The sequence below is a fragment of the Populus trichocarpa genome, chromosome 10 (assembly GCF_000002775.5).
Source record: "Populus trichocarpa isolate Nisqually-1 chromosome 10, P.trichocarpa_v4.1, whole genome shotgun sequence".
NCBI classification, from domain to species: Eukaryota; Viridiplantae; Streptophyta; class Magnoliopsida; order Malpighiales; family Salicaceae; genus Populus; species Populus trichocarpa.
The window spans coordinates 18634655-18756237 of NC_037294.2; the positions used below are offsets into that span (position 1 = coordinate 18634655).

General features: G+C 34.7%; 19 protein-coding genes and 1 long non-coding RNA gene across 31 annotated transcripts; 13 read left to right on the forward strand and 7 right to left on the reverse strand.

The window, feature by feature from the left end:
* The first annotated feature begins 516 nt into the window (after positions 1-516).
* LOC127905869 (L10-interacting MYB domain-containing protein-like) lies at positions 517-1586 on the forward strand. The gene is made up of 2 exons (XM_052456492.1): positions 517-837; positions 939-1586. The coding sequence occupies exons 1-2, from the start codon at positions 517-519 to the stop codon at positions 1584-1586; spliced, it is 969 nt and encodes a 322-aa protein (XP_052312452.1).
* A 624-nt stretch (positions 1587-2210) lies between these two features.
* Positions 2211-5131, forward strand: LOC112328764 (protein ALP1-like). Of its 2 annotated transcripts, XM_052456682.1 has the most exons (4): positions 2211-2282; positions 3342-4006; positions 4118-4349; positions 4440-5131. In XM_052456682.1, the coding sequence occupies exons 2-4, from the start codon at positions 3344-3346 to the stop codon at positions 4892-4894; spliced, it is 1350 nt and encodes a 449-aa protein (XP_052312642.1). In that variant the 5' UTR covers positions 2211-2282; positions 3342-3343; the 3' UTR covers positions 4895-5131. The 2 variants fall into 2 exon arrangements, with proteins under 2 accessions (XP_052312642.1, XP_024465019.1); XM_024609251.2 differs by having other exon boundaries at positions 2228-4006.
* Positions 5132-10537: 5406 nt separating this feature from the next.
* LOC7474447 (uncharacterized) lies at positions 10538-13433 on the reverse strand. Of its 2 annotated transcripts, XM_024609639.2 has the most exons (5): positions 13288-13433; positions 13095-13190; positions 12804-12854; positions 12546-12713; positions 10538-11203 (listed from the first exon to the last, which is right to left on the reverse strand). In XM_024609639.2, exons 1-5 carry the CDS (start codon positions 13312-13314, stop codon positions 10760-10762), a joined length of 786 nt encoding a protein of 261 aa, XP_024465407.1. In that variant the 5' UTR covers positions 13315-13433; the 3' UTR covers positions 10538-10759. The 2 variants fall into 2 exon arrangements, with proteins under 2 accessions (XP_024465407.1, XP_024465408.1); XM_024609640.2 differs by lacking the exon at positions 12804-12854.
* Positions 13434-15179: 1746 nt separating this feature from the next.
* Positions 15180-16943, forward strand: LOC7474448 (uncharacterized). Its single transcript, XM_024610787.2, has 3 exons — positions 15180-15360; positions 15691-15939; positions 16061-16943. Exons 1-3 carry the CDS (start codon positions 15321-15323, stop codon positions 16732-16734), a joined length of 963 nt encoding a protein of 320 aa, XP_024466555.1. The 5' UTR covers positions 15180-15320; the 3' UTR covers positions 16735-16943.
* A 1832-nt stretch (positions 16944-18775) lies between these two features.
* LOC7490334 (auxin transporter-like protein 2) lies at positions 18776-23985 on the reverse strand. Of its 2 annotated transcripts, none has more exons than XM_002316190.4 (9): positions 23188-23985; positions 22911-23103; positions 22621-22806; positions 22380-22492; positions 22086-22269; positions 21870-21967; positions 20992-21199; positions 20365-20622; positions 18776-19465 (listed from the first exon to the last, which is right to left on the reverse strand). In XM_002316190.4, the coding sequence occupies exons 2-9, from the start codon at positions 23076-23078 to the stop codon at positions 19259-19261; spliced, it is 1422 nt and encodes a 473-aa protein (XP_002316226.1). In that variant the 5' UTR covers positions 23079-23103; positions 23188-23985; the 3' UTR covers positions 18776-19258. The 2 variants fall into 2 exon arrangements, with proteins under 2 accessions (XP_002316226.1, XP_024466553.1); XM_024610785.2 differs by lacking the exon at positions 18776-19465 and adding an exon at positions 19484-20232 and having other exon boundaries at positions 23188-23861.
* Positions 23986-32592: 8607 nt separating this feature from the next.
* On the reverse strand, positions 32593-36321 carry LOC7474449 (syntaxin-31). Its single transcript, XM_002316191.4, has 6 exons — positions 35922-36321; positions 35590-35840; positions 35363-35508; positions 35096-35134; positions 33201-33398; positions 32593-33045 (listed from the first exon to the last, which is right to left on the reverse strand). The coding sequence occupies exons 1-6, from the start codon at positions 36169-36171 to the stop codon at positions 32886-32888; spliced, it is 1044 nt and encodes a 347-aa protein (XP_002316227.2). The 5' UTR covers positions 36172-36321; the 3' UTR covers positions 32593-32885.
* A 1343-nt stretch (positions 36322-37664) lies between these two features.
* LOC7474450 (60S acidic ribosomal protein P0) lies at positions 37665-39790 on the forward strand. Its single transcript, XM_002315129.4, has 5 exons — positions 37665-38124; positions 38217-38285; positions 38792-38890; positions 39000-39392; positions 39498-39790. The coding sequence occupies exons 1-5, from the start codon at positions 37867-37869 to the stop codon at positions 39639-39641; spliced, it is 963 nt and encodes a 320-aa protein (XP_002315165.2). The 5' UTR covers positions 37665-37866; the 3' UTR covers positions 39642-39790.
* A 9517-nt stretch (positions 39791-49307) lies between these two features.
* Positions 49308-51139, forward strand: LOC7490335 (nematode resistance protein-like HSPRO2). Its single transcript, XM_006378609.3, has one exon. It carries the CDS (start codon positions 49521-49523, stop codon positions 50958-50960), a length of 1440 nt encoding a protein of 479 aa, XP_006378671.1. The 5' UTR covers positions 49308-49520; the 3' UTR covers positions 50961-51139.
* A 2043-nt stretch (positions 51140-53182) lies between these two features.
* On the reverse strand, positions 53183-54114 carry LOC112328769 (uncharacterized). Its single transcript, XR_002983919.2, has 3 exons — positions 53977-54114; positions 53693-53864; positions 53183-53579 (listed from the first exon to the last, which is right to left on the reverse strand). It is a non-coding gene; the product is annotated as an uncharacterized LOC112328769 (long non-coding RNA).
* On the forward strand, positions 54093-55389 carry LOC7490336 (uncharacterized). The gene is made up of 3 exons (XM_002315131.4): positions 54093-54620; positions 54722-54814; positions 55179-55389. Exons 1-3 carry the CDS (start codon positions 54093-54095, stop codon positions 55248-55250), a joined length of 693 nt encoding a protein of 230 aa, XP_002315167.4. The 3' UTR covers positions 55251-55389.
* Positions 55390-56042: 653 nt separating this feature from the next.
* Positions 56043-58811, forward strand: LOC7490337 (B3 domain-containing transcription factor VRN1). 2 transcript variants are annotated; one of them, XM_002315132.3, is made up of 5 exons: positions 56043-56290; positions 57215-57797; positions 57877-58046; positions 58123-58396; positions 58489-58811. In XM_002315132.3, the coding sequence occupies exons 1-4, from the start codon at positions 56165-56167 to the stop codon at positions 58387-58389; spliced, it is 1146 nt and encodes a 381-aa protein (XP_002315168.2). In that variant the 5' UTR covers positions 56043-56164; the 3' UTR covers positions 58390-58396; positions 58489-58811. The 2 variants fall into 2 exon arrangements, with proteins under 2 accessions (XP_002315168.2, XP_024465036.1); XM_024609268.2 differs by having other exon boundaries at positions 58123-58811.
* Positions 58812-59494: 683 nt separating this feature from the next.
* On the forward strand, positions 59495-62365 carry LOC7490338 (uncharacterized). Of its 2 annotated transcripts, XM_024610749.2 has the most exons (3): positions 59495-59648; positions 59877-61442; positions 61913-62365. In XM_024610749.2, exons 2-3 carry the CDS (start codon positions 60106-60108, stop codon positions 62145-62147), a joined length of 1572 nt encoding a protein of 523 aa, XP_024466517.1. In that variant the 5' UTR covers positions 59495-59648; positions 59877-60105; the 3' UTR covers positions 62148-62365. The 2 variants fall into 2 exon arrangements, with proteins under 2 accessions (XP_024466517.1, XP_002315169.1); XM_002315133.4 differs by lacking the exon at positions 59495-59648 and having other exon boundaries at positions 59681-61442.
* A 1308-nt stretch (positions 62366-63673) lies between these two features.
* Positions 63674-69161, reverse strand: LOC7490339 (glycosylinositol phosphorylceramide mannosyl transferase 1). 6 transcript variants are annotated; one of them, XM_024610750.2, is made up of 5 exons: positions 68659-69159; positions 67303-67699; positions 66509-66672; positions 66344-66414; positions 63674-63962 (listed from the first exon to the last, which is right to left on the reverse strand). In XM_024610750.2, the coding sequence occupies exons 1-5, from the start codon at positions 68856-68858 to the stop codon at positions 63889-63891; spliced, it is 906 nt and encodes a 301-aa protein (XP_024466518.2). In that variant the 5' UTR covers positions 68859-69159; the 3' UTR covers positions 63674-63888. The 6 variants fall into 6 exon arrangements, 5 of the variants coding, with proteins under 5 accessions (XP_024466518.2, XP_002316228.4, XP_024466519.2 ...); XM_002316192.4 differs by lacking the exon at positions 63674-63962 and adding an exon at positions 64147-64694 and having other exon boundaries at positions 68659-69154; XM_024610751.2 differs by lacking the exon at positions 63674-63962 and adding an exon at positions 64810-65508.
* Positions 69162-72930: 3769 nt separating this feature from the next.
* On the forward strand, positions 72931-77496 carry LOC18102699 (3-dehydrosphinganine reductase TSC10A). Of its 2 annotated transcripts, XM_006378614.3 has the most exons (4): positions 72933-73572; positions 73689-73836; positions 75864-76154; positions 77060-77496. In XM_006378614.3, exons 1-4 carry the CDS (start codon positions 73039-73041, stop codon positions 77065-77067), a joined length of 981 nt encoding a protein of 326 aa, XP_006378676.3. In that variant the 5' UTR covers positions 72933-73038; the 3' UTR covers positions 77068-77496. The 2 variants fall into 2 exon arrangements, with proteins under 2 accessions (XP_052312479.1, XP_006378676.3); XM_052456519.1 differs by lacking the exon at positions 77060-77496 and having other exon boundaries at positions 72931-73572; positions 75864-76494.
* A 7637-nt stretch (positions 77497-85133) lies between these two features.
* LOC7490340 (aquaporin PIP1-2) lies at positions 85134-86704 on the forward strand. The gene is made up of 4 exons (XM_002315135.4): positions 85134-85596; positions 85722-86020; positions 86130-86270; positions 86396-86704. Exons 1-4 carry the CDS (start codon positions 85263-85265, stop codon positions 86483-86485), a joined length of 864 nt encoding a protein of 287 aa, XP_002315171.1. The 5' UTR covers positions 85134-85262; the 3' UTR covers positions 86486-86704.
* Positions 86705-93322: 6618 nt separating this feature from the next.
* On the forward strand, positions 93323-96071 carry LOC7490341 (eukaryotic translation initiation factor 3 subunit F). The gene is made up of 6 exons (XM_002315136.3): positions 93323-93644; positions 93812-93891; positions 94130-94359; positions 95112-95233; positions 95312-95425; positions 95721-96071. Exons 1-6 carry the CDS (start codon positions 93417-93419, stop codon positions 95808-95810), a joined length of 864 nt encoding a protein of 287 aa, XP_002315172.1. The 5' UTR covers positions 93323-93416; the 3' UTR covers positions 95811-96071.
* A 4485-nt stretch (positions 96072-100556) lies between these two features.
* On the forward strand, positions 100557-101602 carry LOC7490342 (WUSCHEL-related homeobox 7). Its single transcript, XM_002315137.4, has 2 exons — positions 100557-101115; positions 101212-101602. The coding sequence occupies exons 1-2, from the start codon at positions 100776-100778 to the stop codon at positions 101415-101417; spliced, it is 546 nt and encodes a 181-aa protein (XP_002315173.2). The 5' UTR covers positions 100557-100775; the 3' UTR covers positions 101418-101602.
* A 1520-nt stretch (positions 101603-103122) lies between these two features.
* On the forward strand, positions 103123-107558 carry LOC7490343 (26S proteasome non-ATPase regulatory subunit 7 homolog A). The gene is made up of 10 exons (XM_002315138.4): positions 103123-103427; positions 104087-104179; positions 104265-104346; positions 104541-104637; positions 104764-104839; positions 105125-105183; positions 105268-105390; positions 106338-106395; positions 106478-106563; positions 107284-107558. The coding sequence occupies exons 1-10, from the start codon at positions 103241-103243 to the stop codon at positions 107353-107355; spliced, it is 933 nt and encodes a 310-aa protein (XP_002315174.1). The 5' UTR covers positions 103123-103240; the 3' UTR covers positions 107356-107558.
* Positions 107559-107922: 364 nt separating this feature from the next.
* LOC18102700 (uncharacterized) lies at positions 107923-109163 on the reverse strand. The gene is made up of 2 exons (XM_006378615.3): positions 108948-109163; positions 107923-108687 (listed from the first exon to the last, which is right to left on the reverse strand). Exon 2 carries the CDS (start codon positions 108670-108672, stop codon positions 108076-108078), a length of 597 nt encoding a protein of 198 aa, XP_006378677.1. The 5' UTR covers positions 108673-108687; positions 108948-109163; the 3' UTR covers positions 107923-108075.
* A 766-nt stretch (positions 109164-109929) lies between these two features.
* Positions 109930-111668, reverse strand: LOC7474452 (uncharacterized acetyltransferase At3g50280). Its single transcript, XM_024609664.2, has one exon. It carries the CDS (start codon positions 111554-111556, stop codon positions 110090-110092), a length of 1467 nt encoding a protein of 488 aa, XP_024465432.1. The 5' UTR covers positions 111557-111668; the 3' UTR covers positions 109930-110089.
* Positions 111669-121583: the final 9915 nt, after the last annotated feature.

Below are 121583 nucleotides of genomic sequence, written 5' to 3' on the forward strand. Positions count from 1 at the left end.
TTTGATCACTCAGAGCAGAAATTGAATTTTGGTTGGGTAGGTTTTATGAATCCTTCTGGTTATGAATGCTTTTGGATCGATGTCCCTGTTGCTTTTGCTGTTGAATACATAAAATTCAGCAACCTTTTCTTATTTGCATCAATTGGGTTTTGAGGGTGGGGTATTTAACATCCCCTGATAATTGATGACACAAGGTTAATGGTTTCATTTGTCCATAGTTAGTTGTTCATGTTCTTTCCCCTGTCAAGAAACAGTTGACCAATCTTTTGTCAGCTATAGTTAATTTTTTGTTTAATTTTTCTTGCATTGTAAACCAAGCTATTATAGATAATTGTTAATTTATTTTTTCATCCCTTGTCAACGTTAAATCTTTTGTTATTTTTTGGTTGACCTTTTGCTGGAAATGTAATTTCCTGTTCTATTAGTATCTAATTTCAGCCCTTATCAGCATTTAATATCTTATTTATATAGTTCATTGTTTGTTTAATTTTTCCTTGTATTGTCATCCATTAAGCAATGGATGGGTCTGACACACATGATAAAGCTTCTTGGACCAAGACAATGTTGCACACGTTTTGTGACATTTGCATTACAGCAATTGAGAGAGGCATGAGACCAAACACCCATTTCGACAAAGCTGGCTGGAAATTTGTCATACAATCATTCAAAGATCAGACAGGACTTTCATTAACAAAAGCTCAGCTTAAAAACAAATGGGATGGGATTAAAAAGGACTGGAGGGTATGGAAAAAATTAATAACTGAAACTGGAGTTGGTTGGTCAACTGAACTTGGGACTATCTCAGCAACTGATGAGTGGTGGCAATTAAAAATTCAGGTTATGTTTTCATTATCAATAGCCTCACAAAATTATTTGTCATATTGTATTATTTGTTAATGAACTATCATTGCTAAGTACGTCCAGCTTTAATTACACAGGAAATGAGAGGAGCAAAAAAGTTTAGGCATGTCGGCATAGAACCCTCATTGTGTGCCAAGTATGATATCATGTTTGCTAACATAGTGGCCACGGGAGAATATGCTTGGACTCCCTCACAAGGACTCTTATCAGATGAAGATGATAGGGATGCTGCTGGAATGAGAAATACAACCAATGAGAAAACTAATATGGAAGAAGGAAGTGGCGACTCTGAAGAGGATGCAATCCCTGATTTCATACATGACGTTAGCAATATGGTTGGTGGAAGCAATGTGGCAAACAGTAGCAGCAACCCCAACAGTGCAAAGAGAAAGGGTGCACATCACACTACACCTCAAAGCGGAAAAAAAAAAAAGGGAACTGGAATGGGAGCACAATTATTTTCGTGTATGAATCAACTTGTTCAGACTGTATCCAAGCCGAGAGAGAGCATAACTCCTTCGAGAGATAAAAAAGGTTGTAGCATTGACGAGGTAATGGCAGAACTGCATTCTATTGATGGAGTTACCTTTGGTAGTGCATTGCATACATTTGCAACTCAATTCTTTTGTGCGAGGAGCAAGAGGGAGATGTGGGCTGCAATGGGTTGTATTGATAGAAAAATTTCATGGCTGAAAATAATGTTTGACCAACAAAGAAAAACTTAGATGGACAAGGTCAGGTCTTTTGAACTTTTTAACATATTCATGTCTTGTTATTTATGTTGAATTCTATAATCCAGTAACATTTTCAGTATTCTGAAATCTTTTCCACCGTTTTTTCAGGCTTCCTGGGCTGTCATTGTTGCTGGAAATTGAACTCTCTGCCCACCTTTTTGTGTTTTTGCGTAACCAAGTACTTACAACACCATTACCATGTCTGTTTTGACATATGTATCACTGAATATTGTTGTTGGGTTAGAATTTCATGAGTTCTAAAATGTTGACTTCATGTATGGATACTTAACTTTGAATGTTAGGTCTAGGTTGTTGAAATCATAATTTTCAGTTTGTGCTACTTGATGTTGAATGGTTGGTTACTACATGGAAACCAAGATTGATGCTTCTTGTTATTACAATTTGAATGTATGGATTCTTAACATTGAATGTTAGGTTACATGCTCTTGAATGGTAGGTTTAGATTGGTAAAATCAAAATTTTCAGCTTGTGTATGCCACATTTGAAAGTTAGGTTGCTTTTGAAAGTTAGGTTGCTGTTTTGTAATATTACTTCCCTGTGTATTTCTATATAAATAGCAGCAATTATAGGAAGGTTTTCACTTTTATATTGTCACTTTCCAAGAAGAATTAGTGGTGTAATTGGTGGTGTTGCTACATTGTTGGTATTGTGAACAATCTGGAATACGTAAGTTGCATTTTATTAATTATTAATTGCAGTTGATTGCTTTCAATGTCATGCAATTCATTATAAACAAAATTGCTAGGCTCAACAATGGAAACCTAATAAAATCTTCATGCTTTTTGGAATCTAAAATAACAAACATATCTGTAAATTGGAAGATTTAGGGTCCATTTGTTTGGCATAATACTTGCTCAAGTTCCAAGAGGATACTGAATTTAAATGCAGTTTACTTGATGAAATTTTCTTGTTAAATCTTTATCAGTCTCTTGTGCTAATTTTCTAAACTTCTGATTTAATTTTTTTTGGTATGTTATTTAAGAAATAGCTGCAAAATACAATTTTAAGAATTTGACAATTGAAGCCATTCAAGTATCTGGTTACTTAGTTCGATCCTGTTAGAAAGATATAGATGCTTTGGAGGCCTTGATAACTTGTTCTAGTTCTACCACAGAAACTATTTTATTTGCTTAAGTATTTATATATCTGTATTGTGAATCTGTATTGTGAAAGACATTCTTACAATCTCTTTCTTTCATACCACATTTTTAATCTTGTCAACCCTAATACGACCATTTTAATCCAGTTGGGTGCGATTGTAGTTTTAATGGTTTGGAGCATATGTATTCTTCTTGCTACTGATTCTCTTCTTGCTACTGATTCATTTTTCTTAATTTTTAGATTCACTTTAGTGCACTACAACAGGAGAATTTCTCCATTCATCCTGAATTCATTACTAAAGTTGCTGATGCATTTATGAGTACTGAGTGTTTTCACTCTGCGTTGAAGTATTATCATATGCTGGAGTTGAATGTTGGAGCTGACAATGTAAGGGGAATTTCTAAAATTCCTCTATATTTGATTTACAAAATTGCAGTTGAATACGTAAGAAATTTTTGGGCATTTTAATTGCCATTGTGGGACTCCAAAATGTACATTGAAAGAAATCTTATTATTGCATCAGAATTTAATGAATTAAGGACAACAGTAACATCCATATAATAGTGTTTTTTAACAACTCTTAACATTTTTAATAATTAACAAAAAATGTGCATGTCATGATAGATATGGATTCGCACTGGTTTTCAGCACTCTTTGAGGGGAGTTATGATGATGTAATCAATAACATAGCCGATTACGTTAATTATAGTAATTCTTCTGTTAACGATGGAGATTCCAGTGGTAATCAAAGTTCTGATGATGACGACGACGACGACGACGACGCGTCAGATGAAGAAGGCGAGCTGTTTTGGGAAAGAGAGTTTGATCATCAGAAATTGGTTATATGCACGGCGGGTGCCCTAGCATTATATTACAATACGTATATATATAAGGAACCTTGTATGGATTCGTACAACACTGGAATGCAATGGTTGAACGAAATATTACATGGACATTGGACCCGCTGTGTAAACATGTTCAGGATGGATGCGACGACATTTCAAAGTCTTTGCTTTCAACTTGAAAACCAATATGGGTTAACAGCATCTAGAAGAATGTGTGTTTATGAAAAAGTTGGAATATTTCTTTATACAATAGCATTGGGTGCTTCCAACAGAGAAGTTCAGGAGCGATTTCAACATTCAGGAGAAACTATTAGTAGGTACTTTAATGAAGTTCTTAAATCAGTTTGTTCGCTCGCTGCAGATTTAATACAACCTGCAGATCCCAGGTTTGTAAACACACCGTGTGAAATTGTGAACAATCCAAGGTATATGCCACATTTCAAGGTAATGTCATTAATCGTATTTATTGATAGCGCATCGTATTAAATGAATTTGCAAAATTTATTTTGTTAGTCTGCTCAAATTGATGATTGTTGCTGGTTTCTCGTATATTAGAATTGTGTAGGAGCTATCGATGGTACACATGTGCGTGCATGTGTTTCTTCAGAAAACCAAATTCCATTTATCGGAAGAAAAGGTGTGCCAACCCAGAATGTTATGGCTGCATGTAGCTTTGACATGCAATTCACATTTGTTTGGGCGGGCTGGGAAGGCAGTGCACACGATACACGAATTTTTCTCGAGGCAATTGACAATCCACGTGTAAAATTTCCTAAGCCACCAGAAGGTAGTAACGTGTGTGTGTGTGTGTGTGTGTGTGATAATTAATGTTTTTTTTTTCATTTTTTAATTTACAAAAAAATATTTGTATTTACAGGGAAATACTACTTGGTTGATTCGGGATATCCTAATGAATATGGATTTTTAGGTCCATATAGAGGTCAGAGATATCATTTGGAAGAATTTAGGAGGCGAGGACAACCACAAAATCATGAAGAAATTTTCAACCGTGTGCACTCTTCATTACGTTGTGTGATAGAACGTACATTCGGAGTTTGGAAAAAAAGATGGCGAATCCTACAGAATATGCCATCATTTAACTACAAGACACAAGTTCGAATTGTTGTCGCATCCATGGCAATTCATAACTACATTAGAAGAACTTCAATGCAAGATGTGGCATTTATGGAGTTCGATCGTCATCCTGATTTTGTGCCCGATGATTTTCTAACTGATGTTGCTCCACGTGCACAAATGCAAGGACACCACAGGCCTTCGCAAATGGATTACGTACGTGATGGGATTGCTGCAAGTTTAATGACACAATTATAAATTATTGTTCTAATATGTTTAGGTCTCTTTGCAAAATTTTAATGGTTGTAAGATTACTTTTTATGTAATTGTTCATTAATATTATGAATGAAGTCCTTTTAGGTAATTATACCATAACATCAAATTGAACCACAATTTTTAACCAAACACAATAAACTACTTTTTATTCAACCTCAATTTCAACCACAGTTTTAACCAAACATATATAAAATCCAGACCAACCACAACTAAAAGCACTTTTTATAAAACTACTTTTTTTAAACCACAACCACAACAGCCACCGCAATACCAAACACACACTTAATAATTCAAATCACCTTTTACTTTTCTTTTTTTAGTTTTAAAATATATTATATAGAAAAAACACTAAAGAAGATTACATTTTGGAATGAGACTTACTTCATATCTATAATCAACATCATTTATTTTCATTCAAGTATTAAATGTTATTAAATTCTAAAAATAAATGAATAACAACAAATGCAATCTAGAACGAGTGTCTTAAGAGCATTCCTTGACTTTTAGCAATAAAGAATTACGATCCTTGGAATGTTGATGGGTGGGTTGAGCATGAAAATAATAATTATCAAATCTATTTATATGAATTTTTTTTTGCATGCATGATTTTGCTCAGCTAGTGGAGAATGTATTTTCATGGATGGGTATAGTCTTTTATTGCATACTAGATTAACTCTTTCTAGATTTTATAGATATGTGTTTGAAATTGTAGTAGCGATAATAGTTTAAAATATTTTTTATTTAAAAATATATCAAAATATTTTTTTTTTATTTTTAAAAAATAATTTTTAACATCAATATATCAAAACAATCTAAAAACATAAATTCAAAATTCAAAATTTTAAAAAACATAGTTTGTTACTCATTCCAAACCTCATCCATAAATACAGAAAAGAAGGTCGGTGGATAGAAGCTTCCTGGATTAGATAGAGTTTTCCTCCGACAATGGATCCCATACGGGAAAAAAAGTCAAATTTATTTAGAAAACAAATGTTTTGAAGTTTGACTGTTCCCGATCTGAAAGTCCTGACGTGGCATATTAAAGATAAGTTATTAGCTATTCAGAATATTATTTTTCGTGAAATATCAAATAGTTTTATAAGAACATAAAAAAGTTATACCATAATATTCATCAACAGTGATTTAAGTTTTAACGTAAGTCGTAAGTGTAATAAATATATTCATCCATACTTTATTTTGAAATTATGCGATCGAATGGCAGCATCGATGATGCTATCGCTGCTGGGATGAGTAAACTGAGTTCGTGGAGGTGGTAAGCTTTTCCGACTTTAATATGGGCAGATCATTTCTCGGGTAACGGTGAAGTCAAATTGATGGTGTTCTGGAAAATTCAAATAATTGGAGAATAAAGTTATATTTTGAATAATTAATTAATTCTTATAAATTTTTTTTAGTCAAGTAGCTAGAGGCGGGTGAATGATATCCGTAAAAAATTTCATTTGATAAATTATGAGATTCTTCTATGATTAAGTTAATGATTTTTTTTATAAAAAATATAATAATATTACAAAGTTATATTTTAAAAATAAATATGCAATAAAGAATGAAAATTTTAAACCTTTTAAGTTGAAAAATTTATGATCTATTTATACTTTATGAGTCATTTTATAAAAAAAACTAAAATATAATGTTATCTTGATAGTGTTGCATAAGACAAATATCTCTGACATGTATATTAATATTAATATTAATAAAAAACACTTCTGACATATGTATTTAATATCAAAGAAATATAATAGGTCATTAAAAGATTTTTACACATTATTTTTTATACAATAATAATATTAATGAAAATATAATAAATTCTTGGTTTTTAAAAGATTTATTTTATTCATTAAGGCCTGGTTGGGAGTATGATTGCGATTGCTTTTCAAAGTGCATTTCGTGCCGAAATGTATCAAAATGATGTTTTTTTATTTTTTTAAAATTATTTTTGAAATCAGCACATCAAAATGATTCAAAACATAAAAAAAAATTAAATTTTAGTAAAAAAAATTAAATTTTTTAAAAACACGATTTCATAAAATAGTTTTTTTTTTTTTCCATAAAGGCTCGTCACGTGGAGTGGAGAACTCCATGTGAAGATACTCTCGTGAGAAAACTTATAATCAAATTAGAACTGGACGGAAATCTTCAACTTTAGTCTTGTTGGCGTATAAGAAAGAAAACTCCGAATCCGGTAGCTATTTCTGGCAAAGCACGTACTCATGCGTGAAAAGCATGGAATCAATCAATCAATTTCTTAATTTCTAGTATTAAGTTCGTGTTGACACGAAACTTAATTTTGTGGTATTAATTGCTAGGCAGAGAACTATCCAACCCAGGTGTCGTTAAGCAACTGAGAAAAATGCTGGATTCTCACAGGAGCCCCCGCCGCCGCCGAAACTAATCCAATTTTTACTCGTGCTCAATATCATGCATGGCACGTTTTTGAAGTAGAGTAATAGAAAAGACGTTTGCAATTTCTTAGTCAAGAAAAATAAAGAAGACGAAGAAGGAAAACCAATCAAGTAAAGCTCCGAGAAAGTGATGGAAGACCATCCGGTATTATGGATTTAAAAAAGGTTCCAGGCTCCAGCTATGTACGTGAGGGTTCATTGTCAAAGAGAGGTTCCATCCATGGTTAATCAATGACACGACATTGTATAAATGCTAGAGCGCCAAAGTCGTGAGTATGACTCCTGGCTTGGTGATATTATCAATGCTAATCATGCCCGTACCGACAGCCATACCCCGTCTTTCTCCTGCAAGGCCGCAAAGCAATTACTGAATCAAAACACGTCCTCATTTAAAGTCGAGTTTGTTTTCATATTTTAAAATATTTTTGAAAAAAAGTTGAATTTTTTATTTTATTTATTTATTTTAAATTAATATCTTTTTAATGTTTTAAGATTATTTTAATGTGTTGATATTAAAAATAATTTTTTAAAAATAAAAAAATTATTTTAATATATTTCTAAACAAAAAATATTTTAAAATCCAAATATTACCGTACTTTTAAACATCCCTAAAACACCTTTGAGATATGAACTGCACTTGCTCCCATGACAACATAAGTTTAAGCGCCCCTATACCATTTGTAATGCCTCAAGTTGCCACCAACTTTTACTTAACATGGTGAAAAAAATTGTCCTCTCATAAACTAAAAACTTTAGCTCCGAGGTATCACTTATTATTTAGTCTAGGTAGTTGTATATATCCGAAATCTCCACAATTCCTTTCTCAGGTGGAATTAGGACATCACTTCTCCAGTGAGTTCAATCATGTTTCTGAATCCATAATATTTACCACTCTGATCAACAAACTTCAGGCCAGGGGATTTCAGATGATCCAAGCTGCAGAACTCCAGTAACATTCGGCTTCTGAAACACATTTAAAAGCGATATCTAGTTCCATAGTATGCGTGTCACGACTTGGGGCATTTTCGTTTTGTGAAAACAATGTGAACCAAACATGTGCGTGATTAATGCCTGCTTTATTGAGTATATCCTTATCCAAGGACCACATGATAATCCACGTCGACGTGCTTAAGCTTTTCTAGACAACAAGGACCTCTAGCTAGTCAAACAGCAAGGAAGGTAGCGGACTCAAATTGAAATGGAAACTAGTTTCTCTACCCCCCACCATCAATGTCAAGCATGTAAAACGTTTCCCCAGCTTTTTATAAGCTGAAATGACAAGACATCCTGTTTACAACTTGAAAGGGTATTATATATCAACTTAAATGGTACACCTTTCTTCCCCAAATAACAAAAGCTCTCCAGCAGGGATGCTGTTGATGGCATTAATAAGAAGCCCCGCCCATGCCCATATCACTAGTGGATTAACAGATATGGGAGTGCCTTCCTTGAGTACATCACCTAGAAGAAGTTTAGTTAAAGATGAAAGAAAAGCTCAAAGTTAATACATCAGTCTCCAGCTTGCTTGAGAAAAATCTCGTGATAGCACCAAAAGAACGTAACTGCTTCTGAAAGACAAGTCTCCTTGCAAGCTTTCCAAAAGAAATCGTGGCTAGGTAACTGCTCCATAAGTAAAGATTAAGACAGGACAACCATATATGTATATGTACACACACACACACACATATATGTGTGTGTGTGTATTTATGTGTGTATGTATTTCACCTGCCAACTTGGAACAAAGTATGGCACCCCAAGCTTAACATCGTTGCTTTTTGCAACCAGTATGCGGCTCAATTCATGTGACCCCAGAATAAGTGCAGTCACAAGGGCTCCAGGTAGCCCATCCTCATGTGGCATTTAAAATATTAATGTTCTTGTCAGAAAAAACTAACGAGTTCTGCATCATGAAAAAGTCTAGACAGGTCAAAGAAAATGCTTATACAAAAAAGAATTAGAAGCCTTGATGATAAACTACAAAAAAGAATAGACATAAAAGGCATTATAAACACTATAGCATCAAACTAAATTTATCCACATGAGCAAGGGCAACAAAAATGGACTATCCTCCCTGGAAAGTGTATGGGTGAAGGCGAAGAAAAAGAATTTGCTTAGGTTATTGCCCTTAATCAAGAAAAGCATGACAAAAAGAGGGTACAGGGAACCACAAAAGGAAAACCATGGACGTCACCTTTTCAGATACTTGCCTGAACAATAACATAAAATGGATTAAAAATTCATGACTGCAATTAAAATTAACTTTATCATCCTAACAGATTAAATGAAAAGGAACAAATTGTTATTCTATCACTCTTAGCTTCAGTAAAACATAACTTGTATTAATCTAAATATGATTCATAAAATAGATAAATAAATCACATGCAAGAGGAATGCCTGTAATGCAGGCACATTGTGGAGAAGTAATGAGAAGACTGTAACCAGTCCAAAAGATCCAGCTGCAAAACACTCTGGGACAGCTGCAGAAATATAAACTAAATCCGTTGTAGTTTAAACTAGAAGTTAAAATGGCATTGATTTGTGCCTTCATTCTTGCTATGAAAATTGAAGTATTATACTGTGCAAAGGGCGCTGATCAGGGGAAAAACTGTACTAAGCTATGAAACTACCTGTTGTTTCTGGCAGCAAGGTCTTCTAGGAACCACAACTGCCACTGGCTTATCATCCTCTGGATTAATTTGGAGGAAAAGATTATACTGATCCCTAAATTTATTCTGTTTAATTGAATTGCATGACGGATCAGTGAAGAAACTGCAAGAAATGGGACAAAGGAAAAGAAAATATATACATGCATCTTGTTTGTTGATTTTTCATAGCTTTTAGCTGCCTGACCTCGCAGGTTTCCTTTAAACAAGACTCAACCCTACCAAAAGGAAAACAAAAAACCCAACAAATTAACTAGCAAGCCATAAAACAATTACTCTTGACTAGAAAGAGTAAAACGAAACAGCAACTCCTCTTACGTATCTATTTCACAGACTCCTTGTCCCCATTCTTAATTGGATATTCAACTTCCATAGTTAAGTTTGTAAAGAGTTTCTAAACTTTCAAAGGAAGAAAGGCAGTTCTTTTTTGTAATGGAATAAGGATAAAAAAAACGAATTTAAAAAAACTAATCATTCAGGTGCACCGAGGATGTTTTTTGCTAATGTTCTCACACAATGCTGAAAATAAAACAATTAGAGGATTTGCTGTAAAATATTTAATCAAATGGAAGCTAAGAACAGGAAGGCTTGTTAACTTGTTCGATTATCAAAGGTCAAAACAGCAGCCAAGAAGTAAGTGATTCCAAGACATTTATCTTCATGGCTATTCTAGAGAAAATCTGCGCTGCAAAAACTTTATTTACAATCGAAAATGATACTGAAGTTTTCCTGCCAAGTATTGGAATAGAGGATGGGAAGAGGGATTAAGTAGCAGGTGTTAGATGTAAAAGATCTGGCTCATCCTCGTCATCACTGCTAAGCCATCCATAACAAGGTTTACGCCTCTGAGGAGGGAGAGAATCCACTGGCGAAGGGGAGAACAAATGTGGAGATTGGACTCCCGTGGAGGATATCTGTGGAGAGCAGGACTGCATTTCAAGCTTGACTAGAGATGAAACATCCTTCAAAGAGCGTGGAACAATGTCAGTTACATGTGAGGAGTTGAAGTGTGAGGAGGAAGCCTGTGCGGAGTGAATTTGTTGGGAAAAGTCTTTCACTCCAAGCTTCTCATCAGGTGCATCACTCACTGAAGGACATAGAATGATATCCATTGATGCCGGGGAGTGAATGTTTGGAGAATGAACTTGCTTGGAATTACCGTTAGGTGAGTGAACTTGTACTTTAGGTTCATCTTTCACAGTGTCATCCTTCAGGAAACATGGAATGAAAGATATAACTGTAGCATTAGAATATATGTTCAAATTTCAATGGCAGATCATGTCCAGTCAGCAGAAGCACAATCATGCAAATCAACATCCAACAACATTACAGGGAGTAGAGGGCCACTAAGGCATAAATTTATCCTACGAAAGTAGTATTACTAAACATGGCATGCTAAACAAAATTGTAAAGAGTAATATGTACGGGTATGCATTTGTGCGATCACATGATCCTTAGACAATCAGACACAAGATTCCTTTTCTTAGAAGGGAAGAAAACAAGAGCAACCAGGTGTCAAGTTATATGATGTAGAGTATTGCTACACATCATCAGCATATCAATGTTTAACAATTGACAAGCCAGATAAAATCTTCAGTTCAAATTTTGGTATATGATCATGCAGTATGGCGCAAAAGGATCCAGAACTAGTTTGGGATCGAGGCTTGGTTTTTGTTGCTGTATAGTAAACCAGTGGATGAGGGTGCAGGGGATTTTAGGAGAAGGGATCGATTCAATTGCTCAAAAGAAAGCTCCAAGGATTTTAAATTAAACCATGTACAACAACCCACCACTTGATAAATATTTAATCTAAAATATGTTTTGAGAAACAATTTTACAGGGCAGAAAAAGAATTAAGAAGAAAAACACGTCCAGCAAATCCTCAAGGCAGAAAGAAGATAAAAAGCGAAAGAATTCAGTAAAGGTGAGATTAATGATCACAAACCTCACATGGGCACACAAAAGCGCAATGATATGAACTAACGCAACACCATAATCTGATCAACTACAATGAACTCTTACACTTAAGCTGTGTTTTTTTAATAAAAAAAAAAATTAAACAGAGAGAGATCATGGAAATTTTGAAGCAGGTACAAGCATCTGATATAAGAAAAAAAAGTAATCTATTGCTGACAACTGACAGCTAAAATTAAAATAGCACCTCATGAGAAATACTTTATTCAAGCAAAGATGGAAATTTCCATCGTTTTTGCAGTACTATCTATGTGTGATATTTAATTTCAATTACCTAGGACACATGAACAGAGTTAGCTAGCTTGGCTCAAAATCTTAAACTTTCTCCTTCTATATTTTGGCAGAAAGAAGATAATGAGGGGTTCAATCCTGTGCTCCAAGACTTATCTCAAGAAAAATCTGACAATTGCATTGTTCCACCTTCAATTGTAGAAAGACAGGTTTAGTTTGAAATCAAGACAGCTACATCATGCCTTTTTATGGAACCAACACAAAGGAGCAATAATAAAACTTCCATTTAATTGAACTGCACGTAAGTGGTGGATTGATACAAAATGAGAAGAAAAGGGAATTTACCTCTGCCGGTCCATTCTCAATCAAATGCTTGAGCTTGTCATTGCCTGTCAACAATCCTGGTTCGCAGTTTTCCCTCTCTGATTTCTCTACCTCATCGAGAAGCGTGTCAATCAAAAGCTTATAGCAGCACTCCTCAATGAAAGCCCAACCTTCATCCCCGCCATATTCCTGAGACAAAAATAACAAACCCTAAAAAATCCCCACATTTTATTTCTGCTTGATCATAGAAAAGCTAAAAAATAACCAAACCTTCAATACCTGAAGCCCGCAATCATCTAAAGAAGTAAAGAACTTAACGCGCTCGCATAGCTACAATATTTTAGGGATCCCAGAATGTAAGACTTCCAAATTTTGAATTCCCACATTTTCTCAGCAATCAAACAGGAATTTAGAGATCACATGACACAAACACATTCCATGATACCCCATAAAATCCAAAGCTCGATTTCTTTCTTTAAACGAAACTTTCTTTAGCAAAAAAGTACACCCCTTTAAAATACTAATAATAGAAACATGCATAAACACATCCATTCATGTACGAGGTGTCACCTTTAGGAGATTTCTGACAGTTCTGCGAACCAAGGGTTCCGGGAATCCCATAGGACGTACAGCGTCAAGAGCAGCATCGATGCGTTTCAGACCCACCTGAAACATGGAGTAGAGAGTTTTCTCGTGTGAGAGAAAAAGGAGGAAACAGAGAAAATGGTGCAGCCCAGGGAGAGAGGTGGTCTAGATAACAAACCCTTCGATCTCTTCTTGCTGGAGGCATCGTGTTTTTTTCCAACTACACATGCGATGAACTGACAGCACACGAGCTTGCGTTTACTAAAAGCAAAGAAAAGAAAAGAAATAGAGTGCGATATTATTGTACTGCAGGTAATGTTTTAAAGTTTTTTTTTATATATATAAATATATTAAAATAATATCGTTTTTATTTTTTATAAATATATTTTTTAGAGATATATTAAATATAATATTTTGATATTTTTAAAATCTATTTTTTATATAAACATCTTAAAACTATTTAAAAATAAAATAAAAAACTAAAAAAAATACAACAAGTTAACCATAACACCATACAAGTTGTTTTCTTTATATATGGAGGGAAACGAATTTAATGCCCTAGATTTGTTCTTCTTGCCTCTTGGTGGTATCATGGGCGTTCCTTTTTTGTGGTCCCCGTTACTTTTACACCAACACCTTCTTTCAATTACTGCTACTGCGTATACGGTTAATGTAACCTTTCGATTTATTAGATTCCCTATTTTAAATTTTTAGTGGGAAGTGTTGTTTCCTGTTTTTTTTTTTTTTTTTTTTTTAGCTTTAGGACAACATTCTCCATGTGTTTTTTAACATGAAAAATCTCAATTGTAAATTTAAAATTTTATGTATGTATTTAATTAAATAAATTAAGAATTATTCATGTAATAAAAAAAATATAACCCTTAATTTTTAAATAAATAAAATTGATCTGTCAAACTTATGATTCAGTATATGAATTCAACTGGACCTTATTTTTTTAAAAAAAATATTATACGAGACAGATGACCTATCATCCGTTCCTTAATCTTGACTTGCCCAGATTACATAGACTTTTAATTGTTAAAAAGTTGGGTTGTGATGTTTCACACAAAAAAACACTTATTTTTCATCATAAGAAAATACCCTAAACACCTTGTAAAATATATTAATAATTTCAAAAAACTAAAAAAAGTACTCTAAAAACTCATAATCAACCCAAAATCAAATTTATTTTTGGGCTCAAATCTACCATACAATATAAGTTCAAGGGAAAACAACACCTAGTATAAACTCTACCGGTCAAAAGAATCTCATTCACGCCCAAATCAAACGATGATTTTTTTTTATTATTGTTGAAATCCAACAATCTCTCTTTATCGTTTCTCAATGCATGAACTGAAAAATAAACTGTTATACTAAAATGAAATTTCAAAATTTTTGATGGACCAGACAAGTATAACATATAAAGTTTTGAGGGCTAGAGTGAACTTTTTATGAGAATTGTGAATTTATCACCTTTTTATTGTGTTTTATTTTTATTTTTATCCTCCATCTTTAAATTATATTCATAGTCAACAAATATGATTCATGTGTTATTTATTTTGGCTTAAAAAAGATGCAACCGCATAAAAACAAAGTTTAAGAACTAAAATAAAATAAAAAGAGAAAATCTTGAACACAATGAACAATACACGCGTGTACAATGAATAACCCACGCGAGTTGGCGTTTTCTATAACTATAACGGGTGATTAAATCTATGAGATATATCCAATAAGTAAAATTTTTCCATTTTCCGCGAGAGAGTGCTAATTCTATGGCTACCAAGATCTTGAATCCCAAAGGCCAAAACAATGGCCGGTCAGGATGCAAATGGAAGAGTAATTAGTTGAATCTCATTTAGCAGGAGTTATTTTACTACTCCATGCCATTACAGTGGTTGAATTTAAACCAAGACCACTAGTATCCCAAAAGGATTGTTGTCAGACAATAATGCCGGAGTTTCTATTTATTCCTTGGCGAGCAAGCAAAGCTTGGAAAAAGAATCTGCCTGCTTTTCTGATGTCCAATCCAAATCCACAACCTTTGCACCCCTCCCTTTACACCTCACTTCAGAGGCCCATTTACCCTCTTCAACCTCACCACCCTTCGTGGATTCACCCGAGACTCTGCTACGTTATAAATTTACACTTGCCTTCAGATTGGAGATCACAAATACAAATACTCGGACATGCCTTTGCTATTAGCAGCTAGACATGGCTTCCTCCTTTCAGTTCGGTCATGTATCAGAATCCGGTGAGTGCTGATCGAGTTTTCTTTCTCACAGTCATGTGATTTATGTACATCTTATATACTCGTAAGTTTAGTAATCTATTGCTTGGTCTCCCAGCTGGGTAAGGTTGCAAGATAAGATGGTTCAAAAAGCAACTCTCTTTAATTTTCATTTTCATCCACTACACATTTCTAATCTCTATACCCACACACAATGTTAGTTCTCCAGGGTTTCTCCTCTTGACAGTGATTAAAATAACTAATTTATTAGCTAATTAAGTATTGCTTTGTGATTGAATTTGATATTTTCTCTAGTGACTGATTAGTTTCTTTGCAAATCCTCCATGGTGGCAGAAACCCAGTTCAATTCAGTGCAGCCATTGTCATTCACATTCTCATCGATTAATAATGGCAACACTATGGCACGTCTCGCCAAGGCAAGAAAAGCTGCACGTCCCTCTTCCTCTGCTTTGAATTCAGTCGACCCCATTACCTTTAAAAGCACCAGTGAAAGTCCCTTTGCATTCGGTCAAGTTTCAAGCTTTTCAGCAGCTAATCCATTTACGTTCATTAGACATGAGGTTGACAAAGTATCCGACCATGGTGAGGTTATTTTCTGGCTTGTAATCTCCCTATCCACAGAAATAATTGTTCTTTACAACATAAAAATATGGTTTACTTTCAGTGACTAATTATTTGATTTATGTCTTTGTGTGATGTGAAGATGCAGAAAAACCGATTGAAGCTGCAAGTAAGCTGCAGCATGAAAAAACTGAACCAGGGATTGGAGAGAAAGAAAACAATAGTACCAAAGAAATGGGTGTTTTGGCTCCATCCGATATCAAACAGGATAAGGTAGCAAGACAAGCAAACCAAGATTCAATGTCCAATAGGACAAATACTGCATTGGTGGTGATTTCAAGGATTTTGAAAGGTATACCTCAAAGCCCTCACTTTTATCAGCTCATAAATCTCTCTGGACATACTAGAAAGGTTTTGATATCTTCATGGGATCGGATTTTCGAAGAAACTGTGGAGCAAATGCACTCTCTACAGGTAAATGATTTCTGGGTCAGGGCTAGAGAATTGTGGAAAACCATGGGGGAGTTGCAAAGCATGGGGTATAACGTGATTCCTCTGAGGAGAAGATTAGTGGAGTTAACTGATGTAATGATAGAGCTGAAGCTGACTAAGGTGGGAATGAAAGGGTTAATGATTAAAGCTGAGAACCATAGAATGGAGAAAAGTAGGCTTGAGTTTGTGATTTTGCGTTTGCAAGAAATGATCATGCAAGAGCATTATGGTATGCTTGGAGCACTAGCTCAGATGGTTGAAATGGAGAAAGAGGTACCCAAATTTGACGGTGTCTTTGCTAAATTGGCAATGGAGCCTCTCTAGTTTGACATTTTGGATTGGTGCTGCAACTCATAGATCTTTGTACTTGTCTAGATTGAATGCTAGTCACTGACTTGAGAGCTTCAATGCATGCTCATCTCCAGGAACTTTTTTTTGATCTCTAGAAACTTGAAAGCATATCAAGCTAGTTAGTATTTTGTATTCAAATGACCTTCAATTTAAAACATGTATTGCTGGCTTGCTGCTTAAAATTCTTCCTTCCTTGTGATAACAATAACTGTTTCTGCTACTAACAATGCCCAAACAATTGGGAACTTTGGGCTACCTACCGAACACTATGGGTTTCCACCTGAATGTGGAACGGCAGCATCCATGATTCCAGGTACATTGATGTTGGCCTTTTGGGCTCATACTCCTATAGTATTGGTACAGCATGGTATTCAACACATTCCATCGCCGAATAGCCTCATGAATGTGACTTCTGTGACAAACCCCCAATTACTTGACCCTCCATCTCATGCCAAAACCATTATGGATGACAGCAAAATCGAAGCATATGGGCGAGACCTCGTAAGCCCAGATGACTGCAGAGCTCTTGATGCACAGTCATAGCCCACTAAGTAGAACTCTTCATGCTGGAAAATCAGGTCCTCGGTCCTCCCCTTTGTAAAAATAAATAAATAAAAATAAATGTAAATAGAGAGCCATACTGAAGTCAAGATTACCAAAGCCAGTACAGAGACCATTATAAATAAAGTGAAAATAATAGCACTAACATGAGACAGAACTTTATCACCCAAAGTAAACCGAGCTCACTTTCAATCCACACTTAAACATGCGGGGAAAAAGGACTTACTTTTGCCAGCAAGAAGAAAACCCGAGAGTGAAATGGCTCTTTCTTCTTCAAGCACGTTTCCTTGAGACACCTTTGATAAAGTCGTTGATTCCCGCCATCTTGATCGTGCAAGCAGGAGAAATAAAAAGTGACGAAGATCCACATCATATCCTCTCTTTGGAGACAAAAATACTGGCAGCTAATCCTAAGAGCAAACAAACCATTTGATCCGTCGTTGTCACATAATAAAAGCAGCCAATTTCCTCTCTTTTCAAAAAGAGCAAAATCTTGGTGTATGTGTGTGCACGCATTGAAGACCGACTTTAAGTTAGTCTATGGTCATCTCATAGACCAATACACAGTAGACGCTAGCCCCATTATTGGAAGACAAATGTGGTAGAACTGTACAGCCATTATAAGCATAGTTATAAAATCCGTCCTCCCTATGATCTGCAGAATTAGAACCTGATTTGACTTGAGTTTACTTTCGAACCAGGTAAAAAAAAAAACTAGCGACTTCAAGCCGTGTGCTGCATGCTGCAAGCCTGAAATTCATGTACCATTCCAGTTTCTACCTCTTCATTACATGGCTATTGGCAATTAAAAAAATCAATTTATCTCGCTTCATCCCTCAAATCTGATCTCAAAACTTAACATACAAGACAAGCTCCTCACCTCAAACATAGCATCTCAAATTGAGCTTAAAAATCCAAAACAACGCCTTTTTTTAGATAGACCCGAGTGGACCCATCGATCCATGGGTTGACCCAACCATTTTATGACCAAGGCCGCTTATATCTCGGGAACCACCCCCAATTTAGACAGAACAGAAGTGGTCGTTCTTTATATCTTTTGTTTTCCTTCTAGTTTCTGTTCCTAACTAGACTTGGATTCTCATTGTTTTGATGGCAGCAGTAAATTGCGATTGGTCCATTTTACTCATTTTCTCCTTCCCAGCTTGAAGCAACTATCCTTGCTGTTGTTTTCTTTAAGATATAGCTATAGGGTCCCCACTTGATCGATCATTTCAATGGATAACGCAGACATGAACTTAAGACAAATGAAAAAAGATCAGACAAGAACTTTGACAAGTGGCTAAATTCAAGGAATAGAAACAAAGATGAAAGCTACACTCGGAACTTTTTTTTAATTAAAAATCAATATTGGAGAAAGCTCTCAACTCATTCTATCCATTTGACTAGTAAACTCCCATATCAGGTTTCAATTGAGAAGCAAGAGGACACAAAGTAACAAATCCATGTGGATTAATAAATATAATAGTGAAGAGAACCAAAAGAGGCAGTCAAAGGAGATCTAAGGCAGGCTATAAATTCGAATGATTTGTTTTGGATTCATGTGGGTTCACATGCACAAGGGTTTTAGGTGATGTGCAAGCCAGTGAACACTAGCACTCACAAATCCCCCCCTAAATCTTCTCGAGCAAAGATGGCTTATCAAACATCACCAGAGGCACACTCCACTATTGCCAGTACTGCAGATTATTCAAGAGACAACTAAAAGATGCCCCCAATAACTACATTTGCTAACTCTGAGATGTGCTCTTGTGAATAGAGAATAACAGCATTGATATATGATCATAGAAGGGCTTATGCAAAACACAATGCAGGGGAGATGCTACTGCCAGCCCCCTGTGTAGTGTGTATAATACATGAGAGAGACAATTTAAAATGCTATAAGAAGGTTTATAGTTTAACTCGGGGAATCCCAAACTTAATGATGTTTTGCAGCAGCCGAGGGTGGACACTGGTAGCACTTGGCGAAAAGACCAAATGTGTCAACTTGCTTGATGAAATTGGACATACTAGCCCACCCTCCCAATCCAAAGCCAACCACAAGTACCCATACCACTATAAATGCATTCAATACGTACATGGCTGTCCAGCTTGGGAGGAAGACAGGAGGTTTCTCAACTGCATTCTGCATTTGCAAAAACGAAACAAACAATTTTACGAGACTTGTTAAGGATGCTACAGCTTAAAAGATGTGCACATGTACAGATTAACGAGCACTGCTTAAATTCTTTTGTCCTGGTTCAAATTTGTCGGCAGAATCTAATTTTGAGTTCAAGGGCACAGTCCATTCTTAACTTTCTACTGCGTCACTAGGAATAAGACCAGTGACCCCAGGAAGCACGTTCAGAGAGATAGCCAGCTATCGCCAAGAATACAAAAGGGAATAAGCGTATATGTGGCAAATAACTGAAAGACAAGGAGATGCGACCAACCTCATCATTGCAATAAATTTTCAAATTTCAGCCGTTGAATCAATTAGTGGGGCTAGAATAACGAGGTCAATTCCACAGTCCAAGCTAAGCTATCAAGCTGGAACTATCCATGAAATTATTGCACTTTCTACAATCAGTAAGGTTGCCTTTTAATTAATTTATACAAGACAACAGGGTATCGTACCCTTTCGACAACATCTTTTAATGCTTTTGGTGTGCTTTAATTTCTGTAATGAGGATAGTACCCTATCGACAACTTTGCCTCTCTGATCTCTATGATGTCAAAATTAGGATTGGTCTACTAATTAACTGGAAAATACAACCAAATTATGTAAGCTAGCATGAAATTAGGACAAAATAGACTTCCCTGGTGACTAATCATATGGCTGCAATCCCAGCAGCAGTAACTTTCAGGGTAAGTGTACGTCCACCTATTCCTTTGTGTTGGAAATTATTGTAACTAATAAGAAAGGGAGATCAATATAGTAACGGACTAGCAACTCCATGGAAGCACTAGACAATGCCAGCCAGATATATAGTACAAGCATTCGGTAGAGATGAAGATAAGAGGTAGAGACAATGGACCATTTACCTGTCGAGCTGAGGCAGATCGGTAAGTGAGCATATGAGCTAAAGCAGGGATGATGTAGACGGTGAAGGTGACCAAAAGAGCCCCCACAGCTGAGTTAATTGGTCCAAAGAAAGGAAATATAATTGCGAAGAACCATATAGGTATGACCACAGGTAACCGGCATAATGCCCTCAACAATATGCTCTTTGTATCATGCATACCGATCACTTTCTCCCACACAAAATACAACGGTGTACAAGCGAATCCGAATGTTATAAACTGCAATTCATACACACACCCCAAATTAATCAATCAAATCAATTAAAACTTCTCAACATATTTGTCAACCAATATTTATTATCTTTGCCTAATTAGCACCGTTGTACAAGTCAATTTAACAGTTCATAAATCATGATTGTTACAAGTAGGCTAGAGATGGTGAGCTCATTGGATTTGTAAGAGATCACGAGTTCAAATCCTCTCTCTGAAGTATTTGAATTCAAAAAATGTCTCTTTGCAATAAGAGGCTGGAGTAACAAGATTTTTTTATCCCGCTACTAATCATTAATGCTAATCTCTTGGTTGCCTAATCACTGATTATAGATCGCAAGGCTTTATTGATGATGATAAAAACAAGGGTGCAAGAACCTGATGGATAAGCATGAGGATAACAGCAGCATCACGCCATCCGGTGCGGGGTAGCAGGGAGAAAGCATTTGAATGAGTGAGGAGTTGATCTCCAAAGGCCCAGTAGGTCGCAGCAGCAGATGGAAGTGTTAAAGTGAACACATAAAGGGTAGCGAGTAGATAAATGTACTTGAACCTTTGAGGCTTCCACATGGCGTGCATAATTTCCCTATAACCAAGAAGCCATGGCCATTAGAATGATCCACTTGAAAATGGATAGTTACAACCAAGAGTGAAGGATTGATTTGTTATGATAAATCCATAAATTCCCCCCTTTTCATCTCTTGCTAAGATGAGTCGGTAAAGTATTGTTTCATAGGAACTAGGGTGTAAATTAATTTCAATACGATAAAGAGAAGAGGCCTAACATGTCCAGGACTTCATAAAGGTAGGACTTTGCCCTAAATCCCTCCATCTCGGGCGTCACTGGAATTTGAATCCAAATGATTAACTAACATGCTTGTCAAGGTTCCTATAGTTAATTTGATGACACGGCAATAGATTATGGAGAGCTTAACAACAACTTTCCTGGCATGACGAACCTAACATCTGTTAGTTACATTTTACCAATCAAAACCAGGCCCTGTTTGAGGTGTAACACATGGCTGTCAATCACGGCATCTTTTACCAGAAGAATTTTGTTCTTTTGGCGTTTTATGGATGGAATCTCATAAACTCTCAGCTTTCATGGACTCTATCATTTAAGGTATTGTTATTAAGTTATTTGCTGCAAAAATTGTCCTCGTTGTTAAACCCATAATTTCCATGAGAAATAAACTAAAAACCTTTATTGGTTTCTTACAGGGTGATAGCAATTAAAAATAAGAAAGACTTCTTACACAGTGACAGCATGCCCACCAAAAGTGTAGAGGATATTGGTGGCTCCTGTAAAATATAGAACAGCCTTTGCTGGGCCCGAGTGAGTTACCCCATCAACCTGTAAAATAATGGTAATAATATTTTAAGGAAAAGCAAAAATCAAATCCTGCTGGTGTGGAATGTGAATAAAGTAGATGCCTATGAAATATCTGGATGTTGATCTAAATTTTAATTACCTGGCCGTGAACAAGAGATGCAATAGTCATATACCAAGCTGTGTAGGTAGTCATTCCAAGCCCAAGAAATGACCAAATTCTGTAGTTGTGAAACGAAGGAATGAACACTGTGGTGGCACAGCAAGCTCCAAAAATATAAGTCCATGTCCGCTTGTCAAATTTGTCATCTATGTAGTAGATATTGCTGTGATTACCCAAATAATCCACTCAAATCAGTGCATTAACAAAACCCATATTCAGTAACTCTGGGAAAGTAGGGGGAAATACAAGAACAGGAAAGAAACAAGAACTAACCTTGCACAGGCTATAAGCTGTATGACAGAACCAAACAGGAGAAAAGTGCAGTTAAAGGCCAACCCAACAGCTTTCCAAGTTGGACCCAGTAATCCATCTAGCACTTCAAACCACTGCAGACTCAAAATTTAGACAAAACAGAACTGATATTTTAAAAAAATAATTTCGGAAGACATAATATAAAACTCGGATTTTATTTCCTTCTTTTTGTTCTTATATTGTGGGTTTTTGGAAGGCTAACCTGTATAACATGGTTCTTGAAGTTGACATTCTCTTTCTCCTTTCTGCTTCGGTATTCAACATAGAGAACACTGATAAGGTAAGCAGTCCAACTTCCAAGAAAACCATAAAATATCTGCAAAATTATGCCTGAAAGCATCCCCATTTGAGAGAAAGAGTATGGCAGTGTTAACAGAACCTGAGCAACCTGCAAAAGAAAAATCCATTTTTCTTGGTCAAAACTAACGAAAAGATTAAATTTTTTTTTGGTCAAATTATGAACTGGCTTTTGAGCTGATTTTGTAATTGTACCTGATTTGAAGCACAGCTAAACCAGGCATCATACACTGACCCTCCATGCCAAAGAATGCTTTTAAGCCTAAAACCGGATTCATCCTTGCTTACTTCCTCTTTCTCTTCATGCTCAGTGTCATTGAAGGTAGAGACCATAGCTTCCTCTCCTTGTTTCTGATTGGACATTTTCCTTCAATGCTCCTCTACAGATCTGAAACAAATAGTAAAGCCATAATTAAGACAAAGTCCAAGCCAAACCAAGAAACCAAAAGCACACTGAGAACAAACCAATAACCTTAAAGAGTTGTGATAGTAGTAGGTTTTGAAGTCCTCGGAGGTGTCTCTCGGATTTATAATTTGGAGACAGAGAAATTAAGGGGCCTTTTACGGACAAATGTGCGACAGTTCTGCAAAGCTGGCACTTCTTTAACTCCTTTTGCCAAAGACACAGGTGCTTCTCTCGTTTTACGCCTTTAAGAGTGAGAAAACACCGAGTAGAGTACTGTAATCTAAAAACGGCTGTCACAGCTTTCCCTCGAGAGTGGTTACTATTCTACTATACATTGCAGATTCTTATAGAAACAACGATGGAAATTTGTCAACACATTAATTGCCCTCCTGTACCAACTAAATATGCGATATCCTTCTCTAAAAAGCTGGTTTTTCTAAAGAATTGGCTGTGCACTGCATCAAAATCCGATGATAACCCAGCATGCAAAAGAATGTATCTCTATCAATCTATCACTCTTATCTTTAAAAGGAAACTTTGTACGCTGCAGTTGTAAGAGATCTGACAAAAAGAAACGCCTAACAGTAGTTGCTTTTTGCTGAGAAACTACCCCTGCCCTGCCCTGTAGTGTTCTAAGAAACAGAGCAAAACAAATATTTTGCCTCTGCCTCTGCCTCTCTGTGTTTTTGGTTTACAAGTCTTGTTTAATGTCGTGTGCTGGTCTCAATGGTTACTATGATACCCTCCCCTTTTTAAATGAGTTGGGCACATTTTCTTTGTTTTTTTTTTTGGGTGAGCACTTACAAAAAGTGAGACTAAATTTGCAGTAAAACGACACCTTTTCTCTGATAAAGATCGAAAAGCTTCGTAAAATAGGCTACAATGTATCATGCTGTGGATTCAGATAAAAATAAATAAATATATATTTGTTAAATTTAACAAGCTGCCGTGGATTGATATTCTTTTGTGCCAATTGTTTAATTCTCCATGAAGCTTCTTTAAGCCTCCAAGAGCATTAATGGCCTTTTCTTTTAAAATTAGTCATTAGAGACCGTACTACATCCTTCAAATTTCATAGCTTCACAGGGTTAATTAATTGCTTTTTCTATGTTATTTTGAATTCAAGTCTCAACCTTCTCTTACAAAAAAAGAAGCAGCAGCAAGGGATACTGTCAATGGCTTGGGAGCCCCAGAACAGCAACATTGCATTGGTTATATTTTGTTTACCGAAAATATGAATAAACTACAGGCTAGGATGCATTTGTTTAGAGTTAACGCAGTGGGGTTTCATTCTTATTTATTTGTATTTTAATCTTAGCCCAGACATCAATTCTGATTGTCAAGTTAAGCTTTAATTAAATTTAATTTACTGCTCGAATGTCACAGTCATCGAAGTGTTGTTTTCTTGATTTCTCTGTTCAAATTGATTGATTTGTTCGTGATAGCCAGGGCCTCCACATCCTGGAATAGGATTTGGAGACTTAATCTCCCTTTCGTTTCTTTGATAATGATGGTGTGTGTGTTAATTGATACTTTGCTGGAAAGCTATGTTTGTACCATCGGGATTATGATGGCTAAAACTCAATCCAAAACACATACTCGGTTCATCGTAAAATGGGAAAGGTGATAGATATTCTCAGCAAGGTGATCTCACAATCTACATACAATTTTTTATATAAATATACTGGGAAAGGAGAGGCAATGATGCCGATAAAATCTCTTAATTCTTTCATGCTATTAATACTAGACGTTAATTGCACAACTAATATTCTCTTCCGTTTGAACAAGAAAAGATAAAGTCAAGGGGAGGGCGGGCAGGCGTCATCTAGATTTAAATCACGCAACAGTGTGGATCCATACTATATGGCTAATTATCTAGTTATTCATCACACGTTGTTGTCCAAAAGGGAAAAAAAAAATTCATAGCCTGTTTGCTTTCGTTCATGAACAGAGACAGATTAATTAGAACAACAATTCAATCACCAACCCCTATCCATGCACTGGCTGGTAGATACATGGAATTTAGTAGATGGTTTAATGGAGAAAACTAGGGAAGTCCTTTGCACGGTAGGATAGCAGCAATTTGCTTTAAACATGTCTCTTTCTCCGTTAAGAAATGGAATACCTGACTGCTCCTTGCATCTTATTAGCTAGTCGGCACTATATCTGTAATCTAAATCCTTAAGATAATGTTAATTTCACTATTCTTATCAGTATATTACCAGTATTCATCGATGGATAGAACCCAGTGGATAATTTTGAAAATGGTCAGAATTTGCCAAGTTTATAACCAGTTAATCTTTGCATTTTATTTATATTAATTAATGTAAACTCTTGGAACACATGTTAAAAACCCCATAAAAATAGTTTCAATATGAAAAGCTATATATATATATATGTGTGTGTGTGTGTGTGTGTGTGTGTGTATAATGACTTCTCACAATTTTATCATAGATTTGAATATCATGTACAGAGGGTAGGTTTTTCTTTCAAGTGTCTGGCATGGATTTGATTGGTGAAAGTACTGATTTCTCTTTCTCCAGTCAAAAGTTTACAGCATCCAATCCTTTGTGAGTGAGTTTCATCTTCATCGATTGATTGATAGCGTCTTTAACGCCTATTTTCTTATCCTCAAGTAAAATATAAACATGTTTAGTGGATGGAGGGGCCATCTTCATCTTCATCTTCCCACTCGGTTCCTCCCCCTTGTCAACTTTTCCACAATATGCTCCCGGCCCGGCCTCACTTTATCTCCGACTCTTGACTAATAATTCAAGTTAATTAATTAATCTGCGTGTTTTCTGCTCTTAGCTAGCCAGTGATTTTCCAAAAACAAATTGCCCAAATACTTGCCAATTGTACCTTTCTTTCGCTTGTAATTTATCCTTCAAATTAGTTTCATATAGAAAAACTTAAATCTTAAAACGAATAACTGTCTCTCAATTTTATATATTATTATTGAGAAAAAAATGTATGAATTAAGCTGGAGCCCCAGTAAAAACTGATTAACCCTTAATTACTACAGGAGTCGACACTCCCATGTGAAGTCATCAATAAGGACAAGAGAAGACGACAAATTAAACAAAACATGGACAAATCCAAAGCAGTCGCTGGTATGATGCACGTGTTATCGAGCGCTTTTGCTAAGACAGGAAGTTTCTGTGTTCTGCAGGATCCATTATTCAAGTTTTTATTATGTATTGGATAACAAAATTTAAATATTTATATTATGTTTATGGGATTTCAAGTATTTATTGTTTAAATATTTTTTATTATTCAATATATATATACTTGGAATTTGGAAAGGTGGGATAACTAATGTAATTAATTATGTCATTATTAAACACATTACTTGCAAAGGGTGGGATAACTAATGATTAAAGAGATAAGTTAGCAAGTTATTTGTTTTAGTGATTAAGTTTCTACGGACCCTACACTACCTCCTCCGAAAGTTGTAGAGATAATGGAGGGATTATAATATGGCCAGCGGCACAAGGAAAAGTTTGTTGGTAATTATAATTGTGTTTTTGGTTTATGGTACTGTAATTAGAGCTGCTGCTGGTGCTTTATAATTAAACATGATCTCCTTGAAGTTAATTAATTTGTTTCTCCATTCTCTTCTGCTATACTCAGGATTTTAGGTAAGGATTAATCATTAATCTTGTTCTACACTGAACACTGATAGATACAGATACATATACATACATAAAGGGATATTAATTAGATCACAATTAGTAGATGCAGAAGGAATTCATAATCTGTTCAAGAAAAAAATCACAACATGCTAGGAAATAGTAATCAGAAAATCGAGAATTATTAATTAATAACTAAATACGAAGATTCTTTAACTATATATAGTAAAACAGAAATGTTGATAATGTCACGCCATATATCTTACCCTTTTTTTTCTTCTTGATGGCTTTATATCTTAACGATCTTAAATACACAATTATCACAGGCTGAACTCGGAATAAATAAATAAATAATTTTCTTAACCACTTAGACTAATCTCTTGAAATTCTCCTTTGCCTTACCATGTTTATTTGAGTCAAATTATACGTAGACTTTTATTTCTCTTAGAAATACATGGAGAATTTTCTTTTACCCCTTGACTTAAGGACAAAAAGAAAAGGAGAGACCTCAAAAATACTCCCAGTATATCAAAATGTGTGGTTGAAAGTGTAGTTGCGGTTGTTTTTTAAAATGTTTTTTATTTAGAAATATTTCAAAATAATATTTTTTTAGTTTTTAAAAATCAGCTCATCTAAATTATCTAAAAACACCAAAAAATATTAATTTAAAGTAAATAAAAAAATAAAAAAATTTCAAACGCAAAAACAAACAGGGTATTCTCAATCTTGCTTCCAAAAAAACAAATTTATATCATATTTTCTCTCAAGCTTTATAAAAAATTTAATTGAATCTTTCCATCTATGTTTTTTTTATATATATAAACGTCCATATTTGATACTGGATTTCATCCAAATTGTTTTTTTTCTTTGTTGTGTGTGTAAGAAACAATATGGTCCTGTAAGGAACTAAGACAATGTCTTTTAAGAAATTCTAACAGGTCTCAATGAAAAATCAAAAGTGCTTACAGATAAGACTGATACAAAAATTTATTTGAGGGTAAAATTGAAACCAAATAAATAATTGGAGGGGCATTTTTTTAGATCTGCCGAAAGAAAAATGAACCCTGACATCAGCATGGCGTGATGTACGTGGTGGAATACTTGTTTTCCACTCTTCATACCAGGAAGCATGACCGTACATTAGATATGGAAGGCATATGTTTTCTGATGAGGTTGGAATTTACCGCATGGGCATACGGGACACGCTGATATCTCGGATAAATATTTAATTTTTTAGTTTTAATGATTTGATTTGTTTTTTTCTAATTAAAATGATTGGTGAATTATATTTATGCCGAAAAAGATATATTTTTATATATTTGAGGATTTTTTTATGTTTAAATAAATATTTATTTTAGAGAATAATTTTTAGAATAAATATAAAATTAAACATATCCTTCAAAGGTTAATTTTATAACCCATGTGACTTTGTTTTTTCTGAAAGAAAAGAAGGGTCAAAGTGTAAATAATTTTTTTTTAATTTATTATAATAAAATATCTTGATCTAATTATAGAATTTAGGATCTTAAAATATATAAAAATATTAAAGCAAAAAAAAAAAAAAAAATTCCAAGTTTTTTTTAAAATGCTTTTAAAACATAAAAAAAATTAATTTTTTTTTATGTTGCATGATATGATATGATGAGAAGGAACTTAAGAACCCGCCTAGAAATTAAGAATATTTGATTGAAATGGCAGTGATTATCACAAGAAACCGATCAACAATGGATATTCATTTAGCTTTTTCTCAGAGCATCTTTGGGAACGCGTTTCAACTTGTGTTTTTAAAAAAATTGAATTTTTTTTTTTGCTAATATTTAATATGATTTATACGTTTTAGATCGTTTTGATGTGCTGATGTCAAAAATAATTTTTAAAAAATAAAAAAAGATTATTGATATGTATTTTAACACAAAAAATTATTTAAAAAACACTCGCAACCACACTGCAAATCAAGCTTTTAATCTTCAAGGGCTTTTCTTCGGTTCGGGTACATCAGAATATGTATTATGAGCTAAAAGCTCTCACTCTGGCAATATACCAGCTTATCCTTGGTATTCTCTACACCCTACGAATCAAGCAAAACATACATATATATATATATATATATATATATATATATATATATATAAGGTTTTGAATAGGCCTCCTAGCTAGCTAGGAGCCTAGGACATGCTTGTTGCATCCAATTAAACCGCCGCAAATTGCTTTAAAGGTATTTCAATATTTAATGGGGCATAAATCATTGTTCGACATCTCAGTGTTACTCACACCATTATTAAAAATTAAATGCCCATACTTTATTATGAACCAGAGCTGCGAATTAGGGAGAGGATTGCTAGTGTAGGACATGGAACCTTGAATTATGCCCTTCCCAATTTCAAGTTTCCATCAAACATTTTAATAAATACATCCTTAATTAATCATAACAGCAGTTAGAAAATAAATAAAATAATTGCTTCCCTATTACATCATTCGTTTAAGAATGCAAAATCTCCATACGAAGACCATCATCATTAATTCCTGCTAGCATGTCTGTCTTGCAATCACTAACCCAGCTACAAATACATGATTTGTATGGGTCCTAAGTATAATTAATCTGGCATAACTAAACTTTCGTTTTCGACCAAATTAATTAAGCTAATTAACAATATACTAATTACTACTCTTGTTTTTTGGGTATGTCAGGAGCAATATGTAAGTGGTAAAGAGTAAGAAAAACATGTTTGTGTATACCATAAGCTGAGTGATCATTGTAACCAACCATACCCGGTTCCATGCTTGTCTAGTAGTTTAAGGTGTCTCAAACTTGGATTTTCTATGTAAAAGTAGTTTTGGAGTAGTTTGTAAGTGAGTAAAAAATATATATTTAGTATTGAAAAGAAAATGTCAAAGAATCATCTCAATCCAATAGTTTAAGCTGTTATGTGAGGTCTCATGATATGATTTATATTATTCTCTAACACACCCCCTCAAGTAAAAGCCCTTTGAGCTTGAAACTTGTACAGACCCACATTACCTTGTGTTTAATTTTTATCAAATAAATAGGTATGATGAGATTCGAACTCCTGATCACTTGGTCATCAAAGCACTAATATCATGTCAAAGACTCATCTCAACCTAAAAGCTTAAGCTGTTAGGTGAGATTCCTATGATTTATATTATTCTCTAATACACACCCTCAAGTGAAAGCTCTTTGGGCTTCAAACTTGCACAAGCCCATTATACTTTGTGTTCTGATATCATGTTTAAAAACCATCGTGACCCAAATACATACATATATATACCCAAATACATACCCAAATATATATATATATATATATATATATATATATATATATATATATATATATATTCAAGTAATCATAAAACCAAGAGGTGAATCTTAAATTACTATCGTATTCCTTCATAATTCCCTTTAACAGAAGAAAATGAAATCAGGGTCTGTTATGAGGAAGAATGGGTCGAGGAAAGGATGAAATGTGAAGAGTGGAAAAAGGGTGAAGAGAAAGGATAGATGATATCATCCATCTAGTTGTTTGGCTAAAAGAAAGAAAGATAAGAGTTAATTCATTCAAATTAAAAGCATCGAAAATTAAAAAAAAATGGATAGATATATAGAAACAAACATCAAATTGAAGGATTGGAGATTATAACCAAGACATAATTAGGCAATGCAAGTACTAGAAGATAAAAATATAGAGTTTAAGGCAAAAAAAAAAAAAACAGAGAGAGAGAGATCGAGAGAATTTGATAAACAAGTCACACATAATTGCAAGCCTTGTCTTTTTGCATAGCAAAGAGAGGTAGAATTGTTTATTTTCATGCTTCCAAACTATACCGAGAACTAACAGTGGAATGTGTGTCCTTAATGCGGACACGACACTATTAAGGCAACATTCTAGCGTCATGATCATTGTCTTTAATTTAGGCAAGAACAAATATCTTACTTAAATAGTTGGTGAGGGTATGTTGGGTTCTCCAAGCTTTAGCCAAACACGCCCGTCTTGCTCGGGACACCTGCACTCGTGTGTTTTTTCTGGCTCTCCCACCGAACAGGACCTGATCATCCAGCCAGCCTATCCCGGGTGCATTGTTTGCGCAACGTAAAGACCGATCCATGTCGAGAAACCTTGAGGGAGATGATGGGCCCGGGGGTACACGTGTACGCCGTATGAGTTGCAGTTGCCTTGTCGTTTGCGCTTGGTCTCTCATGTGCCTTCAGGAATATCATGAAGGGTGGATATCATGTAACGTAAGTAACTGACACATCGATGCTTGATGATGAGGCCTAGCATGCTCTTTTCGGCCTACCGCTTCGAATTATCACACACCATTCAGTCTTTTCGACGGCTTCATCTATGATCAATCCAAATCTATCACGCAAAATAAAGAGTTGAAATTATCAGCCTTGTGTCTGCCATTAGTGATTTGTTATGTTTTCAACAGAGTTTGTTTTTGCAGCGTATACAGATAGGTTCTCTCCTTGCATGCTTGAGCATCTAGTATTCTGTCTCACCACATAGAGGATGGGTGGTCATCTTTAGCGCCTACACTGACCAAAGTAACCATTAATTAAATTGCAGAACTATATATATATATATATATATATATATATATATATATATATATATATCTCCCTTACACTTACTATAAATAAATGAAGCAGAGAACTATAGCTTGATTTCTTAATCTTCCAATGCCAATAAATGGCTGAGAGATAACCCGGAAACAGACCGACAAGATAAGAGTTTTTTAAAAGCCAACAGATGTTATATACGTGAGAATTTTGATATAGAGGAAATGCTTTACGAGACAAGACCAAAGCCTAAAAACCACTTTGAACCAATTCAGAAATTACAGGAGCGAAGATTCGTGACAACGTGGGAGGCCTTATCTTGCTATAAACAATAATTCAAGATGAGATTGCAGAGGAAGAAACTCTTTTCCTCCTCTCTTTGCATGTGCAATCAGCCACCACCTTTTAATATCAAGCTCTGGTTCCCTTTTAGTCACCCCTAGTCAGATCATTTGCCAATAGACCAAAAAAAAATAAACACGAAGCTGAAGTTGAAGTTAGCTATTGCAATCTTGCCAACGTGACAATCCTTTAGTTCTCTGGATTTCCACTTTCTATACTTTATTAGGACTTTCAGGCTCAGTTTGTGGGGAGCAACAGCTATATTGAGTCATCCACTACGAATTAAGGAAGGGAAAAAGGAGATTCTGCAGCAAATTTAACTTAGTGGCTGATTACCTCTCCCAGCATATCCTTGACACTATTCTCAGCTTACTCATCAATGAATTAATAGCACAACAATCGTTTGGTTGCTTCTAAATCAATATATAAAAAAGAGTAGACATGTATGGAGAACTTGCACCGAAATCAAATATTACTTGCATTATTAGATAGTTGAAGCAAGGATTGAGTTCCCCACCAACTAGATGGGTGCGCCATCATTCACTTGAAACTGAAAATCAAGTTTTCTTTACGAACTGACTAATTGCACACTCTAAAAAGCATCCTACTTTAAAGAGTTTTAATTCCATTTGATAGCCACATTCTTGAAAGGGTTTTGGCATAAAAAAATCCAATGAATTGGAATAATGAAAAATCCTCAATCTATCAAATGTGCCCCTGTAAAAAAAAATCATCATCAAATTGACTCCACGTTTCTTCAAGGTTTGTGGGAAAAGTTTTCCGTCTCTTTATCTATTAATCTCGAGGCGTCAAACTGTAATTAAACATCTAATGGCAATGAATTTTGTTTGCACTCTAAATCCAACCAGAAGTATATGGGCCGCCGCTATCCGTAAGTGCAGAGAGAAGAAAAGCATCTCTTTAATCAATGTACTGCCATTTCGTGATGCAACAACAATCGCAGAGTCAAATAACGGAAGTTTAACAATTGCCTAATCTATGCATGTGCTTCAGTAAATATGGCTTCGGGGAATATAGCTTGAAGCCAGGTTCGTTTACACTACAAATGCAATCTCAAGAAATTACAAAACAAGGGATATTATCCTCACAACAAGGCAACCTACATATCTTAACTAGTAAAATAGGAAGGATCCCGAGTATGCCATTTAGCTGCGTATCTATCAGTGGGTCAGATGGTCCCAATTATACATTCAAGCCACAAACAAGATGAATACAATGAGAAAAAATATTATAACAGCAAAGATCTTCATCATAAGCCACCTATTTGATGATATTTGGTTCAAATGCCTCAATAAAGAGCCACGAGCATTCTCAACGTTATTCACTGACTCGTCCATGTTATCATCAATCCTGATTAAATCAATCAAGCTGATCTTGTTATGAAAACAAAAAGATATTGTACAGTCTAAGTTTCTTAAAGAGATCAAAGAACAGATGGATGATGAACTCTCTGTATATGTTAAATAAAACATGCAGACAGTAAATATCCGAGAAAAAAGCCAGACCTGATAGCCAACTGCCCTTGCTCTACAACCATGGTAGCCAAATGTGTAAAGATCCCACCAAGTTCTGAAATTGTTGATTCCACATTGTGAAGGGCAACTGCCCGGCTTTCAGTATAGTTCTCCTGTCTTGGATTTACCTGCTGCAACATGGACATTTCCATGTGCTGGGAAGGAGTGTTGTCCACAGCTGGCCTTCGTCTGAGGTCCAAAGCAAGTTGTTGATTAGCATTAGAACCCATTTCTAGTTCAAAGCTTTGGAAACTAAACCACTTTCGAAAAGCCATATCCAATGCATGATGAAATGGGAAATTGGCTGCTGAGGTAAGTACATAAAAATCAAGTCGATTTTACTGAAATCCAGTAACCAACAGAGCAAATTCACTTGGTTTAATACTTGGTATCGCCCAAATAAATGCACCAGGCATCATCAGGCACTGTATCCAAGTGTAATCCTCTTAATGAGAGGACCTTGAAGGATAAGCAGACAAGGTTTTTGTGTGGAGCGGAGGAGGCTAGCCTTGTTTCTAGCCAACTTTTGTTTGTAGAGGAAAATTAAAAGATGGCTATGAAGTGGCAGTTAAGAGAATGGTAACAGACCACAAGATGAAGTTTGAAGAGAAAGAGAGTGCCTCTCAGTCAGAATTGGCATTACTGTCAAGGCTTCACCACAAACATTTAAGGCTTGTTGGGTATTGTGAAGATGGAGATGACAGACTTTTACTTTCTTAGTACCTGAAGAGTGGAGCTCTTTATGATCGTTTACAAGAAAGAACAACATTGAAAAGAGCAGAGGGATAAATTCGGTGGAAAATGAGGATCAAGATTGCATTGATACTGCTAGGGGAATTGAGTATGTTCACAATTATGCAGTCCCTCTGATAATTCACTGAGACATCAAGTCTTCAAACATATTGCTCAACATGAACAGGACAACAAGAGTATCGGATCTTAGATTGTCATTCATGGGTCCTCAAACTAAGCAGGATTAATGATTACAGGTCAACGAAGGAAGCAGGAACAATTGGGTACCTTTATCCTGAGTACTATGGCCTGAATGTATCAACTGAAGTGATGTCAATGGCCTTGGTGTGGAATTGTTAGAGTATAGAGCTTAAAACTTTTGAAAATAAAGAGAGTTATGTTCAAGGATGATGAAAATGGAGGGACACCAACTAGTTTTAATTTTGCAGTGGCTAAAATTATGATTAGCTGAGATTTTGGGTGCCATGATTGGCCCAATGGCGCTTAATGGAGCAAAAACAGTGGAATTGGTGGCATACACAGCAGTGATTGTGTTAATTTGGAAGGGAAAGATAGGCCAACAATCACCGACATTGTTTCTAATTTGGAGCAAGTTTCATCACTGTGTGATGGCAGCCAGCAGCTTCTCTAGCGGTACAATAACTGTTTCAGATTGAAATTTCAATTTTCAAGTCAAAATATTCTTGGAGAAGAGTAAGGAGATGACTCCATCCTTTTTTAGCAGGCAGTATCTATTTAGCCTCTTCTAGTACAGTTTATATACCGACGATACAAAAAAGAAGAAAAACAACAGAAACAGGTTCGATTTGGAGATACTTGAGTGGCTCAAGCGAACACTGCAGATACAGCATGGAGTATGGACATATCCAAAGCCTCTATAAAGCCCGTGGTGAAATTGATGCTATTGCCAGCAATTTACATGCAAGCATGCTTTTAAATTGATACGGGTTGAAAGGCATGACTGCGTGTTACATGTGTTAAGGAAAAGTTTTGGAAATGAAATGATTAGGAGCCGTGAAGTCGATAATTAGTTACCGCATCAAAATTAGTCAACGAACACAAAACATTACTTAAAAGAGAACATGTAAACAGAAATGATCAATCATGGCATGTACAAATGTAAGAAGACATACCTTAATTGGTTCCCAACTTGAACATCATTTGGTGGCAATCTGGTCAGAAAGAGAAATAAAGGTGCATCAAATACCAGCAGCTACTAAATTGTACGATACAGTGGAACTTCTAAAATGCAATTGATTTAATATCGACAAGAATTACAATCCAAATATTAAGCAAAACATTATAAAACCAATATATGGATTTCAGCCGGCCAAAATTCTTACAGCAACTAGAAAAAGACCCCAATAACATGGCAAACAAAACACAAACAAATTACTTACCCAGACGGCTGTGAATTGGCAAATGTATTAGATGGATTTGACCAAGGAGGTGGCTCAGTCATCGGCTTCGCTTGACGCAGAAACGGATTCTCTCTCGAAACATTGGTCGAAAATATCTGTTTTCTATTCTCTTGAGCCTTAATATTCTGCATTATTGAAAAGAAATAGATCAGATAAATTCTAACAAACAAACACTAATAAATAAACAACATTAGCAAAGCACAAACCTCAGTTCTAGTAGTTAAGACATCTTGAAGCCGTTTTGTAGCACCCATAAGTTTACTCTTCAAATCATCACAAACAGTTGTTGAATGAACAAATCTATCTTCTGAGTAATTCCCATCAGCTATTTCCATATTTTGAATCGTTTGCAGATCCGTTAAGGCTGCATTTAACGCGGTTATATCATTCTTTATCAGCACTGTTAGTTCTTGTATCTCCACGGTTGGATCATTAAACATTGAGGACCGTTTTGCCACTGCCAAACAAAATTCAAGGATCAGTATAAAATTGTTACATTATGAATCAAGGAGGTCAATTCAGGGAGGGACTTGGTTACATTGGGCGAGCCTGGAGATCTTTTGTGAGGTTTCGTGGACGCCTGACCCAATTAAGGAAGCTTTTTTGTTGAATTCGGATCTGGTAGTATAAGATAGCAGTGGTTTTGAAGGAGAGGAATTATTTGCTTGATAAGATTTGTTTTGATGAACAGGTGCGATTCCCCCGATTTTTTTCAGGGTTTGGGTTATTGAATGAAACTCCGCCGTCCGATCTCGGTATTTTGTGGTGGTTGTGGTGGAGGAGGTCATTTTGCTTGGTCTCCGAGGTTGTTGGAGCGGCGGTTCCGGGTGGAAATCAGTTGTAGGGGAGGGTTCTTACAATAAGCTACTGGGTTTGGACCTGGAAGTAGGACTTAGTAATACAGGGTACAGGACCTGGGCCTTGGAATGGAATCAAATAGCAAAGTATAGGAAAACAATAGTATTTTATCTTCTTACAGTATGATTGGGAACGCGTTTAATCCGCGTTCTAAAAAGTTTTCAATTTTTTTTATTTAAAATTAATATTATTTTTAATATTTATAGATAATTTTAATACCTTAATATTAAAAATAATTTTTAAAAAATAAAAAAAATTAATACCTTAATATTAAAAATAATTTTTAAAAAATAAAAAAATATCTTCTTAATATATTTTTGAACAAAATTTTTTTTAAATCACAATCACTATTATAATTTTAAACAAGTTTTTATTATTATTCTCTAGTCAGTAAATTTATGTTACACAGTTGCTAGTTTTTTAAATTAAGAATAAAATATGTTAATATTATGGATTTAATTTTAAAAATTATATTTTTTAATTTAAAATATAAATATGGTATATACATTTAACAAAATAAATAATAAATATATAAATAATAAATTATAAAAATTAATTAATATTAAAATGAAAAATTTATCTTTTTTATATCACGCTAAGAGATGCATATGTAAGTATCTTATCATAATTTTTCTTTTTATTTTTTATTTTTTATATTTAATTTTAAAGTTTATTTTAGTCCCTATATATATATATATTGTTTTTATAAACATATATGTATTTAAAATTTAAAAAATAAAAATAAATTTCAACGATCTCTTCAAAGTGTAAACTTATATTAATAACTATTAAAATTAAAATTTTCAATAATCATTGAATATGTATAGAGAACAAAAAACAGCAAATTCAACTGCACTAAATTGAAGATAAATTGTTTCTAGACACTCGCTAGCCGAACAATTTTAAGTTTCAAATTTTGTTTTGAATAGAAAAGATAAATTTAAACTCTATCAATTTTCCAAAATATCTTCACACATCTTTACTTTTGATGTAAAGGAACCATTTTCGTTCTAGGATAAATAATTTATTATTCTTTCAATCAAAGACCTATTATTTTGGTGAATGAACCAATTTTCCATTTCTTTCGCTTCAATGCCCACAATATATATATATATATATATATATATATATATATATATATATATATAAAGAACAAAAAACAGCAAATTCAACTGCACTACGAAGTACCGAGGCCCAACAAGTACCAAGTAAAAACAGCCATTAGATTCCACTGAAAAAAACAAATACTAACCGTCCGATCTAGTTCTCATTATAAGGCCGGTCCGGTAACTAGACTCAGGAGCCCAAGTCAGCAAACAAGCCCAAAGAGTAAGGAAAAGTCACAGCCATCAGATAACAATCTAAGAAACAAACACCAACCGTCCGATCTAGGTCTCCTATAAAACCCATCATAAAAACACATTTCATCTCTCACAAGCCTAGCATCTGTATTAGGGTTATATTGCTTTTTTCCTTCTACTTTCTCCACCAAATACCTCAGAGGTTAAAGAGACAGCCGCGGTGTTGCTGTCCGCCTTGACAGAAGTCTAGCTTCGTGTCTTGGCCCTCATTTTTGCTTTGGTCTTTACCTTCCTCTTAGTTTTAGAAACCAAACTAGTAAAAAAATGGTGAACAAACTATCAAAGGCTGATAAGAAAATCGCTTACGATGCTAAGCTGTGCCAATTGCTGGATGAGTACAGCCAGATCTTGATTGCAGCAGCTGATAATGTGGGGTCTACCCAGCTGCAGAATATCAGGAGGGGTCTTAGAGGTGACTCTGTGGTGCTAATGGGAAAGAATACCATGATGAAGAGGTCTGTTAGGATCCATTCCGAAAAAACTGCAAACAAAGCTTTCCTCAACCTTATCCCTCTCCTCCAGGTGGGTATATAAAGATACATGTTTTCACTCTCTTTTATCTGTGCTTGAGTGTGGTTTTTGTTTTGATTAATTTCACTATTTTTATTGAATAGGGCAATGTTGGATTGATTTTCACTAAAGGTGATCTCAAGGAAGTGAGCGAGGAAGTTGCCAAGTACAAGGTGCACCAAGCTAATTCTAACTCTTCATTGTTTCGTATGATTGTTAATTTACGTTGTTAGTCTCTTATTATGTTTGGTTTTTAGTCTCTTTTTTATCCTACCTTCCGCACCATCACAGAAGCTGTCTGGCTATATTATTTCGTGTTGTTAATGATTTTTAGTTAGGCTTTTGCTTTTTGGCTATGTCAACGAAGTTAGGAAGTCTAACATATACTAAAACTCCCAGTTTTGGCTTGGGTTTGTTGCGATTTAAATAAGTCTTAGCAACTTGATGGTAAAGAACAACTTTACAATTGCTGAATTGTCCTAAATGCTATGCAATAATGGTTTTCGCTCAAATTATAAATCTGCGGCTAAGTGCATACGAGAAACAAAATGTCTTTATGAATTATAGTTTTTTGAGTCGAGAGAACAAACAAATTGTTGTCTGGTAATTGATCTTATTTCCATTTAGGTGGGTTGTGACCTTTTCTAATGCACCCCACCCTTCTAACTTGTTCAAACAGGTTGGAGCACCTGCTCGTGTTGGTCTGGTTGCACCAATTGATGTTGTTGTCCCTCCTGGCAACACAGGGCTTGACCCATCCCAGACCTCTTTCTTCCAGGTCTGTAACCTAAATCTCATTATGATTATGTTTTTGTCATCTTTTTTTTTTCAATTGGAATAGACTTTGGTGCGTATTTGTTCTATATTTTAACAGTTTATTTTTTCAGGTGCTTAATATCCCAACCAAGATTAACAAGGGTACAGTCGAAATTATCACCCCAGTTGAGTTGATCAAGAAGGGTGACAAGGTTGGCTCTTCTGAGGCGGCTCTGTTGGCAAAGCTTGGCATTAGGCCATTTTCTTATGGTCTGGTTGTCTTGTCTGCTTATGACAATGGCTCTGTCTTCAGCCCTGAGGTGCTGGACCTGACAGAGGATGACCTTATTGACAAGTTTGCTGCAGGTGTTTCAATGATCGCCTCGTTGTCTTTGGCCACCTCTTACCCAACCCTTGCTGCCGCACCACACATGTTCATCAATGCCTACAAGAATGTTCTGGCTGTTGCAGTTGCAACAGAGTATTCTTTTCCACAGGCAGAGAAAGTGAAAGAGTTCCTGGAGGTTTTTAATTTGTTGATTCATTGGCTGGACTGTTTACCTTAAGATTTAAATTGTGTTTATGCTTTCTGTTACTGTAAAATGTGATAATGTTTCTGTTTGATGCAGGATCCTAGCAAGTTTGCTGTAGCTGCTGCCCCTGTTACTGCTGCTGCTTCTGGTGGTGCCCCTGCTGCCGCCAAGGAAGAGGAGAAGAAGGAAGAGCCGGCAGAAGAGTCTGATGATGACATGGGTTTCAGTCTGTTTGACTAAGTTTTATGTTGGTTTTTATCTATCCAGGAATTTACCATGTTTTGGTGAACATCTTTTAGCTTCCTATATTGCTGTTTTTGTTATACATTTCTAGGCAAGTCATGAGTTTAATGTTGGTTTTTCCGTGATTAGTATTTTACTATTTTGAATGCTGTTTCTCTTGTGCGTTTTATAATGGTCGTGGCAATACCAAATTTCATCCCATCCCCCTGCACTGCCCTGGAATAAAGTCCGATATTAAAATAAAAGTTCATTAGGAAAACACGTTAGCCCTGCTGGAAGTGTTTTTATATTCTTCACTGGAGTTAGTGTAAGTCTGGCTTTCATTTAATTGTTGTCTTTGAATTTTCCTTGATTTGTAACTCCCATCTTGATTTATGCCGTTTGGGAACGTGGTTGCGGGTGAGGTTCACCCGCAACCACGTTAATAAGCGTTTGGTAATCAAAATGAAAGCACTTTCAGTGGGTAGGACCCACATGGCACCGCTGGTTTAGGAGAAGCAGCATTTTGCTGCTTCTCGTCTGGGAAAAACAGCTACAGTGGAGCATGGCTCCACTGTAGCTGTTCACTAAAGTGCACAGTTTAGTTTTTTTTTTTTTTTTTTTTAAATTTCGAAAAACCAGTGCGAGTGAATTAATTCACTCGCACTGTTCACATGAAAAGTTTCATTATTTTTTTTTTTTGAAAAACCAGTATAGTTAAATGATTTCACTCATACTACTCACGTGAATAATATTTTTGAATTTTTTTTTAAATTAGCTTAAGGTGAATTAAATTTACTTGTACTGTAATCTCAATTTTTATAAATGATAATATTTTATCTAATTTTATTGAACGCTCAAAATTTTTTAGAAAACTGTAGTTATTGTCAAATGAATTTTGTATGTAATGAAATTGTAATTTTTTTAAAAAAAAAATGACTTTTACTCAAAAAAACTAGTATTTAATATTATTTAATAACACTACATAAATTAGAAGGATATCGCATGATGACGTAACATTTATGGAATTTGATCGCAATTCCAATTATGTTCTTGCCGGGTCTGACCCAGTTAAAAAAAATCAGTTTTTATTTTTATTTTAATTGTGTTTTATTCAAAAAATTAGAAGGAGATCGCTTGATGACGTAACAAAAACTTCAGTTTTTGTTGTTGCGCGCTTAAGAAACCATGGAAAATATAGTCCTTATTTGATAGATTTATTTCGTATGTGATGACATTGCACATAGTTTAATGGAATAATAAAAAATATTTGATATCAATATTATTTATTTCATGATGTAATAACAGTAGTTAAATCTACAATATTTAAATTAAAAATCATTCATATATATATATATATATATATATTTTATAACCTCAATTTGAAAAGCATTTTTTTAACCAAACACATTAAACTACTTTTTGTTCAACCTCAATTTCAACCACAGTTTTAACCAAACACCTATTTTTTCAAACCAACCTCAACTAAAAGTACTTTTTATAAAACAACTTTTTTAAAACCACAACCACAACAGCAACCTCAATACCAAACACACTCCATAAGATCAAGGTCACAACCTCTAAACATGGTCTTCCATAAGATCTCCGGGAATTTTCGATTCTGAAATTTGGACTCGCTGGCCTTAAGGTTTATGCAAACTGAAATCATTTGCCTAGAAAAACAGAATAGGCTTATAACAAATTGCGTCTTTGTGAAGAAAAAGATATTTTATTGGTGGATAAATTGGTATCTTATCATTAATTAGCCATGGTATATCGTTGATTATTGTGTCATGTTAGTGGAGGTATTGATGATGAATAGTATTATTGGTTTAGAAAATGATGCAAGTGCATAGAAAAAATTGTTTCCGGATGAAAAGAAATTATATGCATAAAAAGTTTGACTGTGGTTTCTGAAAACTCAAAAATATATGTAAAAAAATGTGCCAAAACAAGATCGGATCGAAGGGGAATAGTCTCGATATTGAGCTTAAATTCCAGCTATATTTGGGCTGGTCCAAAAGACTGGAAAAATTATAATGATTTAAAAAAAAATTAAAAAAATTAAAGTAAAAAGAATTATTTTTTTTTTTTAAAAAAAATAAAACTCAATGTAAAACACCCCGAGTCATTTCACTTTCAAATAACTGTTCTTACACTATTTGCCCTATATCTTATCAATCACGTTTGCTCTTTCTTTTAAGTGAATTTTCTTTCAATAGGCTGTTTCTTAGAATCATGTCCTCAGTCAAGGAACTCGTGTGTGGATTTATTAACTAAGAAGGGTAACACTCCTCTAGTTGGATTTGCACTTAAAGAGCTAAGTTGTCTTTTGGATATTCAACTGTGAAAAGAAAATGAAGGAGAATAAAAGAAGGTGTCATCGGAGACAGATTTTATCTATTGATTCATTCCATTATATGTGCTAGCTGGTCCTGCTCTCATCAAGAAAAGCGATAACGCTTCAGAGATAACGATGATCACTAAGGCCCTAGCTAGACTCCTTAATTGACCTGCAAAGGATTTCTACATCATTGAAAATGTGTGCATGATATGATTTTGCTCCTGTAAGAGATGAGTTTGTTCTTGATGGTGCCCATCAGAACGTGTAGTGAGTGGTTGAGATGTTGGTATGCTCATGGAGCTCATTATTCATCTTATGGTGGAAAAATAAGTGTTAGTATCTGTCAATCAATCCATTCCTTGCCATGTTGAAGCTGGACTCTGGCTAGTCTAATGGTCACAATCTCACGAGCAGGAGCATGGCTAAAATCAAATCTCAAGCCTAACCAAATTGATTTTCATGGATTTCATTGTTCACAGGGATAGATATGGTCCCGAAGACGGGATCTTATTTAGTTTGTCGGGTATCTCCAATTCATGATGTCCATTTTCTAATGGGTTCTCTGACTATGAGGGGATTATTTCCATCTCTTTCAAATCTTCAATGACACAACTTCCACATTTGAAGAGGGTTTGGACTGCTACTTCCCTAACTTAGAGATCAGATCAGTGTCTAGGCCAGTTGGGCTGCTGTGAATAATTGAAGAATTTATTTAACCAATGACTAAAGGACCTGGTGCAGACTCTGTTCCCCCTCTCTTTTAGGATTTAGATTGATGCAACTTGCAGAATTTTCTTTTTCAGAGAATCTATATAACCTGTTTATTTGGCAAGGTATAAGTAACTCGATTATTTGTCTACGCAGCACACTGTGTTAGTCAAAATAAGTGGCTAGTGTCTGACAGTTGGGGCACATCGCCTGTTCGATCTATGCTTGAATTCCATCACAAAATTTGAGGATCGTCAGCTATACAGCCATTTTCATGTAGGGCCGTGCTTTTATATCCTCTGTACAATTAACGTTCAAGTATTGGGAGCGAGAAGAATGAGAACATTTCATTAAAATAAGAAACGAATCAGAGGCGATACACATCTTGTAATCAGGGGGGGGGTAAGCGCGAGTGCAGTCTCGAGTCTCGACATGAATATCCTGTTCCGAGATCTTGTTTCTCATGTAACCTTAATCTTTGAAGTAAATAATGGCCGCAACAGTTGATTGTAATGTCTATCCACAGCAGGATCATGTAAGACCAAGGCAGGCTTTAGTTTCTTTATTTGTTTGTCCAAGAAACTTTTGCTGCGTGATTATTAAAGTGATTAATTTGCGAAAACAGACGATACCACCTTTCCTTTTTTATTTTATATATTTTGTATTTCAATTTGGTTGTGAGATATATGAGATATATGGATTTGGATAAGGATGGTTCAAGAAGTCACAAGACAAGAAACGGTCAACGAAAATACCGAGTATAATTTAAAGTTACGGTCGGACAAGAAAATAATCTACACAAGAAGAACTTGAGAAGCAAGGGAAAGAATATTTGCGATTCTCCGATTGGTTTTTGGAGAGATCATTTCGTAGACGAGTGGTTTATATCTGACAAGCCAATAAAATCTCTTTTATTTAGTATTTATTTCGACAAAATTGAGATCACCCGCTTCTTCATGCTTCTGCTTCATACAGATCAAATTATCAAGCAAGAACAGGGTGCTCACGGAATAACTGTTGAAAAAGTTGAGATAATCATGAGCTGTACCTGGGTTGGAGTTCTGATTGATTACTTGAGCCACACGCACTTTATTTCTCTATTCAAGGGATACATACATTATATATATATATATATATATATATTGGATGGATGCCAGTAACGTTACTTATCTTGATTCAATTGGGATTTGAGTGTACGGCTTCTTTGAAGTAGTGTGAAATTATTCCACTAGTTAGATGCTCGAAAGTCGAAATCTCCATTCAGCGGGCGAAATTGGTCAGTACTCCACTCGCGCCACATCTGCAACATTTTCTAAGCAGCACTTTCGAAATTGTAAGATTCCTCAACCTTTCCTTTTTTCTTATCTGGCGCTGGATAAGAGAAGATAAAAAAATGAACAGCAAGAAGTTAAAAGAAAAGGAACAACTTGATGAATCAACCATAGCCCCGAATCATGCTTTCTTGCTAGGAAACCTGGGTCTTAGCTCACCGTTGACTGCATGCCTTCAATGTCAAAGAAAAAAAACATACCCATTATCAGAAAATAATAAAATAAACAAAGTTCAACGACCTTTTTAGGAAAAAATAATATATATATATTTTATTTTATTTTCCTTTGCTTTCCATAATTGCATATTCCGCGGCCCATAAACATCATTCTACTCTTCTCTAGCTAGACGTGGAAACCAGCGAAATCCTTCACAGTTCCAACTGTAAAGGCCACGTGTCGGGAAGCCAACTGCCCTGTCCGTCGCCGCTAATGTGACCCGATTTGTCCACATATATCCGACAGGTACGGAGTAGATGACGGTGGGGTGCACGTGATTACCATGCCACGTGTTGGGCTTTGGGTTCACATTCACGTGCTTGCCCCGTGGTTAGTTGGCATTCAAAAGCGGTGCTGAGTTGGAAGCCACCATGCCGAGTCTGATTAGCACCGGCAATCGTGTTTGACACGTGTAATAATCAAAGAACGATGGCACTAAATTTCCTTTTTTTTTAAGGCGGTAAACGCGGTGATTGGATCCAATTAAGAATGTTTAAAAGAGAAATCAAAATCCAATTAAACAAGGGTGCCCTTTGTTTAGAGCATCCAATACTTGACATAAAACAAAAGACTCGTCAAACACTAATCAAATTAGTGCTTATGAGACTTGTCAAACACTAATTAAATTACTGCTTATGATTTGAACCAAAAATAATATGAACAATGGTTTTTCTATTTTTTATAAATCAAGAAGGCTTGCTATAAAATATCTTTAAAATGATGATACATGTAAAAAAAAAATAACAAAACTAAATGCTTGTAAAATTGAACACAAATTAAATATTAAAATATTTGTTTGAGATTGGTAACTTATAAAAAATAAATTAAAATAATTTACGAAGACAAATTTTAAATTAAATGAACGTGTGAAAATGAAAAAAAAAAAGGAAGGGGAAAATTACAAAAAGGATGGAAAAAAAAAATAGTTAGATGAGTTGTCGCCTCAACTATTTCAGATGAAGGAAGTGATTCTTACATAGAACTCAAACAATAAAAAATGCCGACATGTATTTTAATATTTTAAGAGTCGTGTTTAATTTATCTTTAAAAGTGGTTGCATCTTCAACGTATCATTTTGACTGGTTTTTACCTTCAAAACTAATAAAAATACATCACATCATTTGTATATGATGAAGTTCATACATGTTTATAAAATCTTTTACTGAAAAATAAAAAAAAGCCAATTTTACCCCAAAGCTTGCTAGCTATGGAATAACCTACACGCGAGATTAGATTAAATCTCAGTTTATCTATCTCGCAGTGAGAGATGTTTTAAGTATATAAAATCTGAACATGATCGTGGGTAAGCCATGTGGGGTATTTTTGTTAATTTTAATTTTTGATGGCGAGAAACTGACGAGAAAATATATAAGGGATAGATTGGGCACAATCCTTGAAATATAAGAACACGTGAAGCTATTTCTTTACTCGAGCAGCGAGGTCCTGAGGTGTCTATATAGTCAAGGGTGGCACTATTCTGGTCCATCTAAAAAATCACCGAATCCAAGACATTGATTTAGTTCGGATTTAAAATAAGTTTTGGGCATAAAAAGCCAAAATCGAAATTGGTTTGTTTTAGTTTGATTTTTGAATTTTTTCCTCCTCGAATCCACCCAAAAACTGATAAATTGTACATGTTTTTTTTTAAAAAAAAACTTAAAATTAATTGGACTTAAACATTCATCCTCTCAATCTAATTAGACCAGTGTAATTAAACTTAGTCTGGTTAGCAGTTCAACCTAATAATTCAATATTACAGACTTAGCCTAAGTTAAATTTCTTGTCATATTAAATTGAGAGTTGAATCAATTAAACTTAGTTGTCCCAATTAAAACTCAAATGACATCTAATTTAATTTAAAAAAAAACAATCTCATTTTTTAATCAACAACTTCAATCTTAAATCAAGTTACAAACATGGTCAAGTTTTAATATATGTTTGATATTATATTATAAATTACTTTTTAAAAGCGTTTTTCACTTATATATTTATTAAAAAAAAATTTAATATTAGTATATTAAAATCATCAAAAAAGTAAAAAAATATTAATTCAATATTTTTAAAACTAATATATTTTAAAAGTACACCAAAACAATGCTACAAAACAGACTACCAAGCATGCACTTATATATTAGAATAAAAGGCCGCTCTTAGTTTAAAAAAGAAAAGAAAATCCCATCGACTGCACACCTCTCCTCTCCCTCTCTTTTCACAAAACAGTTCTGTCGATCACCCATCGCTCCTCAACTCTCACTGTTAATCTTTAGAAGACACGTCAACCAGTCGCCACTCCAGTTCCAGTCATTGGCCAGCCACCAGTTCGTCGACACTGTACAGCAGCACCTTTTCTAGTCAGCAGGGACAACGTTTTTTTTTTTAATTTTCCTTTCTTGGTGGCTGATGAATCACATATCACATGTCATATATCTAAAACCAGAAATGCAAATAGTTTCGATTTAACCCGAATTTAACATTCTCAGTAGTGCTCCTAATTTTACGCGTTTGATTTACTCGAACAGCCAGACAATTATAAAGGGGTTATGGCACCCCCATTATGTGACTTTCATTCCAATCCTAAAAGTCTTCAAATTTGTAAGTCAACGTTCGAATTTACTAATCTACTCCCGCCGACCCCAGAAAATATATACTAGTATTTATATAAATTTTTTTTTTCATATTTCTCTCACTATGCTCCATACCGCAGGAAAAAAAAAACATATTAACATCCTATTTTGAAGTCCTAATTCTACCCCACACGAAATCCCTTGAAATCCTTTTTTCTTTGCCTTTGCCGGATATTAAGATTGGATTTTAATTTAGTCACTTGAAAGGGATTTTCTTGCGCTTTTAAACAACGCAAAAAAAAGCGAAAAAAAAACACCAAACGAGGGCATATTTCTTCTCTCCCATTTGAGCTAGTTAGTCCTGCGTGATTCGTGATTGGCTCCTAATAAAGATTCAGTCCTCCATTGGATACTAACATGATGACACGCACAATTACTTCATTCAACTCCGAATAAAAATATGTTCCCTAACGGAGAAAAAAAATGGCTCCATGTTATCCATGTCTAAAATGATTGGAATGGACCCAAGATGCCTAGGAGTAGTAAGAGCTGGACGACAGATCGGGAGCCGCGTTTACTTTGAAAGTTTTTGGTCCTGCTGTAATCTTTTGACCATTTGCTGTGCAGTCATTTCCTCTAAAAACACGGACTGATTCTTAGGAAACACGGACCATCAATTTTCTCTAGGTTTAATGTAGTAAAGAAAAAGAAAAGAAATTCATTTGTTATCGCGATTTAACCAACTTTATATTTCTCAAAGTATTTCTCAGATTTAAATGAGCATTTCCAAGATTACAGTCAAAAGGTAGAATGTGAAAACATTTGAAGTATTTGTCTGAAAACACGAACGCAGGACGCCTTTGTTTTTCCAAACAGGCCCTTAAATTAAGCATGCAATAAAAAAAATTAATATTGACTCTTTGATATTTACATTGTTTTTAGGATTGTGTTTAACTGTGTTTTAAAAGTGTATTTTAACACGGAGAATCATTAAATTTATTGTTTTTTTTTGTTTTTTAATAATTTTGATATACTAATATTAAAAAAAATAAAAATTCAATATATTCCCAAGCAAAAAACACTTTTAAAAAATATTTTACACCATAGTTTTGAAACTCAGCCCGGCCTGGCGGGTTGACCCGGGACCCGGCCGACCTGGGGCTGGAACCGGGCAAGGTTGAAGAAAAAATGGGGGAAGGAAAAACCCGGTGTGACCCGGTGGGTTGACCCGGCAAGACCTGGTTGCAAACCCGTTGACTTTTGTTTTTTTTACTAAAACGACGTCGTTTTGATTTAAAAAAACTGACCCGGCCGACCTGGTGACTCGATCAAAACCCGGAACTCAGGCCTTGAACCGGGCCGGGTCTTAAAACTATGCTTTACACAACTATATCAAACCCCCACTTATTGCTTTGCTTAAAACCAAACACGTCCTTGAACAAACAAATACCCCGCACTCGAAATATTTACAAAACTTATACCACACTTTTCTTTAACTACACACTGGTCTGAATTCAATAACATGTGAATACGAGAAGAGTGTATTTAAGAGTGCCGTATAATTGTTCCTTCTAAACGAGCATTTTTATTCATATATAACTTCAAAATTTAAAGCAGGGGAAGTCAAATCAAATAATCACCTGGGCAGCACGTGATTGGAGGTACAGATTAGGGGAAAAATAAGAGTATGTTTGGTATTGCGGTAGCTGTTGTGGTTGTAGTTTGAAAAAAGTTGTTTTATAAAAAGTATTTTTAGTTGAGATTGATTTGAAAAAATAGGTGTTTGGTTAAAACTGTGGTTGAAATTGAGTTTGAACAAAAAGTAGTTTAATGTGTTTGGTTAATAATGCTTTTGAAATTGAGGTTATAAAATAATTTTAAAAAATATATATTAATATTGATAGTTTTTAATTTAAATATTGTAGATTTAACTATTATTATTACATCATGAAATAAATAATACTTTATATAAAATATTTTTTATTGTTCCATTAAACTATCTACAATTCCATCATGTATGAAATACATCCGAAAATGAATCATTGAATAATGTTAAATACTAGTTTTTTTAAATAAAACACAATTAAAAAATAAAAAATATTTTTTATTTTTTATTTTACTGGGTCGGACCTGATTCAATGCATTTAAAGTTTTGAACCGGAACCGGTCCGGCCGGAATAGTGTATGCAACACTGTTCATGCTAATTAATTAGCGTGAACAGTGTATGCTCGCATTAGAAGATCAGTATCAAAGGCGGATTTAATTGAACAAAATAGCCAGCAAAGACCAAGGTCAAACATTGGAACCGTTCCACTGCCTACCTCCTTTTGCTAGAATAATCCAAGAAAACGCAGTTTCCTTCTTGAATGCCTTGCCCACCCGATACACCTTCCACGTTAGGTCCTTATGGATAAGCTTTATGTCCTCTCTCTTTCTCTTTGTCTTTCGAATTTTCCCGACTCCTTTTTTTTATAAAAAAAATCCAATTAAACAATTAAAATTCAATCTCCACGACTTTCAAAAACTCAAATTCCCAACCTCCCTTTTACTTTCAAGTTTCAAGACGCCTTTAATCCCTCCAAGCTCCAACAGGCGAACTCCCCTCTCTCTCTATATATATACACAACCCCGTCCACTTTTCTCACCACCCAAACAAAACTCGAAAGGCTAAAAAAACACACAACGAATTCCGTTTAATTTCCATTTCCATTTCTTCCGAAGCAAAAAAAAAAAATGGTTGATTTAGATTGGAAAGCAAAGATGGTATCCTCTGATCTCCCAAACAAATCCCCAAAACTCTCCAACAAACTCCAAATCTCAATCCCAGCCATTCCGTTTCGTGGCGTCTCGAATATCACTCCGACTCCTGCTTCCGACTCCTCTTGTTCAGCTTACGAGCACTGCTTCCGCCTCGCAGAGCTACATCAGATATGGAACCGCAAAGAATTTCCTAATTGGAAAACAGAGTCTATTCTAAAGCCAGCCTTGCAAGCTCTAGAAATCACTTTCCGGTTCATTTCAACGGTTTTATCAGATGCAAGACCATACGCGAATCGGAGAGAATTGACTCGGAGGATCGAGTCACTCACCACCTCTCAGATTGAGTTAATCGCGATCATCATCGAAGACGAGGCAGAAGGTAGCACAACGCGTGGTACGGCTCCGATCGTTGACTTGAGCTCATCGAACAGTGTTCTGGCTAGAGATGGAAGCTATGCGGAGGTCTGGAAGGTTCCAGGTGAAACTACAGTGGTCAGTAAAACCAGCGAGGCAAGTCTGCTGCCTAGGCTCGCAACGTGGCAGACATCAGAAGATGTAGCTCAGAAAATCTTGTACTCTATCGAGTGCGAGATGAGACGGTGCCCGTACACACTAGGTCTCGGCGAGCCAAACCTAACCGGCAAGCCAAACCTTGAATACGACGCTGTTTGCAGGCCGAACGAAATCCACGCCCTCAAAAAGAGTCCTTACGATCACACAAACAACCAGGAAAACCAATCATTGTATACCACGCATCAAATCTTAGAGTCATGGATCCACGTGGCAAAACAAATAATCCAGCGCGTAACTGAAAGAATCGAAAGCAAAGAATTTTCAAGAGCAGCAAACGATTGTTATCTAGTCGAGAGAATCTGGAAACTTCTAGCAGAAATTGAAGACTTGCATCTACTGATGGATCCAGATGATTTCCTGAGGCTAAAAAATCAGTTACAAATGCGATCGCTAGACGAAACGGCTCCGTTTTGTTTCAGATCGAGAGAATTGGTGGAGATAACCAAATCGTGCAAGGAATTGAAGCATAAGGTACCGGAGATTTTAGGCGTTGAAGTGGACCCAAAAGGTGGGCCCAGGATACAAGAAGCGGCCATGAGGTTGTACAGTGAAAAAAGGGAGTTTGAGAAGGTTTACTTGCTTCAGGCTTTACAGGCAATTGAGGGTGCTTTGAAGCGGTTCTTTTATGCGTATAAACAGGTGTTGGTTGTTGTTATGGGGAGTTTGGAGGCCAAAGGGAATGGCGTTTTGGTGAGTTCCGAGAGTTGTGACTCGTTGACTCAGTTGTTCCTTGAACCCACTTATTTTCCGAGTTTGGATGCTGCGAAGACTTTTTTAGGAGAGTCGTGGAGTCATCGACAACATACTGCGATGGAGAGACGGAGTCGGAGGAAGCAGTGAAGGGATTGGGGGTGGAATCGGTGGGTGACTCCAACGAGTCTGATTTAATAGTTTTTTATTTTTATTAGACAGTTAATTAATTGCATTGTTTTTTCTTCTTTCTTTCTTTTTTTCCAATTATTTGTACCATCAATATATTTGATATTATAAAAATTTTGATAATATTATTCTTTGAAAAATTGTAGCTTCGATTGAAGTATATTTCTAGGGTCTAAAATCAGTATCTTCTAGCGATTGTGAACCTTTCTAGTTTTCCAGATGATAATCGATTACAGCCAGTTTCTTGTTAACCTGTCACGGATATTTGATAATTTAGAAAAAAACAATTATTTAATTTGTATCGGAGTTCGAACACGAAAGAAAATGCAAGAATTTAGTTGGAGAAACTAACTACTACCGCTGTCTTTTAACAATTCAAAACCTGACATGAGGTCTTGAAGAGGTCTGGTTTTTGGCAAAAGTAATTATCCATGTTTTGAAAAAAGAAAAACAAGCGAAATGTTCTGTTGATTTTTACAAATTAAGAATTTTTTTCTGTAAGCTATTTGACAAACATGTTACTCGATGTTATACGCTCACCATGAATTTCTAACCCAAGATAACGTAAATGTTTTTTTATCCGTACTCATAAAATAATTTCGTCTAGCATATTAACAAAAAAAACTATACTATTCATCTTCATCCTTCGAATAATTTTTTTAATTTTAATTTTAATTTTTAATATTAGATGTATTTTATCCGTATTCATAAAATACTATTCACTTGAATTTTTCTTTTCATAATCTATATTTTTATTTTTTAATTATAATTTTATTTTTTAACATTAGATTTATCGAATACTTAAATTCATAAAATTTCACAAGTTAACATGGCTTAATTCAAGAGATTTTGTTATATATTTTTTAATTTCAATTACATTCTTTCATATTAGTTTATTGGAGATTAAACATTATAATTTGTTTTAATTTGCTTTAACTTGGGTTATTCAATCTCATATCTCGAGTCGTAGTTTTGGTAGGTTAATCCAAATTGACTTGAATTATTTTTTAATTTCTTAATTTAACATTGAGTTTATTAAAAAATAGGCTTTATAGTTTGTTTTGTTTTGATTTATTTGTTATTAGGTTATCATTATTTCATTACCCCGCAAATAGATTGACAGATTAATCCGAATCGATCTAGTATGTTGTTCTTTTAATAATTTTTAAAAAATATAATTTTGAGTATTTATTTGGAGTAAAATTATATATTTACCAATCATCTGAGTTATTTTTAATCGTGTAAAGTAGACTAGGTCATGCCAAATTAATTTTTATAAAATTTAATTTAATTTTATTATAAATAAATTAAAAACACCCACAAAATTTTTGTATTAAAAACTTTTTTAACCCGCAACGTATCACACAAATAATATAGTTGTAATCTAAATCAGCACGTCGAACATCTTGATCAAAAAAGTCATCCGTGACGTATCATTTTCATCAAACAACTTGGTTCAAATCTAACTTGAGAAAAAAAATTCTGTGACGTATCATTTTCATCTGGATCGTTTCACTCCTTTACATTTTCAAGTTGATGAGGCAGCGGCTAACACAAGAATTGAACACCTCGCTCGTGTCAATAGTCGTCCAACGAATTAATACACATTTGAAAAAAAAAAAAACCTAGGAGATTTTGCTATTTTCATGTTAAGAATCGTGATTAATTAGTCAAATTAATTAAGGAGCCTGTCTGGTCAATCTTTCCATGTCATTCACCGAGTGCTAAATATTTTATTATACCGAGTCCAGGTTGAAAAAAATACTAATAGCAATTAAAAGAGAATATTTTTTCTAGACCTTGAATTTGGAATGAAAAAAAAAAAGCAAGGCAGACAACCCATGCTCTCATTGAAGACACGTACACATGTCACATGGAAGTTGGAACTGTAATGCTCATTCTTTCCCACTAAAGTACTGGTGTGCTTTGTCTGAGCCAAATTGGCCCGCGACTTGCAGACATGGATGGCCAAAATAAAAATGCACGTGTAAGTTGTCACTCCAGATTCCAGAATCGAGATGGGCAGTTTATGCTTCCAGTACATCGGAGGATAATGAATGTATCTCTCGGCTGCAATGCTCTCAGCAGCTCTATTACTGAATTGCGAAAAGTGTTCCCCTTCGAGCTTAATAGAAATAGAAATAGAAATAGAAAAGAGAGACGAATGAATATAGCTTGCCAACATATTTTGGGCCTAATAAGGTTAGGCCTGTAAATTTTATATAGACGACAACGGGTCATTACGTAACCGATCGCTTCGGCCTATAAAACAGCCCAAAAAGTTTAATGTATATCACTCGGACATGAATGGTCCTTCAAAAGGCAACAACTGTTCAAGCTTGTCATTTGCCTTCCATTTAAAGCAAAATGAGGTTACAAGTTAAAACAGTGCACAACGAATTGCACATGCAGCATCCCTTTAAGCCATCCATGTCAATTCTCGATCTTAGAACATAGGAAGGAGGAGAACCCAACAAGCTTCTTCTTCTTGGATATAGTAGAAATGTGGTACTATCTCTATTCCATCCCTTAATGAACACACATTGTCAAGTTGCATCATCGAAAGAGAGAGGGATGGACCTGGGAAATTGGAATAATAACTAATCCATTCAATGAAAATTAGATGAAAACGAAGAGTCATGATATTCTTTATCGAAAAAAGAAAACAATAAAGAGAGTTAATTGTACTAAACTGTTGTGGAAGACGAAGCAGACGCCAATTATATGATGATATATATAGAGGAAGGAGGAGAACCCAACAATCTTCTTCTTCTTGGATATAGTGAAAATGTGGTACTATCTCTATTCCGTCCCTTAATGAACACACAATGTCAAGTTGCATCATCGAAATAGAGAGAGATGGACCTGGGACATTGGAATAATAAATAATCCATTCAATGAAAATTAGATGAAAACGAAGAGTCATGATATACTTGATCGAAAAAAGAAAACAATAGGTGAGTTAATTGTACTAAACTGTGGTGGAAGACGAAGCAGGCGCCGATTATCTGATGATATATAGGGATAATAGAAGTCTTCCTTCGTTGCTACAGATAAACTAAATTTTTTTCCCAATCTTGTTTCCTATTAGAAATGGATGAGTTGCACAAAATTGCTAAAGCCTATTACGAAACTGCCAATAGTGAGAATAAAGATCTTGGGCACCGACTTTTCAAGAGAATGGATGTGGACGGTGATGGCCAGATAAGCCTTCACGAGTTCTTGGCATTCCTTAAGAATGAGGGCCGCGGAGAGATGGCAAGTCCCAGCTTCTTCAAAGAGCTAAACAAAAACGGAACTGGCAGACTAGATTTAATGGAAGCAATGACACTTTGCTACATAATTGAGAGTGGCAGAAAATTCTGCAATGGTTGCGGTGAGTTTATGAAGGGAATTTTCTTGTCTTGCATGGAATGCTTTGATCATGAGGATAGGTCCTTCAATCTCTGCTGTGCATGTTTCGAACAGGGACGATACGTGCACAGTCACAAGAAATTCTTGGATAACTATGTTCTGCTTGAAACCAAGAGGTTGGATGCTTTGAAAGAGAAGAACGCTGCAAAGACGAAGCTTCGGCGGGAAGCTGAGAAGAAGAGAGTAGCAGAAGAAATAAAGAAGAATGTAAACCCAGTTGCTGTTGCATTTTTTAATTTCAAATCATGCGTGGAGTTTAAATGTTTTTCAAAAATTTTCAATTTATTAATAATCTATTTTTGTTGCAGGCTCCAACCCCAGAGGTTATTACGGAACGGCTCCCCGAACCTGTAAGAGTCATAAGACACGAGGTTGTACCCTACAATCCACATCAAGGAAATGTAAGTTTCTGTATTACTACTTGCCTAATTTACTGATCATTGTGGGCGTGAAATACACTATAATTTAATCAAACGAATTTTCTTTAATTTGCTTTATACTCAATTGAAGTGACACAGACGCGCACTCAATTCTGCACTTCAATATTTAAATTATAATCAAACTCATTTTTTTTAATTTAGAAATAAAAAATTATGGTCTGACAATTTTCTTTTCGTATTTAATTATAAATTATTAATGTTGTTTTTCAATTTAATTTCCTTTATTTCTGGCATCGTGTTTATAATTTCTATGCGTATATAGTAACCACAAGGCTTGAAAATTTATGTTTCGTAAAATATTATTCACCAATTTTTGTTTTTCTAGATGTTGCATCGTGCAGCATTGGTCGCTGGGGCGGTCGTTGGGGCGGTGATTTCTAGATGTTCCATTATGTGAGAAAATGAATGATTTTTGTAATGGATTTTCTTATGAAGGTTGTTTTGTTCATCATCTGTTTTTGGACTTTTCATTGTGATGAGCCACATTTATAGTTTTTGTTGAAACGACTTTGTACTGGAGGTGTTTTTCGTATTAATGTCCTTTTTTTTTATTGCAATTGGAATTTTTATTATCAGAATAAGTGCTCATAATTTGATTAAATGACTGTTTAGTAACCACCATTAATTTTATGGATTCTAAAATTAATATTCATGTAATTTTCTAGTAATTTTAAAAAAATTCAAACAGTAACTATTAAAAAATAAATACATATAATAAAAAATCATCAAAATAGGATAGCGAACTATTTTAACAACTAAAAGACGAATCCAGTAAAACACGTGATTTGATTGGTTAAATATTATATTCGAGTATTGTTTCAAACTCAAAGCCATTGTTTTAGCTTGGCCTATAATTTCCCGTTAGAGAATATCGAGCTAATATTTAAAAATAAATGATCATATAAAATAAAATATTCTTAATATGCATTAAAATCATTCAATCTAAAATCTAATATGAATAATTTTTTTCATTTACAGCTTAACTTGTAAAAAAATGGCGATGTAGCTAGTGTGGGTTTATTACCGAATCTAAGTATTTCTGGTACCCAATACCTCGTGCCATTTTCAAATTTCATAAATGGATCTTAATCATTTTTAGTCTATGCTTGTTCGTAATGGAACCAATTGGGTTTATAATTGTAATTTTGAATAATCTAAGGACAACTAGTGCACACATCAACCGAGATAATGTGCCACTTGTACTGTCAAATTTCCAGTCTACGAACACGTATTGCAGCAGTGTCAGTATAAGTCAAGGGATTTCTTGCAACACCGGCATTTCCTCATAGCTAGTTGCCTTTGTCTACTTCTATGTCTTCTCGGAAGGAAGGTGGGCCCAGCCGGAGCCGCGACCTGCGGTCACATTCTCAGATAGAGAGCCCGCTATGCCATTTCTTCAAGATAGTCTTCCCTAGCACACTGAAAGACAAGAAGCTGGTAATTAATTACTACACGTTTTTTCCGCTTTCTGTGCTTGCATGTGGTAATGTATTGTGGATTCAAGTTCATTGTTATAAAAAGATTGAAGATTAAAAATTATCAGCAAGTGACCCTTAATTTTGGTTCATTCTGATTCTGCAGCTAGTCAATTCCATTGTTTGTGCTTTGCATGTCCAAAAAGGACAAAAAAGAACGGGTATTGTTTTTAAAAACGGAAAGAAAACAGGGATTTAGTCGTAATCGTATGCGTTCAGGTACATTATGAAAGTTCAATTTGAATTTTGAAGCTATAGTGAGGAATCTTTGTTGTATTGGGCCATCCTCCAGAAAGTTATATAATTATCTTTCAGCTGAATGCAGCAAAATGCCAGCTCTTTATATATAATCACAAATGGATTTCCCGCAAAAGGAGACCTAGCTGATAATGTCAGGTCATGAGCCTATTGGCCATAGCCTAAGCACAGACTTTTCATTATTATAAAACCTCCAAGCCCAGGCCAATACAAGACTATATTTCATCATGTCTGCATAAAGTTGTTCAGAAGGCGCTGTTATTATTGGAGTGGAAAAGTAAAGTACTTGGCAAGCCTGATAAGGATTTTGATCATAAAGCATTGACTGTAGTTGGAAAAACAGGATTTGACTTCAGGGCTTTGGATTTCAATGATGCATTTCAATGTAATCGATATAATTTACATTTGGCATATATCGTTTTGTATATATTTAACCACTTACAATTCTTATGATACCCTGCCATCTATTGTAGCTGAAATGTGCCGATGTGAGTTCGTTTTATAATAAAAACTATACTATAATGCAAATGTTCGAAACGAGATTTATTATCTTTGAAGCACCTTTTGTTCTACTTATAATATAATTTGCACTGGGACACCAGTCTAATTCAAGAAAAAATTCATGCAGAGAATTCCAAGGAAGTTTGTGGAGAAATTTGGGGAAGGGCTCTCTGATATTGCTAAAGTTGCTGTCCCCAATGGTAATGAATGGCAAGTAGGAATAACAAAAGAGCATAACAACATTTGGTTTGATGAGGGTTGGCAAGAGTTTGTAGAGCATCATTCTATTGGTTCTGGTTACCTTGTAGTCTTTCGATATAGAGGTGACTCCAATTTCAGTGTTCTTATATTTGATATGACTGCTTGTGAAATTCAGTATCGACGTATGAGACCAACTGGAGGTGAGGGGATGAATGATGCTGAAAAATGCTCATTCTATGATGAAGATGAAATGAAAGATGAAGGCTCTGTTGAAAGCTTGGATACCCATTATTGTCGTGCTCTGAAAAGTAGAGTTTTCAATCTAAATGCTAGAGAGGGGGGTTCAAGCAAAGGGCGCGGTCCATCATCAGAGACAACTGTAAAGAATGAGATGACCTATATAGATGATACTAGTGAATCAAGAAGAGGGAAGTCGTTGAAGAAACATAGAATGTCTGCCCCCCATGGAGAAACCAAAGCCAAGAAAAGCAAATCAAAATCTAGACTTGGTGAGCTCTTTGTTTTGTTTATTTGTTGCAACATTCCTTGTGTGATATTATGCTCTATTCTATTTTCCATTAATCGCAGGTGAAAACGAGTTGTTGCCAGAATGCGAAGCTATAGAATTTGTTCCTCGTGGGTTTGCAAAGGCGTCTGAAAAAAGCAAGAGGGCAATTCATGCTGCCAGAATGTTCAAGCCTAAAAGTCCATCTTTCATGGTTATGTTGCGGCGATATAATTTCTATAACCATTTTTTGGTATGCCATGCATAGAATAAGCTCGTGAGATTCTCAAATTTTATATTCAATTCTCATTTTTTCTTGTTTGGTGCAGTACGTGCCACTTGAATTTGCTCAAAGACATTTGAGCGATGCTCCTCGGTGTATTAAACTTCAAGTTTCTGACGGAAGAGAGTGGCCTATACAAATCAATAGAAACCAATGTCGCTATTTGAGTATCTCAAAAGGATGGAATGAATTTTCCCAGGAAAATAATCTGAAGGAAGGAGATGTATGTGTCTTTGAGCTAATCAACAAGGAGAAATTCGTGCTGAAAGTCGCAATTTTTCATGAACTTGAAGACAATGTGCCTTCGGATTAAATTGAGGGTAAGAGCAACTGTAAGTAATCCTTTGATATTGGCACCTAATTCCTGTTTGGTATATTGTTTACTGATACAGTTTATTTCAAATGAGCACAGATCAAGGTTTGATTAGTTAGTTTGTCAGAGGGCAGCTTACTGAATGGCATTTTGTTTAGTATTTTAACTAGTCGGAACTATAGCTATAAGCAACTAGTGGTTTCTATACTTTCATATCTATGCAGTTGAAGGCACACAACAGCAGGAAATGGAAGCAAAACCTGACGCGCACAGAATCAACAAATTCTGTTCGTTGAATTTCTTTTTGTGTTTTGTAATGTATAAATGTAGATCATAACGTTGTATAAAGTTCGCTTGCTAAACGAACTCACTCTGCTGATGTATAATATTCTGCAGTTTGTTCCTTTGCAAAGAGGAAATTATCTCCCTGCTTATTATGGATCCATTAGACACAAACAAACAAGCAAAAACTAGACTAGGACAATCTGATTCCAGCACAAAACACATTGACGGGCATCAATCTATAATCATTTCGCAAAGGAAATTCTGCTGCCAGTTCATATTTCCGGGAAAGCTGACCTTGAGGTAATCGACAGACCTAGATCTGGGAGTCCATGGTTAATGGGCCACTTTGCCTTTTAAAACTCAGGACAGGCCTGATACTATTATGCTTACAAGAATAGTTTCAAAGCCCATAACTACTTAATCACTGGGCCATTAATAATTGCAACCCATCCAAAATTCGCCACGTGTATATAAATGCCCGTGAAGCTGTTTTTTGGTGCTTGGGCCTGACAAGGAGAAGATCCAGAGGCAAAAGCTGTTAAAATCCCCTCTGCCTAGGGCACTTGACTCGGTATAGGAAGAGACCATGTGTAACAGTCTTGAAAGTCTTACGTGTGCTGTAGGCCTTTAGCCATGTCGCTAACGAATAAGATTACAGCGCAACTCACGAGAAATAAAAAGTGTCAACGTGTCATGTATCGCCAGGACACGTGTCTCGTTCCTGCAAGTTACTAGAACCCCGCAAAATCTTCACCTGTAACAGCCAATAGAAAGATTCTGAAAAGTTTTGAATTTTTGGGAGAGGAAAAAAAAAAAAAAAAACCTAGTATATTACAATAGAAAAAAATAAATACTCTTATGTGACAAGCACCCTTGCTTCTAGTACTAGCTAGCTCTCTCTCGTTCTCCAATTACAAGAAGAGATAACTGACAGGTTTCATGATAGGATTATCATTTTTAGCATCAAAATTCTGGTAAGCTTCGTGTGTGTGTGTGCGTGTGCGTGTGCGTGTGCGTGTGTTTCTGTGATTGAGATTAAAACCTCGTTACTTTTGTTTAGACATGTTTACATAGTTCTTCAATTATGAAAATTTGAGAGTGGAGAAAGTGAAAGCAATGTCATGAAAAGGAGATTTTCATTTTCATTTTCCCTTTCCTTTTATTTTTTACTCTAACGGGTAGCTTTGTGGCCATGTTTTCAGGTGGGATTGAATTAAAAGCAACAGGACCTTCTAGACTTGAATGTGCCATTGCTTTTATATAGAAAGGCAATATTTTCCACGGGCAACATGGGACTTTTGACTTGATTATAAATTGCTGTATCTTGTCTCTCTTTCTTGTTTTTTTTTTTTTTTTTCTTCTGTGAGAGAAACTCGAGTTTTTTTTAGCCCTCTTCTATTGAATTAGAAAATTTTAAGTCTCCAATAAAAAATGGGACTGGAGATTTTGCAAAGTTTGCATCTCATAGTTCCCCCTTTATCATCTACTTGTAGAAGACCTGTTTTTGCAAGATCTTATTTTGGTGGTGGAAGCAATCAAGGTTTGGCTTGTCTATTACCCCATCCATCAATCCTTTTTGGTTCTTCTAGGAATCTCAAAGGTCCTGGTTTGAAAAGATCTTGCAGTGACAGTCTTGATGAGTTTTACAACGAAGAGATTGAATATTTGGCAAGGAGTTATGATGTTGTGGATGATGACGAAAATGATCACAACGACACTGCTTATGCAGTATCAGACAGTTCTAATATTTCTAAAAGTAATGATGGAGAAAGCAGCAAAAATAGGAATAGTTCCGACTCGTTTTTGCCTTCGAAGATTGAGTTTCTGGAGCCTAGTTTGCTTGGAATTCAACCAGAGCCACCAGATTGGCCAGGGAGAAATGAGATTGTAAGGATGAGCATTGAACTGAGAGCAAATAGCGTTGATATTCCCTTGTCATTAAGGATGCTTAAGAGGAAGTTAAAATGGCAAAAGGGTTTTGCAGTTGTGCGGAATTCTGCATACTGCTCTGTGAAGAGGGCCTTTGCTTCCATGGTGTTGATAATTCAAGAGCTTCAGAGCCACGCTTTATATACAAGGGGGAGTCTTCACGGTGAAGATTTACGAAGGATTCTGGAAAAGGTTCACTCGGAACTGAATGCTTCATTTGTGTGGCTCTTTCAACAAGTCTTTTCGCGGACACCAACGCTCATGGTTTATGTGATGCTCCTTTTAGCCAATTTCACTGTACACTCAATGTTTGGCAACATTGGTGTTACTGCTGCTCCATTACCAAGAATCTTCCAAGAGACTATCACAACTCCAGACGAAATGGACCAAGAACAATCAAATGCTGATCATGCTGTAGGAAATAACAACGGTGGTGCAGGGAAAGTTGACCGAAGCATCGGTGGGAGTGAAGGGGGCGACTGGCATTTTGGGAGAATATCACCTTTTATTCGGTATCCCAACCTTGTTCCCGAAGAGACAGGTGAGGTTTCTTTGCCCGGAAATCAAGAAATGGTTTCAGTGGAAGAGGCAGTACTGTGGAACGCAATGGTAGAGGAAGCTTCAAGAATGCAAGTGGAATCAGGATATGAGGTTCTTGATCGTGAGACTATGAAACAGTTCGTATCACGTGTAACAGTGGATCTTGAACCGAGTGATTATGTTGAGTATTACAGAACTGATCTTCTTTATCAGATGGCTATCGCTGAGGATCCAAAAAACCCTCTTCTGCTTTCTAATTATGCTCAGTTCCTCTGCATAGTTCGTCACGACTACGACAGGTGATCCAGATTCCTACCCTCTAATTTAATCTCTCAGTGTTTTACAAGTCCTTTTCTTGTATTTTTAGATATCAGTTGAATGCAATTGTATCTTGCATAACAGCATAAGATTGGTCTACATGCTTATAACATAGTAAGATGAGATATGGAGAAGTTTTTGAAGTGTTTCATTTAGCTGCCTTAACCTTTTGATTCCTCAAGGAAAATGAATCCTAGTTCTTTCCTTCGATTAGTGAAGGGATGGAGACATTCACTATCATAACTCCTTTTTACCGAATTATGTAATCATGATGAGTCTTGTGCAATTCATCTTCCACAGACGTTGGTGATTGAGAAGCCTTTCGGAATGGCTTCCCCTTCACCACCAACTAAACTAGAGAGTATTTCTCTTCTGGTATCAAATATTGTGACAATCATGTGATTTCTGATTCTGTTTCCTTTTCTTTCTCAATTATCTGGGAACATAACAGGGCAGAGAAATGCTTCAAGCGTGCTATAATGGTTGGACCACCAGATGCTGAGGCATTCAGTCACTACGCAGATTTCTTGTGGAGGGTAAGGATGGACTTGTGGAGTGCAGAAGAGAGATATCTGCAAGCTTTATCAATTGAACCGAATAACACTGAGCATGCTTCCAAGTATGCTTCTTTCCTCTGGAGCACTGGAGGCGAAGAGACGTGTTTTCCTCTTAATGCTCCTCAATGATCTAGAATAAGTTTTGTAATTTGAACAGAGATGAGTATATCGAAAGAGCATTGCATTATAATCCTAGTATAGGGCACTTACGAAGGAAAAGAATGCTGATTTTAGCTTTTTAACTTTGTTCTCTTCTGTAGGAAGCTGTTCTGAGACTTGTAATGTATGCAAAAAGATTGTGCATTGATATGCAGATCTCTTCTGGAAAGAAATTATTATCTTCTGTATACATCGCTAGTTCAAGAAACTGGATAAGCAAATATGAAATATGATCTTCAATTAACACCAGCATTTGATTTGAATCCTTATGTTAGTTGAATCAGCTCTTAGAGCCAAAGGTGCTAGCTAACCAGGTGTAGTTTCAGCACCAACAAGTTAGAACCTTTTAATTCTTATTCTAGGTCTGAAAAGATCGATATCCTGTTCTTACATCGCTGGATGCAGTTGGATGGGTGGCAATCCCAAATATTGTAAACAATTCCCAGTTTAATGTAATAGTTTTAGCTAAGACTAGGCTGGCCACATCGCCGCGACAAACTTCTTTTCACAAATCTTCAAGAAAAAAAAAAATGCAAATATTGAAGGTTGCTCTTCTTTTTCCTAAGCAATGACCGAATATGAACCTAGAATCCTCCCGGTTTGAAGCTATTACCGTTGAACTTTGGTTACGTGATACTAAGAGATGCTCTGCCCATAGATAAAGCAAAATATCCATGAATTCAACCAAGTAGAATGGTAGTTGAGAGAGCGGGAATCACTGCAAAATATCACAGAGGATATTAATTCTGCAGCTACCTTAGTTTGATAGGATGATGAAAATGCAAGAAAAGGATCGGCGCCGTTGAAAAAAATGTCAGATTGACTTATAAACCGTTCACTTCATTTCCTGTTTAATAGGATCATACCCCCAATGAGCTGCCATGATCATGAAAGTCAATTTTTTTCTCCAAAACAAATAGAATAGAACAAGAAAGACCATCAAAGTATTCAGATACCCAGCATGCATGATCTGTTTAACCAGACAACTGAATCTAAACAGCTACCTAGTCATTGAAATTCTGTCAAGCTGATTGTATTGAGAACCATTAGTGCACTCCAACTCAATATAAAAATGGTAGCGGTGGTGGAAAATAGCAGCACTTGGTCTGTGGCAAGAAACCTGGAGCCGGCATTATACTGGATTCACAAGTCTCCAACCACAAAACGCAGGGATGATGTCCAAATTTGTTTCAAGCGGTCTGACTTTGACCGGGCTAAAATAATCAGAATATGGACCAGAAAAAAAAAATCATTAGCATTTGCTTTGAACGATGACGTGGTGTTAAAGCAACAAACCCAGACAAGCTGTTTGGTTGATGTTATATTACTGTGTTCACCAGTGTATGATGGAAACATGTTTTTTTACAAGCTTGATGCAAAAACAGAAACATGTTTTTTTACAAGCTTGATGCAAAAACAGGAAGTAAATTAGGGTCCAGAGAAGTCCTAGACCAAACCAAGATGGGGGAGTGATTCTAAAGAAGATAGTACTGGAATTGATTTTACAAGGCTTCTATTTTATTTCCTCACAAACATTTGACATTTAATATGCTAATATTAAAAATAAAAAATATTATTTAAATATATTTCCAATCAAAAATCCCCTTTAAAAAACAACTCATAATACTAATTGGCGGGCTCTGAGAGTCTGTCTCATATAGCCATCAATAATAAACACACTTCCCTTGCAAGTTAAGAGAGTCCTGCAGTTTCAAAACTGCTTGGATGCATAATCCTTTGTTTGTTGATAGGTCTCTTCACGTGCATCACAAATCTCCAGCATGCCTGGAAAATATCTGCTTATGAATCAGGACAATCCTGTCAACCTAGATACGGAATTTATAGTTTCTTCCACTTTAATTTCTGTGGACGCCTGAAAAGCATCTCTAACCTGTAGTGCTTTCGGTGCATGTTTAAAAAAAGTTAGCATTAAGCTGTCCTGTTGCTTGCACCGTTAAAAATGTCTGTCTACAGAATATGACAGGATGCATTTATTTAATTCTGCTGCTCAATGACAAGTATGGAGTAACAGAGCACGCCATCAAAATCTTATGTATGATTTTGCCAAAGTCAGTCAAAATTACAGTGATGGCGGCCCATTCTAAACCAAAATCACAGCATCAGAAGACAAAAGGGTAACTATCTCAAACTCCGACTCCCTAGTAGTTACGTTATATGGTAAGAATACAAGTAAACATTCTGGGGCGTCATGCTGATTTAGCTTCCATCTCGGAAAGAGACCAGTAAGGTAGAATATAGAGTGTTGCACAACTCGAAATAAAAAGAACTGCAATCACTGTAAGGATTGCCAAAAAAAGTGGAAATATTGCAATTAAATATGGTGGAAACTCAAGTATCACCAAAACCAGGCAATGCGGCTGTCAACAGCCTTAACAGTAGTGGGTAACAGGGGCATTCGCCCAAACTCAGCAACAAATCTATTGAGGCATCCCGTTCTTTTTTCGCTATGCCCTCCCAAGCTACTAATTCCAGTCGAACCAATCTCATGTATCTTACCTAAAATTTCAATAGCCAAGAAGAAATAGAAATATTTCCAAGTCACAAACAAATAAGGAGAAATAACAAAAAATTATCGTTTAAAATCTTCAAAGCAATATTTAAAGCAGAAGCATTTTTAAGGATGCAACAGGTGGGGGGAATTTCTTCTCCCTTGTTGCTGATTCCAATAATAGAAAAGGTTCAGAAATATTGAAAAGGTAAATTTTACACAATTTGACAGAATGTGTCTTGAACAGAAATCCAGATCATAACTGGCGCACAGTTCTAGCATTCACCAAGATGTGCTGCTTATTGATAAATGATAGTTACCAAAACGGAGCAGTAGGGCTTATTTGGGGTTTGGGAAGGAAACAATGGTGTTCACAGAGTGGAAATAAAGTTGCCCCAGTATCATGCTTCTCCTATTTCTTACATCCCACCCATAGAGAAACAAAGTTCCTAAAGTTTCCTGTGGATATGTAAAAATGATACAACTCCTGTATACCAGACCTAAAGCTCCATTTCTCAACCATGCCCGACCACAACAAATTTCAGTATTTTCGTACAAAATTTACAATTTGGAATTGAAATTTCATCAGAGGTATGATGAATAGTGAGCACAGCAGGCACACCTTATACACGGAACAAGTTACAAAAACCATGTTATACCAGAAGACATGATATTTTAAAAGCTAGGTACTTTCATCAGTCAACCTTGGGTCTAAGGCTCAAGAGAGAAACCAACTAATGTCCAAGTCATGTTATTAAAACCTGGAAGTGTCATGCACAGTTTGCATCATTCTCCTTGATTGGACCCTTAGAACAGTAAACCCTGAAATGGAACTACATGTTTGCAAACCAAGATACATTACAACGTTGTGTGTTATCAAATTCACAGACGCTCACTGTAGCACGACACAGTATAATAAGATGCAGGCCCTATTAGAGTTGGTGCACAACAGTACAGAATCTCCACAGACTGCTCACTGGCACCCTATCTTGCAAAAAATCCTCCAATATGGTAAGAGACAGTGCAAAGATTTTTAGTTTATCATCTTTACTTAATTTTAGTCTATTACTTAGTTGATGAACTGAGAACATTAGTGTAGATATATTCACAACCCTGGTCTGATGCAGATGGTTTTAGCATATAATGAATGAAGACCATTGCTTTCGCTTTAACTGAAACATTATTACTTGGATGTCATCATCTTTCACCTCCTTGGCTCACAAAGAAAAATTGAGATATCAATTATTTCTATGAAACAGCAACAAGCAAGACATGGTGTAAATACAAAGACAAGGAAACAAAAAAATGGTCTACCAGATGTGAGAATAAGGCAAGCTGACCAGGGAAATCAGTGAATTTAGCCTTGCTGGAGCTAATAACAGAACACAATTTTCTAATGGCCACAAAAGAATAAATCTTTCTATCATCCCTTTTTTGGCAGTGAAGAAGAAGTTTCAAGTTTAACCACTAAAATAGTTCAAGAAATGGCTGTTTTGGTAGTTTCGTTGCACAGGATTTTATATAAAAATGCATAGTGCATTCCAGAGCATTTCATAACATAACACCCCTCTTAAATTAGGAAAGTACTAGTAATATTAGCAATCATGAAATTAGAGGGGATACACAGATGAAAGCTACAATAAGATAGATCATTTACCTTTCACCCAGATAGGGGGGGCACCAGTTGCATTTGCAACAAGAAAAGACATCGCAATATCTTCACAATTTCTGGTGAATCCATTCCAAGATTAAGAAGAAAAGTAGCAATTGAATAAATATAACAGAAACAGTGGCCAAGTAAAAAACTAAGTACAAGACAAACCTATTCTTGGTCACAAATTCTTTGATTGATGCTGGCATCTCATTTGTGTACAGCCTAAGATACTTCTTGTTGAAAAAAGCTGCTTTTGAGAGTACCATACTGTAAGTGCCTGTCCACCACACAGACCACCATCCACCATATGTATAGTAATCCTTTTTTCCTTGCTGCACATGGTTTGAGAAAATGAAATGGTTTATGAAAAATCCTTTATCCTCAATCATGCCTAATTGTTAAAAAAATTGCTAAAGAATAAATTACAAATGGAATAAATTGTGCCTAATTACAATTTGCATATTGGCAGTTCAAGAACAAACGATTTCTAGGTAGAGTTCATAACTGTCTTGAACTAATGATTACAGTTGTAATTTCAAGCACAAACGTATAGGTTTCAATAAGTTATGAAGCAGTAAATGCTTCGTAAAACTTGCCTTCAAATTGATATATGAACCTGCCATCATTTAGTGCTATTTCCTCTAATATGTGCGCATGAAGAAGAACATAAAAGAACATTAGATATAGATCGAGTAAATAGGGTCCGTGTGTAGTCTTGACACCATAAATAAGAAAATGGCTTTGGCCAGAAGATAACCCATGAAGGCCTTTCAGCATGCAAAAATCACACTTTAGTTATATGTTCTGACACAAACATAATCCTCCATACAAAGTTGAGCTTGATGTGTGTTGTGAAGCTTGGAAATATCAAAACCAAACATAATTGTCATATGAACTAACTGCAAACTTGAAAGTGATGGACAAAAGAGAATATGAAATGCAAGATCTTCAAGAAGCCATACCGATTTATCAACCCAATGGGCACGAGGAACAAACCCCACCATTGCATCTGGGGCACTTTGCCAAACCTTGAAAGCAAACTCCACAGAGGAACAAGGAAATATAACATCATCATCGATCGAAAAAACAGCATCTGTCTTCAATCCAGATATTTCTTTGAATCTATTGTTCAAACTGTCTTCCTTGTTGATATCAAAACTCAATTTGATTTTCTTCAGCCCTTTAGTTTTCGATTCTACCACATGGTTTAGAAATTTGGAAAGAGAATCTGAAGGAGGATTGGGCTCACTCCACACAATATGTATAGATTTGAGCCCTGCACATGATGAATAATGAGAAATGGATTGCTTCAACAGATCATATCTTTTCCATGTGTTCATTACGATAGCATATCCTTTCCTGCATATAATCGATCACAAAACAATAAGATCTAGCATGCTCTGCCATAATGCAGAGTATTAAAGATATCTTTTCTTTCTTTTTTTAACCATGGAGTATTAGAGATATCAACAAGGCAGTTCTAAACATATTCCAACTTCTGAGTTCTGGCTAAAAAAATTCGAAACAATTTACTGATAGATGTTTTCACTTATTGAAACATTACAGTGCATTTCTGCAACAAATAATTCTAGTTAGATTCATGAAGGGCGATCTATTAACGCAAAATTACTTCAATTTTGACATAAACAACAAACAACCATGCTTAAATATGGAAAAGATATCATAACATTAAAGGGAAATTGGTGTTCTATCGGAGCAATGGCCAACTCAATTTCTGCAGGTTGGAACATTGAACCCCTAAAGTTGATTTTTCCATGACTGATTCAGTTCCATTACATACTATTCCTACTTACTTTTCAAAAACTATGCATCCTAAAGATACAGACATCAAGGAATGCCCCTTTCACAACTCTGCTGTTCATCTTTGGAATGAAAACAGGTCAAATTTCTCATTTACAAATTGTCATTTCTCGTTGTCCACTCTAATCTGGTTTGAAAGCAAATATATAAATTTTCATTATTTAAATTCTTGACCTTATACACCGAAAAAGAATGAACTTTCCCAGTTCAGCATACACGCACATGTATATAAGTAAAAACTAAAAGCTTTATTACTGATACTACCCACATTTAAGTCAAATCAAGAAACTTCCTTGCTAGACAAATTAGTTTTCCTAGTTCACTTTCATTGACAAGAAGTAAGAATTACTAAAGTCATTTCTTAACCAAATCTGAATAAATCTTCAATAACGATTCATGGTTAATGATAATAAAAGATAAAAATCTCATCTAACTTTTTAAAAATGGAAAGGATTGGTATATAATTATCACCACTTCTAGTAATTAGTTATACGCACTCTGGAAGAGGAAACTGATCAACAGAATCGCTGTAATTAGTCCCTCCCATAAAATCGGACGCGCGGGTACCGACCACGAGTACCGTAAACGCGATGCAACATAGGAGAAGGAGCTTGATCTTCGACGATTTAATGGCTGTGATCGCGAGTTGCCGGAATCTCTGCACCCCGCGACGGTTAGCCAATAACGTCCCTCTCATTACCGCCAGTGTTAACGCCTCTTTTTTCTTTATCTTCTCTCCACTTTGAAAACAGTAACTCGGCGAGTAACTCGCCGATTAACCAGTCCAAGTCGACTCAGTTACCAGCGGATTTGAGTGGGTGAAGCATTAAAACTAAGGCAGAGAGAGGGGAAGAAGGTGATGGACACGTGTCGTGAGTTTGTTTACACTGCATCGAATTATTTTTTTGTATGGTAATGCGTGATGTCTGGACTCTGGTGCTTGAAAATGAGTCTCTCTTTCAGGCTGTTTGGGTTTTCCATTTTCGTTGGCAAAACAAGAACGATTTTTTTAAAGTGTGGGTAAGTAGACAGATGTTAGTGTGTTAATGCACGTGATAGATTACACCTGATTCGAACTTACCCGTCTGATGGGCATTAGTGATTCGAGATTATGAGATTAGTTTGATGAAATCTGGGTCTATGCCGTTGTCGTCATCTTTTGACCTCTTGGCCGTCCAAATGGATTTACTGAGATTTGTTTCGTCCATGGGCTGGGCTCCCCTTTTCCTTGATTCGAGCTGGTTAGTTATGAGTATATTAAAATATTAAAAATTATTAAAAAAAATATTAATTTTTAAAAAAACCTTATTTAAAAACAAAATTGTAAAAAAAAACACTTCAAATCTCTTTCTGGTACTAATATCATATTTAGAATTTAGAATTGCGGTATATATTATTTTTAAAAATAATTTTTGTTTAAAAATATATTAGAATAATATTTTTTATTTTTAATATAAGTATATTAAAAAGATAAAAAAATATCAAAAAATAACTCGAAACTAAAAAAAAATTAAAATTTCTTAAAAACACGATACAGTTGCACAAACAAACACTATTTAGAAAAGTATTTAACACAATTTTTTTTCTGTTTTTAGATATGTTTCAAAAATATTTTTGATTTAAAATAATATTTAATTAATATTTTTTATGGTTTTAATGTGTTAATATTAAAAATATAAAAATATTTTAAATTATTAAATATATTGTTTACCCCTAAATTGATGCCCTTTCAAGAGAACAAATGAACATGCGAATACAATACTTAGTATTGAAGTGTATTATTTTATTATATAGTTTTAATATTTTAAAAAACACAATACGCAATGAGTGTATTGTGTTTTTTTTTAAATAAAATTAAAAAATAATAATTAAAAAAATATCAATTTAATATTTTTTTAAAAAAAAAATAATTTAAAAAGTGTGTTGAATTACAATAACAAACACACATATCCTGGCGAACCTACGGAGCCCGAAGGAGAAGAGTAGTCATCCCATATAATTATACATAATATTTAGCAAGGTTTTATTTACGAGTGGTTGCTAAAGAACACTGACAAAGTTTGAAAGTTTGTGAATAAACTTTATTTTTTGGATTTTACAGAGTAAAAAAGTGCAGTTCGTATACATGTTAATTGGTATATTTTAAACTCGACAACATTATAAATTATAATTTTTGTCTATTATCTCAGAATCACGTCGATAATTTATATAGTCAAGAAATTAAGATCCACGTGTCCATAAGAAACCATTGAAATTTTTGATATTAATTACAAAATTGATGAATTTTTGTACAATGAAAAATATCAATAACAACTCGAGATGTGCGAGGAGAATAGTAGAAAAAAATAAATCATTCATATAGATATCTAGCATCGATACTTCTTGAATTTTCTAATGATTTTTTTAATTTGAAAATTTTTAATTATCGCATAGAATTTTTATTTATCTGATTTTTTTCAAAAAAATTTCCGTTATTGTGTATTTGGAAATATGATTATCATTATTTTTTAAAGTATTTTTTACTTGAAAATACATTAAAATAATATTTTTTTATTTTTAAAAATTATTTTTATATTTGCATATCAGAATATTTAAAAACACTAAAAAAAATATTAATTTAAAACAAAAAAAATAAAAATAAATTTTTTTTAAAAAATACTTTTAAAATAAAAAAACAAACAATTCATCACTTCCACTACTAACACCTCGCTATCATTTCATCATCACCTCTTTTATTATCATTGCCATGTCAATGCGTCATCTCACCATTACCGCCATGTCATCGCCAATCATCTTACCACGTCTTCCTCCACAACCATCACTACCACTGATATTTTACTTGTAATGATGTAACACTAAAAACATTTTACTTCATGGCTAACTCTTTTGTACTGCCAGGCAAAGCAAAACTACCAGTCTTTAATTAATCCGAAAAAGTTACACAGGGGAACACGCGAGGGCAAATGATTAGGTGACAGATCAAGAGTTAAAAATCAATTATTTTATTAAACTAATTTTGACATTATACACTATATTTTTTTAAAAATAAAAAACAATTATTCATAAATGAAAGCATGTTATTTTTTTATAAAAATATATGTGAATCCCTGTGTAAAAAAAAAAATTATATAATTAATCAAATAATGTTTTTAAAAGCATAAGCTATTACAGTATCAAATAGTCTCATCTATGGTTGGCTGCTAGAGCCACGCCAAATTTAAGATTCTCTCAATTGATCTGTTATAACCCAAATAACCTTAAACTTTGAAATATAGTTGTTAGTTGTTACATCTAGCCTTGGAGTTGACTAGGTCAGATGACCAGGTACAGGTTAACCTCGAAAAATAAAAAAGAATTACGTGGAGCAATTTCATTAGTTCCATAAGCATCCCAACATCTCCGTGCTAGATCACTTTCTTTATTATCAAGTGATCACTTAATAACTGTCGGATTTTCATAACCTTCAACCTAAATAAGATTTTTGAAAACCCTAATCATTCGGTTTCATCGTTTAAACACCAACATCAAACAAATCAAAGTAAAGTAAAGTATGCGAAAAGGTTAGTATAAAAATACAGTCCTCTCTCTATGTTTGATTAAGTGATCTTGGTGCTTTATACATGCTTATTTTGTTTTTATTAATTTGGTATTCAATTATTCTAAAAGGTTTTATTTAGACCTGTTTGTTTTTGTGTTTCAAAAACGTTTTTGATAAAATTTTTAAAAAATATATTTTATTATTTATTTCAAATTAAATTTTTTTAGTATTTTTAAATTATTTTGATATGCTAATGTTAAAAATAATTTTTAAAAAATAAAAAAATATTATTTTAATATATATTTTTAAATAAAAAATATTTTAAAAAATAACTATCATCCTACTCCAAGCTAATAATCAATGTCGAAGAGAAATGATTTAGTGATAGATAGTCTCCAAGAGGTGTAGCGTGATGGCAAAGAACTTGAGTTCTATACAGCATGTGTCAAGTTTAAGTCAGGGCATGTATTTTTTGTAAAAATCTGGAAGAATTCAAGTTTTATTTGTTCATCTAAACTCATAAAATACATTTTTTAAAAGATGAGGTTTCTCGAATTCAAAAAAAAAAATATTTAGTGATGGATAAAGCACACACCTCCTTGGTTCTGATTCGAGAACCAGTGCTTTCAAATCCTGATGCGGAGAGACAACTCCCTAATACATGTGTTGTGATTTGAGTTTCTAATATCGCATATGGGAGAGTATTAAAACAACGCGCGTGGACTTAGGCTATAAGAAAAAGAAGCGAGAGGGTAGGCTAATCAATTTAATGATTGACACGTGGTTCAATGGCTCATAACTACTTTATAAAAATTGTGTTTTAATAAACTCAATGTTTTAATAGATGTCACAATACAAAATGCAATTTACTTTATTATTAAACACTTTACTCTATTTATTTTACCACAGGGGTGAAAAACAAACATCCAGCTGTGGAGCCAGATAAAATTCAGATAAACATTCAATCCAAACCAAATTATAAATCTTAACCTAATAACAAAAACCATCTGAAATAATCTAAACATTGTGTGATTTTTTTTCTATTTATTTTTGTATTTTTGTATTTTAATTTATTTTTATTTTTTAAAATTAATATATTTTTTAATATTTTTAAATTAATTTAATACATTAATATTAAAAATAACTTTTTTAAACTAAATATTATTTTAATACTTTTATAAATAAAAAATATTTTAAAAAAACAACCAAAATCACTGTCCCATCCCAACTGAATCAAACAGCTCCTTTAGCGTGCTAAAAAACCCGATTGATTGAAATAACCTAATTAGTAACTAATCCTTTTCTTTTTTCTCTGCTCGAACGAGCTCGAGCTTCATCAATGGCGGACTCAAACCTCTTCTGCATCTCCCTCGTCCTCCTCCCTCTCATCCTCCTCTTTCTTCTATTCCTAATCACCAGACCCCGACCCATCCAAATCCCAATAAAGAAACGCCATATCTTCATCACCGGCGGATCCAGCGGCATCGGTCTAGCCCTGGCACACCGGGCCGCATCAGAGGGAGCCCGTGTCTCAATTTTATCCAGGTCCATAGATAAGCTAGAAGAAGCTAAGAACGCAATCAGACAGTCCACCGGCATCGACGTGGCAATTTTTGCTGCTGATGTGAGAGATTTTGAAGCAGTACAGAGAGCCGTTGATGAAGCTGGCCCCATAGATGTCTTGGTTGTGAATCAAGGGGTTTTTGTGGCTCAGGAATTGGAGGAGCAGAAATTGGAAGAAGTCAGGTTCATTATAGATGTTAATTTGATGGGGAGTTTCAATATGATTAAAGCCGCCTTACCTGGAATGAAGAGAAGCAGGAAGGATCGGGGACCTGGTTCTATTGCTCTCATGTCTTCCCAGGCTGGCCAGGTACTGATCAATTTATATTGTTTTGTTCTTGCGTGCGTGCATGTTCATTTAGTGGTTCAATGAAGGTAGTAGGAGTCTATGTTATTGATCGTTCATGTGGGATTGTTTTTGTTTAGGTAGGTATTTATGGATACACAGCTTACTCGGCTAGTAAATTTGGTCTCCGGGGTTTAGCAGAAGCATTGCAACAGGAGGTTATTGGGGACAATATCCATGTCTCTCTAGTATTCCCTCCGGATACCGAAACTCCTGGTCTGACTGAAGGTATGGAATTTGTGTGGGACAAGGTCATGGTATGTTATGACATATTAGCATTCCCTAGCGTGGGCTAATTTGGTTGAGTTTATTTTCGATTCTAAGATTTGGCATCTGATTGATGTGCAAACTCAGTTTAGGCTACTGTCCTACAAGTCCTGCACAAGAGACTGTTAGGATATTGCCATTTGTGGCAATACCCCACCACCAAGCAAGTGAAAGCATGAATTGTGCCACAATTCATGCCATGGTTTAAGGCTTTGTTGACCCCTCCATGTTGACAAATGTGCTGGAGGGGCTCACCATGTTTGCCTATAAAAGAGACAATTATTTGAGAGCAAAGTGAGAGAGTAAGAGACAACGTGAGTGTGTGAAGAGAATAGAGAGAAAGGGAGAAGAGCTGCAATGGCAGCAGCCTTGCTGCCATTGCAGCAGCTGCAACAGAAGTGAGCTGGGAGTTGAGTAGAGTGGATGCAATCCTCCTCCTCCATGTATTTATTGTATCCTTTCTCTATCTCTAATAAAATGAACCTCTCCCGTGGATGTAGGCAATTTGTCGAACCACGTAAAACATTGTGTCAGTGTGCTTAGCCTTCTATGGGCAACTATCAGAACACCACCGATCCGCGCATGGGGGAGCCGGAATCCCCAACAATTGGTATCAGAGCATATGGTTTAAAGTGGTGTATGATTTTTGCTCAAAGGAGGCTAAGCACACTGAGACACAATATTTAACGTGGTTCGACAAAACCGCCTACATCCACGGGAGAGAGTCCATATTATTTAGAGATAGAGAAAGGATTACAACACAATACATGGAGGAGGAGGATCACTTCACTCAAACTCAACTCCCAGCTCTCTTTGCTGCACTTGCAGCTGCTGCAATGGCAGCAAGGCTGCTGCCATTGCAGCTCTCTCTTTCTCTCTACTCTCTTGCACAAACTCACCACACTCTCTTCTCTCTCATTTTGCTCTCTCACGTATGCCTATAAATAGGCAAGTATGGTGGCTTCTCTTCTTCAACAACAACAGCTGCACATGGGTTGATACATTTGTCAATGGTGGGTGCAACTACCATTGACAAATGGTAACCCTACTCCTTAGGGTAGGTTGCCCATATAAATGTCAAAGGGGGTGATTGTTGGGATTTGCTATTATTGGGCAACCTACCCTAAGGAGTAGGGTTACCATTTGTCAATGGTAGTTGCACCCACCATTGACAAATGTATCAACCCATGTGCAGCTGCTGTTGTTGAAGAAGAGAAGCCACCATACTTGCCTATTTATAGGCATACGTGAGAGAGCAAAATGAGAGAGAAGAGAGTGTGGTGAGTTTGTGCAAGAGAGTAGAGAGAAAGAGAGAGCTGCAATGGCAGCAGCCTTGCTGCCATTGCAGCAGCTGCAAGTGCAGCAAAGAGAGCTGGGAGTTGAGTTTGAGTGAAGTGATCCTCCTCCTCCATGTATTGTGTTGTAATCCTTTCTCTATTTCTAAATAATATGGACTCTCTCCCGTGGATGTAGGCGGTTTTGCCAAACCACGTTAAATATTGTGTCTCCGTGTACTTAGCCTCCTTTGAGCAAATATCAGTACACCACCGGTCCGCGCATGGGGTGCCGGAATCCCCAACAGGGACTGTGTCGGTTTTTATATAACGATGGCCTTTTCATGATGATTGATATGTTTAAACTCGAGGCGCGAGAGATTGCGATACTGCATGATGATATAGTAGATCGCTGTTATTAAAGTGAAAGTCACGATGAAGAGTATATAGGAAGATATATCTTTGATATGTATTTAATAGTTGGTCAGGAAAAGTTATTGTGTTATTCAGGTAAATTGTAGATTTTAACTCCCAAGTTCATTAAATTTACTGTAATACTGTGTTATGTAGTTGTGATAGACTCTGTAAATATGAATGTGTAGACTTTGTTATATGCTTTGCTTGTTAAATTTGCATCTACATCAAAGTTTGGAGGGATCCATTCTGTTGTAACTCGATTGCTGCTTGGAACTAAAGGATGAATTTTCATTGCAGAAAACAAAAGAAAACCACAACTCACAAGTATCATAGCAGCATCCTCTGGTGCAATGAAAGCCGATGAAGTTGCAAAGAAAGCTTTAGATGGCATTAAATCTGGTAGTTTTACAATCCCGTGCAACTCCGAGGGAATCTTATTGGCCATAGCAACTGCCGGTTTATCTCCTCAGAGATCATACTTGATGGCATTTGTTGAAGTGGTTGCTGCTGGTATAGTACGTATTGCAGCTCTGTGTTTCCAATGGAATTGGTATGGAAGCATAGAGAAGTGGCACATGCAAAAAAACCGTAAGCATCAAATGCCCCCTTAACTTCTGTGATTTGTTTTTGTGTAATAAGGAAAGCATTTGGGCCATGTTATATGCTAAACTGGCGGTGCGAGGTTGATGGACAAGTCATGAGTCACTTCTTACTAAGTAAAAATCACAATGTAGGAAGATCGTGGTAATGGAATGAAGTATCAAGTCATCAATCTAGCCTATTCTTTTCTATTCCTCTATTGCATGATACTCGATGTTGTTCAAATGTTCTGGATAAGAGCAATGTTTAGAAATTTTCCAATTTTGTAAACTTCCATTTGAGGTTGTTTCCATGTCGTGCTCAATAAAATAGCAATTTTTTTCTTTTCTTTTTCTCCCTTTTCTAACGCTATTTCCAGTATCTTTGAATTCCTCAAGGAACTGGGTGTAGAAAGTCTAGTTTGACGCTTGCTAAGTTATATGCCTACGATTTTTCTAGTGTCCTCTGTACAGTATATATTTGTTTATGAGCTAATGAGATAGCATGTATCACTTTGCATGTTGTAAAATTTCGATATTCTAGAGAGTTTTCTTATTGGCATTAAAAACCTTGTTTCCACTGCCAATTAAAATCAACTCGAAAGCTAACTTGACTAGACTGCTAAAGTAGGATGTGGTGCGATGTTCCTATAGCCAGTCATCTTCGTGTTTGCTTCACAAGTCTCCTTTATCCTTTGGTCTCGTGTTGAATTTTAGCATTTTGATAGTGATGGAGCATTATGTAGCCAAACAACCTTAATCAATCGACATTATATATTCAGGAACTTTCCGTGCAAGAATGTCATTTTTCTGAATGCTGCATCATTGCATCTCTGGTTCCATATCAATTTTAGTGTTTGAACCTTCTGGGACGAACATTAGGATCTAATTTTTCTCATGATTTCTTTTTCCCAGGAACTTAGAAGCTCTTGGTGCTTGAAACAGGCAGACATTTTTCTGATGTAAGCTGCAATGTATGTCGAGGACTCCCTAAGTTGCTGAAATGGGGTTTTGGGCTTCACAAAATTTCCAGCCTCTATATTTCAGGACTGGGTTTTCTCCCCACCCCCGTTTTCTTTTGCCACTGTGAACTAGCAGTCATTCGATCCATGTCTGGTTTATTTTTGGATTATGAGTTATTTTGTTTCCATTTCATATCCGTCAAGACGGAAATGTCGGGCACCGACTGATCCCTCTTTTGTATATCAGGAACTGCTTATATCTCCATTCAATGGTAGACTAATATAAGCACTGATACGTATTTCTTTTCCTATTTCGTTCTGATGACATTCCTAGGAGACGGTTGTAATTCAGATCAGTATACATTATTCGAAGTATATGGTTGTCATGCATAGGGGAAGTTCTTGAAGGAAAACGAAAGCTTGAAATCTTTGGTTTCTAGGTTTTTATTTTTATTTTATTTTTATCTCTTCTTATTAGTGAATTTTATTAACTTTTTGGCAAGGAGTGGGTACAAAATTTAAAAGAAAATGATCAAGCTATCTTATTAAACAACCATGTCTCAAAAGTGAAGGGTTAATGATTCTGATAATTTTTTTCTTAAATGCAAAAAAATCAAAGAATTTTTTTATTTTTAAAAAAGAAAAGGATACTGGAGTGTGTGGGTAATTTTAGCCGGCTGAAACAGTCCTCGTCAGGGACCATCTACTGGCTAGCTAATAGCCACACAAGCCAATTTCAATTCTCGATCCAAAGCATTTCAACTGCAACTCTAAAATTCGTTGTATCCCGATATCAAAACATCTATCTTGAACATCATGACAGGAATTGTGTACCTTGGACGGTGAAAGTCGGTTCCACGTGTATTTTCAGCAACCGGGTTGGAAGTCCACGTTCGTTATCTACTGAATTTTTTTTGAAGCGGGGAAGGGTTGATTTAAAAAATATATATATATATATATATATATATATATATATATATATATATATATATCTATATATTAAAATTTTATTTTTAAAATTTTTTAAAATTAATTTTAATAATCGCATATAAAAACATTTGAAAACATAAAAAAAAAATTAAAATTTACCCAACCCCGTTTAAAACGTAATGCTAAAATGGGGACAAGTTGGCTGCGAGACTTAAAATCCCAATTACCCAAAGAAGGAAAAAAAACTGTACACGCCCAGGAAAAGTAAGGTGCAGACTGCAGATGATAAATATTAGTAGGCGAGAGACAGTCAAGAGGAGAACTTTTAGAAATACACGTAAGCGATTAAGATCCCGATCTAACGACTCACGGAGTGTCTTTTTGGTTGAGCATTATTTTTAAAGTTTCAAACTGTATTTTATTTTAAAAATATTAAATTCATGTTTTTTAATTGTTTTTAAATAATTTTAATATATTAATATCAAAAATTAAAAATTAAAAAAAATCTAAAAAAATATGTTTTTAATTAAAAAAATATTATGTATAAGCTTTTAAATTTTTTTTATTGTTGTTTATAATTTTTTATATGGTGCACATGAAACTTCCGAAAAAAATGATGTTGGTCTTCAGTTGAAAATACACACGTGTGCACGTGTGTGTGTGTGTGTGTGTGTGTGTGTGTAAAATTAGTCCATTAATTTTAAGGATTAATAATTTATATATTTTATAGTATGTATCAATGTCTTGGTTGTTAAATATGAGAACATAATTGTTATACCTAGTCTAGCCGAACTAATTCATTTGGAAAATTTAGGATTTAGAATCAAAATTAAATGGGAAGAGATATTGATATAACAAAACTCATTTGACCTGGTTATGTTTTTAGTAATATGATTAACCTAATCAAATCCAATTAAAATCCTATCAGTTTAGTATTAATGAAAAAAATAAACTAATTGATTTGAAATTTTATGGTCTAGAATATAGCTAAAAACAAGTTTTTAATTTAATCGAATAAGATATTGATATAATAAAATTTATTTTATTCAATTATGCTTTTAGTGATCTAATTGACATAGTCAGATATGATTTAAATATGAACAATATTAATGTAAAGAAGGGAAACAATATCATTTTAATAAAACAATCGATCTAACTTTACTTGATGACTAAGTAACACGAGTTTTTTTTTTCAAATCATTTATTGCATTGAGTCCTATAACCATGCATTAGACCATTATTATTAAAATTGTGAGTTGACTTGTAAAATCATATGATTTTATGAGTCATCACATATTTATCGTGCTGAATCGACTTAAAAACTTGAAAAGTGATAAAATATTATTAAAATCATATTAAATCATTCAAATCGTATAAAATCATGATTTTAAACGTTTTTACAAGTTTATAAGGAATATATATATAGCATCAAAAAGTCAAAAACCTTATCTAGCCACATTAAGCTTGGCCTCTCTTTCTTTAAGTCCTTTTAGTGCTCCACAACAAATCATCACTGCAATTGCATTACATACAACTTTCACCTTCAATCATTTTTTTTTTCACTCACCGACGAGTGATGACATCCTTTCCATTCTCCGAATATCCACTAACTTGTACTCTTGGAAGCAAGACAATTAATTTGGGTTGAAAAGAATTATATCTGTAAATTGCAACCTATCAATGAGTGATATGCATCTGGAAGATTTTTTGTATATAGGGCTTCTGAATTAGTTTCTTTAGTTGGTCATTGCTAGGGAAACTAATTAATTATGGGGGGTCAAAGTAATTAAGTGATCTTGATTTTTACAGCAGGTTATGTGGTTTTTTAATGTTTAAGAATTCTTAATAAATCCAAAATCACTCCTTAACAATAATTTAGCTTGCACAATTCTTCCTTTTATCAACAACCAATGCATGAACTTTGACATTTAAACTAATGATCACATGCGGGTAAAGAGTGCATGCTTTGACAATAAATGACCATGTCAGCATTTTGGACTAAAACGAATTTTCCTTTAATGGTTGGTAATTTTGGTATCACAAAGGTCATCTATTGTTTCTTTTTAGCCTACCTTAGTTTTAGCTTAGATGAAAAATGTGTTTGGATTTAGAATTATTTGTTGTTAGGAACAAAGAAACTATTAACAAAGCCAGAAAGAGGTCTTAGTTAAACATTAATCTTTTTGTCACGAAGGGAACGTGCTTTTCCATTTCACTTCTACCCTAGAATCTTAAGCAATTGACAGTAGCAACGAGACTTAAGTTCACTTGCCTTTGTTTAGCATAGAAAAAACCAAGCTACTTGCAGGTCCATTTATGTTAATATCTTATTTTATTTGCATTTAAGATTGCCTATTCATTCATTTAGTCACATGTATCATGGTATTTATCTCTTAACTAAAATTTATTTAGAATCATATAATGTTTGGATTGATTACATGGCTGATTTGAGTTGATTCTTGGATTGTTGAACATATGGGATCTAAAAAAAATTCTTCTGGTAATAGGCTTGATGTGGGACGACAACATGATATAGATATTGATAAAAAAATCTAGAAAAGTACAATGCAAGTATTGTCAAAAAATTATCAGTTGAGGTATTTTTTGTTTCAAACATCATTTAACTTGCACTTGAAAAGATGTTGAGTCATGCCAATAAGTACTAGAAAATATTAAACAGGTGATTTTGGGTGTTTCAGTGAAAAATCTAGAAGTAACTAGATAAAAAAGGCTCATTAATATATTAAAAAAAATGATAAAGATGAAATGAAAGAAATTAGGTACGAGGACAAAGGAAAGGAGCAGTAAGTAGGAGTAGAAATACACAAACTACCACGAATCAACTGCTAAAAAAGGATACTAGAGAAGAAACATGTCGACAAATTACAAGGTTTTTCTATATTGGTGCAATTTCATTTAATTGTGTAAAAATCTCAAGTTTCTTAAGGCATTTGAATTGGTTGCAAAGCATAGGCCAATTATTAAACCTTCACCTTACCATGATATTAGAAAGAAGTATTTAAAGCAAGAAGTGGATCAAACAATGAACTTACCTGGGGAGTACAAGTTAGAATGAAAAAAAAAAAAAAACAGGTTGTTCAATAATATCTTATGGATGGACATATAAGAAAAGACGTTTTATTTGCAACTTTTTAGTTAATAGTCCTTAAAGGATAATTTTTTTTTCTGCCATCAATAGATACTTATAACATGTCTATGATTGTTGATAAGGTATTTGAGATGTTGGATTCATTATTATGAGGATTGGGGAGGAAAATGTTGTGCAAGTGATTACCGATGATGTTGTAAATTATAATGCGGTAGGACAATTATTGATGGGAAAAAGAACAAGGTTGCTATGGATACCATGTGTTGCTCATTGTATCGACTTGATATTGAAAGATTTTGAGAAGCTAGAGGTTCATCAAATAACTATTACTAAGGGGAGGAGAATCACCTCGTTTTGATTAAGCTAGATTTTTATTTGAATCATATATTTTAAGGTGTTTGAAATATGTGTAGAAATAAAAAAATTTATAATTTTACAATCTAAATGTATATTGTATTTTTCATGCCATTCTCAAAAATTTGCATTACATCGCTACTAGTTCTTTTTTTGTTTTTTTTACAAGAAAAGCTATCGGCCGTTTGCTTCTAACCGACGATCTGATTACAGTGAAGGAAAGTTGTCGTGTCCCCCACTCACAGGGAAGACTTTTGTTGAACAAAACATTAACGATGGCTTACAATATTCGTGGAAGTAGAAATCCACCTGTACACATTTCAGTAAATAAATTCATATAGACACGATTTATACAATGTTTTCTGCTTGAAAACCAATTTCTACAATGTACTTTCATTCACATTATAATTCTGGAAGGAAAAAACAATCTAAAAAAACCGTATAATCTGAATCATGAACTATCTAAAAAATATATAATCCATCCGAACATACAAAGCTTGCTCACGTCAGAAGCCACAATCATGGGGCATATAACTCTGTTAAAATAAGCAAGAGGTAAATGGCCTTGATTAAATGGGCGGTTGCCAGCACATTATTATAACAATGTGTTCATGACATTCTAGCATTAGTTTTATGATTTGTATCTTGTAGTAGTCGGCAATGCTTGTCTGGTTTGACATTTGTTTACAGAAAATCACCAGCTCAATTTTCTAATCATGTCTGCGCCTTGCCCTTGAAAATAACATTTGTAAGATTGCTCGACTGTTGTTGTGGTTGTTTTTTAAAGTATTTTTTATTCATAAATGTATCAAAATAATATATTTTTTATTTTAAAAAAATTATTTTTGATATCAGTGTATTAAAATATCTAAAAATACCAAAAAAATATTAATTTGAATCAAAGAAAAAAATAAAAAAAATTAACTTTTTTTATAAATATTTTTAAAATGCAAAAATAAAAAGATAGCTGCTATGCTAACGCAGACGTGATTGGTAAATTATCTTATTTCTAACCCGCATGATCGCTACAGCTCTTGCGCATAGAATGATAGGTCCCCTTTTTTTGTTGTAATTTGACTAATTTCCTCAAACGTCTGGCTAGTATTTTAGCCAGCTTTCATCAGACCATGAGGGAAAAGAAGAAGAAACTAGAGGGCAGGCACTGTGCCGTGATTGAACACACTAGCAAAAAACTTTCAAGTTTTTTTTCTCATGGCAACAGCAAATTTAAGGCAGGAAATCTATTATCAAGACTAGGCTATTATGATAGGTGCCACTGCGTCTGATCTGACCACTCAACGGGCTGAAAAGTCGTTGCCAGAACAAGCTGGTGAAGCTACATCACATATTAAAGATTCGCACAATCGCATACGAGAAACGACATGCAGGGTTGCTGGGCGAGAGAGAGAGAGAGAGAGAGAGAGTTCAATTAAAAGCCAAGCTGGCCAAAAGGACAAGAAAAAAAAGGCAGAGTTGTTAACATTATCCTCACATGTCACTCCTAGTATAATCTATCGTATCTACGCAACAAGACACATTAGTTATTGTTTGCCGGGATTAGGATAATCATGGTCGCCGAATCCTCCATTACCACCTAAACCGCATTGCCAGCTTGTCAGTTTCTTTGGTTCTTTGCAGGCATCATCATTGGCTCGAAATTAAATTTAAGGAAATCAGGGTCGATGATTCATTCGGTATAGAATAGGCAAATACGACCTGTTTTTCTTATACCATAGAGAACCCGAAGGATAAAGTATTTATTGATGTTTCCATCGCTGGGAGCCGACCCATTCATTTTTATTTTATTTTCTAGATAAATCAAACCTGCAGAAATCATATTTAATTAGTTGTATATGCAGTGTCTCTTGATGATGTAGGGTGTGGTATTTTTTTTTTCAAATATTTTTAACCGAAGATAAATTAAAATAATATTTTTTATTTTTAATATCAATACATTAAAATTATAAAAAAATAAAATAAAAAATAGTTTAGAAAATACATTGAAAAACAAAAACTAATATATTATTAAATGATGTCATAGTATATGTTTGTTTGTAAAGTATACCGCAAGGGTCACCTCGCAAACAAACAATGTTGTGTGTGTGTGTGTGTTGACGTTTACCATTGACAGAGCTATGGCGCTGGTATTAGCAAAACTTGATCCATTTTCGTAAATGATCAAAACTATGAACCACAGCCATTACAAGTCTTTACAGGCATTTTTAGGGGTCTTTTTCCTTTTAAAAACGTAGCTTGGAAATCTTTCTGGTGAACTAGCACCAGTCAAAAAAAAATCTAGGAAATAATATAGTTGGATAAAAATTGCATATGCTAGCTGCGACATTTAAAAAATTCATACTTTGAGAGTGCTGCATTTTAAACAAATAGTTAAAATGCATTGACAAAAATTTTAAAGACTGGAGAGAAAAAAAAATTAATAATGAATGAGACTTGGAAGTTATATCGAAGTTTCAATTATGAAATTTTTAATATCATCAAAAATATTTTGGCAAGATAAATTTAATGACATCAAGAAAAGTTATCAAATGTGATCTCACTTGCTTTTGGATTATACATCAACTCTTTTTTTTTTGTTTTTACCTGGATATTCTCGTATATTTTTAAAGGGCGAGACTAGTCTCGTTCGAGATTCGTAACTGTCTCTCCCAATAAGTACGCTTCCTGAGAGTCGAACTTATATTCCCACCCTTGCAGGGATATAGTAGTATCTTAACTACTAAACCAACATTTCATTAGTTTTTCTTGATATTTTTAGATTTAATTTATCAAAAACAATTTAATGATACTACAAGTGTTGTCATAGTTTTTGTATGCCTATAAAGTTTCATTGTTTTGTTTTCTTTTCCTTTTTATTTTTTCCTCACAACTTCTTGAAATTAGTATCAATTTTGTTTAGGATCATGCAATTTTCGAATGTAGTTTTTAAATAAACTATTTTATTTTTCAAAATATTTTTTTTAAAGACAGTAGTGTTCCATTTTAAAAAAAAAAACTGTGCTAATTTTCGATAAAATTCCATTTTTAGCGTTAGAGGGTACCTTACCACTTGGATCTCACAAAATTAATTAATACAATCAGATAATATGGGATCCCTACACTAATCACGATGCTAACCAGCGAAAGTAAAACAACAATGCAATTAACTCCATTTAATTCAGTGATTAAATTCAAGTTTGAACCCGCTTGTTTTAATCAAGTTTGAACCCGCTTGTTAGCGAACCACTGATTAACTCCATTTCCATATCCATATTTCCGTATCAAATCCGAACTTCACTTCAATTGGCTTGCGCCACTCTCCATTATTGAAAGATGGGCGGCGCTGCCATCAACATCATCATTATATACATGTGGCCACCCTTGTGCCAACTATGAAATTCACCATGCATAACGTCGTTTTCACCAAACATATATTATATTCATGTTTTAAAGTCGGTTTATATGAAGAAAAAAAAATACAAAGAGAGTTAATTCATTGAAAATGAAAACGAAAACGAAAACATGATGGCTTCAGAAAAAAATTGGCCGGTCACAAAAATATTAAATTACACTCATTATTTACAAGGAAAAAAATATAAAAATCACTCACCAAGCCCCGCTATCCCTCCTATAAAACTCGACACCACAAACCACTCGACACTCTCAACAGAGACCAAACGATCTGTACCTAGTTACCAGAAAGAGATTTCTTTCACTGTTAGCGCTGCATTTACATTTTTCGAGCTAGAAATAAAAGGAAGCGGTGATGGAGGGCAAAGAAGAAGATGTTAGATTGGGAGCTAACAAATTCAACGAGAGGCAGCCACTTGGCACGGCAGCTCAAAGCCAAGATGACAAGGACTACAAGGAGCCACCCCCGGCACCACTGTTTGAGCCAAGCGAACTGACTTCATGGTCATTTTACAGGGCTGGTATTGCAGAGTTCATGGCCACCTTCTTGTTTTTGTACATCACCGTTTTGACTGTGATGGGCGTGTTTAAGGACACGACTAAGTGCACAACGGTTGGAATTCAAGGGATTGCTTGGGCCTTTGGTGGCATGATTTTCGCTCTTGTTTACTGCACTGCTGGCATTTCAGGTCTTAAAAATTAAAAGAGCTGCCATGAATTTCTAGTTTGAGTATTTATACATGGTTCTAGCATAGAAAATAGAATTAGTTTTTTTAAAAAAAATTAACCTGCGATGTGATTTTGGTACTTGCAGGGGGTCACATAAATCCTGCTGTGACTTTTGGGCTATTTTTGGCAAGGAAATTGTCCTTGACAAGGGCCGTGTTCTACATGCTGATGCAGTGCCTGGGTGCCATATGCGGTGCTGGTGTAGTGAAAGGATTTTATGGGAAAAAAAACTACGAGTTGTTAAATGGTGGTGCCAATATGGTTAGTCCTGGTTACACCAAAGGTGATGGCCTTGGTGCTGAGATTGTTGGCACTTTTGTTCTTGTCTACACTGTCTTCTCTGCCACGGATGCCAAGCGGAGTGCCAGAGACTCCCATGTCCCTGTAAGCTCTCCATCTCTCTTCTCTTCCTAACAAGATAAAAGCTCCCTGGTAGTTGATTAATAACTTCATTTTCATGGCATCTAATGATGATGAAAATATGTATGGTCAGATTTTGGCACCTTTGCCAATTGGGTTCGCTGTGTTCTTGGTGCACCTGGCCACAATCCCAATTACAGGAACCGGTATCAACCCAGCTCGTAGTCTTGGTGCAGCTATCATCTTCAACAAGGACAAGGCCTGGGATGATCACGTAAGTCTCTGCTTACTAGCCAGCTAATTAAATTCCCCTTTTTTGGGTTGTCAAGAACCTGATTTGTAATTATAGCGTGCCCTTTGTTGACTCGACATCTCATGATGTTCTTTGGTTCGATGCAGTGGATCTTCTGGGTTGGCCCATTCATTGGGGCAGCACTCGCAGCTCTTTACCACCAGGTTGTTATCAGGGCCATTCCTTTCAAGAAGTGATTATTATGATTATGGTGCTTTACATTTGGCCGTTCGATGATATTGTTTGGAGATGAACATCAAAACCCAGTTTGTTCCATTTTCTCTGTTTGGCCTTTTGTGCATTTGTACCTATAAGTAAGCACACAAGTAATAATAGCAATACGTGTTTCTTCAAATCAAGGGGCTTTTTATCCCAATTGCACATGTAATGTAATAATAGTTCATGTTTTTCTTCAACGACCTCTTCCTTTCTAGTTTTTACTTTTTAGTTTGATGGGGTGGCTGTATGGTTATGGACTGGTGGGATGTCATTTTCGAGTTGCCGCCCGGACCTACTCTCTAGTTTTTGTGTTCTAAACTTATCTGACTTGTGCAATTTGTCCGTTTTCCATATGGTAAGGTGGGATTAGGTAGCCATTGATGTTAAATATCATAGCAGAGTCTTCTTACGCGCATGATGGAAGGATAATATTAGGAAATTCGAGTGAGATAAGAGAGTGGTTTTAGTTGTTTACCATTTGACCATTATCTACGTGGCACATGATCGTTTGTGAAACTACATATTTCAGATTTATTTTCCGGGGTAGAATTCGACAAAGGGACCAAACCACTACACGAGATGATGACAACGGTGGTGGTTCGATGACTCAGGGATAAGAAAATTCAATTCAATTCTATTTATTATTATTATTATTATTATTGTTAATCTTGAATGTACATACTTGTATACCTCAATTAATTTTAAAATTTTAAAATTAACGATCATATAACTCAAATAAATAATTTCTGAAAAATAAATTTAAAATCAAACTAATTAAGATATACAAGATTATATTTTTATTTATTTTTTTTAACTCACTTGAATCGGCCCTAATTTTTAACCCCTTTAAATGAAATGGCCGTTACCCTATTTAGATTAATGGAACTATTTTATGGTGTGGACCGTTAGTCATCGTCCGTCTATTCTCTGCATCTCCTTCTCTTCACGAGGAGCATTTCTACCACATCCATGGAATCTTCCTTATCTTGCTCTTGTGAACCGTGTTGGCGATGACATTTATGGGCTCCATCGAGTGAGCTATATGTGACCGTTGGCGAACTTCCTGTCACTGTCTTCTTTACGTAAAAGGTGGTCTAACTGGACACTATGATGCTAACTGAAATTAGAGGAAATCTTGTTGGGTTAATAAAGAAGGGGGAAACGTGTTAATTTTATAAATGAGTTTGACGTTCTTCTTGCAACGAGAGGGGTTTTGTTTGTTAGGTAAAAGCAAAGAATTCAGCTCAAAGCATTGATTGTTAAAAACACAGTTGAACAAGCATGCCGCTAATCACACACGGAATCTAGCTTGCAATTAACCACGTGTGGAAACTATAGTACCGCCACCATGAAAATTGAATTCACTCACGAGCTTTAAAAACAATTCTGTTATGTAATTGAATTGTATATAATTCAATTTTTTTTTATATTACCCTTGTTATTTTCATCTTATTACTTTAAACGCCACTCAGAAAAAGAGATAAGTATATAGTAAAACTAATTTTAATATCAATTTCTTATCTTTTAATATAGTAAATCAAATGGAGTGGCTTGTTTTTGTACTATTTCTTAGAAACAAAATTACACTTGTTACTCAATTCTTGATATTTAAAATGATTTAAAATATAAAATTTTATTAAAATCTCTTAATTGAATTCAATTCAAAGAATTCTAGATATATTATTAGATAACTATAATACATTTGAAGAAACGAAATTGAGTTTGATGCATCTTTGATTTGAAAACACTTCGTGACAATTAAACTGGTAAGAAGAAGAAGAGTCTTAGTTTGGGCACTGGGTGCAATTAATCAAAATTCAATGTCCAATTAGTCAATTACTATTTATTGCCTAACACTGGCATGATAGGTCACCTCCTGGGGGGGGTTCTGGGGGGAACTATTGACTTTCTGCAGGTTACATATTTTTTTTTTATTATTATTATTAACAACAAAGATGTTTAGACTAGTTTGTATGTACATTGATTAATTTCACGAACCCTGAAGTTAACAACCATATAAACTTCTAGCAATCACAAAAAACAAGTTGCAAATTTTTTTTTTTTTTTATTATTAACATGGATGTTTAGACTAGTTTGTATGTACATTGACTAATTTCACGAGTCCTGAAGTTAACAACCATATAAAATTCTAGCAATCACAAAAAACAAGTTACAAACTTTTTTATTATTATTAACATGGATGTTTAGACTAGTTTGTATGTACATTGACTAATTTCACGAGCCCTGAAGTTAACTACCATATAAACTTTTAGCAATCACAAAAAAAAAAACTTTTTTACTTTTTAATATTATATTTGAGGTTGTTTTCATGTTGTTTAGAATTAATGGAATTAAATTTGATTTTAAATGTTAAATTAATTTTCGTGTAGGAATTATTTTTAGAGTATTTATTTAAATTGAAAGTGAATATTGGATTTACTAGGAACGCACCCGCGTCAAAACCATTAAACTGAAATTAGATATCATTATACATACACTACAAGAAACTCATTTCACGGTATAAATAGCACAATTGAAATTTTCTTTAAATTGGTTAGTGTGACAGTTCCTATGGCAGCGGCAGATTTGTAATTTATATATATATATATATATATATATATATATATATATATATATATATATATATTGTATTTTTATCATTTTATCCTTGGCCTATTCATCATTATTTTTTTATCTATATTTTTGTTATTTTTTAGTTTCTCTTTTTTTTCCTTCACACTTTAAAAAAAAAAAAACAAATATTGTTTTTTATTATTTACACTTTGAGTATTTATCACTTTACACCTGATCATCTATATCATTTTTTTTGTTCCTATCTTCATTCTTTTATAATTTGAGTTATATTTTTTTCTTTACACTTATGTTTTTTTTCTTGAATTATTATGCAAATACAATAAAATAATGTTTCACTGTAACAGTGGCAACATTATTCTATTTTTCTATTGAGTTCAAAATTAGCTTGGAATTTTGCATGTTTTTATTAATGAATATGATCTTCAATGTATTTTATAGTATGTAAGCATTGATTTTTTGATTTATAGTTACATTTTTTACTTGATGTCAAAAAAAAAAAGAAGCTAATAACATCTACATATTGATTATTTTGTGCCAGAAAAAAAAATTCAACCTGCGACTAGGTGAGTCGAATGGATATGTTAGCACCTTTTTTTATATATTTATTGACACAAATAATTCTTTATTCATTTAATTAAATGTATGCATAGACCTTTTAATTTGGAATTAGAATTTTTTCTGTAAGAGAATTCATTTGAGAAACTTGCATGTCTTTTTTTACCAAAAAAAATTACCAGACCCGTAGTAAGGCGCAGGTTAAAGAACTAGTTAATTGATTACTATTTTCCATTTACAATTTCCCAACTATTACTTTAAAAAAAAAAAACAGTTTTGAAATAATCACTTTGTTGAAATTAAATATTACTCTAAAAAACGTGGGGTTTTCACTATGCAAAATTTCTTTATTCATCCCCTCACATATACTGTTGATGGGTTGTAAATTTTTTTATATATTCTCAATTTGACCCTTAAATATTTTTTTGATGTTTTAGTTCTAATTAATGACCAATTAATTTTGATTTCTTATGAAAACATGGGATTAAATAAGAGGGATTGAAATGAAAAGGGTGCCATGCACGGGTGACATGCTATAAGTTTTGTAAAAGATGCATTCTGATATTTAAATTTTAAAAATCACGCAGATTATACAGTTTCAGTACCTCAATATTTTTCCAATTCAATGTTAGTAAAAAAATTCAATTTTGTTATTTTTTAGTTTATAATTGAAAGACGAGAGAGGGGTCATCGAATTCTAACAGTAGAGAGAGAAAAATATTGTTAACATCGATTTAAGCCATCAAAATGGATGATATTTGTGTCAAATTGTTCAATTTGACGAGGAAAGTTTATATTATGTGTTTTTTACTTTTAAAGTTTGTGAAAAAATAGATTTGAGCCCGGGTTGATTTTTAGATTTAGATTGATTTTTTTTTTTTGGGTTTTTTATGCCATAAATAGATTTATCATGGTTCTAACGGTTTTTTATAAGTGTTTCGGGTAAAAAATGAGTTTTTTGGTAAAAAATGAGTTTTTTGGTAAAAAAACTCAAGCTCTTATTTTCTAGTCGCCATAATGGTCGGAATCTGGGTAAATCAGGCAACACGTCATATGTTTTTTATTTTAAAAAAATTAGGGTGGACGGCATTTCATCTATCTTATTTGCAAATAAAAAGCTTTAAGGGCTCAATCACGTGGGCTTTAAAAAAAATGGGTCAGTCAAACTGGCTTGGCTTCCCAGACTTGATAACGTCTGGTTGTTGCTTTATTTTTTTAATTCTTTTTTTTTAAATGAATGATTCTGTTTTTTTCTCTATTTTTTAAAATTTATATTTAAACTAATGCATATTCTCCCTTTCATTTTGTTTGTAGACCTTCTTTTAAATGACAAATATTTTTTTTGTTGTGCATTTAAATCTGAAGAGTTTTTTTTATTCATCTATGTATTTTTTTTAATCTTTTGCATGAAAGAATTTTATGTTTTAAAATAAAAAAATAATGTTCAGATAATATTTCTAATATGTGTAGAATTGCATTATGTTTTTTCCCCTCTTATTTTATTCGATCAATTTAATTGGTATCTCTAATTATAGCTTGCTTAAATAAAAAATTATTTTAATAAATAAATTTAACAAACATAACGGATAAATATCCTGTCTTTCAATATTAAATATCTTAATCGACACTTGTTTCTTGATTTTTCAAGTTTTATTTTTAGATATTATAAATGATTTTTTATTTATTTATTTGCACATAAGATTCTTAATTTATTTGATTACATGTATACATAAATTTTTTAATATTAACTTAGATTTTTTAAACTATAAAAATACATTAAAAAAATTTGTATATCTAATTTTTTTATAAAAAATAAAAATATGTCACACACGGTATATCCCGGTTACCTATCCAAGTGTCTAGGGCACGAGAAGTGCAAAGATGAGAATATAATAATTTACGAGTTTAAATTAACTTTTCCACTACGTATTAACCAGTCATGAAAAGTTTCAGCTGTCACAAACCGGTTCAACCGAAGAAAAAACAAAAACAAGCATCCCCCAAATTATTTAAGCAATTTCATGATAGGAATAAACATGCCATGCATGTCGTCGATCCATGGTGTTTGTCGCACTGACACAACATAGTAAATTGAGGTTAAGCACTTGCAAGAGCAACAAGTTTTTATACATGTTTTTTTTTAGTTTAACGTGGGTGTTCGGACCAGCTTGTGTGCACCTCGACTAATCCCACGGGTCCTGAAATTAACGACCATGTAAGCCTCCAGTGGCCATCATATGAGCAACCACAGGGCTCGAATCTGAGACCACAGAGGGAGCAAATCTCTTGGTCCCAAGCTCTTACCACTGGGCCACCACCTAGATGGTTATTTCTATACCTGTTTTGTTTCTACGAGTCAGATCATGTAATCAAACAGAATCGCATGAGTTTTTGGTACTTGAAAATACAGGTTGTTAGCTTTTTATATTTAATTTTTAAATTAAAAGTAAAATAGTAAATATTGTCCATTTGATTTTTTTTAGATATTTCAAACAGAATAATTAAACGTAATTAAACTCAATTATGTAATTTAAAATTTAAATATAAAAATTATAATAAGTTATCAATTAAATTTAAATTATATGTAAAATTAAATTAAATTCCACATGTAATTTTATTATGTTTGCTTCTAATTATTGATGCATAGACAATTTTATAATGTTTTTTTTATTATTTACTTATTTTTATATTGAAAAAGATCGACAATGAAAAAAAAAAGGTTTTATCTCCTACCATTATAAAAAGTAAACCCTATCAATCCTAGCCCCCCTTCTTATAAATCTATAAATTATGACTTATAGTCTATTTAGTCTAAATATTGTAAAAATGATTAATTTTTAAAGTTTATTTTACTTATAAATACATTAAAATAATATTTTTTTAAAAAAATTAATTTTTAACATCAGCACATCAAAATAATATAAAAAAATATAAAAATATAAAATTTAAATATTTTTAAAAATATTTTTTCTATCATTGAAACAAACTGTTTGTTAATCACCCCTCATTGTCGTATAGTTTGTTGCCTTTTCTTTATCAATAAAATACACTGAAATAATTTGTTGAGACTTTCAACATGAGTATTTTGCATCAAACAACAATATTTTTGTCTTTAGTGTGCAAACCAATAGGCCTAGCAGGAAGCCTGGTGTGTGTATCTTGTGCATGTGAAACAATGAAAAAAAAAAAGAAAAAGAAAAAGAAAAAGAAAACAAGAAACGCTAAATGCCAAATACGATAAACTCACGTGTTATATCACATGCTCTCAATAACATAATTTTAATGTTAGAAAACATTATTTACATGTCGTCCATTTTTACACACCGGGCAATCAACTATTTTCATTCTTAAATAATATTAACAATAATAATTTCCTTTGGAAACCATCAACTTGAACTTGAAAAGGAGTTAAATAAAAACATGTGAGACAAGATTATACTATATTAGTAGTTGTTTTTTAAAATATTTTTTAATTAAAAAAATATTGAAGTAATACATTTTTATTATTTTTTTAAAATTCATATTTAATGTAGGTTGAAAATAAAAAAATATCAATTAAAAAAAGCTTAATATTTTTCTTTTATTCCACGAAGCCCACAACATTCTCTCATTGGGCCAGACCAATGTGAGCCCAACAACAATCCAAACAAAACCTGAACCAACCCTCAAATTCCATCCTTCCCAAAAACCCTAATCGCTCACGCCCTCTTTCTCTATCATCTCTCTCGGCCTCTCTTTGCTTCAAATCGAGATCGGAGAATGGCGGCGATCGAGCAGCAAACAGTCCTCCAATTCGCACCATCATCTTCATCGACCCTCTCCGCGAAGGTTCACCCTCTTGTCATCTTCAACATCTGCGATTGCTACGTTAGGCGGCCTGACCAAGCTGAGCGCGTCATTGGCACTCTCCTTGGCTCCGTCTTGCCCGATGGCACCGTTGATATCCGCAACTCTTATGCCGTCCCTCATAATGAATCCTCCGAACAGGTTTTCAAATATCTCTTCTCAGATTTTTTTCTATTTTTCTATTGTCTTGGCAAAAATGTAATCAAGAAATATGTCAGAAGGTTACTTGTAATTGTTTTTTTCCAATCCTAGTCTTTTATTTCCCGTGGTAATAATTGTGTTGGTTTTTGTTTATAAAATGGATGCAGGTGGCTTTGGATATCGATTACCATCATAACTTGCTGCTGTCTCATCAAAAAGTGAATCCTAAGGAAGTTATTGTTGGATGGTAATTCTCATCTTCACTGATTTCATTATTGTTAGTGCAAGTTATTGTTTGAAAAAAAACTTTGAAGGTTTTGAATGTGTTGCAATAGTGTAGTGTTTATTGGATTGTTCAAATTTTGTTTTGCTCTACCATTATATGCTGGAGCTTTCAATATCCAATGCTGGTGATGAGGAGGGAATGGGTTTTTTGTTTTGGAATTAATTAATTTGTCGTGTTGTGCTTATGTAATTGCATGCAGGTATTCAACTGGGTTAGGAGTTACTGGCGGTAGTGCTTTGATTCATGATTTCTATTCCAGAGAAGTCCCGAACCCTATTCATCTGACGGTGGATACAGGATTCAGTAATGGGGAGGGTACCATAAAGGCTTATGTTTCTGTGAATCTGTCTCTTGGAGACCGTCCGCTTGCGGCACAATTTCAAGAAGTTCCTCTTGATCTTCGAATGGTTGAAGCTGAGCGCATTGGATGTATGTATATATCATGAATTCTTCTTTCCTAGTAAAATCTTTGTTGGGTGGCGTTCTCGGTTTTCTGTTTTGTTGTCTTACTGTGCACATGCCAAGACAAACAGGTTCCCATACACACACTTCTGCTATTACATTTCTTTTTAAGGGAGACAATGATAGATTAGGCTGTTAATTCTGACCCTTTGGTGAAACATTCTGAAACAGTCCTTTGAGTCTTTAATTTCATTCTTTTTGTTGGGTGGATGGAGTGGGGTGAAGAGGATTGGCGTGAATGGATTTTGTCCAAGGAGTTAATTGTTATAAATTTTTAGATTTCATTTTATGAAAGGAAGCAATGCTATCAACTCCATCTCAAATGCCTAGTTGGTAATAGCTCTGTAAACTTCAAATTTTCCCACCCTATTCTTTTTCTCTTTCTGTGGGACAGAGTTCCCTTTTGTTTGAAACAATGATTCTATTTCTTACCGTGCTGGCTATCTCCATGAAACAATCAGCTCTGATCATGGCTTGTTTATAATTATTTTTGTAAAAACTACCAAATTCGAATTTCATGAAGCTCTGCATATTGTATCTTTTGCATAAAAACGTGTCACCTGCTGTTGTAATTTCTTGATGCCCTGTCAAAATTCGGTTTGTTGTGGTTGTTTAACATCTGGAATTCTGTTTGTGGAATGGTGGTTGAATTCCTTTCTTTTGATGGGCATATATTAGATTTATCTGCATCTGAAGTTTTATCTATATCATAACTGCAGTTGATGTTTTGAAGACTACAATGGTTGACAAAATTCCAAGTGATTTGGAAGGGATGGAAATCTCTATGCAACGGCTACTAGCTCTAATTGATGATGTGTACAAATATGTTGATGATGTGGTGGTGAGTAAGATGACCCTCCCTTCGTCAATTTGTTCTAACCTCCTTATTGTTTAAGCTAATAATCAGTTCTCTTCTTAGGAAGGGCACACTGCACCAGATAATAACATAGGACGTTTTATATCAGACACGGTCGCCTCCCTTCCCAAACTTTCACCACCAGTGTTTGATAAGCTTGTAAATGACAATGTGCAGGTAAGATAATGTTATTTTCATATGATTGTAGCTAGGAATGAAGTTTCAAATGATTGCAGGAGTGTTATCATTCATAACTACATCATATGATTAGAATTTAGGCTTCATTTCTTTGTTTTCAGATGTAGGTCTTAAATCATTTGTTGTGAGTAGTTTTCTGCTTTGTAATGGCAATTCATTTGATATTTTTAATGACAATTTGTTGGCATATTACTCTGCTGCATTGTGATTGATTTTCTGCTTTATATATCATTTCATCTTTCTCTGTTTGCTTCTGCCTTCTCTGTTCCCACAGGACCATTTACTCTTGCTGTATCTGTCAAGCATCACTAGGACACAGCTCAGCTTAGCAGAGAAGTTGAATACAGCTGCTCAGATCCTCTGATTTCTGTCTGCTGGGTGAATTCACGGCCCAAAACCATTAATCCTCATAGGTGTTGACCTATAGTAATGTATTGTCAAGTTTGGGGAATCAACCATTTAATCTGAGAAGTCTGTGTTGATTTTTGTTAGGTAGGCTATCTGCAATTTCATCTCAAGATTGTTTATCTAATTGTTCATTTACACTCCAGGAAACATTATTCACTTTTGTAAGCTCGAGGTTAAATCTGGTTTCCTTACAAATGCTGTTATACTTTGGTTTTCAGTTCTTGTCTTGTTATACTAACTCCTGACCTGGGGTTTCTCAAACTGATTGGGGTCGCATCCGAAATCTGCAATATGGTGATACTGTATGCTATAGAAACTGGATTAGTAACATCCTTTTGATTAGGAGGTTATCTTTAGGGATGGTGGCACTGCATTTGACCGTGCGTAACAAAATTATCACGGGATATGTTAGAATATGGTGTGTAGGTTGTGATTTTTTAAATCTTGGTTGTTAACTAAGTTGAAGCAGCTACCATATAAACTCGTATTCGGATCAGGCTTCTCTCATATTCCTCGTACCATGTTTTCCCTTTGAATATAAAACTGTTGAGGTCTATGTTCGGGGAAAGACGCTGCACGGGGTACAGAGTGTTCTTGGTTTAAATTCTTATGGTTGGATGGTGAATCTCTATCTCTTGTGGGGGTCACTGAGCATGGTCTCCTGGCCTGATCCATGGGCAAGGCAAGTTGTGCCCCTATAGGACTGATGGATTTCCCATTGCGTGTCCATTATTCACACGGAGAAACAACTGTCCATTCATGAATGAATGAGACGCTTGCAAACCAACCGTTTTTTTTTTTTTTCAAATCACCTCGCAAGCACAGCCGGGGGATAGGTGAGGTGGGGATCCAGCTCGATCATTTATGTACCATACCTCATTTTTTAACCAAAATATTGGAAATGAATCGGAATGCAAGACTTCCGTTGTTCGACTAACGTTTATCACGGCAGATGCACAAGCTCTATGCCTGCATTCAGGTGTATTTGTTTTGCCTAAAAGTATTTTACAGATAAAAAATATTTTTCCTTAAAATGTTTTATAAGTAATTTCAATGTTTAATTCTAAAAATATTTTTCAATAATAATGATGGTGATAGAGAAAAAGATAGTGGTGGTTGTAGTGGTGAGATGCCGATGATGATTGTGAGAGAGATGATGATTGTGAGAGAAAAGATGGTAATGGTGAGATAGTCGTGATAATAATAATAAAAAATAATAATAAAAAAGAAGATAATGATGATGATAAAAGAGGGGGTGGTAATAGAGAAAAAGATGGTAATTAAACTGAGATGAAAGTGGTGATTAAAATAATTAAATGATATTAAAAATAAATTATTATTCATAAAATATTTTAATAAATTTTATGTAAGTTTTTAAAAATTAATTTTAAATATTGACCAGGTTTTTTGTAAAATATTTTATAAAAAACAATCATGAAAAAAATTATTATGAATTTTTCTCTCCAAAAATAAACACTTTTACACTAAACAAACATTCCCTTAGTTATTTTTATTCGCGAGAAAACAACCTTCGAGTTTTGGGGAATAAGGAGTGATTTTAGTAAAATATGGCTACAGAAGTCTGTTGCTTGTAATTTTGGTTACATACTCGCAGCAACTACGTGTTAGCAGAAATTCCCTTTATCATGTGTCAAAACATGCCGAACTCCGACCTCCGACACCAGCAACTCTCACAGTTTGCAGTAATTGCATAGTGATTGATTGCCTGGTGGGCCTCCTATGATTGGGCATCTAGAATGTTAAGCGCAGATGATGCTATCTCAATTCCTATGATTAGTTCTTTTTTCCCACCCATTTTGTCCGCGGCCATGTTTGGTGATCTTCCACTAAGGGGCAATTTGCAATAACGATAAATGTGGTGTGCAGTGCAGAGTGCAGCAGACAGGAGAAAAGGGACGGAAATCTTGGGTGGCCTAGATTTCACGCGTGCCCTATATTTCTCCATAGCCTCTACCCCTCTAGCACTATATGTCACTCCTCGTTTCGCACTAATCATTTTTCTGTTGTTGTTTGTCGGAACCAATTCCCCTATCTCTCCCACTCATCAAAATAAAGTGCTTCTCTCTAACTTAATCAACGGGAACACGTACAAAAGACAGCCAAATAAAACACTTTGCACTTTTTCCAATCTCCCTCTTAAATCCTTCCTATAACTGTTTGTGTTGCATATCGTTCCAATAACTCCTGTTGCTAACGAGTTTAAGGGCACTTCTTAAGATGTATTATTATGGCTTGGAAATACGGGTTGTAGATATTGATCATGGGCTGAAAGATATTTCACAGTTCTAGCTGATACTAGGACTTCTAATGACATGGGCATTTCATACTCCTTGTTTCATTCAGGATCGTAGTAGTTCCTAGCTTGTGATTTAGTTGAATATTTGAACTTGTTCAATCACAAATCGAAGACGTGATGCAACTCAAACTCCAATTTCTTCTAGAACTACACATGCCAAACACCCCCTTCTTCTTCATGCTAAGCAATAGAGGCTGCTTTGATATGTGGTGAGCCTAGTACTGTTAATTGGCAACACGAGTCAGAATAGTTTTCAAGATATGCAAGAATTTGTGGTCTCCAAGGGGAAACCTAGCGATTTGAATATCGAATTTAAAGTTGAAGGTACTCTAAAGTTTAAATCTCACTTAGTAGCTAGAGGGTGAACGCTTATAGATTAATTAGATTGCATTTGCATTTTGTACTACAATGGTCAATAAGACTCTTGTTGAATAAACAAAACAAAAACCAAAAATAAAATCAGGGATTAATTAGATTAGATTTTGGGGAAGGATTTATTTATTTCCTTTTGTTTGGTATTAATACCAAGGCAGTACTACAGATTATTTAAGGCAAGTAGATACCTAGTAGTTAGAACACCGCAGCCTGCCGTGCCAAATTACTAAGGGACAAATTCATGCTTATCGTGTATAGAACATCCTCGGGAATTGGAGGAACTAGGAAGTGTGCAAAAACAAAAGTGGAAGTGAACCTAAATTTTGGATCAGTACTGGTGGACCAGGTTACAGAAAAGAATGAGAGTGAGAATTGGAAATAGTAGCCAAGAAATACAAGTTTGAATTGGATTTTGTTGTTTGAGAGGAAATTTAGCGAGAACTGTCACATCTATTCTCAGCACTATTTTTTCTTACAATGTTTACAGACATGAGGTTATGAAGCATACAATCCAGCTTTTATGCTCTATACTTTATTGTTCAATTCGCAATAGCTAGTACAATTTATCTGCAGGTTTCAGGTTTTTGATGCTTAGCCATAAGAGGGACAAGTGTTTTTTAAAGACAGAAGATCATTATTAAATATTCATATTCTCGAACAAAGTAAGTTCAAATCTTCACGGTCATTTCAAATTTCTATCCTTAACTATCACATAGCAGGATAAAAGAACTTGGCATTGAAATGGTAGGAATCTCAAGATCAATCCCATGCTTTTCCTATAGTCAATATTATCAACTTTAAACTTTTGAATTAGTAGTTGAAGGACAAGCTCTAAAGTACAAGGGCTCACTCACCTAGTGACTGCCCTTTTAAGTTCCCTATTTGAACCAATTAAAAGTTGAAGGCCAAGCAGACAACTAGAAAAAGGGCATGTAGTTGCCAAGGACAGGAGCCACATGACATTAGAAAATACAAGTTTGCTTCCCTTTTTGGTTGCTCATGAGTTGTCTCTCCCAAATCTCAATTCGGAGGCTTTCTTGTCCTTTAGTTTCTGTTCCCACATCCTTAAAAGCAGGTTTAACCCAACATTATTTGACTGATCTAGCTGTAATTGTTTATAGTCAGCCTAACTAAGTATCAATGTCAGTAGATGCGATCACAATCGTCCAACCAAAATCAGACAATGTGAATTTTGACTTTCATTTCTACAGAAATCTTCTTTACTGACATTCTGAGATTTTTGAACCATCCTGGTGTTGTTTAGCATATATATATAATTCTAGTTTATAAACAAAACTTGGATTCATCCCCTTGTCACTGTTGGTAATTAATTTGGACCATACTAGATTAATTAGCCTATTATTTAAGCTTTTTTTTTGTTTTTTATATATAAATAGCCTACTATATAAGCTTGATTAGAAGGCTATATATATATATATTATAAGTTCATCTAGCTAGCCATTAACAACATTAGCAACATAATCTATCAATGCACATCAACTTAAGAGGATAGAAACCGAAATAGAAGTTCAATTTAGTTTTCTTTAACAGACAAGGATTACTGATTTAAAAGAAAGTAAAATTGGATTACTCTCATGTCCTGATGGGTTGGATAGTCTACTAAAAACATGACGAACACAACATCAAACAGTACTAAACCCTACATTAAGCCATATGCAACAGCATCGAGTGCTTACTTTACTGAAAAACACAAACAATATACCCTATCTGTTTGTCTGTCTATGGAGATCAACTCATCAAAGATTTTAAAAAATAGAACAAAGATTCAATGTAATTAATAATACTACAAGATAATAATAATTAACTAATAAGTAGTGATCAAACTTACTTGTTGTCTCTTGTCTGCTCGACGACCAATACGTTGAACAGTGGCAGCTTTTGCGCATGTCTCTCTCTATATTCAAGTGCACAAAAATCCGGGCATGATCAAATCCTTACAAATATTCAGTCTCACACAATCCCTAAAATCAAAGCAGACTGAAATTAATAAACAAAATTTGTGATTCTGCTATCGTTTGATCACCAATAAAACAAAACAAAAGATAAGTACAAAAAGAAAACAAAAAATAAAGTGTGTGTGTGTGTTAGTGTGTAGTCTATTATATATGCACACGGGGTCTTATCTTTTGAGTTCAGAAGCTCAAAAAGAAAGTTCTCTCATAGACTTGTATCGAAGTCGAAAGAAAGCATCTGAAGCTAACACAGATAATGGAAGAGAGAATGTCAGGCTTTTGTATCACAAAAGCTGGACGTGGTGGTGGCAGTGGCAATAACTGTGGCACAGGAACTAAATGTGGGCGTTGGAATCCTACTACCGAACAAGTTAAACTTCTAACTGACTTGTTCAGGTCTGGGCTTCGAACCCCAAGTACTGATGAGATCCAGAACATCTCCACCCAGCTTAGTTTTTATGGCAAGATCGAGAGCAAGAACGTTTTTTACTGGTTTCAAAATCATAAAGCTAGAGAAAGACAGAAGCGGCGCAGGGTTTCTGTTGATGAGAAGGATGCCATGATTCGTAGAGATGACAGATTTTCTTCTGCGCGATGTAAATTAGTCTTGCATAAGCCTTTATTCTTCTCAGAAATAAATATGAAGAAAGTTGCATTAAATCTTTTTTGTTTTTGGTAATCTTCTTTTGCAGATTTTACTGAGATCAATCATGTGAACGAACCAGAAAGAGTGATTGAGACTCTTCAACTTTTCCCTTTAAACTCCTTTGATGAAGCGGGACCAGAGAAATTCAGGTTCCAAGCAAATGAATGCAATGAAGCTGCAGCTGCATTTTCTTATAAATTTGGTACAGAAATGGATCATCCACATTTAGATCTGCGATTAAGCTTTGTGTAGAATTTAAAATGGTTGTAATAATGATTCGAAGAATATTAGTTTTAGCATGGATGGTAAAAAAATGGGGGTAGCAAGTACTTGAAGTTGGTTTTTTTCTTTTTATTTATTTATATATAGTTCTTTAATTATTAGAAAGTCTTCGACATTCTCCTCTGCATGCTCATAAAAAGATTTTTTTTTCTTTCTCTGTGCTTACTCTGTTGGAGTAATTTACTTTTATTAATGCTTGGAAACAGGAATTTAGCTTCCTCTCACGAGAAATGCTTCCTTGAAGTGCATAAAAGACTGGTAGAAATGGTTCCTGCCTAGGGTTTGCTAACTTTAAAATTCATCATGTGCAACCGATCTCTTCACAGTTCTTAGTCAAGAAAGAACATGATGCGGTTTGAATATAGCAGTCTTTAAAACGTCAATATGATTATTTATATTTATTAGTTTGCACGGCGGAATCAAACTGCTTATGCTCATTAATTTCATTTAATTTTTTCTCATGTTCATCACAATTCTGCAGCCCTCTCTTCCCATGGCGAGTTAAAAAGTTTCTTCATTATATATATTTAAGTGATACTTTAAGAACTAATCAACTCGTAATTACATCCCTAACAAGAGGAATAATAATTTTGTTAATATAATATCCTTGTCCTTCCTAATAAAGTTGTGGCCTTCCCTGAGTACCCATCTTAATTTCTTCTGCTCTAAATTATTATTATTTTTTAGCATGAAGGGAGTTAGAAAGGATAACTAATTCAAAAATAGTGGCTGATAATTCTGGTTTTGTTGTTCTTTCCTCTTTAATCTGCAAAAAGAATGAAAAAGTGGTGCAAACATGCTTCAGCGTCACATGGCACCAGGTAGAGTGATATTATCCTTTTCTTTCCAGCAAAAAGAGAGAAGGTTATATATATATATATATATATGTTGAGGTTTCAAGGAATTCATCAACCTTTTCCATAGCCAGATTAAGTTTGTCTAGCCTCCTTGCGTTACTGGGAAATTCTATCAGCTTTGGTTTCCAGAACACACACACACACACAAGCTCTATTACATTATCGTAACTAAACAAACTAAAAACATTAAAATTATAATTATAATTAAGTTACAAACACACAACCACTAATCTAAATTTATTTGTATTGAATTTGTCAGTCTACCATAAAACAACACTTCAACACCCCCATATTCTTGCAATCCTCTAATCTGATATATATGCGGTCACCACTACCAGTACTGCAACTTATCAAAATGACATTATTTGTTATTTTTACTATTATTTAACAAAATATGCTTCTCTTCGATTTGTAAGAGAATGGAGGGTAGAGATGACAAATGTATTTGAGAAGTCACACAGCTGACTTTCAGTGCTTCATCACTGAAAATAAGAGCGAAGAGCACTAATGGGCAGTGTCCAACAATTTCTTCTCGAAGAGACTTGAAGGACTTCTGGCTAATTTCCAACAGTCCAGTACAGTACACACACACACACATGCACACCTCCAGACTAGATCCAAGCAGGCTTCAAGCCCAGTTTACGCCCAATATTTAAGCAGGGGCTAGCATGGGCCTTTTATTACCAAATTCACTGAATTAGACTCGGCCCGTAAGTCAAGTAAGCCCGACCCTAAAACTGAAAAGTAAAATGGAACCCCCCCGAATTGAGGAGAAGAAAATAAATTAAAAACAAAATCAACAAATTGGAAAAAATAATAAATAATAAATAAAACAAAGCTTTCCTAGCGAACAAGCAAGAACTTAGAAATTGAATTCTGGGAATAGAAGTCTCCAAGGCCTAGTCTGAGTCTGAGTCGTCCAATCTTGAGCTAAGAATGGATGTAATAAAAACGCAACAAATATCGGCGAGACCGATCGAGAAAGTGATAGTGCATCCTCTAGTTCTACTCAGCATCGTCGACAACTACAATAGAGTAGCTAAGGACACTCGCAAACGTGTTGTTGGGGTCTTGCTTGGTTCCAGTTTTAAGGGCACTGTTGATGTCACTAACAGCTACGCAGGTTTAATTTCTTTTTAACTTTCCGCTTCTCCCTTAGATCTGTCCTCTTCTGACCTCCTTATTTTTTATTTTAAATTTAAATTCAGTCTCTTAAGTTTTTTTTTTTTTTTTATTATTATTATGATATGTGAGTAAAGGAATTTAGAGTTGGAGAGAGCTTTATTTGCTGTCAAATTATGAAAATTTGAAATGGGTTTGTTGATTCTGCCTTTTGAGCTAGCATTTGTTTATTTATAGAAGACTAGCTTTCATATTGCTGTATGCTGTGTGTCAAATTTTTTATTTGATTTTTATTTTAAGGGCAATTAGTTATAACGTATAGGTTTTTACTAGCTAAGAATGTAGATATTCAGAACAGTGTTTAATCAGCGTGGAGGGTTGTAATATTTTTCATACCAATGCACTGTTCCGTGGGATTCAGCAATGTCCCAATTCTAGCTATCATTGTTATATTTGTCGAACTAGCATGTGCCAAATTGGATTTTAATACCATGCTTTAAGATTTTCTTTTGAGAAGTTATTGTCAGCCTATAGCTATAGTCTCATCCTTTTCTTGTTGCAGCTATTTTTCTCTCCTTGTTTTGAAGGGTGTTACGATTCTAGATTGGATGCCATGTTTGACTAAGTTAGTCATGTGATATTTCAATTGTAATTTTTCAGTGCCATTTGAAGAAGATGACAAGGACCCAGGCATCTGGTTTCTTGACCACAATTACCATGAATCAATGTTTTCCATGTTCAAAAGAATAAATGGTAATGCTGGGAACGTGGTACCTTAATTTGCATTTCTCTCTTTGGTGCTTTTTGTGTTATCAAATTGACAAGTTACCTTTTTCAGCCAAGGAGCATGTTGTGGGTTGGTACAGCACAGGGCCAAAACTGAGGGAAAATGACCTGGAGATTCACGGATTATTTAACGAGTAAGAACACCATCCATGATTTTGAAGGTTAATTATCTTTTCAACCTGTGTGGTGATCATGATTAAGTAGTTCTGCCTAACTTTCAAATTCTGTGAACTGATCGCTGATGGAAATTGACTAGTTTGATGAATTAGTACTTGTGAAACTTTCCCCCATTTCTCCTATATTCACAGAGTGTAATCTGGCATTGCAGTTATGCTCCAAATCCTGTCTTGGTCATAATTGATGTCCAACTGGTAGAGTTGGGAATACCCACAAAAGCATACTATGCTGTCGAAGAGGTGAAAGAGGTAAGTACGTAACTTATTAACACCTTGATGATCAATTGGTTAGTTGTTCTGATTAAGTTGTTTATATAGGTGTAATGCTGGATTCACGTACGGCAGGAACTTATAATGGTTGTGTGTTGGTTACAGAATGCTACCCAGAAAAGCCAGAAGGTGTTTGTGCATGTGCCATCAGAAATTGCTGCCCATGAAGTCGAGGAAATTGGTGTGCCACTGAAAGCCAGTTTTCATTGTTTTAAAAATAAAGTTGATTTATGCTTTGGGTGCTTTTAGTGGAGTTTCCTTAGCTAATACTCAACGGATGGAGCTGCTATTTTATGATTTTGCTTCTCTCTCTCCCTCTCCCTCTCCCAGCATTATTATAATCTAACTTTTATCTGAAAAGAATGAAGTTGATTCTTGGCTTCTATTGTATGCATAACAGTGGACACTTCTGGCAGAATAACATGACAACTGGTCTTGAACTCTGAATTCTTCTGTGTGTTAACAGGTGTAGAACACTTATTGAGGGATGTGAAGGACACAACAATTAGTACTCTTGCAACTGAGGTCTTGTTGCTGGACTGCGCTTGATTTACCCTTTTACTTTCTAACTTCGGTAGAAGGGACTCAGTTTTTATTTTCTACTTGCAGGTTACTGGGAAACTCACAGCTCTGAAAGGGTTGGATGCTCGGCTAAAAGAAATACGTGGTTATCTTGACCTCGTCATTGAAGGAAAGCTCCCATTAAACCATGAGATTCTGTACCATCTACAGGTTTAGTTTGCATCTCCCAGATTTTCCTTTTCTGGCCCCTCTTAAATATTTTTTTCTGTTAATTGAGCCATGTCCTGCATGAAGATATCAATTGAATCTGTAACTGAATCATCATTTCAATCATTGTGATAAACTTGAACTTCAAATTTCAGATGTAGTTACCTGAACTATTATCATCTCTCTGAAATTTCACTAGGTTTGACATAGTTTGTTCTGGATAGGAGCTCTCTTAGAAGCTGATTAATGTGGACTGTAGGAATTCTTTGGTGTTAACTTGCTTATTCTGGTGGGCTTCAATTTTCACTACCCTTAGAATGGTTTAAATGGGCTTTCCTATTTTCCTTAAATTTGAATTTCAAATCATTGCTAATGTGCCGATGGTGCTGAAATGGAGTGATTTTTTTTTCTCTGTATGGTTTTGCAAGGACCTGCATGGGTCACACCGCTCATGCTCAATGCTATATTAATATGGTGTTTGGTAATTTGTTTGCATTGTGTTTGAAAGTGCTTTTCAAAGTGTATTTGGGCTGAAAAAGCATCAATTCTGATGTTTTCAGGTGCTTTTGAATGGTTTTTGATATACTGATGTCTAAAACATCAAAAAGCATATGAAAATGCATCCATTTGATGCCTTTTGAGTTCAAACGCACTTTTGCAAATGCACTTGCATTACCAAACACTGCTTTATCATATTTCCATTATATGATCAAAGGTATGGTCAAAGGTATTTCAACAAAATTGTTTTAAACCTACAATCCCCTGATCCTCCAGTGTGTTCAAAGAAAATCCTCACAAGCTCTAGACTGTTGAACATATATCTCACTAGTTCCCTTCCCTTCATCCCCCCCCCCCCCCCCCCACCCTTTTTTTGATGTTTGGGCACTGTCTCAGTTTGCCAATCTTCCTGTGATGCCAGCTTATATCTATTCCCTTTTTACATTGTCCAGGATGTGTTCAACCTACTTCCTAACCTTAACGTGGCAGACTTGATTAAGGCTTTTGCAGGTAAATGAATAAAAGGCGCAAATTTCTGTGTCTCGTTTATCATTTTCCATTCATTGCTTTATCATATTTCCATTATGTGCAGTGAAAACAAATGATATGATGTTGGTTATTTATCTTTCATCTCTCGTCCGAAGTGTAGTCGCTCTCCACAACTTGATCAACAACAAGGTGAGATCACCTTTTTTTTTTTTCCTTTCTGAATCTTCACACAAGCTGCTCATTTTAGTGTAAAACATCTAAATCTTGGTCCAATTGAGATTAGATACAAATATTGCTGTCTGGACTTGTAATTTATGATGCCCTTGTCTGAACTTGTAACATGATGTTTTTGTGGAAATGATGTGCTCACATCAGTGATAGTAGATCCAGATAGTATTCCTAGGAGCTTTACAATCGATCATGACTTGGGCATCTTAAATTTGTTCTCATGACTTGGACAATCTTATTTAGTTACTGAATATCATGCAAGTCTTACTTCCTTACCAACTCAAACCTCATTTCTAACCTGTGAAACTTTTGACGTTAACGTGTGGGGCATAAATCACTTCACATCAAAGTATCTGTTCTCGATTTTGAAAACCTTCCATACCAGCAAAGATACCATAATCATTATTGCCATTTGCTTCTACCATTGATTTTCTAGGTAAACTAAACCAAGTTCACTTCAGCCTATTCATGTATGTGTGTTAGAGCCTTTAACATCTGGCCATTCTTAATGCACTTCTTTTCTTTGTTTCTGCCCTATGTACATAGCTCTCTAGCAATTTCCATTAGCCTGTTTTATTCAGCATGTTGATGTGCTACTCCACGTGGATCGAAACTTATGTTGAATACTTTCAATTGTCATCCTTAGTACTCTTCTCACTCTCCGTGTTGGTCTAATCTTAGATGCTCAACAAAGAACATGAGAAAGCAGAAGACTCAAAGCTCGTTTCTGTACCTCCTGCTGTCGCAAGCTAGACATGGGAATTTCATCAGCCTGGATTTTATTTGGTTGTCTGTTCTCTAGAAGATTAATTGCAGCCTGAATTTCATCAGCCTTAGATAATCTTTTGTTTCTGGTGCAAGAGATGGGGGAGTTGTTAGGGGTTCTACTGGAAAACATTGCTCAAAGTTGTTTTTCTTGTGATTGAAATACAATAAAAATTCATTTTGACGTCCTCTACGGTATTTGCAAGATTCTAACTTGGTGATAAACAGATGGTCATTCTTTGGCATTAGATTCTTTAGCCGTGTTCCTAGACGATCTTGTACTCTGATTCGCATTGCAATTTTGCAAGAAGGGGTTGGCATTATGCCATCAAATGCCAAATTTAAAATTGACCAATGAGTCACCCTGACTACCACTGTACGGAACTATAGGAATAATGGTTTACGTTCATTCTAGTATGCTAGCACTACTGGTCCTGGAAGCCAGGGTGTTCTGCTGGTTAAAAATGCACGGACATTGCACCATATTGATGGCGGCACCGATGCTTGATCCCTTTGCATGGCGAACAAAGATACGAAGCTGATAGATCTAAAAAGTATGAAAGAGTCAGGTTTTAAATAGATAAAACTACGCTATCCCCCAAACAAAGATATATCTTGTTCAATTTACACCTTACAAGTTAAAACCTGACAGGCACAGGCGATACAGCAAGAACTCAGTCTTTTGAAAGATTCATGCCTTGTTTCTAATCAATCTTCTTCAGTGTAATCAGGTTGAACTGCCTGTTCAAACTCCGCATCCATGATCACCCCATCCATAATATGTACAACAATCTGCCCTCTCCTGAGGTCTACCTTTTCTGATCGAATTCTATTAACTACCAGCATTCCATCTAAATCCTTTGAAATGTACAACGTAAACCCAGATAAGGAATCATAGAAGACCTCTTTACTAGAGGATACTGTAGCTGAAGAAAGAGTTTGAGGAACAGCTGAGAAGCCCAGTATGCGGGAAACTACAGCATATGTATCATTCCTCTTCTCTGCTACCAAACTATCATTCAGCCGTAGCCTCAGATCACGCTGGAAAGCTTTCTCCGACGGTACAAAGACTGTAAAAGCAAGATCTTCTGGCAACATTTCAATCATCATCTCACCAAATCTCCCAATTTCTTCATCCTTGGAAACCTTCCTGATCCTAATGGTTCTGTTAGGGCCTGTTACTTCATTTCTGAGTGATACCTCTGGAAGCTGGAGAACTGATACCATAATCACCAAAAGGCAACAGACAGAAATCACCACTCCTACAAAAGCTATTAAGTTCTTCACAAAGCACCCTCTCCTCATTTTCTTTAACAGTTACTGCATCATTAACAAGTCATCATTAAGCATACGTTGCAAGCAAAACCCCCTCCATGCCAAAAACCAGAAAAAAACCTCTTTCAGCAACAAAAGCCGGTGCCTAATATTAGATTATTTAAGCCTTCAAGATATACTTTACTATGGAATTAAGCACAGCCTGAACAGTAAACACTAAACCCAAGAAAAACTCAAGAAATCACAGCAAAAAGGAAAGCGTTTTCAAGAATTTGCAAATGAAGTAGTAGAAGATGGAAATTTACCTTTAAAAGAAGCTAGTGGCAACCGGCAACTAGCAAAGGCCAGGAACTCACATTCCAATTTCCCTGCTGACTATGGGGCTCTTGCCTTCGAAGTTCCATTAATTAAACATCGCACATCTCAATTGAAGTAATTATAGGTTGGAGCTAGGGTTAGGGTTCGATTCAGCGGATCTGGAAGGAAATTTAAAAAGGCAAGGTGTGCGGGAATTGCACCCTAACCCACACTAATGGGCCTAGATCCAAGAGGCCTATTAATGGACAGTAAAATTATTCGAGGACAGATAACATTATTACTACCAAGATGAATAACATCAGCACGATCACAAAAGGTAGATTTAGTTTCTTTTGTACTTTTTAACCATTTGCTTTCATATTATGCGTTCGAGCTCGGAATTTGATGTTCAAGAGAAAGCGTTGCTCGACTTTATAAATCTTGATAATTTCTTTACATCGCCAAAACTCTTCTCTTATCGAACAAGTTTTTTTTTTTTTTTGTGATGAACAAAAGTACAAAACCACAAATCATAGCTTTGCCAATGCTTCTAGCAAGGATCTATTTGGAGTTGAGTTTGAGCGATCATAGCTTTGAAAATCATAAATTGTTGCTTTTCCAAAAACTATGATTTTAAATGTATCGAGTTCAGTGTTGAGAAAACTGTCGAAAACCTATATTTTTCTCTACAGGAAATGTGCCTTTGCAAAGTCAATTTATTGAAGACAATCCGTCTTTTATTTTTCTAACACGATTAGTTAATTTTATATCCGATGCACTGATTTAATCACTAACTTATAGTCGCAGATAAACTTCATACCAAGTTGGTCACCTGTACATGACTGGAAGACGACCACCTTTTTTTATATTTTCTGACCAATGTGCTGGGTTGCTGCTAAGTCTTTCCGTCTTTTTTTTATTATTATTATTTCAGTTTTTTGGCAATTTAATTAGAAAACGCACGCTCTTACCTTTCTAATAGCACAAGTATTGAAGGCTGTCCCATCTCAGAAGTTCAATAAAACTTAACATAACATAGGATTAAACCAGAAAAAAAAAGTATGTCAACAGAGTTACAAAAGATAGGCCCCCTTCTTAACCCCCATGAACCAGACAACGGAATCAGATAATCACCACCGTTGTAACTTAACTAACTAGACACAAACTGCATGAACTCGTGATCAGACTCAATCCCAGCCATTGTTTCAGGAGCCAACACAACCTCAAGATCAACGGTTCCATTACCTTCTCTCCCAGGAAAAGCAGAGATTTTACCATCAAACTTGTTGGCCTTACCACTCCTCACTGCCAAAGGTCGACCCCACCCAAAATCATTATCGTACATTGGGAATCTTGGTGAGCTACCCATGGTCATTGATGCACCGTCCAAGTTCCCTAACGGGAAACACCTCGGATTACTTTCCCAGTCCTGAACGAAACGACGTACCGTTCCGTCGTTGTGGGCAGCGACATTTTTATTCAGCTGCTCCGCACACCAGCGTAGATCCCTAGACAACACGTCCTCAGCTGACGCGTATGTGGGTATGCTTTGAATTGCGTTCCCAAAATACAACGGATCGAGTTTGGGGTTCAAACGGTGTCGGCAATTAACAGCCATTCTAAACGTGGTCGTTTTCGACGGGTTCAACTTCCTTGCACGTGTCACCGCACGCCATAGAAGGGCACTCAGTGATTGAAACGACGAAATCTCCCCCGTTTGAAGGTTTGACACAGTTTCTTGCGGTTTGAAAACTGCGTTCTTGAACCAGCTTTCAAGAATTGTAGTCATCTTACCGCTGTTGTGAATCTGAAACAGTGTATCATTGCTTTGTTTTCCCATTAATTCAACAACATCAACATTAGCGTTATCTGAATTTTGACTCCATTTCTTGTTGTTGACTTCGGATTTCAGCTTCAAAATCGCTTCTCTGCTAAAACTGAAAATCCTTTCACTTAATGGCTCGTTTTCATTAAAAGTGACTCGGGGGCCACCTTGAGGAACTTTAAGTACAGCTTCGGAAATCAAGATTGAGTTTCTTGAGAAATCAGGCTTTCTTGATATTTTCTTGATTCCTCTCGAAACTTCAGCGAAGGTATTAAAGAAGTTCCAAAATGACGTACCATCAGTAACAGAATGATTCATTGAACAACCAATGAAAACCCCATCAGCTAATTCTGTGACCTGAACAGCCAAGATTGGTTTATAATGGCCTTGGTAGCTAACAGTGCTCTCGAAAGCAAAAAAGCCCCTGATGCAATCAGGTACATGAAGTGGATAGAGAATATCTTGGATGGAAATATCGGTTGCGGTGGCATGGATGAAATCTACGCCTGCATCGTTGCAGGTAATGTAGATGTGGCCATTGGAATCTGTGTTGAAGCGACCTGCCAGAGGAGGGAAGTGAGAGAGAGTTTGAGAGAGAGATTGTTTTAGGTGGGAGATTAAGGAATCGATGGAGAGTGTTGGAGGGCTAGTGAAAAGGCCACCCTTTTGGATGTAGTGGCAAGAAAGCATAGGGAGGTCAGAGACGGAGAGCTTGAGATCTTGTAGAGTAGATTTTTGGTCTGGGAAGACGGTGCATTTCGAGACAATTGTTAGAGAAGTAGCAGAAGGCATTTTTGTGAAGTTTTTGTTTTTTGGAGGAGAGCAGAGTGCTATTGCTGCTTGGATGATCTCCTCGCTTTGTGTTTGATTGCGAGTGAGTGAGGAGCGATGAACGGAGAAGGAAGTGGGTGATCTATATATAGGGAAATTTTGGGGGTTGGGTACTTGGGTTCATGCACCTGCTCGCTAAGGTGGATTCTTGTTATTGTCAAGTAATTTATTAATTTATTTATTTTAATCATTTATTAAGTTTGATTGAAAGTGGATGTGGAGGATGTTCAATTAAAATAATTAATCTGAGTTATTTTGATGTCAAGGGTTTCAACTTTTTAAATTATTTATTTAATGTGAGCTGAGGGTGAATATATTTATATATGTATATATATTTGCAAGTAGTGTGGTGTTCAAAAACTCTTTTGAAACACCATAGCTAGTGGAATGGAGATATAACAATAAATTCAGTGCCGTTGCTTATTACTACAAATATTTTATGAGTGATTTTAACTGAAGATGAGTGCATATGTTATCATTCAAACACTTCTTAATCATTAATTATTTATGAGCACATACAATTTTAATTTAATATATCCTGTAGTTTTTTTTTCTATAAGCATTATTATTTATTTATTTATTAATTATAATAATATAATAGGAGAGGCGCTACCTTTCACTATATATATAACCCAAAATTTATTGGATCCAAAAAAAATATTCATTCTTGATAATTCTACCTGTAGAATTTAGTCAGAGTTGGTCTGTCATGATTTGAACATTATTAGCAAATATATGAACCTATACAGAGTAATATATTAATTTGTTCCCTCTATTAATTAGTAGTGCTAATTATAACATGCATGCCTAGCAAGCTAGCATAAAAATATTCAATTCCAGCCCGCTGGAAAATGTATATTAGCTACATATGCATATGCCACGTGTATACTTATCTCGAGCATAAGCAAAATTCGATATTCGGATAACAAAAGGATATATTAATCTCTTCTTTAAATTCAATGGTAAGCACAAGCAGAATGTCTTATCGATTTTTTCTTTTTTAATAATTCAGTATATCTGCGTGTAGGAGAACATCTTGGGAGCGCATACCTTTCGAATGTAGATTAGGGTGAGATTGTAACGCAAACTATTTGCGTTGTGCTAACAATTACTAGGAATTAGATTATTTTAATGTTTTGAAAAAAGAATTTCTTGTTTGTTTGAGCATGAAATTGGATTGTGATGCTTTTAATTTGAGGAAAACTGATGTTTATATTATGCTGTTATGATTCAGAATCCTGTGAGATTTTCCTTCGTATCTCAGCAGTATCAACCCAGGTCTACCTTGAATCACACAATGCCCTCATATACGAGATATGCCTGCTTCGCAAGCATCCAAATATTGGCAACACCCAATAAATCACAGATTTGGTGTCTGCTATATATGCAGACTCTTCAAAGCGAGTTCTGAGTTTCATGTCATCAAGACAAAAAAATGATGGAAACAATTGTTCCTACGTGGCATGCAAGCAGATGTTTGTATCCGACGTGGCGGGCATGCAAGCCTAGGGTTAAGGATTAGTGATCGGTTCAGCTACTTTGCCTTTGGGATCATTAGGCCGCAATTTGTTGCTACTGACACAAGTGTGCCTCTTATTTTCTAGTTCCCAGACTTTTTGGTACTTTATTTGCTTTCAAAACTATTGTGTTTCAATGTTAAGAGACCAAGATTTTGACAGAGAAAATATATGATGTTTCTATAGAGATTAGTAACATGACTTTGTCTCATTAAAATAAAATTTTGATATTTAGGTTGTAAAGTTTTAACCATTTAACGACCGTAAATAGTGCTAATGATACTATATATCAAATTAAAATAAAATTTTGATATTTAGGTTGTAAAATTTTAACTTTTGAACAACCGTAAATAATGCTAATAATACTGTGTATTATATGATTTATATAATTCTCTTTAACACATCTTTTGAAATGAAAATCCTTTAAATTTAAAATTAACACAAGCTTATATTACCTTGTGTTTAATTCTAATAAAATAAAATGAAAGTGGTGAGATTCAAACTCGTTATTATTTGATCAATAATGCTCTGATATCACTATCTTATCCAATAATTTAAATTATGATGTAAAACCCTAATATAGAACTTATATAATTTTCTTTAAGACCGCCAAAGTATAGGTGAAAATGAATGGTTTAAAGCTATATTTATACAATTTCTAAAAACCTATATGTGCACGGAATATAAAATTGACAGGTAGGTTTACCACTTTTTCTACCTCGTTGGTCATTTATCATTTCAGGTAACTAAGGGTAAAAGGTGATGTTTTTAAAATCTCTTAAGAAAGGAGGGACACTAATGTTAATTGGATAGGTCTTATCTAATTAATCGATGTTATGCAAGGAAGAAGTCTCTCTTATATATCTTTTATAAATCTCTCGTATCCTGGCATAATTAATTAATTAATTAATCAGTGAGACTAGTTTCAGGCAATAAATATATACCAAATAGGCTTCTTCTTTGTTTTTTTCGTTGCCCTTTATAGCAATTCTAAAATAGATAGCCCAAATCCTGTAATGCTGCCGGATCAGTTTAATACGATAGTGCTGTACTATAAATCAAGATTAAATGGCAAATCATCACATTAGTTTGGTAATTACGCCCTGTAAGCTGGCTGTCATTCTTCTGATCCCGAGGATGGTCGGCTTAGAATCCTTAACTGTTTAGCTAATCCTGAACTGTCCTGGTAGGAATTAATTTTAATTACGGCTACTAGGGATATTTTTATTGCATCTTATTAATATCTGTCTTATAATTTATATCTGTAGCTTATGTCTGAGATTACATGATTTGAAGGTCGGTTTATAAAAGAATCCACTTAAACCGCCATTTTCTGATTTGTCGGCGTGTGGCAATATTTAATCACCAGAGACTATAGTTTATCAAAGAAACAGAAGACTTGGATGTATAATTTATATCACATTTGGTTTTCAAGCACTTAGGTGCGTGGCTTAGTAAATTAGTTGACCTTGTTGGTCCATTGTTTCTCATTGAATCAAGAATAAATATTGCTCGTTCGTGTCCAAGTACTAGGGCCCAAAGGAAGTTATTGTTGCAAGGTACCTTGACATCTGCCACGTGTATGACAGTTCAAGGACAACTATATACGAAGGTTCTTATTGGTCCTTAAACATTAAAATACACTACTCCTTGTTCGGAAACATAGAAGATGGTGTCCAAGTACTAGGACCCAAGGCAGGAAGTGTGAGAGTTGCAGTGAACCTTGGCATGATGACAGTTCACGAGGAACGACCATGAAAGGACTCCAGAGTAGGTCAGCTTGGCTTGGGCATGCATTGATCTTTTGATCTTAAGCTTAAGCTGGCACCTTTAATGCATGGGTTTTTGAGCTCGGTCGGATCAAGTTAAAATCAAGAAATTAATTAGCAAGTGTGAATTTATGACGTTATATATCATAATTAATCAACCGAGCTAATTGATCCGAATAAGTGGAGAGCTCCCAAGTCATGTTGTGTACGTAGCTCAACCATTGAAAAGAAAAGTCTTGATTAGACAAGTTGCTTTTTATCCCAAAAAATCAGTGTCTGCTCTAAATTCATGCACTTCTCCGATTTGAAAAGGAAAATATTTATGTGAAAGCAAGAACCGTGAATTGAATAGTGTATATGAAACGTGAAAGTAAATGATTGTAACCTGTTTCGTTTCAAACCCAATCAGCTTAGATTCTTTGGAATGAAATTCGAACTTATGCATGCGTATGTGCGTGGGAGTTAAATTTCCATTTTTAGATTTTAAATTCACACTGCGACCAGAACTCCAGTTGAGCGTGAAATGTCGAAACATATATACGTACATGATCATTCATCGGCAGTGTACATTGTTTTATTATGACAGGCAGTACCATCGTTTTCTTTGACATTGTGTGTGTTCTGACTTAGGGCTGCGGGGGGGACTACAAGAAAGGGGGGAACGTTTCCATATATGTTTAAGAAGCTTAATTATCTCATTCCAAATTTAGCTAATTACTCTCACCACCATTTTCAATCAATGCTCCAAGATATACCACGGCACCGTTGTCGGTTGAATCTACAATTTCTCTAACATTATTATTAAAACTAACACTAAGCAACAATTAAGCGAAAACAACATATTGTTTGTTTTGGTTTGCTCAATTGAAAAAAAATTTAAAACGGGCAATCACCGTCACATTTTTTTAAAACCATTTTATTTAGCTTTTCTTTTTATATAATAATCGAGATATCATTTAATTTAGCTTTAAAATTGTTACCGACCGGGAGATAGTTTAATGCGCTGCTTGCATGATAATGTGTCCGTGTCGCATACGTATTTTGCTTCATACATGCTGCAATTCTTTGTCAAATGGCGAAACTTATTTATTGTATATATCTAATCAAGATTTGGCCGATCATTTGCGACAACTTCACAAATTATACATTATAGAAGACTGATGATAACTTTACACAATAGTCCAATAAAATTAATTTATCATAAGAAATTAATTATCAGCTATTAGATAAATATCTCGTGTATTATATAAATAGATTTTATTAGTGAATGTAAGAAATCCCATGATTGATATTTTTTGATAAGTGAATTCTAGAATTGATTATGTAAGATTAGCATGATAATACACATCTTTGTTTTGTTTTTTCTCTACAAGAAATCCCACTGCTTGTACGATATATTAAGATGGCATGTACCAATGAACCTCTGGTCATAAGAGAACATGCTTATCCCGTCGACCATGATACCTACTGCTGTTTAGTATATGGTTTTAACTTTATTCCTGGTTATTATACTGTAGAATATCTTGTTTTGCATGACCGCATAGGTTAAAATTCTTGAAAAAAATATACTACATGTTTAGTAGGTACGTATTAATTAGGTTGCATTGTTCATGTACCTTAATATATTTGAACATCGCATGGATTCCCTCTGACGTTCTTTGAACTATATATAGATCGGCCGGCCATTAATGTCCTCTTCTGATTAATTAGATTCAGGCCACCCAGTTCATCCTGGAACCAAAACGTATATATATCCTTATCACTAAAGCATCTAGCTAGTTGGTTGTCTCTCTCTCTCCCCCCCTTTTGCTATAGCTACCATGGTTCTGTTGATTTTGAAAGTGACCTGATAATTTAGTCACCTTTCTTTTTCAAAAATTGGGATTAGGTTATAAGCATAACGTGCTAGTTGTATGTAATTAATATTCTCCTAATTGATTGTAATTAATTAAACTTCAATGTGCATGTCGAGTCAATATCGAGCAATATAGCTCTGTTTTTTTATTTTGTTTGTTTCTTTTTTGAACAATATTTTTAACGTGTTAAAACTTGTGCAGTTTTTTTTTTCTTTTGGGGGGGGGGGGGGGGGGGGGGCGCATGAATAGTCAAGATTTTGGGCGCAATATAATTTGTGGTTTCTTGTGTATTAATTGGTGAATGCTCAGTCATTTCTTTTGACTCGTAATCTGTATGGGCGGAGGGTGCCAAACAGTCCATGCTTAGCCTAGGCATGCACTAACAAGTAAAGAGATTAAAGGGCAGAGAAAATAAGTTATATATATAAAAACTCCATCCAAGCTAATATGGTTAAGTTCATAGGTTATTAAAAAGTAATTTATCAATTTCTGCAACGTATGTATGTATGAATGTGTGCGTGGGTGTGTAAGATTTTGGTATAATTTAACTATTTGTAAACAGTTTTATTTCCATAAACTTCTTATAATATATTAAGATTTAACAACGGTGACCCCTTAGCTCAGGATTAGTGAGATGGTTACAATATTGCTTGGCTTGGCCGTTGATGATTAAAGAGGTCTTTAACAATGAGACGTGTTTGGTTGGTCGAAGCATGCAAATGTAATTGGGAAATTGACTTTCAACAATTGTTGTTGAATTAAATAATTAAGATTTTATTTTATCTAAAAGGTTTAATTTTTATGATAAATGACTTATTCTCAATATTATATATTTTTCTTGTATTGTATTGTTTTTTTTAAAGTATCAATATATTTTAGTCAATAATTACAGTAGTAGTTACGAATTTCAGGTGGCTAACCACTGATAAATTCCAGTTGAATTATTTGTCATGCGAAATTTATTCGGATATTATTATATATTTAAGGAATAAATCCCAGCTCATAACCATCAACCAATTGTTTTTTTAGATTGTGTTTGAGATTGTGATGGTAATTCAAATATTTTTTATTTAGAAATATATTAAAATAATATATTTTGTATTTTTTAAAATTTATCTTTAACATCAATACATCAAATAAATTCAAAAATGTTTTTTTTAAATTAAATTAAAAAAATTTTAAATACATTTCCAGCCAAGGAAACCAACACAGCCGGTCTCTAGTGCCGAGAAAACCAAAATGATGATCTGAATGTGGCCGTTTCTTGTCAAGTATCAACCACTAAAAAACTGTCGGGAAGCACATTTGCGGTCAGCTAGCTACCACATTTGAATTAAACAACGCAATATAATAACAGGCCCCAATCCTCATTTCGGCGCGGCTGTAACCAGAGGGACGCAAGCCTCTATAGAGACAACGAGTGGAAGGAGGAAGTGAAAATGACAAAATTCTCTAAGACCGTGTTTGTTTCCCGGAATTCACTTTTCGGGAAACCACTTGTCAAACTTTCCTGTATTTGTTTGCCATTAGAAAAGTTGGTCAACGGAAAACACTTTTCGGTCAACGGAAAACACTTTCCAGTCAAAGAAAAATTTGGTTTAGTTTCCAGAAAAGTGTTTTCCCTTTTGGCTATGTTTGTTTTCCGGAAAATGGTTTCCGGGAAACCACTTTCCAAACTTTCCTGTGTTTGTTTGTCATTAGAAAAGTTGGTCAACGGAAAACACTTTCCAGTCAAAGGAAAATTTGGCTTGGTTTTCAGGAAAGTGTTTTCCTGGAAAATTTGGGCGGAAAACACTTTCCGGAAGTTGTGAAAAATTTAGAAATGTCATTATTTGCTGATTATTTCAAATTTGATCCTCAAACTTTTGATTGCTATATATAATTTGTTTTGTATATTTATTTTTCAATTTCATCTCTTAAAATTTAATTTTTATATTAATTTTGGTCCTTATTTTTATAATTGCTATTTGCTTTTTCCTTATCATTTTTTTATTGAAATTTTTTATCTATTAAATTTGGTCCTTATTCTTTTGATTGTTACTTATTTTATTTGAAATAATTTATGAAATGTTAATTATTATTATTTTAATTTATTCACCTTTCATTTTTTTTTAATTTTTTAGATTTGATCTCTATTATTTTGATTATTATTTATTTTATTTGAGATAATTTATGAAATTATATTTTTTTTCAATTTCATTCTCATTCAACTTTTTAATTTGTAAGATTTGTTCCTCATTATTTTAATAAACTTGAGAAAAATAAAACATTAATAAGTTATTTTCCAGCTCATTTTCCATGACATAACCAAACACTGGAAAGTGTTTTCCAACTTATTTTCCATTACACTACCAAACATCGGAAAATACTTTCCCGGAATTCACTTTCCTGGAATTCACTTTCCCCGGAATTCACTTTCCAAAAGAAAACTACTTTCCAGCAAACAAACGGGGTCTTAAAGCATAGCTTTTCGAGATTTTCATGGGCCTTTCCTTTTATTTTTAGGGAGGGCTAGTCTATCTGAGCAATGTGTGGTTTGCATGCATGTAGAAGATTATTGGATCAACAGAATCTTAGATATATACATCCCACATTTCCCAGAAATTATATTATTATACTTCAGAATGCAAATTCAATTTATTAATTATTGGATCCATAGCTTTATTTATAGTGGAATGAAAACCGGATTTGAGACTTCATGTTTCCTCTTTGGAGGAGAGGCGTGACTACTATTAATTAGAGACTGTCCTCTGGTTAATTACAGTTAAATGCGTTTTTAGTATTTTTCTTGTTGCAGTCACGGCTCACAAGTTGCCACAACTTGATGGAAGAAGGTTGGTTGATGTTAAGTAGCTATATTGATCATTTAAAAGTCATCTCACTCACACTGAAAACATACACTTAAAATTTGTACAGAATCATATTATCTTATGTTTAATTTTTATCAAATAAATAGGGATGATGAGATTCGAACTTATGACCGCTTGGTCATCAAGGCTCTGATACCATGTCAAAGAACTAATTCAATCCAAAACCTTAAGATGTTAGGTGAGGTATCAAGATATGATTTATATTATTCTCTAACACACCTCATCAAGTGAAAGTCATTTGTGCTTGAAACTTGCACAAGTCCACATTACTTTGTGCTTAATTTTTATCAAATAAATAAGGATAGTGAGATTCGAACTAATGACCGCTTGGTCATCAAGACTTTGATACCATGTCAAAGAACTATCTCAACCCAATAGCTTAAGTTGTTAGGTGATGTCCCAATATATAATTTATATATTATTCTCTAACATCAAGAAGGTACTCCATGTTTGTCCGAAGTTAGACTCTTTTTTTTTTGTAGGGATTATAATTTAATATGAACATGATAAATAATACTGACATGATAACCTGAATTGATGAGTATTTTTTGAATGGTTAGTTTATATGATAGATAATAGGTAGTGTATGTTAGATAAAATCCTAATTAATATATATAGAAATCCTTGATAAAAGAAAAATGATTTGTGTTATTAAACTAATTTATTAAAATCCTTATTTAATTAGATAATTAGATTTCTAGTTAGATTAAGATAGTTAAGGTGCAATCTCCGTATAAGAGATAATGCATTCAGAATTTAAAATAAATATGTTGAATTGTGTGTTGATAAGAGTGATTAATCAAAAAAAGCTTGGGAGGTTGATCAAAATACTTACATATTTTGTTTTCAACAATTGTTATAACAAGGCAGCATTTTTGGAAATCATAAACAAACTAGAAGCTTTTTTTTCTCCCTTGAAGACAAAGACATGCACTAGTACTCGCAGCAGAAACATTCAAGAGTCCTCGCAGCAGCAACATCACAATGTTTCAAGCAGTAAGAATTTTAAAAAATAAAATTAATGGCTTCCAATAATTTTGTTTAACTGATCATTCCTTGCTTTGATGGTCATTATGATCATTGGATCATGTTAATGGATAGTTTCTTAAGATTAAAGGAGTATTGGCAAATAGTTTCTCAATAAATAATTAAACCATCATTCGGATCAACAATATCAAATATGCAAATAAAGGAGAAAAAAGCATAACGATTGAAAGATTTCAAGGCAAATAATTATATTTTTCAATCAATTAACCAATCAATCTTAGAAACTATTTTTTGTAAGAAAACCTCTAAGGATATTTGGGATTCAACGAGAAAGAAGTACAAAGGAACAACTAAAGTAAAGAGGCAACAAATTCAAGTGCTTCAACATAATTTGAATTGCTTAGGATGAATGTAGAAGAGTTAGTCACCTACTATTTTTCAAGAACGGTGGCAATTGTTAATAAAATGCGCCCATGGTGATAAAATAAAGGACATATTCATCATTGAGAAGATTTTACGATCGGTAACACCAAAATTTATTTGTATTGTGTGTTCAATAGAGAAACCTATGATATTAATGAACTATCCATTAATGAATTGCAAAGTTCCTTGCTAATTCATAAGCAAAAATTAAATCAACAGGACAAGAAAGAGCAGGATTTACAAGTTTCATCTAGTAATCGTTTTCTACCTCACGAAGAGATGGACAAGGAAGAGAAATGAACACAAACAACAATAACAGTAGATTTTCATCACATTAAAAATTTGAAGACAATCAATCTTCTAATTCTCAAAGAAAATTAAAGAAAAAGAATATGACAACAATCATTCAATATTTTACAAGTCTAAGTTAGTGGACAAATTATAGGTTGAATGTTTCGGGTGTAACATATATGGATATTACATAAGCAAGATGTTAAATTACTTAATCATGAATGAACGTGAAGATTTCAGGAGTAAATTGAAGTAAAATAGATTCCATGAGTAAA

What these genes read in the sequence shown, in the direction of transcription:
- LOC7474450 (XM_002315129.4), top strand. Translation starts at nt 37,867, where the DNA reads ATGGTGAACAAACTATCAAAGGCTGATAAGAAAATCGCTTACGATGCT. An exon ending in ACCTTATCCCTCTCCTCCAG is followed by an intron (nt 38,125 to 38,216) that starts GTGGGTATATAA and finishes TTTATTGAATAG; the next exon opens with GGCAATGTTGGATTGATTTT. An exon ending in AGGAAGTTGCCAAGTACAAG is followed by an intron (nt 38,286 to 38,791) that starts GTGCACCAAGCT and finishes TTGTTCAAACAG; the next exon opens with GTTGGAGCACCTGCTCGTGT.
- LOC7490340 (XM_002315135.4), top strand. Translation starts at nt 85,263, where the DNA reads ATGGAGGGCAAAGAAGAAGATGTTAGATTGGGAGCTAACAAATTCAAC. An exon ending in CCAGAGACTCCCATGTCCCT is followed by an intron (nt 86,021 to 86,129) that starts GTAAGCTCTCCA and finishes ATGTATGGTCAG; the next exon opens with ATTTTGGCACCTTTGCCAAT. An exon ending in ACAAGGCCTGGGATGATCAC is followed by an intron (nt 86,271 to 86,395) that starts GTAAGTCTCTGC and finishes GGTTCGATGCAG; the next exon opens with TGGATCTTCTGGGTTGGCCC.
- LOC7490341 (XM_002315136.3), top strand. Translation starts at nt 93,417, where the DNA reads ATGGCGGCGATCGAGCAGCAAACAGTCCTCCAATTCGCACCATCATCT. An exon ending in AAGGAAGTTATTGTTGGATG is followed by an intron (nt 93,892 to 94,129) that starts GTAATTCTCATC and finishes AATTGCATGCAG; the next exon opens with GTATTCAACTGGGTTAGGAG. An exon ending in TTGTAAATGACAATGTGCAG is followed by an intron (nt 95,426 to 95,720) that starts GTAAGATAATGT and finishes CTGTTCCCACAG; the next exon opens with GACCATTTACTCTTGCTGTA.
- LOC7490336 (XM_002315131.4), top strand. Translation starts at nt 54,093, where the DNA reads ATGGATGAGTTGCACAAAATTGCTAAAGCCTATTACGAAACTGCCAAT. An exon ending in CAGAAGAAATAAAGAAGAAT is followed by an intron (nt 54,621 to 54,721) that starts GTAAACCCAGTT and finishes TTTTTGTTGCAG; the next exon opens with GCTCCAACCCCAGAGGTTAT. An exon ending in ACAATCCACATCAAGGAAAT is followed by an intron (nt 54,815 to 55,178) that starts GTAAGTTTCTGT and finishes TTGTTTTTCTAG; the next exon opens with ATGTTGCATCGTGCAGCATT.
- LOC7490335 (XM_006378609.3), top strand. Translation starts at nt 49,521, where the DNA reads ATGGTTGATTTAGATTGGAAAGCAAAGATGGTATCCTCTGATCTCCCA.
- LOC7474452 (XM_024609664.2), bottom strand. Translation starts at nt 111,556, where the DNA reads ATGCCTTCTGCTACTTCTCTAACAATTGTCTCGAAATGCACCGTCTTC.
- LOC7490343 (XM_002315138.4), top strand. Translation starts at nt 103,241, where the DNA reads ATGGATGTAATAAAAACGCAACAAATATCGGCGAGACCGATCGAGAAA. An exon ending in CTGTCGAAGAGGTGAAAGAG is followed by an intron (nt 104,638 to 104,763) that starts GTAAGTACGTAA and finishes TGTTGGTTACAG; the next exon opens with AATGCTACCCAGAAAAGCCA. An exon ending in ACAACTTGATCAACAACAAG is followed by an intron (nt 106,564 to 107,283) that starts GTGAGATCACCT and finishes GTCTAATCTTAG; the next exon opens with ATGCTCAACAAAGAACATGA.
- LOC112328764 (XM_024609251.2), top strand. Translation starts at nt 3,335, where the DNA reads ATGATAGATATGGATTCGCACTGGTTTTCAGCACTCTTTGAGGGGAGT. An exon ending in GGTATATGCCACATTTCAAG is followed by an intron (nt 4,007 to 4,117) that starts GTAATGTCATTA and finishes CTCGTATATTAG; the next exon opens with AATTGTGTAGGAGCTATCGA. An exon ending in ATTTCCTAAGCCACCAGAAG is followed by an intron (nt 4,350 to 4,439) that starts GTAGTAACGTGT and finishes TTGTATTTACAG; the next exon opens with GGAAATACTACTTGGTTGAT.
- LOC7474447 (XM_024609639.2), bottom strand. Translation starts at nt 13,314, where the DNA reads ATGCCTCCAGCAAGAAGAGATCGAAGG. An exon ending in CAGCAAGAAGAGATCGAAGG is followed by an intron (nt 13,191 to 13,287) that starts GTTTGTTATCTA and finishes TCCATGTTTCAG; the next exon opens with GTGGGTCTGAAACGCATCGA. An exon ending in CTGTCAGAAATCTCCTAAAG is followed by an intron (nt 12,855 to 13,094) that starts GTGACACCTCGT and finishes AAAATATTGTAG; the next exon opens with CTATGCGAGCGCGTTAAGTT.
- LOC7490342 (XM_002315137.4), top strand. Translation starts at nt 100,776, where the DNA reads ATGGAAGAGAGAATGTCAGGCTTTTGTATCACAAAAGCTGGACGTGGT. An exon ending in CAGATTTTCTTCTGCGCGAT is followed by an intron (nt 101,116 to 101,211) that starts GTAAATTAGTCT and finishes CTTCTTTTGCAG; the next exon opens with ATTTTACTGAGATCAATCAT.
- LOC7474448 (XM_024610787.2), top strand. Translation starts at nt 15,321, where the DNA reads ATGGCTTCCTCCTTTCAGTTCGGTCATGTATCAGAATCCG. An exon ending in CGGTCATGTATCAGAATCCG is followed by an intron (nt 15,361 to 15,690) that starts GTGAGTGCTGAT and finishes CCATGGTGGCAG; the next exon opens with AAACCCAGTTCAATTCAGTG. An exon ending in TGACAAAGTATCCGACCATG is followed by an intron (nt 15,940 to 16,060) that starts GTGAGGTTATTT and finishes TGTGATGTGAAG; the next exon opens with ATGCAGAAAAACCGATTGAA.
- LOC7490339 (XM_002316192.4), bottom strand. Translation starts at nt 68,858, where the DNA reads ATGAGAGGGACGTTATTGGCTAACCGTCGCGGGGTGCAGAGATTCCGG. An exon ending in GATCAGTTTCCTCTTCCAGA is followed by an intron (nt 67,700 to 68,658) that starts GTGCGTATAACT and finishes GATTATATGCAG; the next exon opens with GAAAGGATATGCTATCGTAA. An exon ending in GAATTTGTGACCAAGAATAG is followed by an intron (nt 66,415 to 66,508) that starts GTTTGTCTTGTA and finishes TGGATTCACCAG; the next exon opens with AAATTGTGAAGATATTGCGA.
- LOC127905869 (XM_052456492.1), top strand. Translation starts at nt 517, where the DNA reads ATGGATGGGTCTGACACACATGATAAAGCTTCTTGGACCAAGACAATG. An exon ending in GGTGGCAATTAAAAATTCAG is followed by an intron (nt 838 to 938) that starts GTTATGTTTTCA and finishes TTAATTACACAG; the next exon opens with GAAATGAGAGGAGCAAAAAA.
- LOC7474449 (XM_002316191.4), bottom strand. Translation starts at nt 36,171, where the DNA reads ATGACCTCCTCCACCACAACCACCACAAAATACCGAGATCGGACGGCG. An exon ending in GATCTCCAGGCTCGCCCAAT is followed by an intron (nt 35,841 to 35,921) that starts GTAACCAAGTCC and finishes TTTGTTTGGCAG; the next exon opens with TGGCAAAACGGTCCTCAATG. An exon ending in CAAGGGCAGTTGGCTATCAG is followed by an intron (nt 33,046 to 33,200) that starts GTCTGGCTTTTT and finishes TGATTTAATCAG; the next exon opens with GATTGATGATAACATGGACG.
- LOC7490338 (XM_024610749.2), top strand. Translation starts at nt 60,106, where the DNA reads ATGGGACTGGAGATTTTGCAAAGTTTGCATCTCATAGTTCCCCCTTTA. An exon ending in GTTCGTCACGACTACGACAG is followed by an intron (nt 61,443 to 61,912) that starts GTGATCCAGATT and finishes GGAACATAACAG; the next exon opens with GGCAGAGAAATGCTTCAAGC.
- LOC18102700 (XM_006378615.3), bottom strand. Translation starts at nt 108,672, where the DNA reads ATGAGGAGAGGGTGCTTTGTGAAGAACTTAATAGCTTTTGTAGGAGTG.
- LOC18102699 (XM_052456519.1), top strand. Translation starts at nt 73,039, where the DNA reads ATGGCGGACTCAAACCTCTTCTGCATCTCCCTCGTCCTCCTCCCTCTC. An exon ending in TGTCTTCCCAGGCTGGCCAG is followed by an intron (nt 73,573 to 73,688) that starts GTACTGATCAAT and finishes GTTTTTGTTTAG; the next exon opens with GTAGGTATTTATGGATACAC. An exon ending in AACTCCTGGTCTGACTGAAG is followed by an intron (nt 73,837 to 75,863) that starts GTATGGAATTTG and finishes TTTTCATTGCAG; the next exon opens with AAAACAAAAGAAAACCACAA.
- LOC7490337 (XM_024609268.2), top strand. Translation starts at nt 56,165, where the DNA reads ATGTCTTCTCGGAAGGAAGGTGGGCCCAGCCGGAGCCGCGACCTGCGG. An exon ending in CACTGAAAGACAAGAAGCTG is followed by an intron (nt 56,291 to 57,214) that starts GTAATTAATTAC and finishes AAATTCATGCAG; the next exon opens with AGAATTCCAAGGAAGTTTGT. An exon ending in CAAATCAAAATCTAGACTTG is followed by an intron (nt 57,798 to 57,876) that starts GTGAGCTCTTTG and finishes CATTAATCGCAG; the next exon opens with GTGAAAACGAGTTGTTGCCA.
- LOC7490334 (XM_002316190.4), bottom strand. Translation starts at nt 23,078, where the DNA reads ATGTCCAATCAGAAACAAGGAGAGGAAGCTATGGTCTCTACCTTCAAT. An exon ending in CAGCTTATAGCCTGTGCAAG is followed by an intron (nt 22,270 to 22,379) that starts GTTAGTTCTTGT and finishes GGGTAATCACAG; the next exon opens with CAATATCTACTACATAGATG. An exon ending in GATCTGCCTCAGCTCGACAG is followed by an intron (nt 19,466 to 20,364) that starts GTAAATGGTCCA and finishes TTGCAAATGCAG; the next exon opens with AATGCAGTTGAGAAACCTCC.